The sequence below is a fragment of the Gossypium arboreum genome, chromosome 5 (assembly GCF_025698485.1).
Source record: "Gossypium arboreum isolate Shixiya-1 chromosome 5, ASM2569848v2, whole genome shotgun sequence".
Classification (NCBI taxonomy): Eukaryota; Viridiplantae; Streptophyta; class Magnoliopsida; order Malvales; family Malvaceae; genus Gossypium; species Gossypium arboreum.
In genome coordinates, this window is record NC_069074.1 from 9,173,457 (window position 1) to 9,317,635 (window position 144,179).

The 144,179-nt window shown below is 31.5% G+C and overlaps 12 protein-coding genes across 29 annotated transcripts; 3 read left to right on the top strand and 9 right to left on the bottom strand.

Moving 5' to 3' along the window:
* Nucleotides 1–389: 389 nt before the first annotated feature.
* Nucleotides 390–8,602, bottom strand: LOC108453065 (ABC transporter G family member 39-like). 4 transcript variants are annotated; one of them, XM_017750962.2, is made up of 19 exons: nucleotides 7,950–8,592; nucleotides 7,499–7,619; nucleotides 6,387–6,475; nucleotides 6,152–6,236; nucleotides 5,772–6,062; nucleotides 5,595–5,685; nucleotides 4,599–5,499; nucleotides 4,219–4,379; nucleotides 3,901–4,004; nucleotides 3,573–3,738; nucleotides 3,319–3,402; nucleotides 3,060–3,196; nucleotides 2,600–2,932; nucleotides 2,215–2,505; nucleotides 2,016–2,099; nucleotides 1,787–1,920; nucleotides 1,470–1,697; nucleotides 1,191–1,317; nucleotides 390–1,066 (listed from the first exon to the last, which is right to left on the bottom strand). In XM_017750962.2, the coding sequence occupies exons 1-19, from the start codon at nucleotides 8,309–8,311 to the stop codon at nucleotides 542–544; spliced, it is 4,314 nt and encodes a 1,437-aa protein (XP_017606451.1). In that variant the 5' UTR covers nucleotides 8,312–8,592; the 3' UTR covers nucleotides 390–541. The 4 variants fall into 4 exon arrangements, with proteins under 4 accessions (XP_017606451.1, XP_017606450.1, XP_052884521.1 ...); XM_017750961.2 differs by having other exon boundaries at nucleotides 1,191–1,362; XM_053028561.1 differs by having other exon boundaries at nucleotides 390–1,385; nucleotides 7,950–8,602.
* A 3,845-nt stretch (nucleotides 8,603–12,447) lies between these two features.
* On the bottom strand, nucleotides 12,448–20,007 carry LOC108450227 (beta-amyrin synthase). Of its 4 annotated transcripts, none has more exons than XM_053028272.1 (19): nucleotides 19,905–19,987; nucleotides 19,751–19,801; nucleotides 19,305–19,506; nucleotides 16,000–16,185; nucleotides 15,831–15,920; nucleotides 15,553–15,750; nucleotides 15,385–15,469; nucleotides 15,130–15,296; nucleotides 14,837–15,028; nucleotides 14,630–14,743; nucleotides 14,395–14,514; nucleotides 14,169–14,291; nucleotides 13,966–14,064; nucleotides 13,812–13,868; nucleotides 13,516–13,706; nucleotides 13,267–13,444; nucleotides 13,092–13,172; nucleotides 12,903–12,986; nucleotides 12,448–12,800 (listed from the first exon to the last, which is right to left on the bottom strand). In XM_053028272.1, exons 3-19 carry the CDS (start codon nucleotides 19,503–19,505, stop codon nucleotides 12,690–12,692), a joined length of 2,277 nt encoding a protein of 758 aa, XP_052884232.1. In that variant the 5' UTR covers nucleotide 19,506; nucleotides 19,751–19,801; nucleotides 19,905–19,987; the 3' UTR covers nucleotides 12,448–12,689. The 4 variants fall into 4 exon arrangements, with proteins under 4 accessions (XP_052884232.1, XP_052884234.1, XP_052884233.1 ...); XM_053028274.1 differs by having other exon boundaries at nucleotides 19,783–19,801; nucleotides 19,905–19,967; XM_053028273.1 differs by lacking the exon at nucleotides 19,751–19,801 and having other exon boundaries at nucleotides 19,905–20,007.
* Nucleotides 20,008–37,079: 17,072 nt separating this feature from the next.
* On the bottom strand, nucleotides 37,080–41,438 carry LOC108451496 (protein STRUBBELIG-RECEPTOR FAMILY 5-like). Of its 2 annotated transcripts, none has more exons than XM_017749180.2 (16): nucleotides 41,139–41,438; nucleotides 40,659–40,791; nucleotides 40,498–40,569; nucleotides 40,277–40,342; nucleotides 39,997–40,068; nucleotides 39,827–39,898; nucleotides 39,647–39,718; nucleotides 39,510–39,575; nucleotides 39,354–39,419; nucleotides 38,930–39,258; nucleotides 38,567–38,835; nucleotides 38,208–38,479; nucleotides 37,962–38,082; nucleotides 37,630–37,766; nucleotides 37,363–37,519; nucleotides 37,080–37,251 (listed from the first exon to the last, which is right to left on the bottom strand). In XM_017749180.2, exons 1-16 carry the CDS (start codon nucleotides 41,221–41,223, stop codon nucleotides 37,111–37,113), a joined length of 2,130 nt encoding a protein of 709 aa, XP_017604669.1. In that variant the 5' UTR covers nucleotides 41,224–41,438; the 3' UTR covers nucleotides 37,080–37,110. The 2 variants fall into 2 exon arrangements, with proteins under 2 accessions (XP_017604669.1, XP_052884896.1); XM_053028936.1 differs by having other exon boundaries at nucleotides 38,567–38,814; nucleotides 41,139–41,432.
* Nucleotides 41,439–41,989: 551 nt separating this feature from the next.
* LOC108450033 (uncharacterized) lies at nucleotides 41,990–45,990 on the bottom strand. The gene is made up of 6 exons (XM_017747460.2): nucleotides 45,685–45,990; nucleotides 44,968–45,112; nucleotides 44,462–44,722; nucleotides 43,875–43,956; nucleotides 43,278–43,474; nucleotides 41,990–42,489 (listed from the first exon to the last, which is right to left on the bottom strand). Exons 1-6 carry the CDS (start codon nucleotides 45,876–45,878, stop codon nucleotides 42,217–42,219), a joined length of 1,152 nt encoding a protein of 383 aa, XP_017602949.1. The 5' UTR covers nucleotides 45,879–45,990; the 3' UTR covers nucleotides 41,990–42,216.
* Nucleotides 45,991–49,275: 3,285 nt separating this feature from the next.
* Nucleotides 49,276–55,392, bottom strand: LOC108453202 (YTH domain-containing protein ECT4). 4 transcript variants are annotated; one of them, XM_017751173.2, is made up of 8 exons: nucleotides 55,006–55,392; nucleotides 53,897–53,973; nucleotides 53,601–53,775; nucleotides 52,791–52,867; nucleotides 52,195–52,704; nucleotides 50,957–51,499; nucleotides 50,658–50,870; nucleotides 49,276–50,021 (listed from the first exon to the last, which is right to left on the bottom strand). In XM_017751173.2, exons 2-8 carry the CDS (start codon nucleotides 53,942–53,944, stop codon nucleotides 49,650–49,652), a joined length of 1,938 nt encoding a protein of 645 aa, XP_017606662.1. In that variant the 5' UTR covers nucleotides 53,945–53,973; nucleotides 55,006–55,392; the 3' UTR covers nucleotides 49,276–49,649. The 4 variants fall into 4 exon arrangements, with proteins under 4 accessions (XP_017606662.1, XP_052884143.1, XP_017606658.1 ...); XM_053028183.1 differs by having other exon boundaries at nucleotides 53,891–53,973; XM_017751169.2 differs by having other exon boundaries at nucleotides 53,897–53,934; nucleotides 55,006–55,385.
* A 3,495-nt stretch (nucleotides 55,393–58,887) lies between these two features.
* LOC108451495 (organic cation/carnitine transporter 7-like) lies at nucleotides 58,888–60,611 on the bottom strand. The gene is made up of 4 exons (XM_017749179.1): nucleotides 60,340–60,611; nucleotides 59,509–60,224; nucleotides 59,216–59,418; nucleotides 58,888–59,127 (listed from the first exon to the last, which is right to left on the bottom strand). The coding sequence occupies exons 1-4, from the start codon at nucleotides 60,609–60,611 to the stop codon at nucleotides 58,888–58,890; spliced, it is 1,431 nt and encodes a 476-aa protein (XP_017604668.1).
* An 8,097-nt stretch (nucleotides 60,612–68,708) lies between these two features.
* Nucleotides 68,709–72,427, top strand: LOC108452098 (myb family transcription factor PHL6-like). Its single transcript, XM_053028873.1, is given in 9 exon segments — nucleotides 68,709–68,830; nucleotides 69,512–70,399; nucleotides 70,402–70,503; nucleotides 70,700–70,907; nucleotides 71,094–71,170; nucleotides 71,271–71,310; nucleotides 71,503–71,575; nucleotides 71,667–71,736; nucleotides 71,874–72,427. Coding segments are annotated over 8 exon segments (1,455 nt in total). The 5' UTR covers nucleotides 68,709–68,830; nucleotides 69,512–69,874; the 3' UTR covers nucleotides 72,234–72,427.
* A 1,290-nt stretch (nucleotides 72,428–73,717) lies between these two features.
* On the top strand, nucleotides 73,718–76,750 carry LOC108451812 (uncharacterized). Of its 3 annotated transcripts, none has more exons than XM_053028787.1 (4): nucleotides 73,718–73,859; nucleotides 74,259–75,851; nucleotides 76,020–76,070; nucleotides 76,168–76,750. In XM_053028787.1, the coding sequence occupies exons 2-4, from the start codon at nucleotides 75,434–75,436 to the stop codon at nucleotides 76,416–76,418; spliced, it is 720 nt and encodes a 239-aa protein (XP_052884747.1). In that variant the 5' UTR covers nucleotides 73,718–73,859; nucleotides 74,259–75,433; the 3' UTR covers nucleotides 76,419–76,750. The 3 variants fall into 3 exon arrangements, with proteins under 3 accessions (XP_052884747.1, XP_052884748.1, XP_052884749.1); XM_053028788.1 differs by having other exon boundaries at nucleotides 74,299–75,851; XM_053028789.1 differs by lacking the exon at nucleotides 76,020–76,070.
* Nucleotides 76,751–79,062: 2,312 nt separating this feature from the next.
* LOC108453656 (uncharacterized) lies at nucleotides 79,063–86,542 on the top strand. 6 transcript variants are annotated; one of them, XM_017751895.2, is made up of 13 exons: nucleotides 79,063–79,443; nucleotides 80,619–80,762; nucleotides 80,902–80,959; nucleotides 81,390–81,479; nucleotides 81,810–81,923; nucleotides 82,610–82,759; nucleotides 83,293–83,430; nucleotides 83,722–84,230; nucleotides 84,584–84,683; nucleotides 84,806–84,865; nucleotides 85,542–85,634; nucleotides 85,724–85,843; nucleotides 85,948–86,542. In XM_017751895.2, exons 2-13 carry the CDS (start codon nucleotides 80,725–80,727, stop codon nucleotides 86,269–86,271), a joined length of 1,794 nt encoding a protein of 597 aa, XP_017607384.1. In that variant the 5' UTR covers nucleotides 79,063–79,443; nucleotides 80,619–80,724; the 3' UTR covers nucleotides 86,272–86,542. The 6 variants fall into 6 exon arrangements, with proteins under 6 accessions (XP_017607384.1, XP_017607388.1, XP_017607383.1 ...); XM_017751899.2 differs by having other exon boundaries at nucleotides 79,063–79,374; XM_017751897.2 differs by lacking the exon at nucleotides 79,063–79,443 and adding an exon at nucleotides 79,472–80,400.
* Nucleotides 86,543–88,146: 1,604 nt separating this feature from the next.
* Nucleotides 88,147–90,581, bottom strand: LOC108452426 (coniferyl alcohol acyltransferase-like). The gene is made up of 2 exons (XM_017750214.2): nucleotides 89,948–90,581; nucleotides 88,147–89,307 (listed from the first exon to the last, which is right to left on the bottom strand). The coding sequence occupies exons 1-2, from the start codon at nucleotides 90,362–90,364 to the stop codon at nucleotides 88,351–88,353; spliced, it is 1,374 nt and encodes a 457-aa protein (XP_017605703.1). The 5' UTR covers nucleotides 90,365–90,581; the 3' UTR covers nucleotides 88,147–88,350.
* Nucleotides 90,582–125,185: 34,604 nt separating this feature from the next.
* LOC108452291 (coniferyl alcohol acyltransferase-like) lies at nucleotides 125,186–127,335 on the bottom strand. The gene is made up of 2 exons (XM_017750069.2): nucleotides 126,815–127,335; nucleotides 125,186–126,319 (listed from the first exon to the last, which is right to left on the bottom strand). Exons 1-2 carry the CDS (start codon nucleotides 127,229–127,231, stop codon nucleotides 125,351–125,353), a joined length of 1,386 nt encoding a protein of 461 aa, XP_017605558.1. The 5' UTR covers nucleotides 127,232–127,335; the 3' UTR covers nucleotides 125,186–125,350.
* A 10,052-nt stretch (nucleotides 127,336–137,387) lies between these two features.
* Nucleotides 137,388–143,421, bottom strand: LOC108452102 (coniferyl alcohol acyltransferase). Its single transcript, XM_017749848.2, has 2 exons — nucleotides 142,897–143,421; nucleotides 137,388–138,450 (listed from the first exon to the last, which is right to left on the bottom strand). Exons 1-2 carry the CDS (start codon nucleotides 143,308–143,310, stop codon nucleotides 137,494–137,496), a joined length of 1,371 nt encoding a protein of 456 aa, XP_017605337.2. The 5' UTR covers nucleotides 143,311–143,421; the 3' UTR covers nucleotides 137,388–137,493.
* Nucleotides 143,422–144,179: the final 758 nt, after the last annotated feature.

Sequence of the window (144,179 nt, forward strand, 5' to 3'; positions counted from 1 at the left end):
CCTGAGAGAAAGCCAAGACTTGGGAAAAAAAAAAACACGTAGAATTGTAGAAATTTATATCAGAGAGAGTTTGAGGGACATGAGACATGGAAGATTGATACATAGAAAAGTTGAGACTCGGTAAAAGTAATATTTAAAGGAAGATATTGGGAAGTTTAATCTTTATTCGGTTTAAGTTTTCCAACAATTTGATTTTTAATTTTATTATGGTTTCAATCTTAATTAAAAATATTTTTATTCTCTACTTAGGAAATTAAAAACTGCATGTGAGCCGTTAAAGTTGAGTTTTAAAAAAGATATAATATTTTATTATTATTTTTAATTGAAAATTAGTTAAACTGTTCATTAGATAAAAACTAATAATATGACTAATTTAATCACGGATCTGATTTTGATAAACAATTCTCAGCTTTAAAATCAAAGGTTGAATGTTATTGATGTGGTTTCTACAGGGTATTGTTTGATGTTGTGATATGAGTAGTGTGCCGATTGTGACACCATCTATCCTATAACTAATATACGCGTTGAAGAAACAAGAGAATTATCTTCTTTGAAAGTTAAGGAACTTGATACCGTAGGCAAATACCAAGAAAAACAACAGACACCAACCGATGTGTACGACAGCAACTACAGGAAGGAACTCATACTCGAAACCGAACATTTCCTTAATGAATCTCTTAACCGGAATGTCGGGAAATCCAGGCACCTCAAGATCGGAGTTTCGGTCACCCAATTGAGACGTAATAAGGCCATAGAGTGTCCAAGCCACTGGAGTTACCCAATAATACCACCTCCACCATACCGGGATTCGCGGTCTCGGGATGAGAAAACCCGAGAAGATGTTCCATAAACTTAGGAAGAATGACATGACAATTGCAGCAACTTGTGCCCCTGGAGTGAGAGCAATAACCATCATCCCATACAGTGTGAAGTAGACAAAACTAGCTGTTATGAAGTAGTAGAACCATAGGAAGTTGCTGGCCTTCCATTCATACCCAATCATTGAGTATAGGAGTGCAACGTAGATCGCTGTCTGGATTGCGGTATAGATTATCTCAATTGCCACCTGAACAACAAAGTAAGGTAGGGAGAATGTATCTATGGTCTAACATTAATGATGGTCGAATTAAGTATTTCAACTTAAATTCCGTCATTAGATCAGTCCAATGGACATAGTTGATCATTTTCACCTGCGCAAGCGCGTAAGGAAGTTCAGAATACATCCCGGCAGCTCTTTCGCGATAAAAAACGGTTCTCTCTATTGCAACTACGCCTTGCACCGTTGTAGCATTCACTGCTCCAAGGAAAAATACTGCACTATACATCGCTCCGAAAAAGTTCAGTACATCTTGTTGTTTTGCTCTGTTCATGGTTAATACATAAAACTAGTTTGCTGTTACCGTTACATTGTATAATCAACGGCAATAATCTTTGTTTAATCGAAGAATTGAAGGAAACACATTACTTACATTTGTTGTCCTTTGTTCCAAAAGATAAGGCCGAACAAGATGCCGACGACAATTGTTGTGAAGAACCTAATAGCATTGTACCGAGGGTTCCTCTTGTAAGACCAGTGTTGTTTCAGGAAACAAACCTTGCATTGAGAGAGGAATGGTAGAGAATATTTGGTCGGAAAGTGGAGATCCTCAGAGCCCGGAACCGGATGACTGAGCTCTTCAATAAGTTCTTGATTCCTCCTGCAAGTTTTACAACAATATAGAGGAAGCAAATATCAAACTACCACTTCTTAATTTCGTCTTAATTATGGAATTGAATTGGAACATACTGATAAAGGGAGGATTCAGCGTAAATTTCTGCAAAGTCTGCATTCAGCTGATTCTCAACTGCAGGAGCGGTGATTTCAAGCATCCATGTTGCTGGATTATATCCTTCCTTGATTTTTGGAACTCCTGGTATAGCCTGCAATGCAAGTAGCGCACATGTTGCTGATAAATTTTAACAGTCTAATATGAATTTTCTATCATTAATTGACCTACGGAAAACCAAATGCTCACCTCAAAATATTGTACAAGATTGTGAGAGTTGCGACCAAGAGGTCCGGCATAGATGATTTGCCCTCCTCTTTTCATCAACAGCAACTGAACAAGTAAAATAGCAAGTTGAAAATGACTAACATAAATGTAATAATAATTTAGAGGAAAGCATAGGCAGCAAATTCTGAGACAAGAATCTAGCAAAATAAAGCCTATACACCTCATCAAAAGACTCAAAGATGTCTATGCTAGGTTGGTGAATGGTGCACACTACAGTTCTCCCCGTATCAACGGTGTTTCTCACTGTCCGCATTACAATCGCAGCGGCCCTGGCATCAAGCCCGGATGTTGGCTCATCCATAAAGATGATAGAAGGATTAGCAACCAATTCAACTGCAATTGTCAACCTCTTCCTTTGTTCTGTTGAAAGACCATCTACTCCTGGAAGGCCAACTATAGCATCCCGTAGTGGCTTGAGCTCAATCAACTCCATAACCTCTTCAATGAACATCTGTGCATAGTCCAGAGTATCAAATTTAAACCCTTTTTTTTCTTTGGTAATTACAACAGAAAGGGACGGATACTTTTTTTGGAAATGGCATAACCTTTCTTGTCTTGGTGTCAACTTCTGAAGAAAGACGAAGCCAGGCTGAGTACAGCAGAGATTCATAGACTGTGACATGAGGAGAGTGGATATCATTTTGTTCGCAGTAGCCGCTGACACGAGTAAATGTAGCTTGGTTCTTTGGATATCCAGAGATGCTTATGCTTCCCTCAATGTATCCCCCGGTTTTCCTTCCTGCTAATACATCCATCAGGGTTGTCTTTCCGGCACCAGTGACACCCACCAATGCTGTCAATATCCCTGGTCTAATAGCGCCACTAACATCTCGTAGCAACTTAAGATGATCCTCTTCAACACCTTGGCTCTTCATTTCCTAGAAAAAGAAAACCAACATTTCACTTTAACCGCTTGCCTCTTGAAATCAAAATGTTCTCGAATGAAATGTTGCATTGATCTTACATTACAATAATATGGGAAGTGTTGAGGAATTAGTAACTTACAGAAGGCATATCTACAGAGTAGCTAACATGGTTGAACGCAAGTGAAAGTGGTTTGAAAGGCAACACCATTCCTCTTCCAGTCGGTCGGTCCGTGATGTTGGTGGCATCCGAAGAATTTCTCACTGGCAGATCAGTACCTACAATCCACTCACAAAAGGTCAGGCAAAGCATCATCTAGGAAGAATGGTTTTGTTCCTTACGATTGGAAGTGATATGTTAATACAACATTCTCGATCAAATATTCAGCATGTTTCCTTACCAGGTATGTTTTTTCCCGAGGATGACTCTTTCTTGTTCGTATTTTCATTTTCATCAACAACTATTGCTTTGGAATCACGCAGAGCTGAAAATTGGTTCACATAAAAACCACTTGTCAAAATTGAAATTTCTTTTGGATGGAAGAGATTACAAGTACGAAAGCAAGCAGCCCTAAAGTTGGATTTTGATTCATATAGCAGTTGTTTGAAGTATTGAGATTTCATTAAAATGAAAGAAACTAATAAGGTAACCTACGGTTGAGGTAAGTCAACGCCACAATGAATAAAATGTTGAAGAGAACAGAAAATCCGAACAGCGCTGCAACAGAAATCCAAAACCAACGATCTTCTGTATAGAAACCTCTACTCTTTAGAAGGACTTGTCCGACTGTAGTTGCATTAATTCTGGTGTCATTATTTTGCTGCATATACAGCATTTTGTGATACAGTAAGGTCAAGAAAATGTAAGTGCCTAACCAATGCTTATACACGGAGATGCATCCATACTATATCGACATATACATATACATACACATGCATATATGCTTCAAATTGGAAGACAAATAAAAGGGAAGAGATCTTACTGTATTCCATCTTTTATCAAGAAATTCATTCATGACGATGGCATTTTGTCCATACATCATTGGAGACAAATAGTAGCCCCATATCATCCATGGTTCAATGTCATCTGCAATTAGACAAAGGGTTACCATGCTTGAACCAAAGCGGATTATAACAAAAAATAAAAATTGCAAAATATTAATTATACAGATCAAACGATAAACAGAAACAATCATCTAATAGAATTTTGACAATAGGAATACCATATTGCTTTCCCTTTTGCTTACTGCTTGGTTTAACTGCAACGCTCTTTGATAGTAATTATAGATGAATTTACCTACCTCTTGCAACAATGAAACCTCCAAGCACGAAAACCATTAGCAAGGTGAAGGTACCCAATGTGTTTGCAATGACTTGTGTTCTTCCTACAGCAGCAATGAACCTAAAGAGGGATAAAGCCATTTGATGTATGCCAAAGAATGCCAGGAACTGTCTGAAGAACCTGGATATATAAAAGGGAAAGAATTATTATATAAAAGAAACTATTACAGTTTACAGTTTAAAGTGTTAGTTTTGAGTGTTCACTAAACCAGTGATTATTAGGATATAGAAATAGAACAACTAAACTCTGACTAAGGTTCCTAATTTTCATGGTTGTGAAGAAACTACTAATTTCGTGGTATGTGAGAATGGTGATTGTGAAAATGTGGAGACACCCTACCTGCTAGCAGCTGGAGCAAATCCAATGGTGTAGTATGTGAGGCAGATCCATATTCCAGATTCCATTAATGAAAATGGGATCTTGATGATCCAAATGGGAAGGCTAAAAGCCCATGGAGGATAGAACAAGAAGTCCCTTTGTTTATAGAAAACAGGAAGCCTGAAAATTGTCATTGCAAGTTCTGCCATCCCATTAAACATTACATTGATTAGACTGTAAAACAAAGCTCCGAAAAATTTCGAACCATCTTCCAAATTGCCTGCATGCATTTCTTTTCTGAAAAATACGGTCATGGCAATCAATGACATGATCGTAATTTGGACTGTCTTGAATACATACACGAATGAGTTACGTTTCATTAGCAACCACTCCCTTGCAAAGCATGCTCTGAACAACTCCCAGTTTGAAATGCCATAGTTTTCTGTAACTAATGCAGGATGGCGTGCTACTGATCTGTCATAAGGAACCCTCAGATCGGATTCAAGCTGTTGGCCAATGTGGAATGAGTTGAACCCCTGCACAAACTCGGAAACCGTAACATAACTATAAGGCTGGTCTTTTCTGAACCAATATTGCTCTTGGTCCTTCTTGGAAGTTACTTCTTGCAAAAAGTCTGCAACTCCTTTTCTTTCAGGGCATTTGAAACCCATGTATTCAAAGAACTCAAGGACACCTTGGGTGGGACCTTGGTAGACAATTTGACCTTCCGAAAGTAGGATAAGGTGGTCGAACTGATCGTATGTCTCGGGTGCTGGTTGGAGAAGAGAAATGACCATGGTTACATCCAGGATATGAACCATTTGCCTCATGAACTTGCAAATCTGATAAGTGGTAGAACTGTCCAGCCCCGTCGATATTTCGTCCATGAAGAAGGCCTTTGCTGGACCAACCAACATCTCTCCTGCAATTCAGGCGAACCCAAACTATTAGACTGCCAATATCTAACAACATTCAGCACCATTCTGAGGAGAAATTCAAATTTTGGTAGAAGCATACCAGTGGTCAAACGCTTCTTTTCACCACCAGAAATACCTCTACGCATGTCGTCCCCGACCAGAGTATCCGAACACATTTCTAGTCCAAGTATCTGATTAAAAGATTCTTGAAAAGGGTTAATGTGCTTGGATTGGGGTTTAGTACACAAATAGAAAACTTAGATGAAAACCAAACAACCTTAAGAACATAATCTGTAACCAAGCTGGTTCGTTGGCCTGCCATAGCTGTTGCTTTCATGAATGCATCAATTTCAGGATCTGGCTTGATCCCTGCCTCTTTTTCCCGCTTTGACAGCTCTTTCAATATTTCATATCTGGTGCCAACACCGAGACACCGTCCCGAGAAATCCAATGTTTCCCTTACTGTCATTTCACCATGGTGAACATCATGGTGACCGATATAAGCACATGTTCTTTGAGGAATAAACTCACTCATTTCATAACCACAATATGTGATTCTCCCACTAGACTGCCCACCAATGCCAAGTTATTGAAGCTAAATATTTAAGATAATTCCATTGTTAGTCCTATGGAAAAAGAAATCTTAAAGAGACTCACTCTTAGATCCTGATCAAGCCTTCCTGCAAGTGCTTGCAAGAATGTTGTTTTCCCTGCACCTGGAGGACCCAAAACTAGGGTCATCCTATAAATTTTCAGAACAGATCATCAATCCATAAATAACTGGACATGTCATCCTTCAAATTATATCCTCATTAACAAGTTCAATTTAACATTTCTGATTTCTCTATCCAAATTTACAAATGATAATTAATGTTTTCTTTTCCTAAATTACCTTGACGGTTTCACAATTCCACTGACATCTTTAAGTATCTCAATCTTTCTTTTCCTAGAAGGTACAAGCCGAACCAATCCAAGAATACTCTATGGTTCATGGCAGCATAAAAAATTTAAAAATATATTAGTTATCGAAATTAGAATATATTGTAATAAAAATAAACTATAATTATCAATACAACCAAAGTTTTTGGATCTAACTTAACCCTAAAAAGTTGATTTGTAGCACTCAATTAAGTTATGTCACGTCAATGTGTCATAAGTCATATTATAAAATGGTAAATTTCAAACTTTGATATTTTTAATGCCCTAACTTCTAATCTGAATATTTGTTGTTTTCTTTTTAAGTTAAATTCTTTTGAGGTTTAAAGTAAATTTTATGTTAAACTATAAATAAATAAAAGTAAGCAACACCGTTATAATAATATAGGTTCCTTTTAAATAAATTGATATGAGACACCTATATCATTATCAACTTAAACATAGTATAAATAAATACAAATTAAATATAATTACTTTTTTTACTTTAATTAACTGATCTTAAATTAAACTTTAAATCTTAATCAGTACTCATATACCCTAAATATTAACATTAATCGTAAATCCTAAATCTTACAAACACTAACCATAAATTCAAAATATTATTTCACTGCTATCACTGATTAATTTTTGTTTAATCAATATAAATTTTAAAATGATTAACGTTAAAAGAGAGTTGATATGACCGTATGATATTAATTAAAAACCTTGTAAAAATATATGATGCTTAAAAGTTTTAATATTTTTATTTTTGTTATTTTTATCCGTTTTAATGTATAAGTTTAATTTTGTTTGAGCCAATAGTAGTATTTAAATAAAATCCTCTCAATAATATCGATTTAATAATTTGAACTTATTCCAAATGCTTGAAGAAGCCCACTTCCACTTTTTCAACTATTTGTTAAATTGAAAAAATATTATACAATTCATACATACAATTTATATAATACTACTACAAGTCAATTGGACTACAACTTAATTCACAATTTATTAATCATTAAAATTAATCCTTTAAAATAATTCTAATAAAATTTAAACTTACAAAGAAAAAGAAAAAGAGTGAAGGGATACCTCTATAATAGTCAAGGTAACATTAAACAGTGAAGGAAGAGCTCGGCTTCCTACGTAAACGTCTCCTTCAACCGATAAATGCTCAAATCTAACTTCAATTTTTGGAATTTCAATGCCAACTCTTCATCATTCATAACCCAATTCCATATATTAGATCAGAAATCCATTAAAAAATTAATCAAATCAATTATCCATAAAATTTAAATTCTAAAAACATTTAAGATAAATAGTTTTAGACAAAAAAATTAAAGGTTTTACATGTAATACAGTTTGAGTATAGTTGTTCAGATCGGGGTGGTATTCTCCTCCCACTAAAATTTGATTATATGATTCGAACTTCACTTCCTCTAATTTAGGTTTTCTTTTTTCTAATATAAAGCTTATCGATTTAAATGTAATATAAAAATATACAAGTTAGAAAAAGTTGGTTTTCACTAAAAATGAGATATACCTATCAGTTCGATCCCTTAATTTCCTGAGAAAAGTTTCATTATCTTGTTCGACAACCTTCAAAATGCTGTCTAGGAGTTGCTTCTTATTCTGTTGTCCAAGCTTAGTTACATCAACTTCGTGAAGAACAACTTTCCCATTATCACCAACATTCCTTATCATACTTTTCCGGAGGCGATCATACATGGGAAGTCGTTCGATGGCAGCCCACATGAGATCCTCCTCCGTGTCATGCCGTTGGCTCCTCTCGAACACTTCGGGCGGAGTTTGCCAAATATCCCGGAACCTCGCCGACCCCCAACCCCCACGCCCGCTGCTCATTGATCTTGCCGATAGATCATCTCCTGCTAAAGCTGACGCCATCTTGATGATGAATTAACTCTAGCTTTTCATTCCGATTGAAAGGAAGATATATCAAAGGCACGACGTCGGTTACTTGCCTATATGAAACTGATTACTTCATTGATAAAAAAGAACGCAAGTGTTTGGTGCTTGAAATGTTTGGCAGTGATGAAATGAACTGAAAAGATAACGAGACAATGTACGTCTTGTGATATTAAAGAGAGGTAGTTGGATCCATTAAACATCAGACTCCAGTCGGCTATAATCAACTGTTGTGTGCTGACTATCTAAATTGAGGCCATACTTGTCACTGTCTATTTATTTCTTGTGGTGTTCGTGGCTGTAAATCAATTACGTTTTCTATTTATCTTAAGATATTTTATATTAATATTCAAAATATTCTTGTACTAATATTTTGTTCCTTTTTTAACTTCTCTGTTTTCTCTTAACCCATTATCAAATAAATAATGAAGGATAATTAATAACAATATTAATATTTTAAGTAAATTTATTAATATACTAATCAAAATAAAATATTATTATTAATAGAAAATATTAACATTACAATTAATTATTTTTAATTGTTTATTTTTAAAATTAACAAAATTAAATTACTTTAATTTAAAGAAGTTAATTTTACTCCATATCGAAATTAAAAGGAATTAAAGAAGTGTTAGTTTTACCACTTTCTTTTTGGAATTTTACAGTTTATAGTTATCTTATACATATATATACTATCACGTCTCATTAGGGATCCACCTATTATATCCTGATATCGATGGCCCCTAAATATTGTAGAATGTTATTATTACAAAGGCCTATATAAAAAGACAATCTCTAATTTCCTTTTTTAAACAAAAAGGGGCTTGAGACTAAAGAGGGGACTTTTTCCTGCCTCTCCAAATTCACCAAGCTGGGATCTCCATGGTCACCACACAACTCTCTACCTTGTATTAAACGAGGTGAAATTGCTTAGAATTATCAGCTCTCACTTTGTGTATTGACAAGTTACTAATTTTCTTTTAATCCTTTTTATCAATTGGGATACAAAATTAAAAAACTCAAAAAAAATTTTAACATAAGAGCTTTTATTCGTACTAATTTTTTTATGCCTTTTTATAACTCTCAAAAGAAAACAGAATTATAAGAATGTATATTAGACATCTAAAATCAATCATTCTTGAATGTATAAGTATGGCACATTGCACTTATATGGAGATTTTAAATTTAAACTTTAGAGATGATATTATTAAAATAAATAATCACTAACCCTAAAACATGTTGAACCATGTCTTATGATATTAAAGAAAGGTGATTGTAAGAATATATGTAAATATAGATAGAAGTTATTATTATTAGGGTAAAATACATTAGTAGTCATCCAACTATTAGTAAACTTTTTTTGTCATCCAATTATGAAAAGTTACAAAATATCACCTAATTATTCAAATTTATCTTTTTTTTATCACCGATTGACTAACAAAGGATGACTTTTAAACTTAATATAATAGCAATTGTAACCCTCAACATCTACAAATTATGTCACTTTAATCTTGATTCTAAAAAAATTTAACTCTCAACATTAACACATTGTCTAATTTGATTTTCTTTGTGACATTGAGGCTTAATTTTAAATTTTGAAAAATATGAAAATTATTGTATTAAATTTTTAGTATTTCTATTTTTATATATTTTCGATCAAGTTTAGTTAATAAATTTATCTCATTAACTTTTAAGTAAAAAGTAAAAAAAGAAGAAGCAAAACTAACAAAAGACCAAATTATGATAAAATAATTTTATTTTAATCGAGGTTTATAAAATTATTTTAATAAATGTTTCGAACATAAATGTATATTTCATTTTTTAAAGGTAATAAAGGTATACTTCTAAATAACGATGAAATAAAATTCTAACTGCAAAATATGGTAGGGATTTTTTGATTATTGTTAATAAGAGAATATCCTTTCTCAAAATCGGATGAATAAAAAAATAGTTTTCATAATGAATAAAATATTTTGTCATATCTCAACAATGAATCGAATGGGGCAAGGAAATAATTTCTTGGTGTTTTACAAAAAAAAACACAAAGATCATAATTAAATATCGATATTTTAATTTTTAATTTTAATTTTCAAACTTATTAACAATACATAATTGATAATATACTAATTTTTAGTGTCCTTATGGTATTAATATCTTTCCCACGCATACTAACTCTCCAATTATGGCTGCCATTAATACAACAGATATAAAATTTGTTTTAATATATCAAATTAATAATATTAAAATTTTATTTATTTTTAATATAAAATATTTAGAATTACAAATAAAAGGTTTGATATAAAGCTCAAGTATTTTTATTTTTAAAATTTATTTATTTTTCAAGATACCATAAATTTGAAACCAAAGCAATTCAATGTAAAAAGTATGATTCTTTTATTTAGTTTAAAATAGATTTATTTAACCAAGGAATTTTAATCAAATTAAATTATGATTACAATTTAACGAAGGAAATTAAACGGAATCTTCAATTCGATGGTCCAATTTGATTATGTTTTATAACAATTAATTATTATTCTAATGTAATTTCTGTAATTATATTTGTAACTTTAAGAACAGTGTATTTATTAATTGAAGAATACATCATGTTTAGGGTATGATTATCTTAGAAATTTGTATTTTAATGTAATAATAATTAAAAATGTTTTTATAACTAATTATGTTCTTGTTATTTTTAATTGAAAACCATTAAATAAATAAAGTAATAATTAACTAATAAAGAGTAAAATCGTCTTTTATTTAAACGTCACTTCGTATTTCATAATGGTAAAAGTTTTGATTCCGAGGGCTCGGATCTTTGTCTTTTATGTCATGGGGCCTTTTCTGTATGAGCTGCCTGTTTCTAGGTGTGGATCTTTACTCATCCTGTTCAATGTCTAATTATTTTGAATAAAGGAAAACGAAGGGCCCCCACGGTAATTAATGGCAGCCACCACTCTAACAATAATATTTATTGATTTTATATAATGGGATTGAATTGAATGTGTTATGTTACAAATTTCGGTTGAAATTGAAATAGTTAATTTAATTCAATTAAAAGTCTGTTAATAATATTTTAAAATTTTAATTATTAATTTATTTAGTTTAAAATTAAATAATTAATTAAATTAATTAAATTTAATAATTAATAATATAAATTATATGTAATTTTAATTTAATTAATTTGATTAAATAAATATTATTAATTTATTTGTTTTAATTAAAATAAAATATATAAATTTTAATTAATTGATTGAATTAATTAAAATATTTTAATTTAATTTCTTGAAAAAAGAAGCGCTTAATATCTGACAATGTGTCAACCTATTTAAGAATTAAACTCATAAGGGCCCACTTGAATTTCCCAACTGTATGATAATATCTTAATCTATAGAACCCAATAGTTGTCACACGTCATCAAATTTGACTTCTGCCTATTGGCAATCATGCCAAACCTAGAGAGTCCATGCAAGGAAATTAAATAAAGTGCCTTTATTATTTGATGTGCATCTGTAGGACACAACACTGCTGTCATAAGGAACTTTAAATAAAATTAATGAGATTAAGTTTCTTGAAGAAATTAATTTCATTTCTTTCCACCCATTTTATCAACGGAACTGAAATTGATTGATTTGATAATTTAATTAAATAAATTATTTATTAAAATATTAGAAATTAACTCAATTAATTTTTTAATTTAATTAAATCAATTTATGTCAATTTTGACTTAATTGATTTAAAATTTTCTTTAAATTAATACTTTAATTAATTATCAATTAATCTAATCTAAATCGGTCTGGTTCAGATAATATCGTGTGCAGTTAAATAACTGTCAAATTTTTATTTTTAATAGTATTCCGCATTTACCTTAGAACCAAACTTGACAAATTTGAGCTTTCTAATTCTTTATCATTTTTAAAAATAAACTTGTCTTTATTTGTTATTGTCTTCCAATTCAAAATCTTTTCCTCAAAATTTCTTATTCCACTTACTAATGCTATGTGAAAAAAATAATTTGATGGCCATTTTTAACCATATTTATATACTTAACAGATGAAATAAATCCTTTGGTCAAAAAAAAAAAACAGATGAAATAAATCCATGAAAACTTTGTCACGTTGAGCAAAGCGGATAGAAAAACTTGTCATTTAATTAAAATGTGATTTGTGGGTATACCATTTTACAAGCTTATTTTGCCCACTTATGTGATGGCATCCACTCATTGACTTTTTTAAATTCATGACCACCTTTGTGAAAGATAAAAAGGAAATAGTATACAGAAATCAATAAATTAATCTATATAATCCGCCCCTTCTTTTGGCGTTTGATGAGTCAAGTTCCAACATGTTTGGACAGAGGATTATGGCAATGGAACACGTTTCCGGTACTCTGCAAGTGCCCACAGTGGGTAAATGTTCCTATAGGCTGCATAGTGTAACATGCAGTTTTTCATGAACACTCCAGTAATTTCCTGTCACCAATAGGATTCAATTGTTAGGTTGAAATGAAATCACTGTTTGATCTCTCTTTCTTTTAGGATTTTCAGTAAGCCATATAAATATTATATTAGCACCTGTTGGGGAAAGTCGCCATCTTCCAACTGAGAATTGATTATTAGTTTTGCAGCACGGTGCAGAGGCCTTGGGTCTCTTTCCGCCTGTTTAAAACAAGCGAGTTGTAGTTAAACCGGGTTATCAATATTATATTTAAGTTTCAATTTGTATCCTCAAAGCCTAAGCTTCCACAAAAGCATTAGGTTCACCTGTCCAGCATGAATCAAGCCCATCATAGCCCATGCAGTATGCACCAAGTTTGATCTGCCATCTTCAAGAGGTACATATCTCTGCATCACCAACCACATTGGTGTTATTAATTAAACCATTAAACCCTTGGTATCAAACAGGGCAGATTAGTTGTTTGTGACATTGGAGATTTACTTTTTCAGGACATGATTTGTAGCTCTCTCCCCACCCACCATTCTCTCTTTGTGTTGTAAGTAGGAACTGAACACCTCTCCGCATAGCTTCACAGTTGGTGTATGTCTTGCCTGCAGCTGCAAGGCCTCCGAGTGCAAACCATGTACCATATGTGAAGCAAACTCCCCAGTTTCCATACCTGTTAAGTGTTCGATGTGATTCAATTCTAATAAAAAAACGTCTATTCGATTAATCCCGAATCAAACATACCATGAACCATCAGGCATTTGTATATCTTCGAGGTAGTGTACAGCATTCGTGATGAAATTGTCGATTTCTTTCTTCCTGTGCCCAGGGTACAACTTCTTAAACATAACTAAAGCATGGATTGAAGATGCAGTACACTCAATGTATTCATGCTCGATGACAATGTCGGCAAAAAATTCGGTGGGATTAAGCATCTGAACAAGAGCAACATATAAGGAACCATCATTAACATGTGAAAACTAAGAAAGAGTAAACCATAGTTCAATAGCCTAACAGATGTCAAGGGCTTAAGCACTTACTTCCAGCCACTCTTGAGCTCCTGCAGGCTCCCAGGCAGCTAATCCTCCATTTTGACTCTATATAGAACAAGTGAAGCATTTGAAGCTTATATAAATAGACAACTTGCTATGACTAAGAGGTATCCTTGAAAATCTAGAATGAGCACATTCTTACCTGCAGAGAGAGTATAACATTGACTGCATCATATAATTGCTGAGGTTCCATTTTCTCACCAACAATTTCTGGTGGCAACATGGACATGAGTAGGCAGCACTGTAAAATAGAGGAGCATCGGTGAAGTCAACATGAATTTATAGAATAGATGCATCACTCATATTTATTTAATGCATTTAATTGAGACTAAAGAAATCAGTTACCTTCAAGCCTTCTGCAGTGCAATCAGAAACTTGCCATCCATGATCTTGATCAGAGAAAGTCCAAGATCCCTTTGAAATATGACGGAACATTTGCTTAAAGTCACCGGAAGGGTTGTCCTTGACCTATTCGTTGTAATCGGAAGGCAACAGTTATTGTCACTAGACATACGATGAGCAACAGAAAAAGATTGAAATGACTTGATGATGAATGAATCTGATATTGAACCTGAGATTTCTTGATGAAGTCATGTCCTCTCTTGAGTACAGGTCCGATTTCGTCGGTGAGGTTACTAGCAAGCAAAGCTTGAATTGCGAAACCGGTATCCCACTGTTGGCTTCCAAAACTCTGCAGACCAGTAACCATGGAGTTTTCTAAATGAAAATCTATGCTTGTAGCATCTTTCCTTGTTACTGATTTAATCAATCAATAAGTTTATTTTGGAGAATGAATGTACACAAACCTGCATCTTCATCCCATCTTCAGCAACCCAAAGATAATCCGGGATTCGAGCAAGGTGTTTCTTAAAGTAATCACTATTTGGCTCTTCAGCCCAACAAGCAAGCATGCATAACACCTACTCCATTCAATGGCACCACATGGTTAGCAATCAAATAGACATAACCTTAACATTCTTATTGCCTTTGATAAATTATGATTGTAAAATTACCTTCTCCACACAACCAATGGTGATGTATCTACTATTTTCATCTTCATAATGGATGTGTTTCATTGTTACTTGGAGAGCCCTTTCTCTGATCAACTTGTTAAAAGGCCAACGAGTAAGCAGCGGTTCGGTACATATATATAGACTGTCCCACATCAGATCCTGAATCAAAGGATGTGGATAGTAGATATCCTCCTGTAACACCAAATTGTTTATCAATGTTATATTAACTTAACTGTAATGTGGTTTATTGCCTTTGCAGTTTGTAATTTGTACAAAACAAAGACAAAACTCACAGGTGCACATAGATGGCGTATTTTCTTCCAGTTAATTTCATTGTAAGGTTGAAGGTAGAGTTCTTCTCTGAGTTGTTCGATGAGAGGTGTGATCGGTCCAACGAACCTTTTGCCATATAGATATGACATAGGCATGTACACCATACGACAGTAGCACCACATTTTAGCTGCACATTTGAAAGTTCCAATTGAACATTAATCAGATTCATTGCTGCCATTGTTGATATATGTCAACTGATATTACTGCATGCAAACCTGGATGCATAGGAAGGAACGAAGGAAGCAGCCAGAACTCTGGGGGCATTGGGTTACAACCGGACCAGTCAAAAACACCAAGTATCTACAAGAAAAAGGGAACATTCTTATCTGCAAAATGGGTAAATTTTAAAGGCCAGTTTGTGCAACATGTGCATTGATGCATACCGAAAGCCAAGTCTTTCCCCAAGAGGGCATATGAGTGACACTGCCATGGTCAAGAATCCACTTGCGGGCTCTCGCACAAGCATTGTCCAGTCCGCCATCGGGTCCTTCCCCGAGAATACGCATGCAAATGTAGCTAAGAGCTGTACAAAACATGGTGCTGTGACCCTCTATATGTAATCCCCATCCACCATCTTCGTTCTGCCATCACATCCATTAAACGCTTCAATTTTACTTGGATATATAACAATTTTATACCAAAATATAGAAAATATACGTACCTGATGATAGTATATATAACGAAGGATTTCTCTACGATGCTCTTCAGGGAATACGGTGTTAAGGTGTCCAGTAATATACATACTGAAAACCTACAATTTTGAGTAGACAACATTAGCACTCGCATTTAGTTAAAGAGTTGATGGACAAGTCCTAGAGAATGAAATTTACCAAGGGCGGAAGGAAAAACAATGGACCAGCATTTTCAGCGGGCCAATGACCGTCGCTGGCTTGCAAAGCAGAGAAGAAATGCACAGCCCTCCTCAGTGTTGTTGTGGCCTTCTCGTACGTGATTTGCTCACCATCATCAATTTTCACAGCTGGTATGCTTTGTTTGAAATTCTTTTCCTTCAGAAACTGCAAAAAGAAAAAAATTTTGAGTAAATTTTACATACTCATAATATAATATGAATCACCAAATTATTTTAATTACTTTCATTTTTTCCTATGAGAAATTTAAGCTTCTGCTTTCATATAAAAAAAAAAGAAATTAGAAAGAACCTGGAAATATAAATAAAAAGACTCAAAATTTTACCTTTTCTTTATATATAGATATGGACATTATGGTTATCATTTTGGTCTCTACTTTTTCAAATTTTATTAAAATATTTAACACAAGGTCGTAATTTTTAAGTCGAAATCGTCTTTATTACATTCAACAAAATTGGAATTGACCCACAAACTATAGAAATTTTATGGTTGGTCATAAATCACCAAAACTAGCATTAATTGATGACAGTGTAGGACTTATTAATTAGAAGGATAAGGTTTATCTAAAATTTAAAAGAATTTAGACAAAAATTTAGGCTTGTTTAAAATATGAGTCGAGCTCTAGTTTGAACATTTAAGACCTAAACTCAATCTAATCTTATCTATTTTAAGTTTATAATATTTTATACTATGTTATTTTTATATATTATGTAATTTAGAAAATATTAAAAATAAACATATACTAAATATATAATATTACACTAATATAAACATTAAAATAATGTTAAGATACTATATAAAAATTTTAATAAATAAAAATGTATATAACTATTAAATATTAAAATAAAATATTAAAAATATTTTTAAAAATTTTAAAAATAATATGGGTGGGCCTAAATGGATTTGAATTAGTTTTTACAAATAATGATGGGTATAGACAAAATTTTAAGTTCATATTTCAAGTTGGGCGAATTTGAATAAACATAAAGTATATTAATATTATGCTTAAGCCCAATCATACCTAGCCATGAGCACCTCTAAGTATCAATATATTACATTTATTTATAGAAGGTAGAATATTTTATTATGAGGATATTAGAAAATTCCTTAAAAAAGGGATAATAGTATATTTAAAGCATCAATAATCTATATTTATGTATGGTAGATAGTTAAAATATTTATATATATATATAAATAAAATGTATAAATCGTTGTTACGTTTGACATAAAATCTTATAATTTTTCTACAAAATTTAAATTATTTATTTGTGTGCCTGTATTTAAACCATTTATTTAGTTAAAATTTGATATTTTTAAATATTTTATCATACAATATTTGTAAATTCCAAATTCTAATTAGGGTATCAAAAATTTCCTTTTATTATTTATTTATGTGCAAGGTATAAGTCTATGAAGAAAATGATTAGAAATGGAATGGAAGTGTACGAAAAAGAATGTAAAACAGAAACTCCACGCGAAAAACGCATGGTGAGCGTGGTCACGTGGAAACAACTTTGGACGACGCTTTCAAAGTCGTCGCTATTTCTACCCCTTTTTTTCTCTCCGCTTTTGCCATCTCCTTCTTTTTGTCTCCACTTTCATATCGCACCATTACTTATTTATCTTATAATTCATATTTAAACCCCCCCCCCAAAAAAAAAAAAAAGCAAATATTTGGAGAAGATAAAAGAATAGGAAAAGCTCAACATGCGAAATCCACTCATTTTGTTTTAATTTATACCCAACAAAAGGTGCAAACTTAATTTAGTGACATCAAATCTACTTTATATAAATTATCTACCTTATGTTTGTCGATTAACTTCATCCACCCACCATATACTTTCTATGATTAGGAAACTAGGCTATAGAAAACAATATTCGTTTTCGCCCACGTTTTGCCATGCAAAGTTATGTTTTACGCGTGTATATATATAGTAGTAAATTAGATAATCCCATTCCATTAAAACTTTTATAATAAATGTACGTAATTTTTTTATTGGATCCCGTTATTCGGTTTATATATAAATTATATATGATATATGCATCAAATATAGATCTAAATTTTAAAAAAAAAAAAAACTTGTGAAGCTAATAAAAGTATAGTTTTAATGAAAATTTTGTTTTCGGTTAACTCCAATAAAGATGCTCCAAATTTGTAAAGATCATAAATGTATGAGTCAAAAAATTTTTGAGGAGGGATTAAATTTTATATCTTTATAATAGTAAAAAAAGTAATTTTATTGTTTTAATAATTTATATCTTTTAATTTTTAAAAATTAAATTAATTTTTATTATTTTTAAAAATTAAAGTGTAATTTTATTATTATTAATTTGAAATTTTTTATTATAATATGCACGTCTCTATCAAATAGGATTTTGTAAACACGATGGTTTTATTTTCTGGCTTCCGTGCCATGTATTATGATTCGTCATTGAAATCAGCAGTATGGGACTTTATGCCAGATATTTCGTGCTAATTACTTAAATCTAAACCACTCATCATAAATTCATAAAAATTTCTGTTTCCTTTTACGTTTAAACATTGGACTTTTATAGAAATATAATTAAAAAAGAAAAGAGTGGTCTTGTTTAGTAGGTTTTAAATGCTTTTGACTTTTCAATATTTTATTTAAATTACAATAATAACTTCTTCTTCTTTTTTGGTTTTTTTATATGGTTTTAAAATAAATGAATTCCAGGTTCAGAAAATTCTTAATCTCGTATTTTAACCCAAGAAAAAAAAATAAATGTTAAAGTTCAGCCCATTCTATAATGTATAGAAGAAAATGAAAAAAAAAAAAATTGGGAGTAACCTTATCATCTCGAATTTTGTTTTAAAAGATCTCATCTTTTACGGATAGCTACATTTTGTAAACTCATCTTTGGCTTCCTATCGTTAGTACACTTACTAATTCTTTGACACCAAAAATCAAAATACTGGACCATATGATTTTGGCCTTTAGATTAAGGCAATGTCATACTCATAACAGACGCAGACGTAAGAAATCCAAGAATATTTAAACCAAATTCACCTTAAAAAAAGGACAAAAAATGGGATTATAAATAGAGAGAGAGAAGGTCCCTTAGTTTTGGTCCAAGCCTCCAAGGAATTTACAAAAGAAAAAAACTTTAATTGTTAAAAGGGGTGGGTAAAAATTCCAAATTCAAAAGTGTGAATCGTTTCAAATCTTATGAGATGGTGTGAAAGTAGAAAACGGGTCGGGCATGCAAAAAACTGTGTTTAAAAAAGAGAGAGAATTAGATACCTGCATACGCCAAAGGAGATCAGCACTAGGCTTGACATGGTGGCGGTTTTTGTAGAAATTTTTGCGAGCCTCTTCAACCTGGGCTCGCTCTTCAGGAGTGCCACTGTCAGGGTCGAATTCCCAGGTTTGTCTCCCCACGTAGTTGTTTGTGCTGTACAAGTACGGCCCATCCACACCCTCTGCAACCTTCAGCTTCCACATTCTGAATCACAAAAATGGACCCATTACTGAGTTGATCATATTGTGGGAGACGATGATTTCCAGGATAACATACAATATTTGTCTCTGTTGCATGGACACAAATGGAACACTATAGTTTGAAGTAAATAAGTAAATTGGATAAATACGTTACGTAATTGGGAATTAAACCTCCCATAAACAACAACAAGCTTTGCTAATTTTATTTATGCTTATGGTGTTTAGTAAGAAACAACCAAAAAACTCACAGCTTGGAGAAAGTATATATTTTGGACTCAACCTGATCAAGCACTTGTCAACTACAGAAAGGGAAACTTTATGAGTTTTGCACTTGCAGTAGTACTCAAAAGAAGAAGAAGAAGAAGAAGAAAGATTTGGTAAACTGAAGACAAGATCCTGAACCTGTACTTGAAACTTATGGCCAGGAAAACTATGCTTTATGATGAGTTTTGGGTGCGAAGGGGACAACGGTTTATATAGAGATAAGATGCCAACCACCCCCAATGTTTTGCTTTTATTCCTTTTTTCGCCATGCTTTCGTGGTAGAAATTTTGTTGAAAATTCAGGGTCCATTTTTTTAATGGGTACGTTTAACCTGGAGAGATTAAAACAATAATTACTGAACAATTAGTACTGTTAAATTAAAATCATCGATGATTGGATTTAAACTCGGTTTTGGCATTCACAATAGTAGAAAATAAAATTTGACAATATTTTATTAAAAGTGGTATATGACCAAATTCTTTTTATTAAATAAATAATCATATCTATAATACTGTTGTCTTTAGTTTATTATTGATGTAATTATTTATTATTTATTTAAATAATTATGTTATGCATTCATGTCATTTTTATAATAATTTTAAATTATTTCTTGTATTGAATGATAAATATTTTTAAAATAATTTCTATTAGTATCATCCTAATATCCTCTACCTAATCAATCAGAAATAAACTAATTAATTTCTTTTTGGCAAAAAAAATTAAACTAATCAATCAGAAAGGGAGAAGAAATTATCTATAGGGTGAAGAGTCGATTATTTTGGGAAATTTTGTAATTAGAGCGTTACCTAAGGGGATGAAAACAGAGGAATTGGATTCTTGGAAAAATATTGAAGCAGCCATCCTCTTTTGTAAAATGAAACATTGTTGAGTAGAGATTTTTAGTGACATGTGGGATGCTGAGTGTCACATCTATGCCACTCAAATTGTATTACACATCCATAAAGCAAAATTAAATACAGATTTCACATCAATGAACTTCTTTCTGATTTCCAAAATAAATAAAAATGGAACGTTTGTTAGGTTTGGATGATTGAATCTACTTTAATGTTATCATTGCTGCCTTCAAGCGTAAACCACCTCTTAATTGTCTTTCTTCTTCACTTTTTTTTACTTTTAGGATTAATCACAAATTTAATAATTACCGATGTTTATATGTTTTGTCAAAATGGCTCTAATTATATTTTTGAGTCCTTTTTTTACCATCAACCTTTTTTTTTTCAAACTGCTTTTTCTAGTAGATTTGATAGAAGTATTGTTAAAAATTTAACGGGATGACGTGGAATATTTTTAATGAGATATAATTTATTATTCAAGTAACTTGATAAGATAATTACATGTGAAAAATAATAAAATAAATAAATGAAACATAAACTTAACAAAATAACTCTTAATTTGAAGAAAATAAAAGGTTTCAAAATAAATACATAGATTTGTTAACTGAGAGGTTTAAAAAAAATTAATAAATGCATTCATTTTGAAACATTGGTTTAGATAATTACATTTATTTTCTTTAAATTAAGAGTTATTTTTTGTAACTTCATGATTTATTTATTTATTTTATTATTTTTCATATGTAATTATTTTTTGAGTTATCTAAATAATAAATTACATCTCATTAAAAATATTTCACATATGAAACTTCACATCATCATGTTAAATTTTTTAATGGTACTTTCATCATATCTATTAAAAAAGCAATTTAAAAAAATAAAAGTTGATGGTAAAAAAATACTATTTTAATAAAACATGTAAATATTAGTGGCCAAATTTATCATTAAATTTTACTTTTAACTATATATTTTTAAGGGCAAAGAGAATTAAGCACAATGTCACTCACAAAAGAAAACCACATTAACTTTATATATTTTCCTTGTGGTTTACTTTATTATATTATAAATGGCGTGCCGACTTTTTTTTTTCTTTAGCCAATTCTGTGAAGAAGGTAGGTTTCAGTGCTTTTCACTCTTTTGATTAGTTTAATATAATAATGAGTTTATCAAGTCTTTCTTCGATCATTAGTAATTAAGTAATTAATTAACTAACTTTTCAATGTAACTAGAGCGGTAAGTACCCAAAATATTTTTAAAAAATGATGCTTTTAGAAATTTGATTTAGGAGGGTAAATTTATAATTAGCATTATTAAGGACGAAGCTAGAAAAAAAATTTGGCGGAATTAAATTATATATTTTAAGATAGTAAAAATATAATTTTACTATTTTAATAATTTATATTTTATAATTTTAGAGGATTAAATCAATTTTTTATCATTTAAAAGGGTTAAAATGCAACATTATTACTAATTTAAAATTTTCTAAATTATAAAAGATTTAAATAAAAAATATAGAATTGTGTGAGCAAATAAATTTATGGAAAATTGTTTTCCTTTTACCTTGTGAGAATGACATTGAATAGAAAAGTATAAATGAAATTGTTGAGGTTTCACAATTTCACTTGAACTGTGAGGATAAATTTTAATTATATTTATTACATGTTTTATGCACTATCAATCTATGGTTAACATTTTCCACTCATAAGTTACATTCAATTTTAATTGCATTACAAATTTTATGTTTTATATACAGAGAGAGATGGATTACTATTTTTCAAATCAAATAAAAAATGTTTGTCATGTTAATTATATTGTTATTAGAATTTTGTCCTCTTTTCATAATTTATTTAAAAATTAATTAAAAATTTTAAATCAATAACAAAAATAATAAAACACCATAATCCATACTAATATAAAATAATTGTTTCGTACCAAAAATTAACAAGTAATTTAATTAGTAATGAAAATAATAAAACACCAAAATATATAATTATAAAGATGTTCATGTCTTTCATTATTTTTAAAATTATTCATATTTTTAACCACCATTAATTTTTTTCTTTTCATTTATTCTTAATATATATTTTATATCCACCAAAATAGTAGGTCAGCAATTATAATATTGATCACATCAGCTATATATTGTTTACGGTACTAAACATGATTTATTTATTGTATTGAACAAAAATTGTATTTAATGCAATACTTTTAATGAATTCAAGAAAAAGTAACGCATTGAATTCTTTTTTTTTTGAATTGAATTCACAAATTAATACCATAAAAAATAAAACAATTAAATAAAAATTATTATGCCCTTTTAAGATTTAATAAAATATTTTTATAATAAAGTTATTACAAGTTATTAAGGTATGAAAGCTAATTCAGCTAGAAGCCTTGTACAACTACTTCAGTGCCTACTTGGGTAATTCCGTTAGTTAGCTCAATTGTTTATTTTCAGTTAAGGTTTTAACTAATAGTTAGGTTGGTTGTTAGTGTAATACTCCTAACATTTACCTGTCACTGGAACAAGGTTACGGAGCATTACCAGACTTTTTAGGTCAAATGTGAATTTTTCATAACATTTAATACACATATCAAAACTCAATCATAAATCACTCATATTGTCTATTGTATGAGCCCTAGAGGCCTAATATACGCATTAGAAGTATATCGGGACTAAACTGGAAGCTCAGAAAATTTTTTCCAAAATTTCAAAATCTTCCTTAGGTGCAGGGGACACACGCCCGTGTCTATACCCGTGTAACTCTCTGACTTGGGTCACACGACCAAGTCACACGCCCATTTGCTAGGTTGTGTACAAAAACCTGGGCATTCTGTTTCTAAATTTTAATATACAAGGGACACACGGCTAGACTACACTTCCATGTGCTAGGCCATGTATAGAGGTGCGCATGGGTCGGGTCGGGCCCAGACAACATTTTAGAGCTATTTTCTAGGCCCGAGCCCAGCCTAAAATATGGGCCTAAAAATTTGTCCGAGCCCGACCCGGCTCGGCCCATATTAAAATTTTTTTAGCTTATTTCATTAAATAAAAAAATTTAAAATATAATAAATCAAATACATTTAAAAACATAAAAACAAATATTAAAACAAGCAACAAATAAAAAATGAGACTAAAACAATTCTTAAAACAATACACAAATTGAAAATATAATAAAAAGTAGTTAAATTAAAATTGAAAATAAAATGTAAATGTGATTAAAATAAAAAATATATATATTTAGTATATAATTCGGGCCGGGCCCGGGCCAAAAAAGTTTTACCCGAGGCGCAACCCGTTTTCTAAACGGGCCTTGTTTTTTTGCCCAAACCCATATTTCAGGCCTATATTTTTACTCGAACCCTCCTATTTTTCGAGCGGGCCTTCGGGCTAGGCCGGGTAGCTCGACCCATGCACACCTCTAGCCGTGTATTACACACGGCTGAGACACACGCCCGTGTCTTTGTCCGTGTGGATGAAAATAGGTCATTTTAAGGCCACTTTTCTCACCCATTTTGATATTAACTTATACACAACATTTTAATACATCAACACATCCCAAACAAGCAATCAACATAAGTCAAAATCATGTTTAAGCATAACATAACATCACAAATACTCAATTACTTAAACTTACCTATTTAATCCATCTCACTGATTTATCAAAATCTACTACTAATTACATAACCACATTTCAAATTATTTCATTTTCAAATCCACCCTATACATGCCATATAAACCAAACTATTCATTGCAAAAGGTACCGAGTTAAGTTGGATAATGTGTCTTGATGTGTTAATCTAATCTTCCAACCTCACGTTAATTTACAATGACATTAAACAACACGAGTAAGCTTAAGGAAGCTTAGTAAGTTCGATAGGTTAAACATAAATCTTACCGAACTTAAAATAACCAATTAATACGTAAATTATTCATACACTCTTCTTGTCAATTTCAACATAAATCGATAAATACCCTTCTATCACTTCAATATCAATGGTAAACAATATACTTCAATCTCAATCACATAAGTCACTTACCAAATCTTACCGAGTTAGAGAATGGCTTACGGATATAAGTACATCATTTTCAGAAGCTCGAAGGCCAAACAAAAGCCCATAAGTGCTAAACAGAAACCCGAAAGGGTTAAACGGAAGCTCATAAGAGCTGAACGGAAACCCATAAGGGTTAAACTGAAGCTCAAATGAGTTGAACGGAAACCCATTAGGGTTGAACGTGTAACACCCCCTAACCTTAAAACGTCGCCGAAACAGGGTTTCAAGGTATTACGGACAATCGGACAGTTTACGATTAATTTTCAAATAATTATCGAACATATTATAATATAATCATAAATTCATATAAAACTTTTGCTAATTAACTCTTTTTTTTTTAAACTCAATATCACCCCTTTATAAATATCTAACTTTCCCTGCAATTTCAAACCAAGACCAATCCGAAACTAATATTTCAGCCAATGCAATTTCATGTTTAATCGTATTAAAATCATACCTATAACAATAATTTGATAATTTCCTCTATGAACATTTATGTTACCATTAAAAAATTAAATTAGAATTTCATTCATCCATTCTAAATTTAGCACTAATTATACCATGCATATCATGTAAATTTTTATACCATTTCATTAGTTTAAACACCAAACACCAAAATACCAAATACCATTCTTTACAACAAAATTATATAGCATTTTAAAGTGATAAAAATAACACCTATATACATGTCACTTTTACCAAAAGAAAAATACATTACCGAGTTTTGCGCTAGAGTCGGGATCGCCTGGATGCTGAACCGAGACTCTAAATACCTATTAACCTGCGCACGGAAACAACCATACGCTGAGTATTTCATACTTAGTGGTATTACCATAATTCAAATTATAAACATAATAATCATATAAATTAAATCATATAACTTTAATATTTACTAAACCAATTCAAACATAAATTTGTCATTCTCAATATATTCATACAATTTAATTTAACTATTCGTCAATTAAAATCATATACATTTATTTTAAGCCATTATCTAATTCATGAACCATTGGTTCATGCTTTCCATTGCTTTCCATTCTCATACTCACATTCAAATCACATTTTTAATTCATGTTTCATTTTCACATTTCTTTCAATGGCTCAACCAATTCCTTTTATTCAACTTAATTTTTCTTTTAATTACCCCTATTAATAAACTCGGGCTTTGGCGGATACATGGATCCAACCAAACACACCAGTTTGGCACCCAGTGCCTCATCGGATAGTTCGAAGCAAAGTTGACAGCCAGTGTCTTGTCGGCCTAGCCGAAGTAAAGTGGTACCCAGTACCTCATCGAATCTATTCGAAGTAACAGTATGATACCCAGTATCTCATCGACTTGAGGTCGAAGTATCCCTGAACACTTCCAATCCTATGGCATGCGAACTATATCCGACTCAGCCTAACTAGTTAATAGGATTTTCAGATCACATATAAATCTCAATTCAGTTACAATTTCTCACATTTTCAATTCAATCATTTTCCACTTTTCAATTAAATTTTCAATTCACATATTCATAGTTCAATACACTTTCTCAATTCAATATGCATTCCAATTATTCACATATAGTCACAATTCAATTTAATTTTATACAATTGAATACTAATACTTACCATGCATATCAACTTAAAATTCAATAATTAATAATAATTAAATTGAATTATAGTAATACTAACACGTATTTCTCATTCAATTCAATTTTCTAAATTCAATTCAATAAAATTACTTACCTCAATATTTACTTACTATAAAATAAATAAATTTAAAATTAATACTTTAATAATAAATAACTTGAATTATAGTAATCCAAACCCGGATTTTGCGATTACTCCTCGATAACATTTTTTTCTTTTTGTGCAAATGCCTAGGTTTCTTTGTTAGCTACGAAAATAATAATAATTTACACTATTAATTACAACACTAATTAATAATAATAACTGAATTTCTATCTAATTTATACCCTAATTCCAATTTAATCTGATTAACTCATTTAAGTTTCTAACTCAACTCATATTTTATTTCTATTCAACTTCCTTCCATATTCTACTTAACTATCTAATGTTCATAATAAAACCCTAGTTTAAAACTTCTTCCAATTTAATCCTTTCAACACCAAACTTATAGCCTAATTTACAATTTAATCCTTTAATCAATTTTAATCTTAAAATTCATTCAATTAAATTCTTAATTCATCATTTTATTCAACATGAACCATATTTGATAACCTATGAATTTTCAAAATATCAATTTAATTTCATTAAAACTTTATTCCAAGGCTTCTAAAACATCAAAATTAAGTAAAAGGGTTTGATTGACTTACCTATTAATGTTTAAAGCTTCAAAACCTTAATTTCTCCTTTTATTTTTCTTTATTTCCTTCCTTTCCCTGTTTCGAAATAGCTTCTGTTCTTTTCTTCTTTATTTCTTTTTTTTTTTCACTTTATTTTATTTCCTCTATTGTTTTAATTACTTAATAATTAATAAAATATCTTATGCTTAAATTTTAAGTAAATTAATTATTTAATTACATTTGTACATATTTATATTATAACACTTGTATAAAATTTGTACCATATATTTATCAATTATCTTATTTATTTAATAAAAATCTATTCAACAACAAATAATAATATTACAAATGTACATATATATTTTATTCATAAATGTACAATATCATCTATACCATACACTTGTAAAAAAATCTTATAATTCAATTAATTATCTAATAATTATCTTTTACTTAAAAAATAAATAATAAATATCTTATACTTGAATAATACATGTATTACAATTATATGTATTTTAATTAATACACTTGTATTAAATCATTACCATACATTTGTCTTTATTTAACTTATTTCATAATATAATAATTATTATTATAATTTATAATTTAATATTAAACCTTAATAATTTTAATTAAATATCATGTAATATCTTCAATCCAATCAACTTATGCCGCCTCATATTTAAGAATTAGCTTAATTACCTATTTAGTCCCTCTTATTTTCTTTTACTTTATAATTAAACTTTTACACTTTATTCAATTTAGTCCTTTTTACTATTTACACTAAATTAGGCTAAATTCACTTAATTAAAGCCTAATTAAACACGCTACTAGACTTATAAATATTCCTAATAATTATTTATGAACTCGGTTTACTAAGACGGAGGCATGATATTGTACTTTTTCGATACCCATGAATTTTGGGTCATTACAGAACGAAAACTCATATGAGTTAATAGAAGCTCATGAGAGCTAAACGGAAAGTAAACACGAAAATTCGTAACAAATGCTAAACGTCGGTTTACTTGAGTAATTTCCCGTCAATTCTCCCTTTTCCAGACAACGATCATACTCAATCTTGCGTTCCATTTTAACGTGATATTCATTTCAATTCATAATTTGAAAATATTCTATTTTCAAAAAAATATATAAATAAATACATAATATAATTTCTAAATTTAATATAATTATTAAAATTTAACCATACGAACTTACTTGAATTAAATTGTAAAATTTGTAATAGTTCATGGACTAATTTGCTAATTTTCCCTTTTCACGATTATCTACGGGCTCTTGATCTAAAATATAAAATTATTCATTCATTAGTATATATCTCAGTTTCAATTCACTTCACAATTAATACCTCTCAATTTTTAAAATTACACATTTGCCCTAATTTTTTATAACTTTTTGCAATTTAGTCCTTCACTAAATCAATCTATCAAATGAGCTATTTTTTCTCAATTGACAATTTATCTAAATTTTCTAAGCTATCATACAGCACTTGAAAAATAGAATTTAATATTAAACCTTAATATTTAGCCATTTTTACAATTTACTCCTAAAATCAATATCTATCAAAATCACTTGATAAAATCATCATATAACAAAATTAAAGCTCTAAATCCATGTTAATTTATCAAAAACATCCAGCATTCATCAACGGAAACTTTCAAAATTTCCAGTAAAATCAAAAACTAATGAAATAGGTAGTTGTACCTAATTGTAAAAGTCTAAAAACATAAAAATTTCAAGAAAAAGACAAGAATTGAACTCACTTGTAGCAAAATATGAAAATCATCTTCTTAAGGGTTCTTCAATGGTGTTTTTAGGTTGAAGATTGATGAAGAATTGCCTATAAACTATTAATTCTCATTTTTAGCTATTTTAATTTGATTTCATTTCCAATTTTACCCCTTAATCACCTAATTTCATTTTTTTTTTCTGCTTATGCCACCTTAGTCTTCTCATGTATATCTAATTGCCTTTTTAGTCATCCTTTATTTACTATTTAGGCTATTCAAACATTATTTATTTAACTAGCAAGTTTTGCACATTTTCAAATTAGTTTTTTAATTAATTAACAATCAAAAGTTAAAATTTTCTAATGAAACTTTAATACTACCTTAATAACACTCCGTAAATATTTATAAAAATATTTATAGCCTAGTTTATAGAATCGAGGTCTCAATACCTCATTTTCTAAACATTTAACCTAATAAATCCTTATAACACAATTACTAATTCAAAAATCTTTCTAAAACCACATTTGACTCGTAAATACTAAATAATAAAATTTACGAGCTTACTCATCGGAATTGGTGACCTCAAATCACCGTTTTCATTACCACTGAAAATTTGACTATTACAGTTAGACTGAATTTTTAGCTGATACATTGTTATTTTTGTATAAATACATTAACTATTTATAGGTTAGGGATGGAGTATGAATAGTTTTAACCATTGTGCCAATATATATAATGAAAACTTAAAAAATCTTTTTATCTATATTTTGTTTTAAGTTTGTAACCCTTTATTGTATATTTTTAATGATTCATTGTCTCAATTTTGTGTTTTTCTATGGCTTCTATTTCTTATTTCATGTTTTGATTATCTTATCTTGGTGTTTTTCATTTTTGTTTCTCTTACAATTTTTTGTTGAGTTTTGTTTTAGTGCCAGATTGTGAGATGTGTTAATTAACAGAGTATTTTTTTCAATGAAAATGAGCCCTTAAGCAACTTATTTATCTAAAAATATATTTTGTGTACAAATAACATCTTTATTTTAATGTTATAATTTATTTCATGTATAGGTAATATTTTTCTATAATTTGGATTGTAGCAATGTTACTTTTATATTCTCACATTTTCATAATTTTTCAATTTTATATTTTTCTTAGAAAATACTTATTTTGACTCTATAGATTGTTTTTTTTTCCTTTAAATATAATTTAAGAGCATAAAAACACCATTTAATTCCATCCTACATCTTCAAAAGGCAAACATGATTGATATAAGTTGTTACATTTTAAATATTGGATGATTTTCTAAAAAAAATGGATAATACATAGATTGAAATAATAAATACTTAATTATAAAATAAAATATTTAAAGAGTGGCTAATTAAACTTGAATGAGGAATAAGAGAGATGAACATACACTAATTTATTATCAAGAAAAACATGAAAAGTTATGAATTTAAAAATAAAATTCTAATTTAATTAAAAATAAAATATTTTTAAAAATATATGCATTATATTTTTAATATATAATTTAACAAAATGAAAAATAAAATATTTTTATATCCCATTTAAAAAATTCTCGCAACGCGAGATGATATTGCTAATAAAATACAAAATGCAAAGTGGTCCATGAAAAGAAAATAATAAAAAGGAAGGTTTTGAATTTCAGTACTGAAATTGAAATTAATGTGTATAATAGTGGGTAGTTCATGGAATAGAGCATTCCCATTAATTTCAACTACATATGGCTAACATCACAAAGAAAAATGCTCCGACATTGGTTCAATATGAAAGACCGGTATAATTGGATATTGGAATCTGATAATGAGCGATGACAATGGATATTGGAATCCGTAATTTTTCAGTTATTATTAAGATAATTACTTATGTTCATTTATTTATTTTCTAAATTATTAAGAAATATTTATCATCCTTTAATTATTATTTATGAATTCTTTTTTACCAACAATAAATCAAATAATAATACGTAACTAAAAAATATTTAAGCACAATTGGATAATCTGAAGTCTAATTTACCTTGAAATTTTTGCTAATATTCCATTTTAAATAAACTCATTTCATTATAAGTTTATAACCTTTATAAAATAAATAAGATAATAAACAAATAGGAGATAAACTCCCAGTCCTGTTTCAATCAATGTGATGATGAAAAATAGGTTAGATAATGACATGTTCCAAAAGGAATTTATTATTTAGTCTAAGATTGTTGGCTAATGCAATCAGCAAGAAATCGACCGAAAGAATTCCACCAATATAAATGCAATGCTATTCTCCACTACTCTATGATTTCACTGATGACTGTGAAATGCGATGGTGCAATTTGAGTTTTTTTCTTTTTTGGTATGTGAAACGTTATAGTCCATTTTGATTTTTGAAATTAAGTTGGATTATATTTTAATAAGAAAATAAGCATCTTTTAATATTTATTGTTTTCAATTATAAGATTTAAAATAAAAATTATACTTGAAATTATTATATGAGTTTTCGCTGGGTCGATAAATATCGGTAAATTAATTAATGTTTATAAATAAGGGTAAAATTAAAATAAAATAAAATAAAAAATTGTACTTGAAATTATTATATACGTTTTTGCTTGGTCTGATAAATATCGGTAAATTAATTAATATTTATAATTAAGGGTGAAATTAAAAAAAATTTAAGAGTTGAAATTAAATTGTAATTTTATAATAGTAAAAATATAATCTTATCATTTTAATAATTTATATCTTTATAATTTTTGTTTATTATGTAATTTTATTTTTATTAATTTAAAATTTTAAAAGTTTAAATAAAAAAATTCATATTAAGAGGCGGAACTGCCTACCAGCCCTCCTAATTACGTCACTATCTAAAATTGGTATAAAATTTCTCATGTAAATTGGAAAAATAAAAAAAAAAGCTAAATTGAAAGAAAGAAAACCAATTGTTTGAAACAATCTAGATTTCACTGGGAAAAAGAAATAAACTAGATTTTGGATCGACTTTCAGACTTCTACAACATAAAAAGAAGGATTTGCAACACAAGCCAAAGCTAAGCAAGCTAATTAGAACAAACTTCAATTTTTTGAAAATAAAAATAGTAAATTCATGAATTTGATAATTAAATTTATTCAAATAATTATATTTTTCTTCAAACTGACAGTTGAAATTAACAATTAAATCTATTTTAATATCTGAAATTAATTTTCATTAATATTTAATGATATAACACTTTAATAATGTTCCATATGATTATTTAAAATTAAAAAATTACAATTTTGAATTTCAAAAGTTAAAATAACATAATTTATCAAATTCAGGAAATCGTAAAAGTAAGAAGTGCTAACATAAAAAGAAAGCCCAAAATCCTACAATAAAAAGAATATGATGGCTAGTCAAAGAGTTCTTGGGTGATCATCAAAGCCGAAGATATTGAAGAAAATTCTCACCTTGTCCTTTTGTCTGGAGAGGAAAGGTTTTAGATCGGGGACTTTCATTTCTTTTTTGGTTTTTGTTTTGTTATCGTGTTTTTACTGTTTTGCGGTTTGGCTGTTTCGAGGCCCCCTAGGCGCTGTTTAGTTACCCAATGGTTGGGCTACACGTGTGGTCAGATGGTAACTGATTTCTTCTCCAAGTTTAAATGGCATCAGTTGGTATTTGTTCAAAAAAAAAAAAAAAAAACTCTTTGTTTATCTATAATGAAATATCTGGTTTAATAGTCAAAGCAAAACAGAACAATGATAATTAATGGAATAAATTAGGAATTGTTTTTTTTAATTAATTTCCGATGATTGTTCAACAGATTCCCCCTGCCTTAACATAATAAAGACAACTCCAAGCATCTTATTATTGTTTCCACAAAAATTGCAATCCCCTCAAACATTCTTCCAATTTCCTAAATTCACTTCAATAACGCAATAATCTAGAAATACGATTAGGTGATTATCTTATATTAACATTATCCATTACATATTTTTATTGTAATTCTTTTGGAAGCTTTAAAATTTTAAAACTTGTAAAAGAAATTATTTTATAAAAGATAATTATATATTTTAAATTTTAAGACGGGTTGCTGGTTTTTTTTTTTTTTGGTTGGATTTGAAGAATAAAATTTAAAATTTTAGGAAAGTTAATGTAATAAAATTTATCATGCTATGTAAATTACTAAAAGTTAGAAAGTGAATAGGCCCCACCTGCCCTTGTTTCCGCCACCAATACCCTTCTTCTATTTCAAGTAAAAGAAAAATTAAGGAAAGTGATATAGGAACCCCCTCCCCGGAAATAATTAATCTCATTAAGACATGTATATATTTATTCCTAATTAGTGTTTGCATTATTCTGATCATTGATTTCTTTTTCCTTTTTAAGATACGAATAACTTGGTATGTCCAAACATATAATTAGTAAAAATTATATTTATTAGAATTACAAGAAATGAGTATTTCAGAAGTTCCACTTTACACGACTGATGTACACTCTTTCTTTTTTCCATTTTGTTTTACTATAAATTGTGGGAAACGATTAATTTAACTCTCTCTCTCTCTCTATATATATATTATAAAAGCAAACTTACATGACGTGATGATAGATTTGAAAGGGTATTTCGTTGCAAAGGGTGAATTTTTTGTTAGTCTTGTGGTGCTGGCCCTGTGTACAAGGGTGCTAACTTAATAAAGAATTGATTTAGTAAAATAAGTCTACCTATATTTTGAAAATTTGAAAGTTAATCGCTGCATTTTTATTTTTAAAAATTTAGTCAATTTATTTTTATACTTAAAATGTATGTTAAACTATTAGTATAGTTAAATTTACTGGTGTTAAATTTTAGAAATAAAAAAATTCATTTGACACCTATGTAATTAAAAAATGATATTGTAATAAATTTATATTTAACACAAAATTAACTATAATAACGAATTTTAAAATTTAAAATTTAAAAAATAAATTTTAAAAATAAAAATATAAAAATTAAATTTAGAATTTTCAAAAACTCGAATGTCTTATGGTATGTTTTAACCCAACAATAATAATAAAGGAAAAAGCAAGGAATTGGTGGTGGGGAGAGACCTAAATTATGATAAATTTAGGTCAAAACAAGTAGAAAAGAAAACATATAGAAATCAGTCATAGTCATGAACTATATATTTTTGAAGCGGGTCTATTTCTTGTGAAACTTCTTAGTTTAAGCCAATTTAGCCTTACTTTGCTTCAGAAAGGCGAATATGAAGACCAATTTGGGTCATTTCCATTTTCCATGTTTTGACCAACTCTTTCCTCGTCACGTTAAAGTTATAGTTATACTTTACCTTTTTTCTTTTTAAGAAAAGAAAAAGAATTGAGCTGTTGTTGGACAAATGGCAAATGCAACGACTTTGGGACTTTACCTACAATCTTTGAATAAGTTAATTTCAATACATAACTAAAAAAAGACCCTACTCGGCTATTTGAAGTTAATTTTATGACTAATTAATTTGTTCATCACTTTCCTTTAAAATCTTAAATTGCTTGACATGTTAATCGCAATATTATTCAATTTCAAATTCTCAATTATGATTGTAAGTCACGCGTTTTCACTTTTGACTATAAAAGATTTATAAAAATTTAGTCAAAAATTATCAACAAAAATAATGTTGTGCCAGAATATCGTGATTGTTGTTATTGACACAAATCAAAATACAATCACTGCACAACTTTAAATTTTAATAGTTTGTATTTAACTAATTTTAATGAGAATTATAGAACTGAAATGTTTCAATATTACTTAAATCGATGATTATTTTAATTATATGAAAACTTTTTGAACAATATTAATATTTATATACCCCGATAAAAAAATGTTAGATGGTTCAATTTAGAAAATTATTTTACCTTATGTAAAATTTGTTAATATTGATATCAAAAAATAATGTAGAGGAGGTTGGAGTTAGTTTACCTTGTTTGGGTGAACAACCATACAATTTAATGGTGGAGGTAGGATGTGAGGAAGGCGAAGGAAATGTTTTAATTAAACCAAGAATAGGGGAGAGTATGCATGTCCTAGCTTCAGGGTTGAGAGAGGTATATGTATGAGTTTGATGTCCTTCGTCACATATAATCTCTAGTGGTCTCATGGCTTTTGTTATATTTGTAATGTTCGTGACGAATGGTAATTAAATTGTAAAGAGTGTATATGTTTATTAAGATATAATGAAATAATTTTTATAACAAAAGAGATATATTAGATTGAATTAAGTGATTATAATTTTTCAATGAAAATTACTTGATAATAAACAAATAAGAATGATTTAATGAGAGAATATATATATTATAACTAATGATCTAATCAAGAACACTCTAATAATACAATGGAGTTTTCTCAATAAATTAAAGAATTTTGGTTTCATTCCATTCGGATTCTAATTGGAATGCGTAAGGTTTATGAACATTTACAATATTAATATTAAGGAAGATAAATGAAGTTGAATTAGAGATGAATGAAAGCGTTGACTGTGTTAGGAATATTATTGTGGTGAGGAGTAATGTAATTCCATGGTTGCCTTGACTCTTATTATGTTAGGAATAATTAGGCGGTAGAGAAGGTTTATGTTTATGTTTGGTTTAGCTCTTAGATGGGAGCCGTTGAATGGGTTTTTTTTATAGGTAAGGTTGAGTATTTGATCGAGTCGAGTCGAGTAAAAAATTTTCGAGTTAGTCGTGTTGAAGAATCCTATTTTAGCAATCGAACTCAATTTGAATATTTTTCGAACCGGATCGAATCAAGTTAAAAAATTTCGAGTTGAGTTAATGAATCTTATTATTTATACTCAATATTGCGTTTACATGAACAAATTATTTAACTATATAAACAATATAATGGTTTTGCCTTTTAACTTAATGAGTAAACATTTGTCAAAACAACGTAATTTTACTTTTTAACTTAGTGGTTTTAATTTTTAACTTTAGAAAAGATAAACATTTATTAATATAGTGTAGTTTTGTCTTTTTTTACTTAGAATTTTCGGATAATTCGAATTGTGTAATTCATATTCGAGGTAAACAAAAAAACTTAATTTTTATTCGAGTTAATTCAAATAGCTTGATTAACTCAAATAATTTAAACTATTTAATTCAAAATTTAAAAATTTTATCAAATTTTTAAAATTAAATCAAATTTTACTCACCTAATCATAGCATGCGAAGGTGAGCGTTGCGCTACGCTGTCCAAAGCTAATCATAATAAAAGCTTTCAATGCAGCCATATATTTCACTTGTTTTTTTCTTACCATGCAACTATACTGTCATTATTTCAAGAAATTTTGGTAAAAATAATTATATAAATTTTTATAACAAATTATTAAATAAATTTTTTATAAAATTAAAAAGTGAATGATATGTATTAATAATTTTATTAAATAAAATTAAGATTTTCTAATTTACTATAACTATCGTTAAACTATATATAAAACACTATATCCTATGATGACCCCTTCGCTTTTCTAAAGTTTTAAATCATTTAATTATAATATATTAATATAAATAGAATTATTGTAATATTTTTATTATATATGCATAATGGTCTGATCATTTTATTTTCACATTATTATTACAATTACATTTAAATCTAAACATAAATTTTATTATTATTTTTAATCTTACCGCCCATCCATATAAAACTTAGAATTTTTAACACATAATAACTTTTCCATTTATTATCTCATATATCGTGCTCTCTCAATTTTGTTATGCTATATAATATGAAAAGTGACATAAATGTGATATAAATAACGAAAAATTATGTAAAATGAAATTTTAATATCAAAATTTTACATAAATAAATAATATCCTAAAATATTTAATTTAATAATAAATATTCTTTAAATATCAGGATAGAAGAAACCCTGGAAAAGAAAGTTGAAGAAAAAAGGACAATTTCAGCTCGGTTGCTTGAATGTTTAAAATTTATCACCTGGATCGTTTTAGATTTGATTTTTGACGTTAAATGTCTCCGGTTTGGATGACAGGTAGTTCAAAATCTGTAAATTATTACCGAAATAAAAGTAGTGGCAATAATTTTTTTTAAAAATGGGGCAAATAATTCTAATTTAATAAACAAATTCGCATGCAGACAAATATTGAATCTCGGAAATGGATGTCAGCTAGCAAGACAAGAGACGGCATTTTTAATCGATGCCTTAAACAAGAAGACAATTTGGTTATGAAAACAAATAAAGGGATCATACATCTAAAGGCTTTTGTTTTTATTTGGAGAAACATGTTGGGCTAAATCCCCCATTTTTCAATGTTACAGACTTGGAATAGTCAGCCCATTGGTTATGGTGATTACTCTTTGGATTTGCATATCATTGATTCCCTTGTACTTTTTTTACTTCTTTTTTTTTTTTTTTGTACATATCAAATATGCAAACAATCAAACGTATACTGCGTAGTCTGAGTCCTCTGTCCGGCGAGAAGTTGAAAGATCATCTCCCAGATTCATGTTTGATTGTTGAACTAATTGTATCAGTGACTGCACCACCTCCGACATCGCGGGCCGAAGCTTTGGATCCGACTGACACACACACAAATACCATTGTTATATTTATTATATACCATTACCACCCACTTTTGAACATGATGATTAAATCAATAAAAATAAGGGCGGGCGGGCATGTAACGCCACCTTTACGCAGTGGGCAATAATATCAGCAAATGGAGAGAGTGACTTTGGAGGATACAGTCCCCTCAAGGCAGGATCCACCATTGCTGCCAGTGCACCGTTGTCTTGAAGCCGAGGGCTAGCCCATTTCACTAAGCACTGTTCTGCTTTCGGCCTTTTACTGCAAGCCCAGAAAGCAATAGCATTAACCCACCCTGACGCTACTACACAAAGTTAACTTCATATAGCTATATGATAATGGGATGGATGGAGTGGGGGATTTAGGCTCACTTGTCCAGGGGCATCCGACCCGTTAATAGTTCTAACATCACCACCCCGAAACTGTAAACGTCACTCTTTAGCGTATAGGCTGAAGGCCTTGCACATTCTGGAGCATTATATCCCATTCCCAGGTTTTGGCTCGTACGCTGAAACCATTACAATTTAATCCTTATTGCTAAAAGCATATATGAAATGAAAGCCATAACGATACAATCTTTGGGTTTAAAACATTGTTTATAGGCTGAATTTCTAGCGATGAAGACATGCCCAAATTTAGAGTGAAGGGCATACATATAAAAATTGTAGTCAAATATATAAAAGAGAAAGAAACTGCTACTAACCTGATGGAAGTGTGCCATACCATAGTCAGATAGGTGAGGAGTGAGTTCAAGATCAAGCAAAATATTGGATGACTTGATGTTCTTATGAACTATGGGTGGAGAACAAACGTCGTGGAGATACCTGAACAATGCAAATGCTCACCACTGGATTCAAAGTTAAAAGAAAGAGCAGCTAAAGGAGATTGTGAGGAGAACGCAAAAAGTCATACAAGGTAGGAAAATAGAAAAGAAAGTAAAAAGACTTACTCAACAGCCCTGGCTGCACCTAAAGCAATTGAGACTCTGGTATTCCAAGTGAGGGGTTTGCTGAAATCATCTGATACGTGTAGGAACTCATGAAGTGAGCCATTCCTGTAATGGTCATAAACCAACAGATAATTCCCCTGCTCTGAGCAATACCCAACAAGTTCAGCAATGTTGGGATGGTGAAGCTTTGAGATGTTTGCAACAATTTCTGCAAATCCCTCTGGCTTCTCGCCTTGTATAAGTATGGGATCTATCTTTTTCACTGCTAAAACCTGTTGCAAATATATGCATACGTACAAGAAAGTGCATATGACTACAATGATATGAAGTACAACAAAAAGGTAGGAACAGGCACGTACCTTGCCATCTTCACATTTCGCCCTGTAAACACGTCCAATGTTGCCCTCACCCTGGAGGTTCCTCGATGCAAAATCACTAGTTGCATTCTGTAAATCCTCCAAAGAATAAGCAATAACAGGAGCAGAGGTGCTGCTTCTGCCTTTTAGCCGGCTTGTTTGCTCACTTACACTAGACCCACGACCTGAAACTGAACGATTAAGTCCCATTGGTCCTGATATCTGCAAAGACGCTTGATCTAGTGTAACACCTGATTGGATTGTTTTTAAACCTGTCACCATCACACATCATATAATCATTTCAATTCATCGTAGATCCATCTAAAACGTGTTTTTTAAAGCCATTTTTTTTCAAGAAATGGATACCTTTTGATTCTTTTACGTTGCTAACATATTGTGCACCTGCTAACTCTCGTGACTGAAAGGGAGTATTATCTTTAGTCCCAGTGTTCCTCTCTTCATCGAGAAATTGTGAGGATGGATGAGCAGCCTTTCGCCTTGCGAACACTGCCATAAGAGCAGCGAACACCAACATTGCACCTAAACATGACCCGGCTACAATTGCTACATTCCGAACAAGTTTAGATTTCTCCCCGTCGTCTTTGTTGTCCTGATCTTTGGCGTTGGGATGTCGGTGGCGCACACCAGGCGGTGGAGGCGGAGCCTTCCCTGTCGACCATGAATTTCCTCCCGTTCTTCCAATAACAGATAAGATTGCAAGTCAAGAAACGACCTTTCTCATCCACTGCAACAATTATTAAACAAACAAAATTTTGTAGGATAAACTCACTTCAAGCTGCGAATGCCCTTCAACTCATTAGGAATCCATCCACTAAATTTGTTGTTTTCAACATTCCTGCCATGAAAGAAAGAAAAAGAAAAGGCGGGTTGATAAGAATAATTGAAAACCATCATTTCCAACAAAGTTTAGGTGCCGGTCACGTACAGATCTTCTATAGGAAGGTCGGCAAGGACATTTAGTGTTCCAGTTAATTGGTTGTTCTGCAGACGCCTGAATAAGTGAAAACAAAAGTTAGTAACCATGCCCTCGACAGAGTATAATATGAAAACCTTTGCACTTACAAAGTGTTTAAATTTGTAAGATTTGCAAAAGAATTCGGAAGCTTATCAGTCAGTTCGTTGTTGGATAAATCACTGCATATCAGCTCCGATGTTAGCAATACAGTACTAAGTACTAACCCTACGTCTACGCTCTAAAGCTATGTAAATAGAAAGAGGAGTTTGCAGAAATTATATACTTACAATGATTTAAGTTTTTTAACTTTGGCGAACATATCGCTCAAGGTTCCGTCGAGTTTATTATTGCTTAGATTTCTTCATAAACCAACCAAATAGTTAGATATGGCTAAAAAAACTGATGAATTTGTAATGAAAAATAGATAGATGGAATGCAACCAATTATTTTGACTTACATGCTTTCGATGTTGGACATCTGAGATATCGAATAAGGCACATTGCCAGTAAATTGATTATGAGAAAGGTTTCTGCATGTAAATTGAGCTCATAATACATGATATGCGTGATAAATCCAACCAATGAAATTCTGATATGGATATAATTATTCAGGGATATGGTATGTTATTCCGAATATAGTATGATTTCTTTTAAACTTTTTTTGGTGTATTTGGAGGATTTATTAAATTCATGCCCATGTATTCATGTGTCGAACATGAGAGACAAAAGGTGACTTACATTCGAACAGCATTGGGAGGTAGTTGATATGGAATTTGATCATTAAGGTTGTTCTTGCTCACATCACTGTACTATGACAAACAATGCATTGCCTTCAGAATTCAGATTATGTTCTTACAGGGAAGAAAAGTAAAACAAATACAAAAGGGAATAGATTATCTAACCACAGAAAAAAAAAAAAAAAAAAAAAAGAAAACCTATCTCTAGAAGCAAATTCTCACAGGGAAGTGAGTGAAGTCAAGTTTGATAGCTGGTAGCCCAATTCTCCATTGAGTCCATAGTTAGATAAGCTTCTGCAAAGTTTAAGCCCAATCAAATACGTATATATACAAGAATGCTATTCAAGCCTACTTTAAGAGACAGATAATGGGGAAAAACATACATCTCAGTTACACGAGAGCCTGAGCATTTGACCCCTTGCCAGGAATCGCTACAAGGGTCACCGCCACTTACCCTCCAACCACTTAGTTGTGATGGAGCTTTTAGGCTTTTAAACATCACATTAAGGGCATTAACTACAAAATACAATTAACAAGTTTCAGAATATATATATACATGGATTAGATGCTAATGTGATGCACGGGGTTGTAACCCCCAAATGTATGAGATGCCATCCCTTTTAAGGATGGCTGTGAACCAAGTGTGATAAAACCCGATTTCATTTCCTTTTTCCAGAACATATGGAACCCATTTTTCATATTGCATGATTTAGATAAACGTATCAATGGCTTTACATTAGCATCTAATTGTATTATCCCCATGAGCATAGTTTTGCTAAATATAAATACATCATTAGCAAATAGCATGCAAAAATCTAAATTAGTGTACAACAAATGAAGTTGAATAATGATGATACATATACCATCTCGGCTATCAGTCCATGAATGAACCAATGAAATCAAGGACCCAAAGGAAAGAAGCAAGTATCCTACAACAAAACGATGCATGTTCCTAGGCCAAATTGGCAAAGAAAAGGAAGAGGAAAATAGGTTTATTATTGTTATTATTATTATTATTAATTCCTATGCTAATATCAAATGCAGGAACCAAAAAGAGTTGGAGGAGGAGCTGAAGAAAGAAAGAATAAACATCTAAAAGGGGAAAAATAATATAAACTGTTTTGGAATTGTCTTAGCATTTTCTGTTTCATATTGAAGGGCTCAAGTCTGTTTTAGGTTTTAATTTTTAATTTATTTATTTTTTAAAAATTTCTTCAAAGGGAGTTTGCTAAATTTGGTGAAGAGAAAAGTACTACTAAATGCAAAGAGCGGAAGGCGAGGAGAAATAACTCATCAGAGCCTTTCAATGTTTTACGGGACTTGGTAACACTTTTTTGCAGCTTTCTCTAACCGTCACCTTTGATTAATACACATGATTCATCTTTCCAGCCTTTGTCTGAGGCTGACTTAAGAATTTTTCTTAACTCCATATTTTTATTTTCTTTTTCTTTTTCCTACTCTTTCGGGACTTAAGATCACTTTAAAATTGTATACCAACACTGGTCCAACCAGATTGAATTAAACATATATATATGTAAAAGATTTGCGTTTATCATAAACTCAACTCTGGCATGCTGTTGTTTTAACCGTCCATCCCTTCATATGTTGGGTTTATTAGTTGCTTGATTAGTAATATGCAATCCCGTGAATATGTTGGATTGTAAGATCCTATTGATGCAAGACGGGGCTGTAATCTGCATGCTGCAACTTAAAGTTCATGAACTGCAGTGATTAGCATTAGATAGAATCTGGGTTTAAGTTCATTTACAATAACCAAAACATATATTATACAATATAAAACTGGGGTTTCACATCTTTAACAATGCTATTTCTCCGACTCTGTAGTTAAACTTCAACTAAGTTCAATAAGTCTATGTAACAAAGAGCCTCTTTAAAAAAACCATCAAAATTAGTTGCAGAGATGAAATAAGGTCGGGTGCCTTAAGTTTGCATGCTTTGGCTTGATCTATCACCACGCTTTCTCAATTTTGTTAAGATGTATGCCATTGCAACTTTAGCACCCAGGCCACAGTGACCGCGAGACAGGCAGATCACACCCCCAATAACAAGCAAACTTTTTGCTACAAACTTTTTCGACGGTTTTCTTGATAGCCTTTTCTCCCTGGGTTCATCATTAACTGGTTCAAAAGTGGCCATCGAGGCAGAGGCTGCTGGAAGTGCATCACCGTTTATCATATCTAATTCAGGTGGAACCTAAATGCAGACATGTTAATAATCATCAGTTCAAGACTTGCTCTGAAGATAATATCACCAGAAAAAGCTTTTTCTCTTTTTTAGTAAGCAGCAGCAGAAGTTCAATTATGTGTTTCCATAACCATAGCTTATTTCAATAATTATTTTGACAATGTAAGGACTAAACTGGATACAGCCTCAGTAAAAAGACTAGTTCATAACGGTAGATTATTAAGGCAAAATCACTTGATAGTGCAATAGAAGAGAGCCAAAAATGCAGAGGATCTGGATATATACATTCATCCTATAAACTTCTATAATGTCAAATAATGGTTTATACATAGGGTTATACAAAGGTGTATAAGATCGCTAAAGTCTCAGACATTCTCCCTAGGCCTAGACTGCTCCTGCATATGGTCCTCGCATCCCACTTTTCTATTTGTACTTCTGCTATAAGGATAACCTTTCTTATTAATTTCTCAAATACACTAATGATAAGATATAAAGATAGATAACCTATCTTACTCATTTCTCCAAACGCCAGTCTTCAACTCACTTTAAGGAAACCAAGATAAAGGGGTATGTTCCTCTATGACATAATAAAGTCAATTGCATACTTTTAAGGTTAACTGTTTTATCTTGGACTAAGTGTGAGTGTTGGACATGGATAAGTGTTCAACACAGGTCTTTTAACTGTTTTATCTTGGACTAAAGAAATTAACAGAGTTATTGCAAAACATGATCACAATTAAAAAACAGGATTATATATACAAATATTTTATATATTTGTTCATTATGGTAATGCAGACCTTCTGAATCAGAGTGGATGATGAAACAGATGGACTAGTCAGAGGATGGCTGATCACAGCATACTTGCGTAATGCATTATCCATCTTACATACATAACTCCATATGCCCTTTGCAAATGCTAGTTTTGCCATTTCCACATTCAGACCAGCATCTTCTTGGTGAAACATTCTGATCTCAGAGGCATCTCTACCGGGTACTGTACAAATAACATCACAGTTCAGAATCATAAATAGTCGAGCAATAATGGGAACCAAAGAGAGAGAGAGAAAGAAGTATATAGGTACAGCATCCGTTATTCCCTCCCAAAAAAAATTAATACTTTCAATGCCTTGGGTAGAAATACTGTGGCATTAAGAAATGCACCGTCATTAATGACACAAACCAGAGTCCAACAAGCCTCAATTCTGGTGACAGGATTCATTATTCATTAACTTTTCCAGTGCAGGGGGAGGGCTGTCGCTTGCAGGACCACATTGTGCAAGTACATAATTCGACTTTAAGAAAACAACTTCCTGACAAATTGCATGGCTCCAACAAGAAACCACCAACTCTTTACGTTTCTTAGTTAGGGTTAAACAAATATACGAGGCACTTGCCTTTCCTGATTTGCCAACCGGATCTAAAATATCCTACGCGGACGTACTTCTTCTGTCTTGGTGCAGATGGATGTTCACATTCCTAGTCAATCATAACAAGAATTACAAAAAAAATAAATAAAAATTAACCATGATGTGGTAGTAAGCATAAATAGGACTGCTATGGCAAAACATTGAATATTTGTGTGAAGCAATTTTTTATGGTACAGGTATTAGAGTTATAAACCCTGGGTATTTGCAAGAACCCGGTTTAGAAGTTAGAACCCCAAACCTAAGGGAGCTCCACCCTACTATCTTTCCTGAACAGAATAAAAACTTTCCTCAAATGACAGCATGAGATACAATATTCCATGATCTCTATTGGGTCAATGATTGCATACCAATGAGCCGTTACTTAGCATGTGCTAGATGTGGATAAATTCCAATATTAATAACTTTCAGCATAAAATACGTACACCTCTTTCACATTAAAGATACTGCCAATCATGTTCTTAATCCTTAATATCAGCCATAGAACTTCCAGTTTCCAAAATAATATGAATCTGATATGAACTCAATATGATGAAAGAAGTTTCAGCGATAGTCACCTTGATAAAACAGTAGAATGTTCTATCTTTTCCCTCCCACAATCTCCAAGCAAGAACATATTCTCTGGGTGTCAAAAGGGGAAACTTCTTTATTGTACAGCCAATTTCAATCCCATTTGTTGTGTTCATCTGCAGCTGCACATGATCGATCACCGTTTTATCCCACTGCTTTCTATAATCATTGTCCATATAGAAGTTCCTCAGAAGCTCCGGAGAGCAACCCTCAAATACAGTCGTGCTCAGGTATTTTAGTGGTTTATTCTGCAATTAACAACAAGAAACATAACTTTCAGTTGCTTCACCACTTAAAATTACATACTGCCCTGGTCCTGCTGTACACAGAGATTGTATTTCTAGCTTAAACCCAAGTCCACCAGCAGGTCAAATTAGAGTAACCTTAAGTGCAATGATTTAGCATATACAAGTAAATGGTTGAAAATACTAATTTTATAAAATTTCGCTACATTGTTATTATAGATGAACTAAGCAAATCAAGTACACAAAACCTTAGGTCTGCAGCATTTTGCCTTGTAGGATAAAGAGTTGGTTTTCTTATCAATTACAGTCTCCCATTTCTCGTCCTCATCGAGCTTCTCATCCAGATTATCAATCAAAAACTTCAAGTCTGAATCAGATACAATCTCTGGGATTCTACAGGTACCATAAACACAAACTCCAAATCAGTTAAAAGTCAAGGTAACATTGATATCCCCTCCATATTAAGGTAAAAAAAAAAGAATTTTTTAATTTCCCACTGTTAATAGTTGAATTTATTGGAGATTGCCCTAGAGAAAATTTCCCCACCATAATTAAGGTAAAGGAAAATGTCTCATTAAGAAAACATTATAATATATTCCCGAAAGAGCATGTTGTTCATATTTTGACAATAAAAGTAACAGACAAGAAGATAACAAGAAAATTCAATTAATTTCACTTCAGAAAATCAAAGAAAAAAAAACAAATCATACTAGAAAGGGTAATAGAAGAGCAAGCATAAACTTTAAGGAATAAATTAATTCAAGACTTGACGAAGAGTGATGCAAAACCTAGAAACATAGATGCAAAATCGAAACAGATTCTTCAACAAAAAAAAAAGGAAGAAGAAGATTTAAAAAAAATTGAACCTCAATTAAGCAACCCAAAAAGAAAAATTTTGAGTGAGAGAGGCGACAAACTGAATGAAATAAGAGGAAGTCAGATTAAATGAAGCATAAAAAAGTTACCTTGATTGAGATTCAGGAAGGGAAGTGGATGAAGAAGGAGAAGGAAGATGAAGAACGGAAGAACGAGGAAAGAATTTAGAGTAAAGTTTCTTGGAAAGATGAAAAAAGAGAAGAAGAAGAAGAGTAATAAGAGTGGCTCTGAGGTTAAGGATGCACCAAAATTCCATTGAAGAAACACTTGCCATCATCCCCATTTCTCAAACACTTGCCTTCCCCTTAATAATAGGTTTCCCCATCTTCACTGCAGTGTTGGGAGAAATGTCTACTTTATTCTCAAGAAAAATAAAAAAAAATTAATTATTTATTTATTTATTTCTAAATTTGTCTACTCTTTATATTAAAACTAGATTTTGAGACACACCCTTGTGGTGAGTTTTTTCTTTTAATTTAGTTTTTTAGAGAAAAAAATACTAAAATGGCCATATTTTTAATTAAAAATGAGAAATATTTTTGAGTGGAAAAAAGTAAAATATTAAAGAAAAGAAATTTTTGATAATTATTATTTTAAATGTTATTAGATAATATTTGATAATCAAGATTATAGAATTTAGATTTAAATTTAAAAATAGTATAAATTAAGAAATAATTTATTTAGAAATATAATATTTCTTATTATTTTTAAATTCATCGATTTGTTAAAATTTATTTAATAATGAATTTGAAATCTTTAAAATATTTTTAAATTTAATAAATTCATATTTTTATATTTTTATATCTTATAATGAATATCAATTAGTTTGTCAATTTCAGTTTTACTATGTACTTAATAATTAAAATTCAAATTCAAATTTTCAAATCCAAGCTCCTATAGAGAGCATTATTATTATTTTTGATAATTTTATTTCGGTAACCTCTAAGAGTTTTAGAATTTCAATATAGATTTCAAAAAGTAGAAATTGAGTACTAAACTATTTTAGAATGTAATATTTGTGATAATTTCTCAAATTTATAGATTTGTTAAATATTTATTTAGTAATGAATGTAAAATTCTTAAAAATATTTTTAAATTTTATAAATTTATGTTTTTAACATCTTTAAAATCTATATTATATTGAATATTAACTAATTTGTAAATAAATATATATATATATATATATATATATTTCATTCTTACCATTTACATCATCATAAATGAAATCTAAATACAAATTTTGAGATTCATATTCTCAAACCATGCATAAAATGGTTCTAAAAGTTTCTTTCCATCTGTCTAATACTTTGATTAAATGTGATTTAAATGTTATAATTTTACGCAAATAATTTAAGGTCTTGCAATATATCCTTATGGTGTTTAAAAAAAAAAAGTAAAGAAAAATAAATTATTTATTTTTCTTTAAGCATTTTGACTCTTCTCAATTTTTTTTTCCTCATTCACTCTATGTGTCTTTTTTATTTTCAATTTGCAAATATATTTTGTAGATATCTTTGTTATATTCAGTTGTGATGAAGAAATGACGGTGTTTGTTGCCATTGATACTCCATTAAGCATCAACAGTTTCTCTTGTGAAGTGGATTACTCTTTATCGGCTTCTTAATTTGTTTATATTTTTAGAGTATTTCAAAAGAATAAATGATTTTACAAGTCGATTTAAACTCATATTATCTTATGTTTTATATATATATTTCTCATTGTTTAATAAATATTTCACTTTTAGAAATTATTGTCTGTTCTTGTAGCACGCTTTTTAACTTGTTTATACAAGCAGTCTTATTTTAATAAGTGATTTTAGGGACGATTTTATCGTCGTTCTCTCCAGTTTGGTAAATGTTTAATTTTTTTGTCGATTTTTACCCGTCACTTTGGACCATTCGAAGTTGATTTCCTTATCATATTAAGTACTTACAATTAATCCAGATATATTGTAACAAAGCTAATTGTCAACATGTTATAATATTTTATTGATACTAAGACTAAGGCTGAAACTTTTATAATATTGATGAAATTTATCCTTTAGTTGTAAGGGATTTTTGGTTGGTTTTTCCTAAATTTACTTTAAAAAATATATCTTAATTCTACTTACAAAAATTATCTTTATATTTTTATTTAAAAACTAAAATTATCTATATTTATCTATTTCAAAAGCATAACTGGAAGTAATAAAGAAATTAAAATAAAATGATTTTAAGTAAAAACTCATATCCAAATTCAATGATGTAAATCTGAAATCAAATGATTCAAATAAAACAAACAAAATTCAATTCAGATCAATCACCACCTTATAGTTTTTCTCGCATTTTATTTTTTTATATAGAAAATTAGGTTTTATTTTTCACAAAATATTACAATCTTTTGAGTTTGAATTAATGCAGTTAATATCCTACCTATTAGTTTATTATTTTTGTTTTGATTTCGGTACATATAAGCTTTAGTGTATTATTTTGAATTTACCAATATTTTTAAATATTTTTCATACATATATTTATAATCTAAGTTTTAGCTTGTGGATAAATTATATATACATTTGAATATTCTTCACATATCTATTTATAGTTTAATTTTAATTTCTTTATAAATTATATATTATCTATACATACAAATATATCTTAATTACATCTATATAAATATAAGTTTTGAATTTATAAATTAATTTCAATAATTTAATTTAATAACTATTAATTTTAAATGTAATTATAGATGAGTAAAAATAATTAAAAAGTTTAAAATTAATTTAAAATATCACAATTTTATATAGACTAGTACGCACTAATACAAATCAGTATTTTATTGAAAAGATCGAAACACACCAAAATTTTGACTAAAATAGAACATATAAGACTTAATATCAGTTGGGACTAGAACGATACATACCAACCGGTAAGTACTAATATGTTATCGACTACCATTGTTTGAATTTTATACAGACCATTTCATCAAAGAGATTGTCATTGATAAGGAAAAAAGAAACGGTGAAATAAGAACCAATTCCCAATTTTAATCTTAAATATAATATAAAAAAAGGGTTGCTTGACAGCTCATTGAAGGAAACAAAGCAAAGAATTTGTCAGCATTTGATAATATCGTTAATGGCATATTAAAACAAAAAAGAAGATTCTAAAGTCCAAAGTCTGGGTGGGAGCTAATAATATTTAGAGCCGAGTAAATTTCATTTGGCTGAGAATATTCAACAAAGTTGTTGTCACCATCATGTAGTTGATAAGAGGATATGCATCAACGAACAAATACTTGGCCGAGGGAGGGAGGGTCCCACCTACTTCTTGTGGTTCATCCTCTTCTCTCTAAGGCAGCAACAACACTCGCCCATATCCAACTCCTTTTCACTTTTTCTTTTCAACTAAATCTAATAAGCTGCCTCTTTTCACTTGTTCAAGGCTCCTATCCTTGGAGCCCAAGCATAAAGTAGATTGATTGCCCAACAAAATATGTCCAAAAATTCTACTTCATACAACCCCCCCCCCCCTTTTAAATTCGAGTTCAAATAGGTAGAGCAATCTAAACAAGCTACTATCATCATGTAATCAAATTCAAAGTGATAACATATAGGCTACATAAATATCAGTAACAAAGTACAATTCCTAATAATAACAAATGAAGAATGCTAAGAGCGAAGAGAAAGAACCCAAAAGATTGCATTACAGTAACACCATTTGTTGTATTCTTTATTAAACTGCCTGGAAAGATGAACAACTTTACAAAAAGCATGATATCAGCCAGTATCTTTCACTAATCTCACCCACGAAATCAAAGCAAGAGGTTGAAGGAAAAAGAAAGTAAAAGAAAACTAACAGACTACAGTTACCGTTAAACTCAGAAGCCAAATCTTACATATGAAGCAAATCAGCCCCATACGACTTTGTTCAAATACAGATGCAGTCCAACAGAATTTCACCAAATAAGAGATCCAACTTTGCATAATAATTTTTTTTTTTTTAAAAAAAGAAGCTGAAAAAGATGTTTGTCACATACAGTAAACAAAGGCTGCCCGAAACTCCCTGAATGCTTATTCTTAACTTGCCTGAGCAGAAGAGGCTGCTGCTGTGATAACATCTTCAAGTTTAACCCTTGTAACTTTTGACCCATCAGAGGCAGAACTAGTTCTCTCAATAGCAGTGCCTTCCTTATTACCATCATCCAAGCACACAACTTGAGCAAAGCTCTTAGACATCTGCTTTATGAATTCGTTGGATAAAGTACCAGTGTTTCTATTCCCACTTTCTCCAACAACCCCTACAGACATGAGGCTAGCTTGTTGTCTAGCCTTACGCTCTTGCATGGCCTTCTGTCTGTCCTCATAAAATTCGAAATCATCCAGGATTGACATATCAGTTTCATAACTTTTAAAGATGTTCAACATCTCAAGTCCTTGCTCCAGTTTCACCTGCAAAATTTGACATTCACACAAGTAAAGAATTGTTGCAAGTGAAATATCTTCAAGCAACATCTTTTAAATACTCAAAACTAAGAAGCAGCATGAAGAAATCAAAAGTTGCATAAGACATGTTATCCAATCAATAAAGGAAAAGGAATGGTCTTAGGATTCGTAGTACGACAGGAGGACAACAAAATGGCGGGGTAATATCCTCAATTACATCTGAGGGAGAGAGACTGGAGCAGGTGAGGGCCACAGATCATATATAGATCAATGATCCTATTGATTCAGGAAAGAACACTTGAGGACCACGTTTTTGTCGATAAAAAGAAGCTTTGGTATCAGAATTAGCATCTCATTCAGAAGGCTAAAAGGATAGGAGACCTGAACAAATTTTTAAAATAAATTTTCCAATAATTTAGTAGTCGGAACCAAGATTTTTCCAGACAGAGAAGAAATAGGGAAATTGTTCTAAGTAGTTCGAACTTTGAATTTAGCCAGTGATTGCCAGAGCATTAATAAAAAAAAAAGTTCACTTGAATCTCATGTAGCCATCTAATAAAAAATGCAGTTCAACAATTTGACCAACAAAGCACTATCAAATGAATGAACTCCGTCATTTATAGTAGTCATTTGAAACTGTACCTCCTGAGTATCTCTACTGTTAGTCACAGGCTTATTATCATTATTTTCCAGTATGATGTGACGCAGCTGACTGTTTGGAACATCTTTGATAATATGCCATTTGACAGGGAATTGCCCACTCCATTTATCTTGCTGCCAGTAATCCACACTCTTGTCAAAATCAACAGGTCCAACCATTTCTGCAACCCCACAGAACTGAGCACTGGCATTAACCTGCAACAATTGAGTAACATATATTTAACTGATATGATAGACAAAGTAAATAGTAAATACAATTTTTTTGTCTAAAATGTTAATACCGAAAAGAAGAGAAACAATGGGCAATTGTCTTGGTTCTCCATGGCCTCACGGTAAGCAGCATCTAACCTTTTGTTCCCATTAGGTGTACTAGCCCAAACACCGTATTTGATACTCTTGTGAACATTATCTTCACTGTATGACTTGATTATGAAGAACTTAGCATCCTTGTAATCAGTAGGGAAATCTGGTCTGTTGTAAGAATCATCATGGATCTTCGCTGAAGATTTGTTGTTTTTATTATCATCGATGGAAGAATTATTATCAGCTGTGATTTGATTCTTAGGTTTTGAGGCCCTTGGCCCTCGGTTTTGCTCGCTAAGGATATCAAGAGCACCATTACAACCACATAGAGAGATGTCACTGTCTCTTCCACGTCGTCTTTTACCATCAAAAGATAGCCAGCCCCTGCTATTTGCTCCTAAACTAGGAACTGATGCATTTCCAAAACCAGCACCTTGGTTCAGACCACTTTGCAGGAAGCCTCTGCTATAGGAGTTCATTCCTGATCCTAACGGATAGAATGACCTTTGCTGCTGAGGTACCTGAAAAGGAATAAAACAGATTGAATACTAAAATGGTATACTAATTTAAGACAATCAAAACGCTATCTCGCTGCATATACCATCATTAAATGACTTGTGTACCAAATATTAGCCATTTAAACACTTCCTGAGCTTAAATTTTCACAATTTGAGATAAATGAAAATATTAATCTAAAAGAGAAGAAAAGAACAGGAGTTGAATAAGTCATTATAGGGAGCATTAGGACTTCAATTTAATTTGGTATGCTACAAGTCATCTAAATAGAAATCAACCAAGGAACTTGGTTGAATGTCTGATTGCTTCTGAAAGTATGCCACATGCTGCAAGGACTTTCTAGTGTGACAGAACTTGATGGTAAAGGGAGAGAATCAGAGAAAATTTGAGAATAGAAAGAAAATTTTGCAGGTTTTAGAGAGGTGAAAACACACAAACACACAGACACACAAATTCAAGGCTCATCAGGCAAAATGATACTCGAGTGTTCCATGTCTTCTGAGACATGCATTGTTAATTCTAAAGTAAAACAATATAGAATATGTGGTTAACAAATAGCAGAAGGATATAGTTATTTCTTATTTGATATATGATATACATTTTTTCAGTGATAAGGATACAATGAGTCCATTCGCCACATCTAAACCTATATATCTATCTGCCTGGTAAATAGTGTCAAAGCATTAACAAATATACATACCGTTGGAACATTCTGCCCAACTGGCCCAATAGGCTGGGGAGATACTGCAGGCGATATAGGAGTCAAAGATCTCTGTCTGTCAGAAGGCCTCAACCAATCTGACCAAAGTCCTCCAGACCTGAATCCATCAAAACCTTGTGGTAAATCATTAAATCCTAGTGTACCGGGATTTCCATGTGAATTGCCTCTACCAAAAGATCCCAATGGAGTGGGATAACTAGGCCTTGGTCCAAAAAGCATGTTATCACCTTGTTGGTCAACATTAACTAATGTGGTTAGCTCTGGTTGTGAAACTGAAGATGGTGAAGAAATATAAGGCATACTCGGAGGAACAAGCTGCTGATAATATGGTGGTCCAGAGAATGGAAATTGATGTGGGGAGTACAACTGTGCATCACCACCTACAGAAGGCAAAGGAGTTGAGACCGGGGAATATAGCCCATACGGCATTTGTGGATTGTAGCCATATCCAGGGTGGAAGACAAGTGATGGATTATCATTGAAGACACCCTAGTTAAGATAAAAATGTCACGCAAAAGAACAGAAAATTTAATCATTCAAAAAAAGCCTACACAGATGAAAGGAGAGATTCTCACCAGAGATCCAAGTTCTAGTCCATCAGCATTGACATACGGTGGATATTCATCCCATTCACCAGCAGAGTTGTCATAACCTGCTCTCAAATTTAGAAAAATTCCCCCATGTTAATTTCTATTTCACATATCTACTGATCTCAAACCAGGAAATGCAATGCAGAAATCAAAAGGTTTCTACACAAATGAGTGGTTCTTTTCCCTGCATAGTTGTCCAAATACAGAAATCACTCAAAAGTAACATGCACTACTATCTAGCCCATTTAGTAAGAATTCAATTAAACAAGATTTACAAAATCAAGATAAATAAAAGAATTAAGCATCCTCAAGTTTTCAAGTTTTCAAGTTTCAACCGTTACAAGTTTTGCCATTCCAATTCAAGAACCTATAGCTTAAGAAAATTAAAACCAGAGGAGGAGAAAGATAAACCAAAATCCTGGTTCCTCTTTTACATAGAAAACCAACTTAAAAGCCAATATTTAATTCCCTTTTAGCAATCAACTAAATACAAAATACAGAAGACTTCAGATTTTCGTAATATAGCAACTCACTGCTTTCTTTTTCTATAACATGACTCACACGGTATAAGCTTTTTCATACATTCTCCTAGCTCAAATTAGCATTACATGGATCAGAGAGTGATATCCAAGAACTAGAACGATAAGGGCACCTGAGCATTGAACAAGAAAAAAACTGATGTGTTACCAGCCATAAATGCAACCAGAGACTAGATTTTCAACTGGAATTTTTTAATACAAGGTTCAGCCAGACTGGCCCGGATTTAAAATAGACCCAAAAAGAGAGAAGATTAACCTCTGTAATAGAAAGCCTGAGGCTGAGGTGCATAGATTGTAGGCGAGTAGACGTTACGGTCTCCAGCTGAAGCAAATGATCCAGATTGACCAGCGCCATCCCTGGGATGAGCTACTGGGGCAGCATCTTGAGAGGAATTAGGAGAAACCAACGTCATACTTTTTGTTGGAAGAGGCTGTTAAAGAGAAAATTAAATGAAGGTCAATAGTGAGAATATTTTCTTTAAACTGACCGACAGAAACAAATGAAAGAAAGTAAAATATAAAAGGAAGAGCATGTCATCAACTCACAACTACCTGCTCCTTCACGTTTTCTGGATCAGCTTGTTGCTCTTCTGCATCCATGATCAGTATGCTCAGTGACTAAGTAGAGTCTTAGAAACACAGGCAGTACAAATTATTGACCAACCAAAGCTAAATTCGAGGACAGGTAAACTTGAAGCTATGAATATGTGCGCGCAAATCCACGCGTGCACACCTATTCACATTACAAACAAAGAACATGAATAATTTTTTAAAGAAAAGAGTGGTTCTTCACATATCAAAAGACTTAGGCTCAGCATATATTTGTAGGATGACAACATCAAAATCATAAGGCCAAATCCCAAACCCTCGTATGCAATAATAACGAACTAGCCAGTCACTCATTATTAAACAGAACCACACACAAGATATATTGGATGAAGCTTCTTTTATAAACACTGTCATGCACATTTCACCTCATTTTCACCCAGTCTGACAGAGAAACAATATTTTTAAGAAAATTCCACAAGGTCAAGCATACTATATAATAGGATATAAAGACCAAGGATCATTGTAATAAACTACAATTGTTCATCAGATTTCCAGTAAACCGTATATTCTGCAATTTGTTTGTCATTTTGTTGATAAGTATGATTTGAGGAAGTTCACTGTGAAACCAGACTACATCTTTTTTCTTCTCAACCTCGATTGGCACTCTTTTCTTTAAAAAAATAAATAAATGAATGAACTAGTCATAGGATTCTTAGCCTTCGTAGCAAAGTATTTAAAAATTACCGTTACAGACTTCAGACTTTTCTACAGTACTAACACAAAGGAAAATTAAAGAACAAAAGAAGAGAATTTTGCAATAATTTCTTTCTGTTAAGAAAACCCAGATCCCAGATCTTAACAAGAGGATCAAACCCCATATATTTACCTATAGAGAAATAAAAGTGAACCAACACAGCAGATCAGTCAAAGGCCCCAAGATTCAACCACAGAACACACAAACTGACCCATCCAATTCCAAATGAATTGTAGTAATAATAATAAATAAAAGCTTGAAACCTCATGAAATCGAAAGCCACATAAAGGAGAAAGGAAAACCATATAAAAGCAAAACGTAAAACGGAAAGAAAAAAATTAAGTGGTAGTAGAGGTACCAGGGTTACGATCTGGGGTTGCCGCCATGAATCTTCTCTGAAACAGAAAGGAAACAAAGAAAAAAAAGAAAGATTGGCTTCAACAGCTACAAACTGAGACAGTGTATTTTCTGTTTCGGCTTCCATATATCATTTACTTATTCATCTATTTTATATATTTTGCAAAACCAAAACGAAAACCGTCTTTGCCTTTGCCTTTGCCTTTGCCTTTGCCTTGTCTTCCTTTACTTTTTCTGAATTTTATCGCCCGCCCCTCAGTAAATAAAATAAATATGAAGATAATTGAAATTCGCGTATTACTTGAATTTGTTATTTATCTAATTACTACCTGAACTTAAAAATCCGTAAGTCAATTTCATACTTTTTTTAAGTGCATGATTAACTCCGTAACTTTATCATCTTCAACCAATCATTTTGCACCACATGTCTAATATTTAATATTTAAGTAATTTATTTTTAATTCAAATTTAAAAATAAAGTAATTTGGTCCTTTTTCTTCTCTCCCGAGATCCTTCAAATTCTCTGTAACACTTCAAGAATTCAAGAATGACTGAACCCAAAAAATCTATTAATCAAATATCACATATGAACTCATTACCATCCCTATTTCTTGAACAAAGTTACAATCCACATTAGTGGCAAAAAGGATGATTAATTTTCCCTTTAATATTTTTAAAAACCCATTCAAGTCGTCTTCTTCACTCCGCACCTCCACCATCTTCATTTTTCATGTTCCTTCTTCAAAACCCATTCAACCTTTCTTCTCGTGTTCCTTCTTCTTCACACCCTTAATATTTTGTCCTTGTGATTTGAACAAAAACCCAACATGTGTTCAGTGAGTCCAATGGTGTTGTAGATCGATTGTTAAAGCTTATTAAAGAGCAGAACTAGCACCTATTTACATACAAAGTTCCACCAACTTCCTTAATCAGTACAGAAAGACACCACGAGTTTATCATATATGAGTGAATCTAAAATAGTGTTTTCCCAGTCCTATATTGAGACTTATTTATAAATAACTAAATAACAACAACAACAACTCAACCAGTTGAGATTTGAAGTTTCTAAAAGGTAGCTTTGAAAGGATTTCCAATAACAATTCATCAAAAAAGAAAAAAGTTTTCAATGGTGAATCTGCTTTTGCCACTAAACCTAAACTTTTATTTCTTATTTTGCCTACTTCACTAAACATCTTGGATATTGATTGTGGATTATTAGAATCTAAAAGTTGGTTTTTGGTTGAAAATGGGAGAAGAAACCAGTTTGAAGAGAGAATATGAGTTAATTAATTAAATTTTTATAATAAAATTAATTGTATTGTCACTTAATTATAATAAAATTAATGGTTGAAAACGTTTCCGTTTATTTTACTAAAATAACTTCTCAAAAATAATTTATTTTTTAGAAAATTTAATATTTTCTAATATTTAAATAAATTTGTGTAAAATAATTTTAGTTTATTGACAAATTTATTGCAAATATTTTATAAAATTATTTTCAATAAAATAAACATATATTTGATATTTATGATAAAGAGTTTAAATGAAGTAGTGGATTGATTACAAAATGAAATTAAGGTAAAATTATAGTAAATAATTAATCTTCATGACGTTAAAGATTAAATTGTAAACTATAAAATTTATAATTAAAACAAAAGAAGTGATACATGAAAATTTGTTATGTAAAATAAGATATTATAATAAATTATTTGATTAAAGTACTTATATGCTGGAAAAATAAATTACATGACAATAGGGACTAAATTAAAATTGTACGAAATTTAAGTATGAAACAATTTAATATGTGAAGGAGGAAATTATGATAAAAGTTTAATAAACATGTTATGAGATAATGAAATATGCATAAAATGTGGTAAAAGTGAAATTGTAAAAAATATGAAATTTTTATGATGACAAGGACTAAATTGTTAAACTTGAGAAAATAAGTGGTTGAAATAACAGAAGTGAAATATATATAAATTTGATATGTGAAACAAGATGTTGAAATAAATTATGTGACTAAAGTGTAATAAGAAAGAAAATTGATTTAATATTGATTAATTAGTAAATATTGAATTTTTATGACAAAAAGGGATTAAGTTGAAAAATTTTGAAAGTTTATAAAGAAATATTTGATAAGTGAAGAATGTAATAGAGAATGTTATAGTGAATAAAGCTTTATCAATTTGGAAAATGTCTTACAGAAAAAATTTGGTAAGACATTTACAGGAATAAGGAGTAATTTTACGTTGACCATCCTATTTTACATTAAACAAACATCGGAAAAGTTGAAAATATTTTTTTGTAAAAGCTTTTATGTTGAAACAAACGAAGCCTTAGACACTCAAAATAAAAGTTTGTAACTTATTTTGGTCACTTTTGTTAAAATCACAAACGACAAAATGACATGGTAGTTAAAAAAATTATTATAATAACAAAATTAGCCTTCAATTTTTACATGTTATGTCGATTTAATCATAATTTTAAAAAATTAACCCTCAAAATTTATAAATATTTTCAAGTTGATCCTAATTCTAAAAAGTTTAAAGAAATATATAAATATATAAAATGAATAAATACTTATGTAAAATCAAACATTTGTAAATTTTGAGGTTAATTTTTAAAGTTATGATTAAATCAACATAATATGTAAAACTTGAGGGCTAAATTTGTTATATTGATATTTTAACTGCTGTGCCAGCTTGTTGTTTGTGGCTTTAATTGAAGTGAACGAAATGACCGAACTATGTAACGTGGGTGCTTAAATTGTAAACATTTTATTTTAAGTGTCTAAAATGAAAATTGGTTATAGTTGGGTGATTATCTGTGTAGTTTACCTTAAAATTAAAAAATTAAAAATTTAAATTATATTATTTTTGTTAATACACTTGGCGTGAATCGATTGGTTGAAGATGATAAAGTTAACGGAGTTAGTTAAGTACCTAAACAACATGTACTTGAAAAATATTAAGTTAACTTATAGTTTTCAAGTTTAATTATCAATTAAGTCTAAAAAAACTTTTAAATACCAAATAAATTTAAATTGTCAAGTTTAGATACTTCCGTATATATTTAAGAAAAAACCACTTACGGCAACAATAATATAAAAGAAGTATTTAAATTTGATGCGTTTTTATTTTATGAATTCATATCATTATCACATTATTTTTTTATGTTATGTTATATTTTAACTATATTTCATGTGATATATTGTAAGTGACTTATTATATAATTATTTATCCTTAATATTTTTTTAAAAATATACTAATTGTTTGTTTTAATATTATTAAAATAAAATTTATTGTATCAATAAATTGATTAGAAATCTTTTTTAAAATCTAAAATTGAATTAAAAATATAAAAATAATTGTTAAAAGTTAAGTAATAACAGATCGCTTCACCATAATTTGCCATGTTTGTGTCAATGTTTTAAAAATATATATATTATATTTTTCTTTTTCAAAATTAATTTTATAGGATTTCAAAAATTAGTAAATTATTTATAAAAGAGATCAATTTTTGACCGGTCGGAATTAAGTTATGCATTTTTTTAGAATTAAAATATAATTTTATTGTTGTATTAGTTCATATATTTATAATTTTAAAAAATTAAATTAAAATTCATCATTTTAGGAAACAACAATGCAATTTAACTATTTAAAAATGAATGCGGTAAATTTGATTTTAGGGCATTAAACATAGGGTTTGTTTTTGTTTTTAAAGAAATGAAAAGAATGTAAAGGAGGAGGGAGAGCATGGAATAATAGAGGTCAAATTGTATTTATCTTTTATTTAAATATTTCAATGTAATAATTTGACGTTACTTCTGTTAGAGAGATAGGAAGGGCGGATTGATGCCCTGATAAGTTTGAGTGATATACAACTAAACAGGTTGACACTTCTGCTTAACGTTATCACTCAACTCCCGACCTTTGGTCTCTATTGGGATCAACAAAATGGATACCCCTGATAAAAATATGATCACCTCAAACATCCCTATGGCAGCTGTTTCGTGACATCCCTGCACTAATGCTACTGCTACGTAGGGGCACACCATCCCTCCAATTCTTCCCATCGAGCTTGCCGCTCCAAAGCCCGTTGATCTTACCGCCGTTGGATATATCTACATATTGTTATGAATTCCAACAAATCAACCGCTTGCATTGCAAGTCAACAAAGAAACTCGTTAATTCAAAGTTTTTTAATTTTACCTCCGGAGCATATATAAACAATGTGGTGAAGGTTGCAGTGATGCATATTCGAGAGCCGAAGAGAAGCCCCGTTGTTACCATTTCAGACTGCTGGAATACCAAGGGGAATATCAGGACGCAACAGATGAAGAACAAAACTGCCATCGAAGGCCTACGACCCACTCGATCTACTGTCAATGCTACTATGATGAGCCCCGGAAACTCTATGTAACCAAATCAAACCTCAAATTAATTAAACCCAAGTAGATGAAATTAGTATATATATACACGAGTGAGAGTGAGACTTGAAGCACCTGCAAAAGTGGTGATGAAAACATCTTTGTAGTTAACATCCTCGGTTTCTTCGGCTTTCACTTTGTGGCCGGCGCATGCACTGCGTCCCGCGTTTAGCTCGGTTGTGAGCAACACTAGGCCATAGTAGGAAAATGAATTTCCAAAGAAGACAACCCATAAGAGTAGGGTTGGCCTGATTAATTCTCGTGAAAGAAGCTTCAATATGGTTGTCAGGGCTCCTTGTTTATGTCTCTTTGTAGGAGTTGAATCTTGGTCGGACGCAACTACGTCGTCATCAGAAACAAGGGTTCCAGAAGGCACTTTGGTGCCATTGACTTTAGCTATTCTGTCCAGAATAGTCATGGCCTCCTTTATCTTACCGTTCAAGCAGAGGTATCTCGGTGACTCGGGTGTGCATAAATAGAAGATAAGGAGACCAAATGAAGGGATGGAAGAAAAAGCAAGCAGCCATCTCCAACCCAGTGTTGGCATCACGGCCCATGCGATGGAAGCTTCAAAAACAGCGCCCACAGTCCAAAATGCTTGGAAAACAACCATCCAAGTGCCTCTGTTTGGGGGAGGAATAAACTCTAGCAGCCAAGAGCAAAGCACAGGCCCTCCTCCTAACCCAATACCCACCACACAACGAAGAACCAGCAATGTGGCGTAATTTGGTGAGAAGGAACTCATAAAGCCTGCTGCAGTAGTGACCAGTGCGGTCATAAGGAAACCTTTCCTGAGGTGATACATGTATATCTATATCAAACTCTCGTGCAGCAGTGCGTGGGTATTAAAATGTGGTGTTAAATAGACAATTGAAGCAGAGATTTGAGTGCAGAAAGTGTTCCCACCTTCTTCCATATTTATCTGCGATTACACCCCAAGAATAGGCTCCAACTAGCATACCGATAAATACCACACTGGTTATCAAGCTTTGTTCTTTAGCCGAAAGACGCCACATTCTTTTAACTACTGGTCCTATAAACGACAAAAGCATCATTTCCATGGCTTCTGAGATCCAAGCCAGTGCAGCATAAGCAAGCACAAAATACTGGTATTTGCCAAACCCCAAGGTCAAAAGTGCATCGTCCACAGTGAATGTGTCTCCTCCTCCTCCTCCCATCTTGCCAACTGCTCCAAAATCAGGTTACACAAATTTAATATATCACCACATTTGCTTCAACATATATACCATTTTATTAATGTTGAACCACTTGACGTATCTAAACATAAATTTTAACACTTGAGCTATTCAAGAATATTATCAATCTTCCAACTGCCAAAACCTTCACAAGCATAACCCCAAAAAACATTTACTAGTTTTCTGTTTTTTAAATTACATTACTTTTTATTGAATTCAAAATAAATAATTTAGAATTAACCATGTTTTTCTTTTGTGTGTAAATATCACTTAACTGGTGAAATTAAGTACTAGTCCTTACATTAATTATCAGAACACAAACAAAGTGGTAAGAAATCAAATTACAAGATTTTCAGAATCATAATATGAAAGAACAGGAGGAAGGTTGATAAGACAATATCATGGAGAAACTAGAAATAAAAGGAAAAATAACCTGATTCAGGCTTCAAGGTAAGGAAATGCAAATGTTAAATGAAGTTAAAAATTTTGTTGATGATCAGAATCTTTTCTGTGTTGTTAATAAATCTTCTTCTGTTTTTTTTCGCAGTTGGATGTTCTATTTTCTCTTCTGTAACGTTTTTTAAGAATAAAAAGGGGGGAAACAATAATACTTTATTGGGTTTTAATAAAACATTAAAAATAAGTGGGTTTTGTTTGTTGTGCCTGTCCGGGTTTTCTCAATGTCTTGTGTTCGGGGTTCGGTTTTGACGAATTCAATAGTGTATGTCGGACTTACTTCAAATTAAAATCAGAGGAGGATGAAGATATAGATCCATGGTTTTAGGAACATGTTAAGTTTTTCTTACTTCTTAAACTAGCTTTTCCCTTTCCTTTTTTTTTTTTTAGAATATTATTACACCTGGTTTTTTCAAAGCTTTCTTTTTTGAGTTATTGGATTGTATCCAATCCAATCATAGGCCTATTAGTAATCCATTAACATACGAGCAGGAATGCAGTATGGCTTCGGCTTTGCCCACTATCTTGTTTATATTACTTAAGGAGGCTTCCACAAAAGAAAAATTTACCATTTTATTTAAAAATAAAATAAGTAGAATTATAATCAAACATACTTTAAGGCCCAACTTCAATTATTTTTAAATGAAGAAAAAATGATTATAATTTAATAATATAAATAGTTTGTTTTTTATACCATTCAAATCAATTTAATTCATCTAACTTATTAATTGATTTAGTCGTGCAAATAATTGATTGAGTCTTAACTCAATTTGTATGGATATTATTGTCAATACAGGAGGGCATGGGTTCGAGTCTGTTGAAGCGCATTTTTTTCTTATTTATGAGTTGGTAAGGGGCTATAGGTAATTCTAAGCACATAAAAAAAATAGTGATGTCTAATAAATAATTTAATTGATTCTCGAAATTTTAAAACCAAATTTATAAGTTTTTTCTTCAATTCTTTTTGGTTTATTCTATGCAATCTATTGGAAGTAAAAGGTATTTCAAATGAACTTATTATGCATTACTTAGTTCATAAAAGAATTTTATTATGTATTAGACTTTATTGCACCAAGAAAAATCGTATTTCTAATAAATTATTAATTAGTATTTATTTTTAGGTGAGTTTTTTTTAAAGGGTAATATTTTCTTTTAAATAAAGGGCTGCTTACTTTGAATTATTGTAACTTTAATCTAATTTCTATGTTACTTAAATTCAATGAGAGTATGAGCCTCAGTAGAGGTTGGATGTTGGATATTTGGATATCCAAATTTTACTCTTACCATGCTTAACTAAGCACATACTAAATGTAACGTCCCCCCTACCCGAGACCGTTGCCGGAGTCAAGCAGGAGACATTACAAAACTTATCTTAGCACTTAAACAGTTTTCGTAGTAAACTATCCATCTGCGTCATAGTCGCTAAAAAAATCATATCTCGAGTTACGAAACTCGAAATCCAATTCCGTAAATTTTCCCTGAAACTAGACTCATATATCTACTTACTAATTTTTTTCTAGAATTTTGGTCAGGCCAATTAGTACAGTTTATTATAAGAAGTCTCCCTGTTTCAGGGTTCAGCTACTCTGACCCTTGTGCACTTCGAATCAAATTTCTTCCTGTACAGAAATCCAATGACTATTCCATTTGTTTCAATTAAAATAGACTCAATAAGGAATCCATACAAATAAAGTTTGAGTCCTAATTCTTAATACACAATTTATGGTGAATTTCTAAAGTCAGAATAGGGAATCCATAAATTGTTCTAACCCTGTTTCACCAAAACGTAAATATCTCATAAAATACAACTCTTTTACCAATTTTGTTTCTTCCATATAAAAATAGATTCATTAAGCTTCAATTACATATTTTATTCATCATCTAATTCACTTTATACTATTTTTGGTATATTTTCAAAGTTGGACTACTGTTACTGTCCAAATCTGTTTTAGTATAAAATGTTGATAACTAAGTTTATAACATCTTCATTTCTTCTTTCTACAACATTTACCAACAATTCCTCTTATTACTCTTCACTAACATATCAAAACATACCATTCTTAAGGTTTTGGTAACATTTACAAAACATACCAAAATATCATTTAACAACTTAGATACTTTCAATATAACCAAAAGACATCCTAGGTACAATGCCATTTTCCAAAAGATAGAAACTTCACCAATTTGAGTTTGGGGATCGCTTTATCTTTGAGTCCTTATACTTTCAGACCTAGCTGCGCGGAAACAAACCGTCTGCTGAGAATACTCTCATGGTATTTCCATAAACAATAGCTTAATCAACTTTAAAACATGGTAATTCAAACACATTATTGCTATTATTCAATATCAATCAGACTTTAATAACCTTTACTTTATTTACCCTTATTAACATAACTCGGACACTAACGGATACACGGATCCAACCCACACTCCGGGATAAGCACATAGTGCTTCATCGGAACAAATCCGGAACTTTAACATTATAGTACACAAAGTACTTCATCGGAACAAATCCGGAACTTTAACAGTAGTCGACACATAGTGTCTCATCGACTCAATGTCGGAATATCCCAATACTTCCAATTCCTATGACATGTCAACTATATCCGACTAGCCCGACATTGTTAATAGGGTATTCAAAATCACATTCATTTCAATATGGTAAAAATACTTACCTCATTCACATTTTCATACAATATAAATATCAAATATAGCAATAACGATTAAGCTCGGTTTATAGAAATACAAACCACTATTTATCGAATTTAATCGATATCTTCGTTCACTTTCTCTTTTCCTTCTTTGATGACGATCCGTGCTACGTTTGCTACTAACAATCATACAATTAAAAATCATCAATATACTAATTCATAAAACACATTTTCACTTTCTATCAAACTTTTACAAAATTCCAATTTCGTCCTTTTTCCATTACTAATCTTTTTTCTTTAACTTAAGCTTCATATTCTCTTTTAATCAACTCATTAACAATTTCTAACTCATAAAATTCATTATAAAACATAAATTTTGAGCTCTATTCAACTTAATCCCTATTTAAACCTAACTTAGAATTCTTTTAATAAATCACTCAATTTTCACTTCTAACTTCAATTCCTATCAATTTAACCCATAAAACCTCAATTTATTCAACTAAATCAATATCTAAAAATTTTCTATTTTTCTTCATTTTAACCTCATACATGTAGAACTTTGAATTAGGCATCCATAAACATAAAATCATAAGAAAATGAGCTAAAACAACTTACCAATTAAACTTTAGGGCCTTAATCCTCAAATTTCCTTTTCTTTTCTTTCTTTCTTTCCTTCTTTCTTTCTCACGTTTGCTCTCTGTAACTCTTTCTATGTTTCTTTACTCATTATTATTTATTCATTATACTATATTATATTATTATTAACCTATAAAAATATAAATTAACATGTGTAATAGCTATAACATAAAATATCTTATAGCTATTACACATATATACCAACTATTACACATGTTATATCATACATTCACACACATGGCACTTAGGGTCTAATTGCTAGATTAGTCCCTTTTACTTCTTTAATCTATAATTAAACTTTTATTCCTTATGCAATTTAATCCTTTAAACTAAATTCAAGCTACTTCACTTAATTAAACACTAAATAACCATTCAACTATAATTCATAAATATTTCTAATAAATATTCATGAATAAATTTCACGGAAACAGTACTCAAGACTCAATTTCCGATACCGTAACTTTCGGTTCATTACACTAAAGTTTTTTTTTTAGCACTTTTTTTCCTTATATTTTTAAAAATTGCAATATTGCCTCTTCTTTTTTTCTTTTTTTCCTTTTTTGCAAACTGCAAACCAACCTTTCCATGAAAACAAAGCAAAAACAATCAAAAGATTATTTTGGAAATTAAAGAAATGATTTTGGTTGATGAAAAACTTCATTTTGTTTTTGTTCCAATAAAGCAACCACCTCTTATTTCACATATTTTTCAAAAACTAAACAAGGAAAAAAAAAAAGGTCACCACCAATCATGTCTTAATTTATTGAAGTCAATAACAACGCGACAAACTTGAAAATCTTAGGTAGGACAAATATAAAAAGAAAAGGAAAATTATTTTTATTTGAGAGGACCAATTCTTTTATTGTTCGCATATTTTTGCTGTCTCCGTCCCGACAATTTACAAAGCTTACAAAGCTATACTAACATTTCACGTAAATAATTTATAAAGTTGGTAGATAACAATAATTTATTGTTTAGAAAAGTTTAATGCATGGTAAAAGTTTGTGTGTGATATAAGTTTCAATTGGTACATATGGTCACAGTCTGTTATACAGTTTGAAGACACGATCGTGTGACTCTACTTACACGATTTTTGTTCTTACACGCCTTGAACAATACGTCCTCAACCTGTTACATGGTTTGATCACACGATTGTGTGATCCTTGTTTTGTATTTTTTCTTTCTTTTTCTGAAATGTTTTAAATGAGTCATTGCTTCGTTTTAAACTATTTTAGAGCTTCCCTGAATTTATTTTAACCTCGATAATATACGAATATCATGTTTTTTTGTTATAAGTTTGATGATCATTGATCGTTTTGAGAAACTTTACATTGATATAGCATGATTTTGTTTTATTATGTGTGATAGCATCTCGTAACCTTAATTTGACGACAAAAACATGTGAGGGGTAGTTGTATTATAAAGACTGTTTTTGTACGTTTTATAAAGATATAAAGACATAACTTTTTGTAAAACTATTTTGTAAAATAATATAATCTTATAAAATGATATCCTATTAAAAAATACATCCTTATGGTATATGGATACGCGTATCAAAATCAATAAATTTATTTATTTTATTTCAATTTTCTTATTATAATATTTTCTAACATTTCGTAGAGGATTGCTTAACATTAATTTTTTGTTATGAAAATATATATATTCTTTTAAATATATTATATGGTTGATGCAATATTAGTTGTTTGTTTTACGAAGTTAAAAAAATCGTGGGTGAAGCTATAAATCTGAAATGGGAGGGAGCCATCCAAGTTCCTCAATTACTTGAAAAAGGGATTTCTTTCTCGTTTCCTACAAATAATTATTCTGTCTGAGTACTGACTAGACTTCTAGCAATAATATTAAATAAAAGGTATGTTTATAGTTATGTAATTTCCTTTTGTGATATTATTATGTTTTGGTGGCACAATTAGAGTTACGTTAAAATTTAATTAATAATAAATTTACTAATTTTAAAACTATTTCCATATCATCAACAAACAGTTTGAGTTTAATAATAAGCTTATAAAAGAACTGAGGGATTAAGATTTACATGAAATAAAATGAAATAATGTGGCTGGTTGAATTGAATTTTTTAAGGTAAAGAATAATAGGTATTATTGATGTTGATGATGCGATTCGCATTTTTTAGTGTGAAAGAACAAACTGCCATATTTGCCCCTGGGTTCCCCATGGCTGTCGTCTGTCCCCACTCAACTAATTATGTGGTTGTGGTTCAGACTTGAGATTGTTAAATTAAATCTAATCAATCAAGCACTTCAAACAAAGCAAAATATGAATCAACATCGGGTTAGTTTATAAAAGGTTGGTTTTAGAAGAATTTTGAGTTGGTTAATACTTAATAGTGTGATTAAAACAGACATGCGATTTAGGAATTTATTAAATTATGACCATTTTTCGAGTGAATAATATATGTAATAAATATATATTTTTTAAAATTTATAAAATAAATCATTTTCTATTGAAATGGTAAAGTTAAATATTTAAAATTTATTGTGTCATGACCGATTGAATTTTTGCTCTAGACATTGTATAAAAAAGAATGATATTATAAAACGTATAATGAGATTAATATTTTAAAAAATTCATTGTGTCATGAGTTTGAAATCTCATCATAATTGAGTTTTATTGATTTTATATAAAAATAAGATAAAAGCATCCTTATAATAATACAACTTATTTTGTATTTAGAAGAGTATTTTAGTAAATTTCTAACTAAATTGTTGTTTTGTTGGCTTTTTTTCTTTTGGTGAATTTCAAGAAGGTAAAGTCCTAACAGTAAAGAGACTAGCGCAACTCGTATCCAAGACACACTTGAGGCGATGATGAATATCCTGACCATCAACTTAATGAGATACTTCAATATAAGTATAGATAACTTCCTTTGTATATAGAAGGGGTTTTTGATAATTCTCTACCAACTAAATCAAGAAATTAAATGCAAATAAAATTAAATGTTTGACTTTATTGTGGAAAAAGGACAATATATATAGTAAAAGTTCAAAATATAATTCAATTTATTTCTTAAAGATGTAAAATTAATCGACCAAATTAATTAAAATATTTTAATTTAATTAAAATTAAATAATTAAAAATTTAATTAATTTAATTAATATTAATTCAATTCAATTAATCGTTTAAATACTACTACCAATAATGAATAATCACTACGATTTTAAGAGAGAAAACAATGTGTATATATATATATATATATATGTATATATATATATGATGCATTATGGTTTAAGAGAGGGCAAAAGGAGACAATCCCAATCCCAATAGGCAAAGGAGAATAAAAAGATTGGTTGTTTAGCCAATGAATGGGTAGAACAGGAATCAACCACCACCACCACTAGAATTAGCATGTCACAATCTTTAATCTATTTTTGTGGTGATTAAGAGGATGTGTCACAATCCTTTTTTAGTCTTTCTCACCATATATTTTTAGTAATCATCTCCACTTTGTTTCCCAACCTGTTTTAAGCAACCCTGACATCATTCAAAGGGCCCACACTTGAGGGCCCCATATTTATTCAATCGTTTTGGCAATGAGTAATTTATTTGAGCACTAGTATTCTGTTTGTCTGGTACTTATAAGGACATACAACAAGAATTGCAGATTGAATCATGCGCCTAGATTCTTAGTAGGTATATTTATTTATTGACCAGTGAGGTAACAACGGAATAAGATGTTGGTTTGATGAAAAAAGAGGGAGTTTGAAGGTAGGAAGGACTTTTTGGTATTATGAAGATAGTTCAGAAGTTTAATGTGAGAAGTCTTAGAGAATAAATTTATTTGAGTTGTTTGCATGATTTTTTTAGTAGGGGATGTGATATTTTGAGATATATATATATATATATATATATATATATATATATATATATATATGTTAGAATGACTAGTAATCAATTATTTTAAATTTCCATATGGTTTCAGTAAAAATTTATAATTGTAAAATTTATTAAGTTGTTATTTGTTAACCAATCACCAATTCATTAACTAGTTGTGAGTTCACGACATGTGAAGTTTTTTTTATGAGTGTTGTTTGAGGTTTGCAAAGCTCGCTATCCAAGGTATAGCAATAAATATATCATAGCAGTTCCTTTGCTAATGGACATTGCCTCCATAGGCCAAACCAGATGAAACAAACCACTGTTTGATATTAAAATAACTTGGCAACTTGCTAGATAAAACCAATGACTGATAATGGCAATGCTAAACTTGAGAAATGATTAGTATTGTTTCATTAATTAATATTAATTTAAAGGTAAAGGGATGGCCTACTACTTTATCTTTAATTATACGACGTTCTAAGTCACTATTTCACTCTGGCTGTCCCTTATTATTGTTGCAATGGAACGTTTGCGGAGGGAGAAATGAAGGTTTAGCAAATTCCATCCGAAACTCTACTCAAAGTAAAACAATCTAAATAAGTTTTGGTATGTCTTTCTTGTCCATCTTCTTCTACCCATTTTTTAAATACTTTCTATATGTTGGTTCTGAATCTCAGTGACCTGGTATTTCTGGGTTTTTTTTTTTTGGGGGGGGGGGAGAATTTCCTTGGCTCTGATTCTGGGTGGGTTTTCTTTGGTATCTGGGATTTCAATGGCTTACCAAAAGGTGGTGTGTAGTTTATAAGTCTACCTTTTGTTTTATAAGCATTGTTCAATGTTATCTTTTACTCTTTTCTGTTACCAGCTTTGTGGTTTAGTGTTACATCGCGACTGGTCGCTGATTATGCACAGGGAATTCCTTGTACAATTATAGCCTACCGGCTATTTTTATTTGTCTTGATGGTCTAGTTGTGTTTAAGCATTCAAACAACCGTCTAAGCAAGGTTTTCTTGAAAATTGACCACAAGAACCTTTTACTGAAATCTGGGGTTTGAAACAGAAGGTTCATATTCCTTAAGGGGCTTATATGGTCGTTTAACCTTTTTCATCCACTTCATGAAAGTATGGTAATTTGTAACCAGAGATGTAAGTGAACTCACAGGCCGCCTATTTTTTCTTACTTTAATTAGCATTTATCGAAGGGAGTTCAATTGATATTAGACAGCAAATGTTTTACTTTCCTTGTGGCTGTTATGCTGATTGCTTAACTTTTGTTCTGTTTTACAGGTTCTTTTCTGGGAAGACATTGTTCATTGTCTTAAAATGATGATGTACTTTGATCTCAACGTCGGTGGGTTGATTTGATACATATTTCTTTCCACTTTAAATTGATCAGCGCAACAGATTCAGGTTTGAAGATTTGACTATCTGAAGAATGTAACTTTGGTGATAACAGAGTGCAGTCCTTTCAATTTCATAGACATGCACTGTATCTGACTGTTCTGGTGGACATTTATTCAACTTAGCTATAAGCTTAATCTTGAAATAGCCTTGAGGTTCAATCACTGAACTGTCATCGAAGATCTCTGATTCTCATTGTTGACTTCTACATTTCTACAATATTTTGGTATCTGTCCATTAAGGAACAAGATGAAGATTGGGATATCATCCAAGACCATAAATCACCCTAGCTTTGTATCTGTTACACAGAGCGGTCCTAGCAAGGGAATTGGAGAACCATATCCCAATGCAGTATCCCCAATTCATAATTTTCCAAGTAGGGACTTAGAAGGTCCATCTTGGTTGACCGGTGAATGTTCATCTCTATTTCCACTAAAAAAGAATGAGTTAAACTCTGGACCAAATAGCCCCAGTTCTCCAAGTTCTCATGCTAAGGGTGCTTTTTCACATTCTTCTGTGTTCTGTACCAGTTTATATTTGTCATCTTCGTCTACATCAGAAACTCAGCGACAGCTTGGAAATTTCCCATTTCTTCCACATCCTCCCACATGCCACCAGTTCATTTCTGCTGTTGATTCATCGAAATCTCCCGTGGTTTTTACTGAGGATTTGTGCAATCCATATGATGTGGACCACTCAGAAGTCGTAATGAAGGACTTACTTAATTTTCCAGGAGATGCTTGCGATGATGGTTGCTTTCATGGTATGCATTGTGAAAGAGGGATAATTTCATCCTCACTGAGCAAGTAGAGCTACATTTCTTGTCTGACGAACTTGACATTGCTATCAATGACCATGGAGAAAATCCCAGAGTTGAGGTAAGTTGTGGCTATCATTGAGTTACAGTTTCATAATATCCTATTGTTGATAATAAGTATATTTATGGGTGAGTGAGATACGATATTTGAAGTGAAACCTGAGACTGAAGACATGAGAAGAGCAAAATGATAAGAAAAGGGGTCAGTTTACTCTTATTCTCACCCTTTCTTGCTTTAACTACTGGTTCACATTTAGGAAATATATGAATCACCTCAACCTTCATCAAAGCCAACTGTAGGGTTGACATGCAACCAAAATTCGGCTTCTGCGACACCATCTATGAGTGCTGCTGTAAGTCCTGCTCTGTCCGGACCAGCAGCTGTTCACAAGCCAAGAATGAGATGGACTCCTGAGCTGCATGAGTGCTTTGTAGAGGCTGTCAGCAAGCTTGATGGGCCTGAAAGTAAGTAGGTTATGCTATCTACTCTAGGAATTAACTTGTGCTAGTTCTTTCTTCTGTTCAATTCAGTCGAATTAAAATTATTCAACACACATTTCCATAATAAAACTCAATATTTTTATAGAATAAGCTATTTGTATTACACAAAGAAAGCAATAGGAAAAGCTGATTATATTGTACATGATGCAGAGGCAACTCCAAAGGGTGTGCTAAAGCTTATGAATGTTGAAGGTTTGACTATCTACCACGTGAAGAGCCACTTACAAGTACTTGAGTAATTCTATAATATGAATGAAGCATATATTTTTTGTTATGTACTACAGATATTGATCTTACATCTTTATTATCTACGTCTTACCTTTACAGAAATATCGACTTGCCAAATATATGCCTGAGAAGAAAGAAGGTAATAGATTCTTTATAAAAAATAACTTGTTTGTGTGTGTGTGTGTTTGTAAAACTAATATTTCAAGAAATATTGATGACTACTCTCGTTTTTACTATTCTTGTGCAACTTCTAGACCATATTTGAAATGCTGATATTTAACCTCATGTTTCAAAAATCCATTGACATTTTTTTGTCTGTTTGAACATCCAGAGAAGAAGACTTGGAGCTCTGGAGAAAAGAAAGCAGCTTTAAGCATTGGTGAGAGTGATGGAACGAAAAATGGGCAACTGTTGTTTCATTTCTCTAAATGTATTTCTACTGTCATTTTTTTACAAGAATGTGGGTAAAATGTTCGTTAACCTTTTTGGTTCTAGGGGCACGCATATCACTGAAGCTCTGCAAATGCAGATTGAAGTGCAGAAACAATTACATGAACAGCTTGAGGTATTTATTATGTTCATAGAGCCAGAGCATTGTGAAATTTTTAATGATTGCTTTATATAAGTTGAAATTATAAGCTTTTACATAACCGGTCCCATACATGCATTCTGAGTCGTGCTATTTCTATATCCAATGCGCAGCTACAAAGGATGCTTCAGTTACGCATAGAAGAACAGGCAAGGTATTTGCAGAAGATTTTGGAAGAACAACAGAAAGCTGGCAGTGCCTTAATTCCTACACTAAGCTTGTCAGCACCAACGGATCCTCCGAACCAAAACTCAGAGCTGCAGCAACCTTTTTCTCCATCTGCTGTTGTCTCAGCTTCCCAACACTCTGAATCTAAGACCGAATCATCGTCATCTTCTCTACCGTCAAAGCATAAAGGTAACGGTTTCAGTGTCAATGAATGTAAACCTGAATCAAGTCTGAAAAGGTTCCGCTTCGAGGACAAGCCAGAGTCGGCCATAGACGAGGCTGTGGTGGAAAATCCTGTGCAATAACAGCTTCACCCAACTCAACTCATGATTTCTTTTTATTGCATCAGATTCTAAATCACCCCAACTTTTGTATACGCATTAATTTAGTGTAAAAAGTTATTGAATTTAGATTTGCTTCATTTGTATGCATGACATTTGGGAAATTCGGAGAATTGGATTTTTGCCAATGAATCAACTTAAAGCTTCACTTTCTTTCATATTTACCTCCGGTAAATGAATCTTTTTTTAGTTTCTTTGAATTTTAATCCACCACTTAGGGCTGGCTGAGTTAGTGCATGATATTATTACATTTTATATTTATTAAAGTATAGTTTAATTTAAAATATTATTTAAAATTTTGTTTAAGTAAATTTTAACTCAAATTCAGTTTAGACCACTTTGTATTATTTATAATTTTTAAAATATTTATACTTTTGATTTATTAAAATCGTAATTTAATGTTTTTTAATGTTTATATTCTAATATTTATATTGTTATATATTTAATTTTATAGTACAAATTACATAATATACAATATTATATTATAAATTTTAAAAATGGGCAGCAACAAGCTCAAGACAATCCATATTTTAAATGAGTTTGATTATTTTTGTTAAATTTTATTTTTCAAGTTTAATATTTGTTTCGAACCCTTTTAAATTTTGAATGAGCCTTCGAACTTCAATGAATAGCCAGACTCTTAAATAAGTTTACTCTAAGCCTGATCGTGAATCAGACTAGGCCAGATCTATGCAGAATTTTAAGGTCACTATTTAGACTTTAGTCCGGCTTAATCCAACTATCGACTAAGTCAATTAAATGGATTATAATCGAAAAATGCTCTCCCCTATTCCCAAGGGTAAACAATCCTTATAATGAAATTTAGTGACCATTAATATTTTCTTTAAATATTTGTAATTAATAACATATATAAATATATTTTTTGGTCTTAATTTATATTACTCATAATATAAACTTTTAATAAAACTAAAAAATCACTTAAAATTGAAAATTTAGAGCATTGACTCCTTTTTGAATTATAAACTTTTAATCATAGTTTTTTAATTTAAAATTATATTAATAATCAAACATTGAATAAATTGTACAAAATTTTTAATAAATAAAAATAATATATTTTAATAAATACACTCGAATATAATTAAACTGTGCATTTCATGAATAAAAATTAGTAATGAATTATTTTGAAAATACTTGATTTCATTAATTTATTTATAGTAAATAATTAGTTTCATTCTTGTATTCAAATTTACCATTAATTATTTGTGCTTAAAATCAAACTTAAATTAACCTACAAATGACATTAAATTACTCAGATTCTCAAGAACTTGCTACATTTATCTAATTCTGAAGATAAGGCCAAGAAAAGGTGTGGGTCCCATTCTCAAAAGAAAAAAAACACAGAAAGTATGGGTCCCCTTAAATTGCCATTGGTCTACACATGGATTCCTTGGCAATTGACCCCACTATAAGAAAAATAAATCAATCACACAAATGACAAGACTCGGAAAGTAGTATCAAAGCTCTCACCTTTTTCTTACTTCGCTTCTTTCTTGTGCTTTGTTTTTCCAGCAACTCTTCTTCCCCCTTGAAACACCAAAGTCATTCTTAGGCTTAACTTCTCCCTCAAAGGTATCTCCTTTTCATGTCTAACATTTTCTTTACTTTGTTTGTCTTATGATAAAAAAATCATCTGTGCCATTGTTATATCGACCTGAAATTAAGGATTTATCTTTTTTTTTTCATTTCAGATTTATGGGGTTTTCTTTCATGAATTCTTTCTTTGTCTGTCGGTGCTTTATGTTTGTTTTGATGGCTCCAAATCAAAAGTCTTTTATATTCAATTTGATTTATTTTTATTTTTATTTTTTATCGATCTTTTTTTTTCATTATGTTTTTTATAATGTCTATGTTCCAGTCAAATACACTTTTACATTTCATATATTACCCTTCAATTATGATGGATTGTCTGTGGCTCAAGAATTAAATCCTAATTTTGGTTGGTCGTTTTTGTTACCTTGGCATCCAAAGGTTGGTCAAAGTGCTGAACAGATTACTTGGGTGAATCCAGGTTCAAACTTGCAGTGTGGCTTTGAAATAAATAAGATGGCATCAAGTGAAGTCTTCATCAATGCTCGTGATCATGGTAAAACTGGGGACGTAAAAAAGCAGAGAATCAAATGCAATTACTGTGACAAAGAGATGAGTGGGTTTCCCGTCTCAAGTACCACTTGGGAGGTGTACGTGGGAATGCCCTCCCTTGCGAAAAGGTTCCCCAAGATGTCAAGAAGCTGTTCAGAGAAATGGTACAAGGGAGAGAGCATCTCCACAACGATGCTCCTTATCTGTATCGACAACCTCTTCCACAGAAGCGGAACGGATGTCCCCATAACAATGTTGCCAAGAAAACCAGGCATCAAAGTTCTGAATCTTCTGGTGACGAGAGTAGAGAATATGGTAATACAGATTCTATATCTGAAGATGATCTAGAAGATTCAGTAGCTTCCTGCAAAAGGATGGTTTCACAAAGTGCTGCTGTTATCGGTGATCCGAACCAAGAACCGGGTAAGCAAAACAAGAGATGCATTGGTAGATTTTTCTTTGAAAGAGGTATCGATTTTTAGCTTGTGAACTCGCTAAGCTTCCAAAGGTTGATGAATGATATTCGCGGTCCGGGTCAGGCAGAGTATAAGATCCCCGATTGTCTGAAATTGAAAGGGTGGATTCTCAACGATGAAGTGAAGGAAATCCAAGAATATGTGCAGAAGATAAGGCAGTCATGGGGAAACACTGGATGCAGCATCTTGTTGGATGGATGGATCGACTAACAAGGTCGAAACTTTGTTAGTTTTATCGCGGACTGTCCGGAGGGCCCGATTTATCTTCACTCTTGTGATGTTTCAGCTTCGGTTGATGATGTTAATACGCTGCAGTTATTGTTGGATAGGGTTATGTATGAGGTTGGGGCTGAAAACGTAGTTCAAGTCATTGCCTTTTCTACAACAGGTTGGGTGGGAGATGTTGGCAAGCAGTTCACGGAACGGTGGAAGTCTGTGTTTTGGACTGTGAATGCATCTCATTGTATTGAGCCAATGTTGGATAAGGTCGCGAATATGGGTGACGTTCGACGGACATTAGAAAAGGCGAAGACATCTTAGAAGTTCATCCACGGTCATGTGACGGTATTAAACCTTTTGCGAGATTACATGGATGGTCATGATCTTGTTAAACCTACCAAGATAAAATCGGCCGTGCCTTTTGTGACTCTAGAGAATATTATATCAGAAAAGAGAAACATCACGGCGATGTTCATATCATCCGCGTGGAACAACACAACACGGTCTTCTACAGTGGAGGGAAAGAGGGTAGCGAAGTTGGAAGGCGATGCTTCGTTCTGGAGAGGAGCCGGAATGGTTGTAAAGCTGACTCTACCTTTAATACGTGTTCTATGTTTGATGCATGGGGCGGATAAACCGCAAATGGGATATATATACGAAACCATAGATCAAGTGAAGGAAACAATTAAAGAGGGATGCAATAGCAGAAAATCTGAGTATATGCCGATTTGGAAAGCGATTGATGAGATTTGGGATGGCCATCTCCATAGCCCTCTCCACGCTACAGGTTTTACTTTTTTAATCCAAGCTTTTTCTATTCAACTGATTTCCAAAGTGATTTCGAGGTCGGCTTCGGCCTTTTATGTTGTATGGTCCGTATGATTCAAAATCAGTCCATTCAAGATAAAATCTTACAAAAACTCGATGCGTATCGATGCGTATCGACATTGTAAAGGTGCCCTCAGACAGGGAAGTACTGTTCAGCAAAGAACCAACTTGTCTCCTGGTAAAGAAATAACCATTATTCTATCCTCTCTCACAATTTCTTTTACATTTTTAGATTGTTTTAAACATAGTTTTGTCATCTGCTAATGTGAATCTAGCTATGTGGTGGTCACCTTACGGAGGAGAGTATCCGGAGTTGCAGCGATTTGCGACGAGAATATTGAGCCAGACTTTTGTAGGTGCTTCAAAATACAGGCTCAAGCGAAGTTTAGCGGAGAAGCTGCTGACAAAAGGAAGGGATCGAACCGAGGAACAACTGTTAAGTGATCTCACATTTGTTCATTACAATCTGCAACTGCAGCAGCAGCACTCTCAGTTGGGTGTGAACTATATGTGGCTGATGAGATAGATCCGATGAATGAGTGGATAGTGGACGATACGGTGGAGATCGGGTCCGATAACGGTGATTCGACTTGGAAGGATTTGGAGAGTGCTGTCAATGGAGGAGGACCTTCGTTTGAAGTTAAGGAAGAGCCCAGGTAAAAGGGTAAGGCTTTAAGGGAGCCTATGGCAAATACCATTTTGGCAAAGACAAAGGTTCCATGCATGTCTGTTATTAAACAAACTGACATGAAACCAATCAAAGTAGTTTGTAACGTAAAAGACTGTGATAAATGTCCATGTCAGTAAATGTTCAATATAACAAAATTACAAGTTTGGCATGTTGATTTTGATGAAAAACCAGTGGTGTAAGCTAAGCTGGATTGTTTTGGGTCTCACCATATCTGCATTTGTAAGGTCCATGAATAAATTATGAATCCCTCTGTTTTCTTATTTAATACCAACATAAAAGGGGGTATGGAGATCCAAAAATGCAGAAAATTTGACAGATATCATGATAGGAATTACTTTAAAGAAAAATATCCATGCCTTGTGAGAAATTGGCAGTGATTACTTCATGTTAAACGCACCATGAATGGTTTTAGTTTTTAAATGTTAATTATCTAAAATATTCACATATATATATATATATATATATATTCAAACAAGGGCAATTCCATTTTAAATTTTGTATTGTTCTAATCATATACCGTATATACTTGCTATGGTAAAGCATGCATAACAGTAACTTTAAAAGATATTATTTATTTAAAATGAAATTGTCCAAGAAAGTGTAAATCTATGATAAAATAATTTAAGCTTTACGATACTGCAAATGCTGGCAGAATATATAAACTGGTTTGTTCTGCGTTGGTTGATAAATTAACGGTACATTTGTTTAATTAAAATGGTTTTGTTAAATGATTTAATATTTTGAAAAAGTTAATATTTTTAGTGTTTGAATGAATCATGTAAAATATTATCTGTTGTTTGAAAAATTTTTAAAAATATTTCATAAAAGTTGTTTTTAATGAAATAAATATACACTTGATATTTTCTTATCTTTTCATTGTTTAATTGAATTTATTTTATATCTATAAATTTATATTTTACATTGTTTTTGCATATATTAAATATATTTTGTTAAATTCAAGTTCATTACATCCTTATTTTTTAGTTACATGAATATCAAGTGAGTATTTTTTAATTTAAAATATCATATCAACAAAATTGACAAAAAAAAAATAATATCAACAATTGAACTTGATTTTAAATTCGAAAAATAGAATGACTAAATTTTTGGAAATAAAAGTACAAAGACTAAATTACAAATTTGTAAAGAGTACATACACTTAACATATTTTAACATTTATGCTAAAAAATTATTATTAATATATTTATAATTATAATAAATATTTATCATTAAAATATTAATATTAAATATTTAAAATAATATGTGAAGAATATTATTTAAAATTTATTATTAAAATAAAATTAAAATATGAAATAATTTATTAAAATAATAAATTAATTAATAAAGTATTATATCACTAAATATAAATAATTAATTTTTCATCCACAATATTAAAAAATTCATTTAATAATAAATGAATTAATTCAGTTTCAACACTTTCAAAATAAATAAACTTGGAGCTCAAATTCCATGGATGGTATGCCAAAGTACAACCATAATTCTTCAAATAGTCCTAAACGACCACTAGTAACCTTCAATATTCTATATATCAACATCTCTCCAAAATTCTTCAAACATTCCTAAACCACTCTGGATAATTTTTTAATCGAACTCAACATTCATTTAAAGAAAAGATTTACAAGCATCAAGTCTCGTATGAAAATATAATCCATACAAGGCAATATCCAACAAGCTTGAAAATCTTTGGGAGGAAGAGCAAACTTCACTTGAATTAAGCTACCATTACCTATAAGGAGAACTCTCACTCGTCTATTAGTGTTCTACTATCAAGGTAGATAGGCCACCATGATTCATACAACCCTTTCATGCTCTCGCATTTGGCAATAGAGACATCTTTGCTAACTTGAAACAACAAAGGCAAAAATCAACCCCAAAAGACCTTGCATCGAAAAAGACAAAACCCATCACAACCGCGGGGGTTGACCATAAATGTCCTCAATAGCTAACAAATTGAGGTGGATGCATTATTGAAAAACAGCAAAGGGTGGAGAGGAAAGACTGCCAAAATGGAGGCTCTCACTCTCACCCCGCCGGCGAGCAAAGACTATTACCACTCTCTACATTTTGTGTAGACGTGCTCCAAACTTCAACATCACATCTATATCAACATAAATCAATGTCATGTTCACCCTTGTAAACCTTCAGTGGCGCTTGGGGGAAAAAATCCATGCAATTGATTTAATAAATTCACACAAAATGAGAAAAACAGCATCATCATAATCATAAAGTCATAATCTCCATGATTTCTTGCTAATGGATTGGGGTTTCCTCGAAATTTCAAATTTCAAAACCCAAATTCTGAAAATATGGGTCCTATTTATTTTTAATGAAAAAAACCCTTCCTTTTCCACAACAAAAGGTATCACCCATCGACTTCACTAGCTTCTGCCCACAAGCAGACACGACACAAAACATATAATGTCATATCCATTTTAAATTGACCACATAATCTTGAGTTAGTCATAACTCATAAGACAAAATAATATATACATATTTAACATTGCATGTTTTGGAAGTTGTTCTAAGATTCTTTGTACTTTTGTTTTTACTCTGTTTTGAAATCTCTCTTACCAAGTCTTTAGTTAGCTCAACCGTATCTTTGTCAATCATTTATATCCACCCCCACTTTCGATAGATTTGAATTTCAAGCTAATACCGAGAGAATTTAAGTACCCCCAGTTGACCACCAAGTCCATTTTTTTTCTTCCTCTTAGAAACAAAGCTGAAGAAGAAGAAGAAGCTGAGAAGAAGTTTCAAGTTGGATTTGGGTGTAATTTTTGTTTTTTTTGTTCAAGTGTCTAGCAAGCTTGGATTTTTCAAGTTTTTTTTTTTGTCAAAGGTCTCTTCTTTTTGTTTTTACTGGAAATGGACTTTTCTGATGTTAATCTTTAGGATTAAAGACATCTTCTACTTTTTTTATGACAAAAATTTCATTCTTCCCCTTCCCTTTCTTTATTTGAAATTATGAAATTGGGTTCTTGTTTTTTTCTTTTATCTGCTTTTTTTAGTTTTTTGTGAGGTTTAGAAAGATGCATGTAAGGAAAGGGCACTCATTATGGGTAATGGGTCAGCCTATGAGTTGTATCAGTATGGAAAAAGAAAAACCAAGTCCTTGGAGCACGAAAGGGGACCATTAAGATCTGTCCTTTGGATTGTTCTTGTTTTACCTTTTAATTTTACATTGACTCAATTTGTTTCATCATTTAATTGTGGTTTTGAATCTTTTTTACTTAGTGGAAACTGAAAAAACCCTTGAATTGCTTTTTCCTTTTTCCGATTTACTGTTTGCCCCACTACTTTTGAAATCTCAGTTTTGGTTTCACTTTTTCTTTTCCATCCATCAATCCACATTTTCATTAGACTTTTCATCCCTTTCAATGGGTATGAAAAGGGCAGAAAAGCAACCAACTTCTCTGCTTTTAAATAAACTTTGATTAACTCTTCAAGGGGTTGTCAAGTTTTCCCTTTGCTTGTTTTTTTTTTAGGGTCACAATGGAAGCTGCTTTTGTGTTCCATAATTAGCAGTGGGAGATAACCCCACTTCTTTTTGTTTCTTATAATTGCATATTCTTTACATCTAGTCGTTTTCCTTTTCCTTTTTTTTTTTGTGTGTTAATTATATCCTCATAATATTCTCAGCTTTTGCTTTAGCTCTGATTTTCATGAAGTGGGAAAGCAATTCATTAACTCTGAAATGGTTTCAAAGATATTTTTTTTTTCTACAAAATTTCCTTTTTGAAATAATTTCTACTTCAATATCTGTTGGTTGTATGTGATTTAAATCAAAGGTGCCAGGGTGAGTTTATTTTGATTTGTATGGTTGTGTTGAAAATGACTGGTAGCTGTGCATTCATTGACTTCCTTTGTCCTCACCTGCATATTCACAAGCCATATAGTACTCTGTCCAGAACAACTCATTCTTACAAAAGATCATTGATGACCAAATCTATCTTAAGTTTCCCAAATTTAAAATTCTAGAAAAAATAAAATAGTCTTTTGATGTTTGAATTGCAGAATTTATGATGCTTGTTTGCATATGGGGTTGATATAGAAGCCAAACTATTTTGGAAATTCCAGGGTCCTCTCTATTTGGAAGAAAGCTAAATCCCATGAATACAAGATGTTTGACTCTTCGCTTGTTCAATCTGCTTTAAGCCAGTAAGGATTGCATTTGTTTATTTTCTTTGTTTGATAATTTTCTTATGCTCTTAACAGTTTACGTTTAGTTTTTACTTTATTTTATTTCTCATGGTTTTTTTCTTTATTTTCCTTTCCTTTGAATGTGCTTTTTCTGCAGAAATGAAGGTCAGCTAGATGTTGTTAGTGAACTTCAAGACAATAACTCATCGATAGAGGTAAGTGATGGTGTTCTTGCCCTTATAATGATTGTTGATTAACACTGAATGAAATATCCATGGAGCTATGTCATTGTCGGTCAAAACAATTTGCTATTCTTCTTCCCTCCTTTTTCTATCTGAATGTTGTTGGAGTCCATCTTTATGTCATTTTCTGCGATTTTAGCACACTGGTCACTAGAGTTTCTTTTTTGATGACATATCGAATATCTACAACCTTACCCATAGTTTTGAGTATATTCTACCCATTGCAGCAGAGACAAACAAGCAGTTCTTTCATGTTGTTTGTTGGCTGACTTCAAGTCCTAAGAATTTTCCTTTGTTCTTTTTCTAGGGGCTATAATAAGATTTTTACTGCAGTACTGGTTATTTCTAACAATTTCTCTCAATTTAGATTTGATATTCACAATGACTTTGGTGATTTATTCAGGAAACAAGTTATAATGAAGAGACTGGAAGTGTTGAATCATGTTCTAAAAGCAGCGATTTTTATCCTTACAGGTTTCAACTTGAGCAGGATGTAAGCATTACTTAACTGTGATAACCTTTTATTTATTGCGTTACACTAGTTACTTAAGATGGCATTAAGTAGTTGTCCTGCAGCATTGAAGATTGTATATCTTTGGTGAAATTTGTTACTTCTAATAGGCAATGAATTAATCTAACTTTAGTACCGGGAATGGACTTGCAGAGCCCCTGAGGTTTATTGATGGTTTTCTTTTATGGCCTTTCTAAGAGGAGTCTTATATTTTCAGTTTGGTTATAATATGCTGAATGCTTGAGAAAATCTACTTATTTTAGTCCATATGATTCAATTCTAGCAACTATATCTTTTAGAAAATTTTGACAGGTACATAGATTGCAACAAAAGCTGCAAGAAGAGATAGACTTGCATTCTGTTTTGGAAAGTGCTATAGAGAAAAATGCTTCAGAATTGTCGAGTCCTTCATGCCTTCCACACCATGTATGTCAGTTATATTTAATCTTTGCTTGCTGTTGGTAATTTCACCTTATGGTCTTGTCTAGATGTAGCTGCTGCTGGTTTTCATATTTCATGGTGATTGTTTGTGAGCCAAATTTTTGTGGAAGTTCAAAGCAATATATTATACGAAGGTTGGAAAATGGCACAAGTGTTGTTTTATACGATAAATGACAAGCTTTTATAGTCTACTTTCTAACTGAAAGTGTAGATTTTAAAACCTCTTATTCTTATTAGTTAAGGTTAACTTACTTCTTTATGCCACAACTTTCGGACAACAATTAGGATTTTTTTGTCCCAACAAAGCTGATGTTTGTATCCTTATCTGCACATGTATCATATAGCATTTGTCTGGATGGTTCATCAATGTTGACGTTATTGTTTAAGCCAATATCCCATTCCACGCATCACAAGATGAGTCCTCATATTGTAAAATTTTGGGCTTACTGAAAATGTTACTATGCTTTGAACATATCCATAATAAGCAGCCATCTGGTGTTTATATTAACTGCTTCTCTCCGGTTCTTTGTGATTTCTACTTATTAATTTCACCGAAGTGTTCATGAAATCCTTTTTTCTGTACATTCAAATTAGGCATTACCATTAAATTGTGAACTGGTTTCTTTAATAAAGTTTGTTATAATGTTTCCGTTGTTCCTATTCTCTTATAGGCTCAGGAGCTTCTGTCCCATATTGCTGTATTGGAAGGTACCATCTCAAAACTTGAACAGGAGATGATCTCTTTGCATTTTCAACTTAGTCAAGAGAGAAATGAACGGAGGCTTGCTGAATATCGATTGAGGCATTCAGTTTCTCCATCGGTATGTATCTCTCTTCATTATCAAATTGCTGCTAATTAATGTCATTCTATAAAAACATAAATCCTTCCTAGTTACAATTGCAATTCCTTTCTATTTCTTCAACTTTCTTTTTTTGTGAGTTAAGCTTGCTTTGAAAAATTGTTGAAGCCAATGATTTAAAGGTTATAGTTCTTTGTAGCCTGTAGCTTTGTTGTGGTTAGTTGTGATGAGTTAGATCTTATAGACTTGTCGTAGTTAACTGACAGGAGTAAGTCAATACGAAAACAAATTCATGTGGTTTATAAACCTTGATTTGTGCTCCAAATGATAAACATATATTTTCTGTTAAGAATCGTCTATGGTTGTGAAGATGAGCTGAATGTGCATAACTCATTTAATTGTTCTTTGCCTACAGTTCCTATTCTGTAATGGTCAATACTATGTTTAACTATAAAATATAAAAATAGATGATATGAAGGTGATATTAAGGAAATATTGCATATATTTTTATACATACTTTGGCTGTGAATATGAAATTTTTTTTTGTTATCCAGATGTCACCATCATCAAGGTGTTTGCAGCACTCAGATTCTGTATTACATCATTCCTCAGATGATAACTCATGTCAAGAGCGTACTGACCACCCCTCAGAATCTACTGGTGATTCATCGTCTTTGGATTTGGTAAGAGAGGTAAATGTCTAGCTTCCTTTGTGCCTCTTTAGAATAGGGCTTTCAGCTTCATAGCTATTTTGACAGCTATAGTGCATCTTGATAAAACATTGGTCCCATTTTTAAAGCTGATTAGCTGAAATTCTTTTACTGAAAGCTTAATAAGTATTTTGTCTATCTACTTCTATAACCAATTTCTGAGTTCAGAATTGAAGAGAACATGGAAAACTACCTTTTACATATCATGATGTTCACTGAAAGCATGCAATTTCTTGTTAGTATTTCATGTTTTCATGTTTTCATGATTCTCAGAAGAATGCAATGGACATGATTTTGCATCATGACGGGAAGAAAATATCTGCAAAGACAGATGGAAAATCTCTTCAACCTTTAAGATTTGAGGAGATTTCACGAGGGATAACGCCTAAAGGCCTTTGGGATCACCCTAACCGGCTATCAGAAGAGATGGTGAGATGCATGAGAAATATATTTATATCTCTTGCAGATTCAGCTGTACCTTCCAAATCATCTGTGTCTAATAGCCACAGCTCAACTCTATCACCTCGGGGACATCTATCAAATTCATCGTGGTGGACATCATCAGAACGTTCGATGATTCCTTCTTGGGTGCAGAGCCCTCAAGTTGATATCCAAAGCAACTCTGAAGTTTTGGCTTCAGAGAATTCCTTTGATCCATACAGAGTACGTGGGAAATTAAGCTGGGCTGAAATTGGAAATTATGGATTATCAACTGAAGTATCTTGGATGTCAGTTGGGAAGCAGCAGTTGGAATATGCATCTGGGGCCTTAAGGAAGTTCAGGTATTAAAGCTTGTCAAACCTTTTTGATTAAATGCTTCTAACTCGGCAAATGATTATCAAATCAGGATTTTGGAACTGTAGAGATTTACTTTCATGGGGCCAGATTCACCAGAATAGAGTAATAGCCTAATAGATTTGTAAGTATAGTGATTAGAGCATGAGTAGAATGTCTACATGTTTTGTTTTTATATGGATGATACTCTTTCCTTTTTCCAAAAATTAAAAAATAAAATAAATGAAAATTTGTAAGTTAACAACCTTTAAGATACTAAGTTCTTTTTGGATGGTATAACTATTGTATGGGACTATATATGATTCATTATTGTTTTTGCTTTCAATTGTTTGGAGAACAGAACACTTGTGGAGCAACTGGCTAAAGTGAATCCTATACACTTGAGTTGCAACGAGAAGCTTGCCTTTTGGATCAACTTGTATAACGCCCTAATCATGCATGTCAGTTTCTTTATTTCTTTTGCAAGTTTAAATTTTACAATTACCTCTCAAGAGTAGTGGAGTTTCATGCATACTAGTTCATCTTGACAATATTGTTCTGTGTGGTATCCACATTGTAACAGGCTTACTTAGCATATGGGGTTCCAAGAAGTGACTTGAAGCTCTTCTCCTTGATGCAAAAGGTATAAATTGTTGAATGAGCAACCTGAATCTATATCGGTTTTATTTTCCTTGTTTTACATGTTTATCTTATTATCTTTTAGCATCTCTATATAGTTTGATATGAGACTTGCCATTTCCCCCTTCAGAAAAGGGGAAAGTGTCGTGGTAACTTTTAGTCAATGATTTTGAATTAGTGTTCAACGGACATGTGGGTGCCATTAGTTTTGCTGTAGAGTACAAAGACTTAATCACAGTCCATATTAATTTTTTATAGTTGGCTGTTTAGTGGGGCTCTTTGTGTTAAATTATTTCCAGTACCATGTTTTTTCTCAAGTATTTATGAGTATACAGATTGCAGCTGTCTTAATCACGGTTAAAGAAAGGGTTTATCTCCTAAAAGAAGCAATACTAACGAAAGGGAAGAATTAAGATTAAGCCCTTCATATATGCTGGCCCTCCGATGTTCAAATCTTATACTTTGGAGAACTTCCTGGTTCAACAGGCATTGAATAATTTAGTAGTCTCTTCATTCTAGATCTCATTTCATCTACAATTTATAAGCTTCTACGTTATATATTTATATCTAATTTATATATAAGGGGATGACTTCACATGGAGAACTACAAGATGATTATTGATTTAGTCAAGTTTTAGATTTTTGCAGTTATTTCTGATGAAATGTTTTTACTCTTCCAGGCAGCATATACAGTTGGAGGCTACTCCTTCAGCGCAGCTGCAATCGAATATGTAATTTTGAAGATGAAACCACCATTGCATAGACCACAAATTGTATGGATTTTCTGTGATATGTTTCTTGCTTCTCGTACTTCACAAACTAAAACTGGTGATAACCAACAAATGTTAAAACTTCTTGTTAGGCTTTGCTTCTTGCCCTTCACAAACTGAAGGTGTCAGATGAGCAACGCAAGTCTGCAATCGATACATACGAACCACTTGTAACTTTTGCACTCAGTTCTGGGATGTACTCATCACCTGCGGTAATCTCCATCATTTGTTTCCTCTTTATTCACACGCACACATACACAGTCAATTTGGTTATTTTGAGTTGTAGAATTTATGACAAGTGAGGTGCAAATGCCAGGTGAGAATTTACACTGCTAAGAATGTTAGGGAAGAGCTTGAAGAAGCACAACGCGATTTTATACGAGCTTCGGTTGGGGTTAGCAGCAAAGGGAAGCTATTAGTTCCGAAGTTACTGCACTGCTTCGCTAAGGGCTTTGTGGATGATTCCAATTTGGCAGTATGGATATCTCATTACCTGCCACCAAATCAAGCTGCCTTTGTGGAGCAATGCATATCACAAAGGAGGCAAAGCCTTCTTGGATCTCGAAATTGCGGCATTCTTCCCTTCGATTCACGCTTCCGTTACTTATTCTTGCCAGATAAAAATATTTCAATCCAATGATAATATGTCGATAATAGGCTTTACATCTTCTCCTTGCTTGTTGAGTTGAATCACACAGAGAGTAAGGTACAAAAATTAGTGAATGGTAACATATAATTCCTTGAGAAAGACCAGGGTGATTAGCAGTTTTGGTGTGTCCCCATGCATCAAGAGTGACAATACTTATTTTGTGTGGTGTACATTTTCTACATGCATGGCTGATGCACCTGCTTTAGCTGTTGTATTTTCTTTATCCAACAAGGTTAGAATAAATACTTCGCCTATAATCAAATCTTCTCGTTTATACTCTAATTCTATAACTTCTCTATGTTGAATCATGGGCCTAACTTTTATTTAGCTTATCTGTTCCTAATCCAGTTTCGGATATTTGCTGTAGTCCTAGCTCTTATGCAATTCTTAGTTTATGGCTAAAGTCATTAAACCCCAAAAAGTTTATATCCATGGAAACACAAATGAATTATTTATAAATTGAGTATTATTATTTATTACCAATAACCCCAAAGGGCAGGCGATTAAAGAGTGCTCACAACCCAGTAAAGTCATTAAACTTGCATGGCTTCTATCTATGTTCATCTGCTTTTAAACTCGCCCAACCATTTCTTATCTTCATGTGTAGGTAACAGTAAATTGGTCCTAGCTTGAATGGTAACCCATCGAGTAATTGGACAATAAATTACCGTTATAGCAACCTCTCAAAACATTATCATTATTACAATTTACAAGGACAGAGTGGTGAGTCAGACATGTTTAGGATAGCACGCATCATTTACTTCACTTCATTAAAACCCGACTTTTCTTATTTTGTAAGGATTTGTGCTCAATTTTTTAAAAACTAGATTGGTGTTGAATCTATTAAATTATCAGTTTGTTAGTTCGATGAATTTAATTAATTTGATTAAAATTTTAAAAATAATAAAAAAATTCAGTTCAATCTATTTGTATTGATTTTCAAATCAATCAATTTAAAATCTTTTTCTAGATTAATATTTCAATCAATTTTCGATCCAATTGATCGTTTTGGTCCGATACGGGTTATACATAGTTATATATATATGATATTTATTTTCAACTTCTGTTTATCCTATTTTATTTTATGCTATCTTTAAAGGAAAACAAAGAGCAAAAGTCCTTACCAAATAAACAATTGCCTCAGCAAAATTAATTTTGAGACAAGGATCGAGCAAAAGTTTTACAATGACACGTGAGAGTGCTTTTTTTCCCATTATCTTATGATGATAAATATTCAATTTTAATCATTTATTCTCACTTTTCAACATTTAATCATTATATTTTAATTAGACATAACTATTTATTTTTATAATAACATTAATCAATTTAAATAATTATTATCTTTAATTATTTTGATTAAAATATTGAGGCAGAATTTTTTTTCAAATTTAACTTTGTTATTTTTCTTTTAAAGTTCGAGCAGTGAGCTCGAAGCGACTATTCGACGATCAGTACAATAGATTAGTTAGTACCCATTGACGAGTAGAAGAACATACTTTAGATCCAAGTTGATTAGAATGAGATTGGAAAAGAAAGTTATTAGGATTTTAGTTCGCAAATTATAACATTCAAAGATGTTTCATAAAAAAAAAATTGAACCATAGAAGAGGATAAGGAGGAGAGCTGTCAATTGGTATATGAGATATAAATAAAGAAGGTCATATAATAACAATTTTAACAACTTAAACGACTTAAATGAAAATTTTGAATAATTCAATGACTATTTTATAATTTTTAAAGTCTAATGAACAAAACATAAATATACTAACAAATTAGTAACCTTGAATGTAATTTACTTTTTTTATATATAAAAGTTAATTAAATTTCAAATAATGTAATTTAAAAGTGCAAAGACACATATTTGGGTTTTGATTGAAATTAACCACCGCTAAAAAGGTACGTAATTTTGCATTTTACAAATTTACATCAAAGTTAGAAAACTCTTGAAGTAGTAATATCATACAACACAAACTTCCAAACCAGCTAGCTTTAGTACTCACACCACACTTTCAAACTTGAGATTTCTGATACCAATTGTTATTTTTGGACATTGAAAGCAGGTTAAAAAATTTAATCAAGTTCAAGGTAATCTGAAGTAAGGGGCCTCAACACATCGCTAGCTTCCGCCTCTATCAGCTCCAACTGCCTTTTTAAGAGGTGCATGTACACCACCCAATCACCTTCTCTACCAGGACTCGGCATCGGCATGACATATCCGGAATCCCCTCCCCAAGGAAAATGGTATGACCCTAATACAGGCCTACCCCATCCGAAATCCACTTTCGAAACCGGGAAACGCTGCCCCGATGACACTACAAAAGCCGGTCCCTCCTCGCTGCCATTGCTATATATCTTAGATAGTGCTGGCTCAGGACGATGAGCTTCAACCCAGTCAATCAGTCCCAGGAAGTGTTCCTTTGTCACTGCTTGCTCCAGGAAGTCATGTACCTGATTAGCCACCCACCACAACGGTTTCTCTATCAGTTCACTTACTCTCTGCCCTGCAAACGGAATGGAAAGAACATTTCCGAAATAGCAACTCATTGAACTCGCTTTCTCTTCATCTCCTTCACCTAATCTGACCCTTCCATCCACCACAATCCCCATCTTGCTACACTTGAAACCGTCCTTGGCAGCAAGGACTGCTATCAGTTTCCATAGGAAGGCACTGAAAGACTCAAGCTTGGTCCTTTTGTATCCATTAGTGCAGGCTAGTGATTGAAATTCGTTGATTTGCTCCGAAGTGATGTAATATATGCGACTAATGAGATGATCAGTGGATTGACGTTGCTGTTTAGGGGGTGGTAATGAGGAGATGGGCACATACATGTGATCCAAGGAGGGGGCGATGCACCCTGGACGCCTGGGGTTCATCAGAGACCTTTGAAAAGAGGGTACCAAAGAGATTGACTTGAATCGAGCCATTTCAGCCCATGATACAAGAAACATGTTGGCTGAGTAGGCATCTGCTATTCGATGATCAAATGTGCATGCCACCACTATTCCGCCGCATCTAAGTTCTGTTGCCTGTAAGTATTATATACATACAAATTTAGTTCTCGTTTATTTCCAAAAAGAAAAGTAGTTTAGTTCTCGCTAAAAATCGCTCAATAGGTAAAAACTAAAATTGAAGCTTTAAATTAACTATTAAAGTTCCTAATATTTAGCTACCAACTTCAAATATAGAAGTAATTAAAGTCAACATGAAGAATATAAAAGGAAAATATTATTTTTTTGTTAATTATCATAGATAATTTATTGTTAATGAATAATTCCTTAGCCTTATTCTATGATTATTAACAAATTCTGACTCTCAGGACAGTCATCATGTATGCTACTACATGATGATATATATTGTTATTTGTTTCATATTGATTAAATTGTGGCATAGATGATCTAAAACTTAGACATATTGCAGTATTCTAATAGATTTAAAAAAAAAAAATCATTTTGGGTGGTCTAGAAGCAGGCCGTAAAGGAAGTTGTCTCCCCCATCAAATTTATCGTCATCTAGTGAAAAGGGTGAATAAAAATATTTCCTAAGTCTTTTGGTTATAATTGAGATATTAATTCTGAGTCAGAAGGAATGAATCTGAGTGTGTTTCTTTGTTATTATTCTGACGTTAGGGAAATGGTTGAAGTTAAAGTAGAACATCCTTTATAATACCTGAACTGAGAGCACTCCATGTTTCTTCTCAGGTACGAGTTTGCCTTCAATGCTTTCATCAGGGTTATGCAAGTCGAGGTCTCGAAGCTCAACATCAGCATAAGCTTCTGCGAAATCCACCCCACGGTTGTTACAAAGCAGCTCGGGTTCGCCCACAGTGTTAGCCACAACCTCACCCGCAAAGGCGTAGTAGTAGACCAGAGTCTGAGCCATGGCTTCCTTCAGGACACTGGCCATGGAAGTGAAGCTCACGATGCTGCCTTCTGGTTTCTTGTAACAAAAGAAAACTCCCACGTTGACGGGAGGCAGAATCAAGTCAAGGTTAGAGAGTGGTAGCCAGTGTTGCTGCAATGGTAACACTGCTGCCAGAATTTCCTCCTTGCTCACCGTCACCGTAAAATCTGCTTTTGCGCCCATGCCTGCTTACCTATTAGCTCTGGGGGTTTTTTTTTTGTTCTGTTTCTTGGTGGGATATATCATACCCGAATGATAATAATGAGTTTGCATGAGCATCGTAACTTCAATTTATAGGCAAAGAAAGTATTTAAGAATTTTTCATATAATCCTAATGCTAAGTAATTAATAAACTAAGGTTTAGAATTTAAAGTTTAAATTACACATTTAATTACGTCCTCTAAGTTATTATCCACTCATAAATTTCTTCCCATTTATTATCCACTTATATTGTGTGGTGTACATTTTCTTCATGCATGGCTAATGCTCCTGCCTTAGCTTGTATTTTCTTTATCCAACAAGGTTAGAATAAATACTTCTCGGACTATAATCAAATTGTCTCGTTTATACTCTAATTCTATAACTTCTCTATGTTGAATCATGGGCCTAACTTTCATTTAGCTTATCTGTTCCTAATCCAGTTGTGGATATTTGCTGTAGTATTCCCAGCTCTTATGCAATTCTTATTTTATGGCTAAAGTCATTAAACCAGCAAAAAGTTTATATCCATGGAAACACAAATGAATTATTTATAAATTATTATTATTATTATTATATATTACCAATAACCCCCAAAAGCAGGCGATTAAGGAATGCTCACAACCCAGTAAGGTCATTAAACTTGCATGGCTTCTATCTATGTTCATCTCTTACTCTTTTTTTTTTTTTTTTTTATATTCTATTCAATTACAACTGAAAAAATAAAATGCATCTGGAAAGCGAAATTAAGGAATGCTCACACATGAACAGCTTTGGTGAAGTAATGCGGGTGCAAACTACATGGGCCATCCTTGGAAAAACGTGTGAAGTCGAAATGAATGCGGAATATCATCTTAATTTTATTTTCATATTTAAAAACTCAAGTTGTTGAAAGCTGAAAGCAATTGAATGAAGATAAAGGAAATTCAATCTCAGATAGTTGTGATAATGATACTCTATAGCAATCCATTCAAACTCGGTCCGACTTGTGAACTTTATACCGCTACCATCAAAATTCAATTAATGAAGGTAGGGTAGCAAGCAAGACAATTATCAAAATTTGTCTGCTGTCTTGCAATTTGGTGTCCCAGTCCAAACTTTTTATTTGCACGTGGAATATGTGTTTCATTTCTTTTTTAATATTCTTTTATTTCATATATATATAAAATAGAAAAACTTTTAGCAATACTATTACTTTATATTATTTTTAACAAGAAAATTAAATGAAAGGAAAAAGAAACTATTAAGGTTTAATTATAAGTGTTAAGTCAAATTTTAGGATGATAATATTTAATTTGTTATAAATTACAGCATACTGAATTATTAACTTAATTTGATTTGTGTAACAGGTGAGGAAATTGAGGGGTTTGGAGAAAGAAAGAGATATAATGTTGAGGGCACAAAGCTTGGGGGGACACAAAAAATGATAAAGAATAATTATTTTGTTGTTGAAATATGTGGTGGTGGCATAAATATATATCCCAAGAACTAACTTTAAATTAACCTAATAACCGGCTCTAATTTGTGTGTTTGAAAGCAGCAGATGCCTTGCTTGCTCTTGATTTTATTGGTTACAAACTAACTATCCCAAAAACAATCTGAAAATTCAACTCTAAGCCAAATAAACAAATAAAACAATTCAGAATAATGAGGAATCAGTCAACCAACAGGAAAAGGGAATCCAATTTTCAAACAACTAGTAATATCAAATGAACATTTTTCAAGCTTCTCATTAATAAGAATCTGAATGTCACTTCAAAAATTATTCTATATACTAGATTTCTCCATCACTCACCTAAAAAGTGAGGGGATTTGGACAAAAACATAAATTTAAAAAATGGACTTTGAAAAAAAGAATAAAATTCATTTTTAAACGGCCCGGCCCTAATTTTTAAAAAATTGTTGTTGTTGTTGTTGTTGTTTTTTACTATTTTACCACTATTTTTTCATTATTTTGCTATCATTTTGTTATTATATTGTTATTATTTTGTTATTATGGTTCAGATATTGTATAACTCTTATTTTATTATTAATTTTGTTACTAATTTAGAGATATTTGCTTACTAAGTTGCACTTATATTGTTGTTATTTAAGTATATATATATATTTTAATTTTCTCCATTTATTTAGAAATATTTATTTTAATATTTTTGTATATTTGATTTATTATATTTTTTAATTTATTTTTATATAAAAAATTTTAATATAAGCAAATTGGGCCCTGACCTAAATTTTTTACTTGACCTAACCCGAAATCTATCTAATCCAATCCATAGAACAATTCTACTATGTACTATGAATTGCAACTTGCTTCTATAAAGTCTAGTGTAATAAGAGTAGTTTCCATGGTAGTGTCTATTATTAGGTTTTTTACATTAATAATATGGAAAAAGAAAAAGTATTATAAAATTGGATGACAACATCACCTGTAAAAAAATATTTTAATAAAATAATTCAATTTCAAAAGGAGTAACGCCAAACAAGGAGCGACACCCTTTTCACGTGCACTTTTACTTTTTATATATGTATTTTAAGCAACTCTTATATTTTTATAGTTTTTATAATTTTATTTTATTTTATTTTATTTTATAACAAAAGCTAAGTTGTTTTATTTTCATAATTTTAATATTTTATAATTATAAATATTTAATATTTAAAATAATGACCAATTTGATAAAATTTAAGTAAAATTAACATAAAAATATTAGAGTAAACTATTTAAAGAGTCACTTAATTTTTTAGCAAGTTCTTATTTTAGTTATAAAATTTTAATATTTATAAAAAGTTGGTTGAGTTATTTTATCTTTTAATAATTATAATTATAAATTTTGAATATTTAGAATAATACCGACTTGATAATGTGTAAGCATTAAAAGGCTAAATATACTGAATTTTTAAAATAGAATTAACTTGATAGAATGTGTAAAATATTAAGGGCTAAATTTGTTATTATACCAATAAAAAGAAAGCTACAATGACATTTTGTTGGATGGCCATACATTTTAATGGTGGAGTGACTAAAATTGAAAATTCACCTGAAGAAGTGATGAAATTAACAAAAAAATTCGGTGACCAAAATAAGAACTTGTTAAAAAATTTGAGTGACTATTTAAGTAGCTTATCCTAATATTTTTATGTCAATTTTATAAAAAATTATCATTTTGGTCATTATTTTAAATATTAAAAATTACAATTATAAAATATTATCAAATTATGAAAATAAAACAACTTTACCTTTTTTATTAATATAAAACTATAAAAATATATAAATATAAATTTTGATTAAAAAATATAAAAGAAAAGAAAAGTGCATGTGAAAAGGTGTCAGTCCTTGTCCTTGTTAGGAAACATCCCTTTTGAAATTGAAAATTTATTTTATTTATTTATTTTAAAATATTATTTTTATAAGTAGTGTCGTGTAATATATCACCTTTTAATGTTGGAAACAATCCATGCTCATAAACAATCTACTTTCATCCCATTTTTGTAACTAATTATTTTTCGTATTATTAATTCATCCCCACCTCGACTTTTTGGCAGTTCAATGTTTGGATCACGAATTGCTGCATTATTATTCTCTTTTTTGGTTATTTACTTTTACTATGTATAACTATATTAAATTACATATTAAATAAAAATTATGTATAATTATATATGCAATTGGTGATGTTATTTGTACTTAAGGCTAATTTAATAATACTTTTCAAAAGTAGTTTTGAAAAAAAATTATTGAGCAAAAACTAAAATTTTCTGCTCTTATTTTTTGTAAAAAAAAAAAAGTAAATTTTTAAATGTTACCTAACTTAAACTCTTTGAATAAGATAATAAACATCGAGTTTAAAAATGGATGTGTATTTTTTATTATTAGATGAATTTGAGAAATAAAAAAGAGGAGGTAGCTAAATTGGTTGAAACAATTGGGTTAGTTGTCGAAATTATTTATTGACATAGTAATGCAGAAGGTACATAATGAAAGTTGACCCTCCATTAATTAGATAAACCTAGTTCTGTTTCTAGGTAATGCACATACTCCTTTCGCATAGCAAAAGATATTACTATTCTTTTACAACTTTCCAACGTATGGATGACAAATACAACCATAAAATAAGCTGGTGAATGCAAAGTCTACTCCTTTTTCCAGCACTATCATCTACTTTTCTTTCCTTTAATCACTTGTTTAAAAAATAAGCTTTTTTTTTTTTGGCTTGCTTGTATTTCTCTATTTTCTCATTTTCTGGGTCATTCTTGTGTCTTTATTCATTTAGGTGGGAAAAAAATGTTTGGTATGTATAATGTTTTTAGTTCGGGCGATTGTTTTTTTTTTTTAAAATGTAAGAATATAAAACACTCTTGTATTGTTATAATTTAGTTTGTAATTTCTTCTTTATAATCTCTCTACTAAATTAAAATCTGATTGATGATTAAAATCGAATTAATTAAAAGCTTTATTATTCTAGAGATATAATGAGGAGAATTATTTAATAAGTAGATATTATAGTTACTTAATTTAATAAGCGGGCTAAAATAATTTTAAAAAATTAATGAAACACACCGCAATTTATTAATCATTAAAAATCCTATCACTAATATATTAAATAAAACCCATATAATAATAAAACGTATACACGTTATATGATATGTTATTTTAAATCATTTTAATTCCTTTTTCATTTAAAAACAAAAAACTCATCCTCTTTAGAGAAAAGAAAGAAATTCATTGAAAACAGAAAAGTAATTGGTCAAAGTTTGAATAGTAAATATTTTTTTATATTTTGATTTCAATTTTAACCAAAATTTCATCTGAATTTTGAACAAATTTAATATATGATATTGGTTTTAAAGTTGATGATATTCAATATTTTAAGGTAAATATACAATTTGGATTTAAAGTTGATGAGATTAAATATATTTATCCCATAATTATCCATCTGTTTTTCTCTCGTTTACCAAAATATAGTTGAGGGACTCTTTTGTAGAACATCATACTCACCACCTTAATTTTTTGTAAGGATGGATTAAATACTTTCAATATTATACCAAACTATCAATACCTAAGACCAAAAATGGTAAAATCTCATCTTTAAAATGTCCATTTCATGCAAAAAAAAAAAAAAACACCTAAACCCAAATAGTATCTTATAAACACAATTATAACATAAAAATCATCAACTAAGGACCTTCCTATTCATTTCCAACATGTCAACAACATCACTTTAATAATCAACCTAATTGCCTAACTAATATACCACAATTGACACCTCAAAACATTGAATCTAACATGCAATCATCCACCATTCAAATCATCTTTCAATTGATTCCATATTAGCCTTATAACTTAGGTGCAAGAATTATCAAGTCATTTCAAACATGGCATAGCATAAGCATCATCTTTCCATACTTATATCCTAGTGTATCACCTAAATACCTTATAAAGTAATAACATGCTCATCAACTACATAACAAGTCATCATTATTGTTGAAACCATTATCAGATCGAGTTTTGGAAAATGGGAATCGATTTTAAAAAACGAAAACGGGAGTCGCCACCAATCTTTTTGGGTGTGATTGGATCACCTTTAAAACATTTTGTTTTAAAATCATTAGTTTTGGTCCACAAAATAAAAGAACGGGTTCGGGAGTCGGTTACGTACGAGGAAGGATTAGCACCCTCGTAACGCCCAAAAATTGGTACCTAATTGATTATCAAATGTCTTTAATGTCGAAAGAAAAAAAAAATTAAGATGTAGTCCTCTTTAAAATATTTTAACTTTGAAAATTGGGATTCACTAGCGTCAAAGTATTGACATTAAGTTATCCCTTTTTTGAAATTCCTATCTCGAAACAACAAAACGCTATATCCAATAAGTTAGGACATTTGCTTTGAAATTCCAAGATAGTGGCTTGCATTTAGAAAACCTCTAAAAACTTAGAAGGGTACTTAATTATTCAAATTCAACGAGAAAAGTGACAACCCAATAAGTTAGGGCACTGCTTTCTCAAAATTTCCAAACACCAAGCATTGCCTTATTTGCAAAAAATCTTATTTCGAGGTAACAAATAAATGAATAAAACGAATAAAAGATAATAACAAATAAGCTAGGAAATATTCGAGATTAAAAAACTAGTAATAAATAAACAATCATTATGTAAGACTAAAGAATGATAGTATAGTGAAGATAATAATAATATTAATAGTAATAATACAAATAAAAATTTTGGAATGATGTGTGAAATTATATATATGTATGTGAATATATAGATAAGTAAACAATATATATAGTGAGTGAAGAGTAAAAGGTAAAACAAGTGTATTTAAAGAGTAATGGGTAAAAATATAATAATAGTGTAATAATAGTAATAACGTAATAGTATTAGAAATATACGATATATAATATTGAAGGTAAATACATAATATATACATATTAGAAATAATCATACTATTAGAAACAACTATTAATAATACTACATAAATAGATATATAGTAGTTGCATATACATGATATAGTTAAAAATATATAAAGTAAGATAATATGGGAAATAAAAAATATATAAACGATATAATATTAGGGCATATGCAAAACAATAAAAATACAATATTAAAAGATATATATATATATATAATGTATACATAATATAATATTAAAATATTTACATGGTATATACATAATAATGTAAAAATAAACTATTAGTAATATTATAAATATATACATATAGTAGTAATAATAATATAAAGGTATTTCATATAAATAGGTATGCACGTGAATAAAAAGAAAAGAGAAAATAATAATTACAAAAGTATGAAATCAAAATAATATGTAGAAACCTGTTTATTCTAAAAAGAATAACTGAAACTTAATTGAGAGAAGAAACAAAATCCAAGAGATAACTTGCAAGTAAAACAAATTATTGAAACAGAATTTTAGGCTAAAATTAATTGCGTATAAATGTCCGAGGTCTAAAATTAAAAATGCCCCAAATATTAAAATACCGCGCAAAGGGGGCAAATTGAAATAGCACACAGACTGCAGGGCCAATTTAAAATAATGTAAAACTTAAATATGGCCCGATTAAAGGCTAGCACAAAGGAGGGGACCAATTGCGCAAATTACCCAATTAAAGGTAACATGCATGGTCCCAAGCAAAAAAGTTGATTCCACTCTCCCCATGCTACTTTGTTTTATTATTAATTAAAACTACTCCCCCATACTATTTTGTTTTATTATTAATTAAAACTATTCCCCATATTATTTTATTTTTATTATTAATTAAAACCATTCCCCATACTATTTTGTTTTTATTATTAATTAAAATCATACTTTATTTTCTTTTTTTTTTATCATAAAAAACTTTTTTTAAGAAAAAAACAAAAAAAGAGTTAAAACACACCTTACCACCCTACATTCATTTTTCAAAATAGAGAGAAGGCTCTCAACTCTCTCAACCCTTCCCCTCCTCCGGTCATCAACCGTCATGCCGGTCACCGGCCACCGACGGCGCAAGGCCACCCACACGTGACCTAAAATCTTTCGAGGCCCTTTTTCGCTTCTCTTCTCGAGTAGAGCCCGAATTTGGGGTTAAAATGACCCAAAAACCTTCAAAAATTAATGAGAAGCACCCTAGAACTCAAGAATCCATTCGGTTTCCGGCCACCGATCCTCGGCGGTGGCTTCCTCGATCGTCCACGATGTTGGAAAACTGAACACCGGTAAGATCCTTCCTTCTTTCCCTTTTTTTTATATTTTTTACAAGTTTTTTTCTTTGTTAAAAACATTTGTAAAATAGATAAAACGAACGAATAGAAAGAAGATCAAAAAAATAAAAATAAGGACAAACACCTTTTGAACTTGTTTTCTCCTTTGATTTCTCCCAAAGTCTCGTAATACAACCCCTCTAATACAATCTCTTCTCTTCCCAAAATACAATCGATTCTTCCTCAAAATACCATCGATCCCCCTCTTTACAATCGGTTCTAGTATGGCCTTTATAGCCATTTACAAACTTTATTATATATATTTGTTATCTTTTCTTCTTCTTGTATGGCAGGAAAACGGTGGTGGAGGCATGTGCCACTTGGTAGTGGTTGGAAGTGGGTGGTTGAGGCTTGCGGCTAGAGTTTCTAATTTTCGAAAATAGGTTGTGGGCTAGGGTTTCTAAGCTTTTGGGCTTCTTTTAGGTTTTAATTTTTGGGTTGTAATTGGGTTGGTAGCTTTGTTTGTAAATAGACTTTTAATGGGCATTTTGATTTTTTTTATTTTTTTTTCAAAATTTGGTTTATTTATTTTAAGGCCCGGGCAAAATATGGGTTCTACAGCTGCTCCTCTTTGCTCATTGTTGTGTTAACAGGTATAGAGCAAAGACTAAAAAGACCCAATTTTGCTCGGGCTTGCCGAGTTTTGAGTTCTTCGATCTATTCCCTATAAACACAGGGATGCCAAATCTACTGTCTTCAACTTGTTCCCTATAAACACAGGGATGCCATGCTGAAATCTTCGATCTGCTTCACTGTAAGTACAGGAATGTCAGATCTGCTATCTTCGATCTGTTCCTTATAAGCACAAGGATGCCAAATCTACTGTTTTTCAACTTGTTCCCTATAAGCACAGGGATGCCATGTTGAAATCTTCGATCTGCTTTCTGTAGAAGCACGGGAATGTCGATCTGCTATCTTCGATCCGTTCCTATAAGCACGGGATGCCAAATCATTGCTTTCAACTTGTTCCCTATAAGCACAGGATGCCATGCGAAATCTTCGATCCGCTTCACTCTAAGCACAAGAATGTCGATCTGCTATCTTCGATCCGTTCCCTATAAGCACAGGATGCCATGTTTGAAACCTTCGATCCGCTTCATCAGAACTCGAAAGCGATATCTGCTATCTTTGATCTGCCCCTCGTCTACTACAGAGACGCCAAATCTATTTTTTCGATTTGTTCACTGACAATACAGAGATGCCAAATCATCTTAGATTTGCTTTAACGTAAGCACGTGAAAGCCAAATCAACTATGATTCGATTTGCTCATTGTAAGCATAAGGATGCAAAACCATCTTGGATCCGCTTCAGCATAAACATCCGAAGGTGAGATCTGCTATGTGCCTGCTCTCCATCAAAGTGAAGATGCCAAACTTCGATTCGTTCTCTGACGATACAGAGATGACAAATCATCTTAGATTTACTTTCTCGTAATCACGTGAAATCCAAATTAGCTATATCTTCGATTTGTTCCTTGTAAACACAAGGATGCCAAACCATCTTGGATCTGCTTCAGTGAAATCATCTGAAGGCGAGATCTGCTATATGTCTGCTCTCCATCAAAGTGAAGATGCCAAACTTCGATTCGTTCTCTGACAATACAGAAATGACAAATCATCTTAGATTTGCTTCATCGTAATCACGTGAAAGCCAAATCAGCTATGTCTTCGATTTGCTCATTGTAAACACAAGGATGCCAAACCATCTTAGATCTGCTTCAGTGAAATCATCTGAAGGCGAGATCTGCTATGTGTCTACTCTCCATCAAAGTGAAGATGCCAAACTTCGATTCGTTCTCTGACAATACAGAGACGACAAATTATCTTAGATTTGCTTCATCGTAATCACGTAAAAGCCAAATCAGCTATGTCTTCGATTTGCTCTTTGTAAACACAAGGATGCCAAACCATCTTGGATCTGCTTCAGTATAACATCTGAAGGCCAGATCTGTTATGCTACGGCCTATTACCCTACTGCCTAAGGGATTAAGGAACGTCATCCTGTAGAATGATTATGCCTGATAATTAGGATGCCACGCTCGAAGTGAGTCAAATGTTCCTAATTAAACATGTTATGATACAAAATGTCATGAATATGACCCCTATCCTAGACGTCATCATTCATTCTTTCATTTGCCTTTCTTTTCTCAAAGCTTCATTCACGCCACCAGAGGCTGTACCCTTCCTCCAATGCTACGATCCGCGAGGATGTTTGTAAAACAATCTTTTCTTAAAATTGAATTATTGATTTTGTTCATTTTCCCTTTAGACTGGATGAAAAAAATTCCTCGAGTTCCTTCATTCTTTACTTACGTGAATTTCTCGAACAATTGTCTTGATTTAGTTTCTTGTATTGTCTAGAAATTTCAGAGTAATGCGCAAAACTTCGTTTGTAAACATATTTAGTTCATCTATCATTATTTCAATGCAACATAGAAGATGAATAAATCTTTAAGAATAATTGGATTTGAATGAATTAAGAAGAAAGAATACAAAGGAAATTAATCTGAAGGTCTATCTTTAGGAAGGAATAGAATCTAAAGATAGAAAACAAGATAGAAGTTAGATCCTCCAGATATCACCGCTTGAGTGTTTATACACCAGCTCCATGAAGTCTTTCTTGAGTTCAAAATGTGTTTAAAAGATCCCAAGTACTCTGTTGATGCCCCAGTTTGTGGCATTCTTCGCTCTTTGTAACAAGATCACTGCGTACTCTTCAAAATTTGAGCTGCCTTTACAGGTTTTCAACTCAAAAACCTTTTGGTCACAAGGTGCCTTTTACAGGTTTTCACCTTGGCCTCTCCGTTTTTTTTTTCAAGGCGCACTTTGCGGGTTTTCACCTTAGATTCTCTTCTTCTTTAGACAAAGTATTTTTTAACTGAGTCCGAGTTCACTGGATTAGGTAAACTTTTCCCATCCATTTCTGCTAAGATCAATGCACCACTGGAGAAAGCTTTCTTCACAACATACGGCCCTTCCCAATTCGAAATCCATTTTCCTCTAAAATCCTTTTGAATAGGAAGGATCTTTTTCAGTACAAGGTCTCCCTCATGGAATTCTCTTGGTCGAACTTTCTTGTCATAAGCTTGTATCATTCGCTTCTGATACATCTGACCATGTCGAATGGCTTTTAGCCTCTTTTCTTCAATCAAGTTCAATTGGTTATACCGGGATTGAACCCACTCAGCTTCATCTAACTTTACTTCTGTCAAAATTCGAAGAGAATGTATTTCTACTTCAATAGGTAATATTGCTTCCATCCCGTAAACTAACGAGAATGGAGTTGCCCCAGTAGAGGTTCTGACAGATGTTCGATAGGCAAGGAGTGCAAACGGTAACTTCTCATGCCAATCTCTATAGGTCTCAGTCATCTTCTCTACTATTTTTTTAATGTTCTTGTTGGCAGCTTCTACCGCCCCATTCATTTTTGGATGATAGGGGAAGAATTGTGACGCTTAATCTTGAACTGGTCGCAAACTTCTGCTATCGTTTTGTTGTTTAGGTTCAATGCATTGTCGGATATGATCTTCTCAGGCATTCCATACCGACAAATGATCTCCTTCTTCAAGAATCGACTCACAGCTGACTTAGTAACATTCGCATAAGAAGCAGCCTCTACCCATTTTGTGAAGTAGTCAATTACTACAAAGATAAACCGATGTCCATTCGAAGCTCTCGGTGATATTGGTCCAATAACATCCATGCCTCACATGGAAAAGGGCCATGGAGAAGTCATAACATGCAAAGGTGAAGGTGGTACATGAATTTTATCCCCATAAATCTAGCACTTATGGCATTTCTTGGTGTAACTGATGCAATCCCCTTCCATAGTGGCCCAATAATAGCCAAACCTCATGATTTGCCTTGCCATCGTGAACCCATTTGCATGCGTCCCGCATACACCTTCGTGAACTTCTTCTAAAATTAACTTAGCTTCCACAGCATCGACACATCTCAAAAGTACTTGGTCTTTTCGTCTTTTGTACAGGATATCTCCGTCTAAAACATAGTCGCAAGCTAACCTCCTCAAGGTTCGTTTGTCATTTTCACTGGCCTGTTCAGGGTATTTACGATCTCTCACGTATCGTAATATATCTTGATACGAGGGGTTATTGTCATTTCCCTCCCTCTTAATGTTACAACAATGAGCTGGAGCCTCGTAAACACTTATTTGAATTGGCTTCATTTCTTATTCTTTATTTGCCTTGATCATTGAGGCCAAGGTTGCTAAAGCATCTATCATCTGATTTTTGTCTCGTGGGAGATAATTGAAGGTGATGCTATCAAATTCCTCAAGTAACCCCAAAACTACCTTTCGATAACTAATCAATTTAGGGTCCCTTGTCTCCCATTCACCTCTAAGCTGATAAACAACCAACGCCGAATCCCCATATACTTCTTGTAACATTCCGAAATAGGGCCTAAATAGAACAGTGGTTGCGAAACCACAAATTTAGGGTAAAAAAATAAAATAAAAAATATTTTATTATTATTTTGAGGTTCATGGTATGATTACATGATTGTGTGAAAATTTCGTGATAAAATTCTATGCATAAAGTGCTTAAATTGAGGTTAGGGACTAAATCGAATAATTTGCAAAACTTGCATTCTAGAAGTTCTTAGTATGAAATTATTTTGGAATATTAATTAGGAGATCTTAAATGGTAATTGGACCAATTTTAAGTTCATGGACAAAATTAGGACATGGAAGGAATTTTGAAAGTTTAGTAAGGAGGGCATTTTGGTCATTTGGTTATTAACATTAATAAAAGGTAAAAAAGATGATAAAATTGTATCATCTTCTTCAAGTTACCAGCAGAACCTTACCTCTCTCCATAGTTGGGGTTTCTTCAACTTTCAAGCTTCATAATCAAGAAGAGCGAAATTTGAGAGTAGATCGGGAAAAGAAAAGTAATGGACTAAATTGTAAAGTTTAGTCACATTTTGTATCGAGGTAAGTTTACAGTAAATAAATGCAATATTCTTTTATTTTACATTATTATTGTCAATTTCAGCATTTATATATTTATGTTATGAAAATATTTAAAGTCGAATTTAAGGTGAAGTGACAGAGGAAAAGTGTTAGAAAACCCCGTTGAACCCTAGGAATGTTAGGATATTAGGGTTGACAGATGAATCTAAATGAGCCATGTAAGTCCATATTAGAAATATGGCTTTGGAGACAGGATTGAGCCATGTAATTCCATATTATATATGGCATTGGAGACAAGAATAATTCATGTAAGTCCATGTCAAAGACATGGCATTGGCAGGATATTGATAGACAGGAACGACCCTAGTATCCTTAGTATTCCGAGTGGTTCAACGGGTCAGGATACGAGTTAAATTATAGTGAATTAACAGCAAAGGAAAAGTAGATTATACTTATGAAAAGGAAAGGTCGTAAGAAAGAAGGTAAGGAATAAAGAAGAAGATAGAAATTGAGAAGTAAAGAAATTTATGATGTTAGATGATATTATGCATAATTATCCATTATGTTGAATGTTGTGATTTATTTGCTTGTAAGCTTACTAAGCCTAGTGCTTAATCTCTTTATTTTCTTCTTCTTATAGTACTTATCTAGCCACTCAGGGATCGAAGGAAACGCCGAGGCCGATCACACTATCAAAGAAATAACTCGGTATAATTAGACGTTTTGTTTTGTGTATGGCATGTATAGAAACTTAGCCACTTTTGGTATAATATGAACAATGAATGATGTGTAAATACTTGCTAGTGATTAGCTAATAAAATGGCCGATGATATGCATGTTTATTAATATGTATGATTGAATGGTGATTATCACATGAAAATTATGAAAATGTGAAATTAACCTAAAAACAGATTCAAGTAACAGCAATGACGTAACTTTGAAAAATAACTAAAATTGTATAAACATAGTTTGAAGATGAATAATATATGAAATTAAATCTTATTATGTCTATTTTCTTATGGAATAAGAAAAATAGGTAAAGCTATTATATTTCATGATATATCTGAGTTTTAGTGAAACAAGGTCAGAGCGATTTCTGGAACCCCTGTTTCAAATTTGGAAATTCACCATAAATTGTACAAAACTAATTATAAGGTATACTTTATATGGTTATAATCCTTGTTGAGTCTAGTTTTAATAGAAACAAACGTCTTAGTGATATGAATTTTTTACAGGAAGAAACATGGTTCGTAGTAACAAGAGGTTAGTGCAGTCAAGTTTTGAAACAGGGGAAACTTTAACTAATAAACTGTACCAATTGGCCAAGTCAAAAATCTATGAAAAAAATTAGTAGATAGATATATGAGTCTAGTTTCGGGAAAAATTTACGGATCTTAATTTCGAGTTTCGGAACTCAAGATATGAATTTTTAGGCGACTACGACGCAGAATGGCAGCACATTCCGAAATGCTTAAATAAACAATTTAAACCTATTTAAGGGATAGAATAAGTTTAGTAATGCCTCGTGCTCGATTCTGGCAACAGTCTCGGGTAAGGAGTGTTACATTTATTGGTATCAGAGTAGGTTTAGTCGGTTCTCGGAACAGTTAGTGTGAGAAAAAGTCTAGCTATACATGCCATACTTGTATTTTGATAGTGTGACGACTCTCGACGATTTTTTTAAATATTTTGTTTTATAGTAATGGATCCCAAGCAGCCGGTGATGATGATGTAGAAAGTAATGCTACTGTTTCCACGAAGGGCAGCGCCATCCGAGAATAGGCCAGTAATAGTTGATCAGGGAGGAGTGACTCGAGAAGCTCTCTTCCGAGCTTTGAATGATTTGTTTGCCAAGTTCGTTCGTACGAATCCGGCAGTTAGACCTCCACCCCTCATGATTCTCAAAGCTACCCATGTAGCTCAAGCTTCCCCAACCACAGTACAAGGTAAGAGAAAACCACCATTGATAGAATCAGAAACAAGGGCGTAAGAGTTCCGAGCAACAAAAGATGATGATGCGAAAGAGCGAATTTTGGTTAAAAATACTATCGAGTCTTTGACGAATTATCTTGTACACCGAGGAATGTATGAAATGTGTAGTATCACTTCTTAGAGACTCAACCTACTACTGGTGGAAGACACTTGTATCAGTTGTACCGAAAGAGAGGTCACTTGGGATTTCTTTCAGAAGAATTTCGTAAAAAGTACATCATCGAGGTTTATTGACCGAAGAGAAAGGAATTCTCGAATTGAAACAAGGCAATATGATTTGTGACCGATTATGAGCGTGAATTTGTCGCTCAAGAATATGCTCAAGAATGTGTGTCCACAGAGGCTATCCTGTAAAAGGTTTGAGGATGGGTTAAATGATGATATCCGACTGTCAGTGGGTGTCCTAGAAATAAAAGAGTTCGTTATTTTAGTTGAGAGAGCCTGTAAGGCAGAGGAGCTATTAAAAAGAAAAGGCAAAGTTGAGACAGAGACACAAGATACAAATAAGAGACAGATGAGCAAATCATTTCAGGCTACATCCAAGAGGCCCAGAGAGTTTTCTACCAGATCTAGCTTTTCGGCAGGGCAATCTAGTCAGAATAGAGGTAGCAGATTTAAGGATCCGAAGGCTCAGACCACCAAGACTGCCCCAATTCCATTTCCGTCTGCATTAGAAGCCCTATCAAAATTGAGCCTTCAAGAAGAATTTTCAGTCATTGCTATACACATCAACTCCTCATTTGGAAAATCGAAGTTTAGTGGCTCATAATCCTCTAGAGCCCTACTAGCCAAGAAGTCCGCCATCAAGACTTTCTTTTATAGCCTTCGACTTATGTAGACTATATCAAACTCCGAAAGTAAAATTTGCCATCTCGCCATTCTCCCATTTAGAGCTGTTGACTCCATCATGTATTTCAATGGATCAAGTTTTGAGATGAGCCAAGTGGTATGGTATAGCATGTACTGTCTTAATCTCCGAGTTGTCCAAATCAGCGCACAATACAACTTTTCGATTGGTAAATATCTCATCTCACAATCAATGAACTTCTTACTGAGATAATAAATTACCTTCTCCTTTTTCCCTGACTCATCATGCTGGCCAAGCACACATCCCATAAATTCATGAACACTGATAAGTACAGATTAATGGTTTATCCGGCTGGTGGAGACAATACCAAGCATTCAACAAATATCGCTTGACCTTTTCAAAAGCATTTTGGCATTCCCCATCCCAAATACCTTGATTGTGCTTTCTGAGGAGGCGAAAGATAGGATCACATTTCTCGGTTAGTTGTGAAATGAACCGAGCAATGTAGTTCAACTTTTCTAGGAATCCTCGAACTTCTTTTTGAGTACGTGGTGGAGGTAATTCTCGATGGCTCGACCGTCGAGTCGACTTCAATTCCTTTTTCACCGACTCGGCTTAACAACTTTCCGGATCTGGCTCCAAAGGTATACTTTGCTGGATTGAGCTTCAACTGAAATTTTCTCAACCTTACAAACAATCTTCTCAAGACCTCAATATGCTCTTTTTCCGTACGGGACTTGGCAATCATATCATCGACGTATACCTCAATATCCTTATGCATCATGTCATGGAACAAGTTCACCATGGCCATTTGGTATGTTGCCCCTCCATTTTTTAGTCCAAATGGCATTACTTTATAGCAAAAGGTGCCCCACAAGGTTATAAAAGTGGTTTTATCCATGTCCTCTGGATGCATCTTTATCTGGTTGTATCCTGAGAAACCATCCATAAAGGAGAACAATGAATATCCCACTGTGTTATCTACTAAAGTGTCAATGTGGGGTGAAGGAAAATTATCTTTTGGGCTTGCTTTGTTCAAGTCTCTGTAATCAACACACATTCGTACTTTTCCATCCTTCTTGGGGACTGGCACAATGTTAGCTACCTATTCGGAGTACTTCACTTCTTGTAAGAATCCTGCATCAAACTGTTTCTTGACTTCATCCTTTATCTTCAAAACAATATCTGGCCTCATTCTTCGCAACTTCTGTTGGACTGGCTCACAATCTTGTTTTATCGGAAGACGATGTACCACAATGTCAGTACTCAATCCAGGCATATCCTGATATGACAAGGTGAAGATATCCTTGAACTCTCGAAGCAACTCAATCAGACCATGCCTTGTGTCCACGCCAATTAGGGTTCCGATTTTCAACTCAGTCCCTTCCTCTAGGGCTATATTCTCTATTGCCTCTTTCTCATGTGGCATGATTTGTTTCTCCTCCTGCTTAACCATTCTTAACAGATCGAGAGATACGTCACAATCCTGAACATTTTCAAAATCCTGATGTTCCTCTAAACACATGTCTTGCTCGCCAGAGTAATTAGGAGCTGTAGCATCAGCGCTCATATCATTGATATCTAGGGAGCTGTGAGTGTATGAAAGAATATACAAAGAATGAATGAATCAAAGAATGATTGTTTATGTGCTATGAATAAAAGAATAATAATTGCTAGAATTTGAAGGAATATTGGTCGATAAAAATAGAACCATACTCGTTTAAATTGATAAAAAGTTATGTTTTATTTAAATAATTATAAATGAACATAAGCCTATTTCACGAATATAATCTTACTACTCCTAGGCCCTAGAGTAATGAGACATGTTTTGAGAATTACTCGAAAATTCCTAAAGACTACGAAGGTCTTCGCAATCTAATTATTCGAGAGCTCCTCGGTTCGTAGGCGAATGCCTCGAGGTTTCCTTGCTCGATCCTTCATTGTGCACAGATTAACTTGATGACTTTCCTTTATCGCCAGATCCTCCCGATTTGAAGGATTTGGATATAGGTGGGAATGTCATCGGTTCCCACTCCACTTCTCTTCCATTCAAACACGCATTTCTTCTCGTTTGGCGCTTCTCTATTTTCTGCCTCTTGTGCTTGTGGTCTGGCTTGAAGCCCAAGCCAAAGCAGTCCTTCTTCTCAATCAGTTTTGGGATTTGAACCTCTCCTTGCAACTGTCTTCCTAGCCCTTTTCCCGACAATGCTCCTTTTCCCATCATCATTTGTAGGGCCATCTTCGTGGCTCCAGACATTTTGGGTACCGGTACTTTGCTTCTCTCCAAAATAAAGGTGGCATTGATGACCTCTAAAGAGCGGAAAGAGCATTCAATAGCCTATTCATTTGCCTCAACATAAGGGGCCTTGTTGGTAACTGCCGCTATGATATCATCTTCCGCATTGATGGTTATTAAGCGACCATCCATTACTAACTTTAATTTTTGGTACAATGAAGAGGGCACCGCTCTTACCTAGTGTATCCATGGTCTCCCCAATAAACAATTGTAGGAGGGCTTGATATCCATCACTAGGAAATCAACTTCATACGTATTCAGCCCAATCTCCAAAGGGATGTCGATTCGCCCCATTACTTTTCTTTCAGTTCCATCAAAGGCTCTTACCACATTATGACACGTTTTCATATGCGAACTGTCAATGGGCAATCTGTTCAAGGTGGATAGCGGCAGGACGTTCAAAGCAGACCTATTATCCACGAGTACACTTGGAAGTATGTATCCTTTGCACCGAGTAGTGATGTGTAGGGCTTTGGTTGACCCTATGCCCCCAGGTGGAATTTCATCATTGTTAAAATAAATGAAATTGTCAGCACTGATGTTGTTTACTAACCGGTCTAGCTTGTTAACGGATATGTCATGGGTAACATATGTTTCGTTAAGCACCTTTAACAACGCATCTCGATGCACCTCAGAGCTCAAGAGTAGGGCTAATACTGATATACGCGCCGGCTGCTTGGGCAACTGCTCGACCACGCTATACTCGCTATGTTTCAGGAATTTTAGAAACTCCTTAGCCTCTTCCTCCTTTACTGGCTCATTGATGAGTACTTTAGTCTCTTTTTCCCTTTCAGCCTTGACATTTTTCGTCTTTGCGGGCTCTACTCTGATATTCTCTCCGTCATAATGTTTCCCACTTTGTGTATGAGAACCTTCATTTTGCGTGCCCCTAGACGCGCTAGCTATACTCTCCCCCTCAGGTATTGTTTTATTGCAGTCATAGCTCCATGGCACCCTCCTGTCATCCTTATAAGGGAAAGGATTGGGTTTATGGATGACTATTTTGGGCCTAGTTTGCGACCCCTCCTCATTATTCCTTGGCAAGGAAATAATAATTCTCGGTTGGTTCTTCTTTGTCGCTCATTCTCCAAAGACACATATTTGTCCTTCATAAGAACTACCCTCAGAAACCTGCAACTCTTTGTTAACTATAAGGCCTTGTACCATGACCTTGAACTCTTCACAATTTTGGATCACATGACCTACTTCCCCATGGAACTCACAATAGTTCTCTATTTTTTCTCCTCCTTTTCTAGAGGTCAGTATACCTCTCTTCACCATCTCCTCTCATATTACCTTCATAGGTGTCTTCACCTCAGCAATGTCTTCCTTGATTTTTCTTTTCTTTGTTTCATCAATGGCATTCACTCATTTACTGTCGAATTTCACAACCCCCATCTTGATAAGCCTCTCCACGACCTTCTTGAATCCTGTGCAGTTTTCGATCGAATGCCCCGGTATTCCCGCATGATATTCGCACTTAGCATTTGCATCATACCATCTGGGGTACGGTGGCTGTAGTGGTTTCAAGTGAAATGGAGCAATGGCATGTGCATCATACAAGCTTTGATAAAGCTCACGATACATCACAGGGATAGGCGTAAATTGCATTCTTTTCGAATTCTGTCTTATGCTCGATTCCTGTCATTGGGTATTTTGTTGTTCGACCATAGCTGCTTTGGGTTGACCAACTGTGATTGCCCTCGAGTTGAGACTATTCACCTCATTGTCCTTTCTCCTTGGGGCTGATCTTTTAGCCACTTCCCCCTCGATTTTACCGCCTCTCATGGCATTCTCAATCATCTCACCCGCCATAACTATATCCGCGAAACTTTTTGTGGTACTTCCAATCATATGTGTGATGAATGGCTCCTTCAAAGTATTAATAAATAACATGGTGGTTTCCTTTTCTAACAATGGTGGTTGTACTTGCATTGCCACCTTCCTCCATCGTTGTGCATATTGCCTAAAACTTTCATTAGGTTTTTTCTCCATGTTTTGAAGTGTGATCCTATCTGGCGTCATATCAGTCACATGGTTATACTGTTGCATGAAAACCTGTGCAAGATCTCTCCATGAACTGATTCTTGCACAGCTCAACTGATTGTACCACCTAGCCGCCGCTCCCACTAGGCTGTCTTGAAAATAATAGATCAATAGTTGATCGTTGTTCACATAACCAGTCATTCTTCTACAAAACATTGTTATGTGTGCCTCTGGGCAAGTAGTCCCATTGTACTTTTCAAACTCTGGCATCTTAAATTTACGAGGAAGCACCAAATCTGGAACCAAACTTAAGTCTTTGGCATCAATCTCATGATGATTGCCAGCGCCTTCTAAAACCCTAAACTTCTCCTCTAACCACCTGCAACGATCTTCCAATTGTTTTGAGGATTCAGTGGCCATTCTTTCCTTCTCTATTAAATCCAGATTAGGAGTAATAGGGTTGATCGAACTATCACCCAAATTATTTCCCAACCCAGATGGGAAATTTATGGGGATTCTAGCATCCGCTGGCCCATATTGAGGCCTTACTGTGACAGATTGCCTTCTAGGAGGTGCCTCGGTTTGCAGGGGCATATGAGGCGGAGTAAAACTCGGAGGAAGACCTTCATTATCCTCTTCAGTGATCACCATGGGAGCTTTTCCTTTATCAGTGGCTCTTAGCAGCTGAGCCATTTCAACCATCATGTTTCTCTGAGCCTCTAGCATCTGCTCCCTCATTTCATTCTGTATTTTGGCCAACTGCTCTTGTATTTGATCTTGCATATCTTTTTATAATTGCTCAAACCTTTGATCCATGTTCTTAGTTTTAGTACGAGTGCCGTAAGGATGTGTGATTTCCAGATTTTCTTTTCTACCTCTCTCTTTTCTACCTCTCTGGAAAGTAAACTTTAACTAATCAGGGTCTTTCTATAACTTTGAATGCAAATGATGTGATGAAATGTTATGAGATGCAAATGCATGAATGCAAAAAGAATATCGATTCGGTTCAACTTCATTTAGAAAATTTTATTTAGAAAAGAATATATTTACATATAAGAGGATTACAAATACGATTTCGCCTAAGGCCCAAAGCTTTAACTCTATCTAATAAAAGGGCTAACTTTCGTCCTACATCCGACGATGATGAATACATCGGACTCAATACGTCACCGAATTGCCAAGTCTTGCACATACTCAAGAACCTCTCGAATCGAGCTATGGCTTCACCAATGACATGATCCCTTTTTCTGACTGTTCTTTAGCTTGATGTAGCTCTCCCTCGATAATCCTCTTGCGCCTTGAGCTGCTCAACCCGGAGTTCACCGTCATGCAATGCCACCTCTAAATCTTCAACCTTGCTTCTTAGCTCCTTTAACTCGACCGTAGAATTATGGTTTTTGTGCCAACGCAGGGATTTTCCAAGTTCCATTACCTTGGTCTTCAATCCTTTATTCTCTTCCTCTAATGCCAAATTCTACCCTCGCATTTCTTGGAATTTCCTCTCCCAGTACTCGGCTCTATCATTTTCTTCTTGAACCTCCTTCGCTTCGATTCAAGATCCTCCTACTCTCGCCTCCTCAAGGCTACTTGTGCCCTTTTGTAATGCTCCCTTAGATCATCTCGATCTTCCTCAATCTTCTATTTTTCTTTCCTCTCTTTCTCAACTTCCATCTTTTGAACATCAACGTCCAAACTTAAGTACATCTTTTCTTCTTCGAGCTTTGCTATCCTTCTCTCGAACTCCAAGCTTTGTCTCTCGAACTCCTGTTTCATAATTTCTAACTTTGAGGGCCTTACTTGCAAATATTCCTCCATTGGTCGAGCTCTTTCCATACTTGGCTTAGGGATATTATCATTAACTCTTCTACCTCTCCATTTTATGTATTCCGGTGTCGTAGCAGGGCTAATAGCTTTTCCTCTCAATCTACAAGTCTTCTTCCAAGCACTAGAAAATTTACTAACCCTCCTCTTGTAATCGGCTCCTCTATATAGAAACTCACTTTGAGCCAACCCTTGAGTCACTGGTATGAACTATCTCAATCCATGCTGCCTCAGTACGAGCAAAGGGGCATAGCCAATGGCACCCCAAATCCGCAATAAGGGTACCCAATCAAAACTACCGCATCGGTAAAGAACCTCACCAGGCATCATCCACGGAGCCCTCCACTCGACATTTTTCGACCGAAGGTTCTAAAGTAACGCTATCCAATTCTCTTCTAGAACATCAACTCTCCTGGTTGAAGTTACTATATCTTTCAACGGTGAATAATCCTCAAAGTAAACCCGACAAACCACCCTATCTGTCAACCGGAAATGACTGTAGAACCAAGCCAAAAGCAATTGAGTACACCCTATAAACCTGCCAGCACCAGCCCTCCTACATGCATCTAAAGACCTAAATGTTTCTGCCAAAATTGCAGGGATAGAAGTGACCTTTTTACTGAGTCGATGAAAAAGATCCGTGGTTGCCTCATCCACATATCCCAAAGCCCTAGGGAAAACCATCAATCCATATAAACTTAGGGCAAAAACATCTATCTTCTTTGTCTCATCAGGGTGTGTCAAAATCAAATCTTTCAAAGCATCCCACGAAATGTACTTGCATTCACCCTTTTCTTTAATTCGGGCCGTGGCCCAGTGCTCGCTCATCCCCGTGATAATCATCAATTTCTTCTAAAAGGTAGGGACACAAGGAGCTCGGGAATAGATCCTATCATTCTGAAACCGGGGACAACGAAGTAAAGCAGTGTACTCTTCCACAAGAGGTACCATGTCTACTTCCCCAAAAGTGAAGCAATCAGACGGGTTCCAAAAGCGAGCAAGGGCTCAATAAGTGCTCGTCTATCTGAACATCAAGCAAGTAAGGTAAGTCTCCATAGTTACCGTAGAATAATTGCTTAGTCTCTTTGCCCCACTGATCCCAAATTTCCTTAAGCTCTTGGAGATTATTCTGTGTGACACTTATACGAGTATAATCTGGCAGCTCCGACACATATCCTATAGCTATACTGTCTCCCTTTTCTAGTTGAGTTTGCTCGGACCATTTGTGGACGTTAACGTTGCCTTCCACTTTATCAAGAAGTCCGTTCTCCATAATAAAACTTCCTAACTTAGAAACTGACCATGAATCGATATCTTTGTAAATGCAAAATGACATGCAAGCAAAAGAAAAGAGATAGTCAGTATCACATAATATCAATAAATTTCAACGATAACTTATAAATGTAATGTCTAAGTTGGGCTTATACGGTCCTTCGACATGGGGTTGGTTCTAAAGTTTGAGGTACCCGAACCAGCAGAGTTCTCGATCCTCACCCATTATAGGCTCATTTGAATCGAGTTCAGTTCAGGGAAATACATTTCCCTATGGCTACACGGAGATGAAAATCTCACGAAACCATAGGTACGGATGTATCCCGAAAGTGATCCATTATCCTGCACGGAGGCGAAAACCTCACGAAAGCGTAGCTTCTCACTCCCACTTAAGGGTGTGACCACAACGGTCATGTAAAATGCAATGCGATCAAAATATAGCATGTAATAATACAAACACATGTAATGCAAAGAGGATTAAATTTTAAAATTTTTAATTTCCGACATTAAGACAAGAGATAATCAATTACATGGCCTGACTCTCTTATTACATCCCCAGTGAAGTCGCCAAGCTGTCGAAACCATTATCAGATCGAGTTTTGGAAAATGGGAATCAATTTTAAAAAACGAAAACGGGAGTCGCCACCAATCTTTTTGGGTGTGATTGGATCACCTTTAAAACATTTTGTTTTAAAATCATTAGTTTTGGTCCACGAAATAAAAGAACGGGTTCAGGAGTCGGTTACGTATGAGGAAGGATTAGCACCCTCGTAACGCCCAAAAATTGGTACCTAATTGATTATCAAATGTCTTTAATGTCGAAAGAAAAAAAAAATTTAAGATGTAATCCTCTTTAAAATATTTTAACTTTGAAAATTGGGATTCACTAGCGTCAAAGTATTGACATTAAGTTATCCCTTTTTTGAAATTCCTATCTCGAAACAACAAAACGCTATATCCAATAAGTTAGGACATATTGCTTTGAAATTCCAAGATAGTGGCTTGCATTTAGAAAACCTCTAAAAACTTAGAAGGGTACTTAATTATTCAATTCAACGAGAAAAGTGGCAACCCAATAAGTTAGAAGACGCTTTCTCGAAATTTCCAAACACCAAGCATTGCCTTATTTGCAAAAAATCTTATTTCGAGGTAACAAATAAATGAATAAAACGAATAAAAGATAATAACAAATAAGCTAGGAAATATTCGAGATTAAAAAACTAGTAATAAATAAACAATTATTATGTAAGACTAAAGAATGATAGTATAGTGAAGATAATAATAATATTAATAGTAATAATACAAATAAAATTTTTGGAATGATGTGTGAAATTATATATATGTATGTGAATATATAGATAAGTAAACAATATATATAGTGAGTGAAGAGTAAAAGGTAAAACAAGTGTATTTAAAGAGTAATGGGTAAAAATATAATAATAGTGTAATAGTAGTAATAACGTAATAGTATTAGAAACATACGATATATAATATTGAAGGTAAATACATAATATATACATATTAGAAATAATCATACTATTAGAAACAACTATTAATAATACTACATAAATAGATATATAGTAGTAGCATATACATGATATAGTTAAAAATATATAAAGTAAGATAATATGGGAAATAAAAAATATATAAACGATATAATATTAGGGCATATGCAAAACAATAAAAATACAATATTAAAAGATATATATATATATAATGTATACATAATATAATATTAAAATATTTACATGGTATATACATAATAATGTAAAAATAAACTATTAGTAATATTATAAATATATACATATAGTAGTAATAATAATATAAAGGTATTTCATATAAACAGTATGCACGTGAAAAAAAGAAAAGAGAAAATAATAATTACAAAAGTATGAAATCAAAATAATATGTAGAAACCTGCTTATTCTAAAAAGAATAACTAAAACTTAATTGAGAGAAGAAACAAAATCCAAGAGATAACTTACAAGTAAAACAAATTATTGAAATGAATTTTGGGCTAAAATTAATTGCGATAAATGTACGAGATCTAAAATTAAAATGCCCCAAATCTTAAAATACCGCATAAAGGGGCAAATTGAAATAGCACACAATTGCAGGGCGATTTAAAATAATATAAAACTTAAATATGGCCCGATTGAAGGCTAGCACAAAGGAGGAACCAATTGCTAAATTACCCAATTAAAGGTAACATGCATGGTCCCAAGCAAAAAGTTGATTCCACTTCCATGCTACTTTGTTTTATTATTAATTAAAACTACTCCCCATACTATTTTGTTTTATTATTAATTAAAACTATTCCCCATACTATTTTGTTTTTATTATTAATTAAAACCATTCCCCATACTATTTTGTTTTTATTATTAATTAAAACCATACTTTATTTTCTCTTTTTTTATCATAAAAAACCTTTTTTTAAGAAAAAACAACAAAAAAAGAGTTAAAACATCACCTTACCACCGTGACATTCATTTTTCAAAATAGAGAAGGCTCTCAACTCTCTCAACCCTTCCCTCCTCCGGTCATCGGACCGCCATCAACAAATCACGCCGGTCACGGCCACCGGCAAGCGGCGCCGCCATCCACGGTGACTGAAAATCTTCAAGCCCTTTTTCGCTTCTCTTCTCGAGTAGAGCCCGGATTTGGGGTTAAAATGACCCAAAAACCTTCAAAAATTAATGAGAAGCACCCTAGAACTCAAGAATCCATTCGGTTTCCGGCCACCGATCCTCGGCGGTGGCTTCCTCGGTCGTCCACGATGTTGGAAAATTGAACACCGGTAAGATCCTTCCCTCTTTCCCTTTTTTTTTATATTTTTTACAAGTTTTTTTCTTTGTTAAAAATATTTATAAAATAGATAAAACGAACGAATAGAAAGAAGATCAAAAAAATAAAAAAAAGGACAAACACCTTTTGAACTTGTTTTCTCCTTTTGATTTCTTCCAAAAGTCTCTGTAATACAAACCCCTCTAATACAATCTCTTCTCTCCCCAAAATACAATCGATTCTTCCTCAAAATACCATCGAACCCCCCCTTTACAATAGGTTCTAGTATGGCCTTTATAGCCGTTTACAAACTTTATTATATATATTTGTTATCTTTTCTTCTTCTTGTATGGCAGGCAAACGGTGGTGGAGGCATGTGCCACTTGGTAGTGGTTGGAAGTGGGTGGTTGAGGCTTGCGGCTAGAGTTTCTAATTTCCGAAAATAGGTTGTGGGCTAGGGTTTCTAAGCTTTTGAGCTTCTTTTAGGTTTTAATTTTTGGGTTGTAATTGGGTTGGTAGCTTTGTTTGTAAATGGACTTTTAATGGGCATTTTGATTTTTTTTTAATTTTTTTTCAAAATTTGGTTTATTTATTTTAAAGCCCGGGCAAAATATGGGTTCTACAATTATCATGATCTTTACCATCGCATACACAAATATTTCCATATGATTCATAAAACCCAAAATGGACATCATATGACCATAAGACCTATTAGGTACATGTCAAGATTCAAAATGAAACATATCACCAACACTTGAGTTTGAGATTGTCGCTGAATGCTAGAACAATGATCAAGTTTTTAAGAACCTAACCTGCATACAAAAAACAAAACCGTGCGCTAAGTATAGCTCGATAATATTTTTATAACCCAAACAAATAAATTTAACATAATTCATAAATGTGTATAAATTAGAATGAAAAATTATTTGCAATTAATCAAGTTCAATATGCCATTTCACTTCATGCCACCTCATTTCTCCAATATTAACATAAATCTATCACATTTCACAAGTTAATGATCACACAATTCATATAAGGCACATTTCATCTCAAATTCCAATTTCATATTTTCACTGGATAGAACATATTAATGTTTCCAATTCTGTCCATAAACCTTCATTTCATTTCCCCAATTCCATTTCCATTTCTCATTCCTTCTGCCATATCAAAATTCATATAATTCATTTCATCATTTATTTCCCTGTTAACATAAATCGGACTCTAATGGATACACGGATCCAACCAACATACTAGTTTGACACCCAGTACCTCATTGAATAAATTCAAAATAAATAATTGTGCCCAACACTATAATTAAGTTGACACCCAGTGTCTCATCGATTAAACCGAAGCAATTTAGCACCTAGTGCCTTATCGACTCGTAGTCGAAGTAACTCTTAACTCTTCCTATCCTATGATATGCCAACTATATCCACCTTTATCCAAATAGTTAATAGAGTTTCCATTGTATGTTTCGTTATGTTCAACAATCATCTCAATCCACAAACATTTCATCATAATTACATTTAATCAACATATAACAATAATAAATCATCATATACATTCTCAACTTCACATTTGTATAAATATACACAGTTTTCAAATATATTCAATATAATCCTCAAATATATCAACCAATCCAATTAAACTCAATTCATTACATTATCACAAATAACTCACCTCATATTCTTACCATACAAACTGTTCAAAATGCAACAATTTACGTAGAGTTCAGATTTATAGAAACACAAGTTGTAAATTTTGAGCTATTTATCGTTGACTTTGTCTTTTTTTTTTCTTTTTCGAGGAATTTGGGTTGACGTTAGCTACGGATTAGAAACAACACATAAAATTATCAATATGCAGCCATTTTCACATTCAATTTCTAATTTATGCAAATTTTGTATTTTATTCAATTTAGCCCCTAAAACCGAGACTAATATAACTTTCAAGTTTAACCTCCAATTTTTATACCAATTTCACTCTAGACCTAATTTAACTTCCTATTTCACATTTATACCCAAAAAATTTTGAAATTTATGCAATTAGTTCCCTATTACACAATATCATCAATTGACTTTACAATTTAGTCCTTTTTCAACTCTAAACTTAATATCTATCAAATTATTACCAAAAGCTTCAACTATCTAACAATGGCAATTTCTTAAATCTTTAAAATATTGAAAATTATAATATGGGTCAACTAGCCTGAACTACCGGGATTCTAAAAACATAAAAATTACAAGAAAATAACTAAATTAAACTAATCAATTTAAGCTTTAAACTTAGAAAAACCTTGTCGTGGATTGAGGTTTCTTTTCTTCTTTGGCTTCTGCTTTGTTGAAGATGAAATGGATGAAATAATTTTAATGCTTCCACTTTCTCTATTTTATTATTATTTATGTTTTATTTTTATTTATTAATTATTATAATTATATCATTTTTCTAACACTCAACCTATATATTACCGTTCAGTATCCATATTACATAGGTTAAATTGCCTTATAAGTCCTTTAATTATGTTCTACATTATGATTTTAATATAATTTGAGTTTTCACACTTACGCAAATTAGTCCTCGTACTTAAATTAAACACTAATTCAACAAAATTACCTAATCAAAATTCAATCGCTTCCAATATAATTCTGTAAATATTTAATAATTTATGAAAACAGGGTCCCGAAACTACACTTTCCAACACCATTGACTTTTAGGTCGTTACATGTGCCCAACCCATTTTAAGTTTGTAATACTTGATATTCTTTATTTTTATGTACTATGTAATTTAGGACATATTAAAAATAAATATATAGTAAATATATAATACTATAATGTAAATATTAAAATAATTTTACAGTGATTATATAAAAGAAATCAATTAAATAAAAATTAATGAAATTATTAAATATTAAAATAAAATAAAATAGATATATTTAAAAAAATAAAAACAATATGGATGACTTAAAATGTGTAATGACCCGAATTTTTACAGTTATCGAAAAAGTATATTTTCGGTCTCCGTTTCTGAAAAATAGATTTGTAAATATTTATTAAAAATATTTACGAAGTTAAGAGAGTGATTAATTAAAGTTTAATGAAACAAATTAGCTTAAATAAAGGATAATTAGATAAAAGGATTAAATTGGATGAAGTGTGAAAGTTTAATTATAGGATAAAGAAATTGAAAGGACTAAATAAGTAAATAAGCCAAAGGAGTGCCAAGTGTATGGAAAAATAAAATACATGTGTAATAAGTATTATACATATATTTGTAATACATGTATGTATTTACTTATTATTTAAGTAAATAATTAATGTATTTATTATTATTAAATTGATATTATATGATGAATAGATTAAATAAAGACAAGTGTATGGTAATGATTTGGTACAAATATATTAATAAAAAATACATACATTTGTAATATATGTATTTGATATTAAATGGATATTTATTATTTAGTGAAAGATATTTATTAAATAAATAATTATATTATAATATATTTATATGATAAATAAATGTAAAATGACAAGTGTATGGTGAGGATGAAATACAAATGTAATAATATATATGTGTGCCCAAATGTAAAATAAATATTTGATATTAAGTAGATATTTAATCAAATCATTATTATTATTATTATTATTATATTATATATATATATATATAAAGTAAAACAAAAGAAAAAGAAACAGAGAAGGAGAAGAAACAGGGGAAAGAAAGGAAGGAAAGAAAAATAAAAGAAAAATTGAGGTTTTTGAAGCCTTAAGCTTTACTAGGTTAAGTTAAGGCTAGACCGTTGAATTAGCATCCCAGGCCGATCCCGAATTCAATGAGGTAAAGTATGTTGAGTATTGGTAATGGCATGTACCTAGGATGTTTTATGAGAGTTATTTAGGTTGTAGAAGTATTAATGAAATGAGTTAATTATGGTTGGCAATGGTATATAATATGAATTTTGAAATTTACTAAAAATTCGTAGTGATTCTAAATTAGTCCCGAATTGAATTTACTGTTTATATTAGACCGGAGGACCCATTAAAGTGACGACATCTTAAAATTAGGATGAGTGTGAATATTTATTTTAATTAATAACTAGAATTAGACTGTACTGATTGGTAATGTCTCGTAACCCTGTTCCAGCGACGGTATAGGATTAGGAGACGTTACAAAATAAACTTGAATTATTCTTTTACAAATATGAACAAATTCGAATAAAATTTTAATCTCATATTATTTTGTTGTTAGCATAGAACTTCGTTCTACTTTAACCTTCTCTAACTGTACGTCTGTACCACCAGTAGCTTACTTAAGTGCTCTGTTTCTTGTAAAAGTTGACAGAAGCAACATTTGCTTGTGAGCTAGTATCCCCATGAAATCTAGGTGCTTTATAACCATAAATCAGCTTAAGGCTCTTAAGCACTATTTGTTTGCCACTTTTTGTACTGTGAATGAAAGTTCATTGAAGTCAAATATCAACCGACTATATCACTTCATCCAGTACACTCCTACCACTGCATCACTTCCCTTATTCGTACCCTTGGATCATGCACAAAGGTATAACCCTGCATTCAAGGCTGAAGTCAAATCTTCTTTTTAAGCGAGTCAGAATCAAGTTATATATTTTGGTAAACGTTAAAATACAATTTTATTTATTTTAATAATTTATATTTTTTTTATTTTTTAAAGTATTAAATAAAAAATTATCATTTTAAGATTAAAATATAATTTTACCATAGACTAATTTAAAATTTTATAAATTTTAATGAGTAAAAAATGAAATTACTCATTTTAAGAGGGTGAGGGTGCTGCAAGCCTGCAACCCCTTAATGCTGCCCCTGCTTGCATTGCCCATTCCAACTTAATTGTGATTGAACTCCCATTGTGTATAAGCTTTTTTTTTAAAACTTAATTATGGTTACTTTGTGAGTATATGTCTCTCATTTATACTCTAATTACTATGCATTACTTGTTTAAGTAGTCTATGTTGGATATTGGACGAGTTACTTTTAAGTGGAAACACAAATGAATTATTTAAATTTTAATATGATTATATATTTGTAAGATATAAGAATATGGATTTCACGTTTATAAACATTTATATGCATTTTATTTTCACCACTGAATTAATTATTTAATAAATTCATAAATTTTAAAAATAATCACAAATGTATGTTCACATGCTTTTTTAACACATAATATTATTATTTTATAATATCCCTTTTTGTTGGTACCAAAAGCACATTCATATTTGAAAAAAAAATTAAGATATGAATTAATGAAATGATAAAATCACCTAACATCGATTTTTTGTTACAATTTTCAAATCATTCCACTAAATAAAATGGTTGTGTACAACGCTTTCAACATTTCCTATATATTTAGTGCCCTATGTGTCCTTAACCTACACCCACAAGTTGTATTTATCTTAAGCCTTTTTTTCGAACGAAACCACCTCTTATTCTCACATCTATTCACCTACGTAAACTTTTTCTACATTTCCTATATATTTAGTGCCCTATGTGTCCTTAACCTACACTACATCTACACGTATTTATCGGATCACGTTTAAAATATTCTGCATGGTATTTATAATGCTCCGCAATAAAAAAATCCATTGCACTATAAATTTCAGCCCAACTGTCGTACATGCAAAGACCTTTTTCACCCACTTCTATAAGTCCAATAAATCTTTATGACTTATAAAGAACACACAAATGGTTTAACTAAGTCATTTCCAACCACCACAACAAATGTAAAGTTTTATTTTGACGTACAAATTTCGGTTCAAATAATTTTAAAGAAGCTCTACATGACGCGGGATATAATCTCATGATTTCCACGTATTTTATTTTTATTTTTATATATATCAATATGATTTCAACCAGTTTTGCATTGAGTTAATTATTTATTTTATAATAAATTATAAAGTATAAATTTGAAGTTTGCAGTATGCTCAAATTTTTTTAATTTTTAGTATATTTAGAATTTAATCTTTATACTTTTATATTTTTAAGAATTTAGTCTCTTTAGTTTTTGAAATTAAAAATTAGATTCATTTATTATCACTGTTATAATTCTTTTGTTAAATTTACTAGAGTGACATTTTGAAATTAAAAAATATTCACTTGATATCTATATAATAATAATAAATAGACATCATAATGAATCTGAATTTAATAGAGAATTTTATTAGTGTTAACAATCTTTAAAGTTCACATTAATATTTTAATTAAAATAAAATATTTAAACTGACTAATAATATTATAAGAATCAATGTGCTAAATTAAGTTAAAATTAAAATTTGGAGATTCAATTTTAAATTTAAGAAACATATAAAATCAAAATTAAAATTTAACTATTCTTATATTATATGAAAAAATAAGAGGTCTTTTGATGTAAAAAAGGAAAAAGAAAAAAAGAGACGGCTGTCGTGAAACAGGGCATTTATATACACTGATATAGATATGACAATTTCACGGTTTGTTTAACTAATCCATCCATACTAAATTTTCACACTAGCAAACTGGGACCACGTCACCCTAACTTACAGGGCAACCCCATCTTGTAAATGGATATACTTCATTGTCATTCCAACCGCCACAATACACTATACGTGTTTTCTTATTTGCAATGACAGAGTGGTTGCTGGTTAGGCACATATATCACACATCATTTGCTTGACTTAATTCAAAACCCTCAATTTGTTAATAGTTTTATATGTATTTATCTGTTTTACAATATGAATTAAATTATGTTCTGATATTTAATTAAAATTTTCAATATTTATAATTTTATGCTTCAAACTCTGTTTAAATGCTTGAAAAATAAATTCAATTCCGTTTTTCCAATAATTTATTAATACATTTTCTTTAATTATTCGTGTTATTTTTTTATCACAATCATGTTAATGTATTATTTATATAAAATTTAATATATTATAATTTATTTTATATAAAATTGTTTATGGTTGATTATATATTTGTTTGGTTTAATGCCAAATTTGTTACTGTATAGTGTTTTTTATAAGGTAATATATAATATTAAGAATGATGTCATCATCTCCTCCTAATAACCCTACTCCCACCTACGAAGTCAATCAAATTCTCCAAATTGTTACTCAACATCCCTAATAAAATGGGACAGAAAATTAGGGTTTGGTTTGTTTGACGAAGATGTTTCCTCTAATGCCCTATATTTATTTTAGAATATTATTGCGAAATATAACTCCACTACTGAGTATATTTATTTTCTTTTCTTGGTATTAAAATTCTTTTTTCTCAATTTTGTATTAAACTATCAATTTTCTCTATTTCTTTTATTCATTTCGTAATGGATGTTAAAAAATTATTAAACAACAATGGCCAACAAAAAAAAACCACTTGATATGTTTTGACCAATAAAAAAGTTATTTGGCAATTAAGTTTATTTAAAATAAAAATATTAAATTTAAATTAAAAGTAAAAATAATATTAAATATTTAAATATTAAAAATAATATTTTGACTTTAACCAACTATTGACCAAAGTTGACTGGTCACATGGTACTATTAGAATCGGCATGTGTCCTTTTTAATATTTTAATATTATATATTATATTAATTAAAATGTAAAAATCATATATAATATATAAAATTTAAAAATTCAAAATAATATATAAATATTAAAAATATTATAAAATTTTTAAAAAGTATTTAAATTTAAAAAATAAAAATTTAAATACCTTTTTGAATTTTAGAATTATATATTTTATAATTTTATAAAAATATTTTTAAATATTCATTATATTTTTATAATTTATTTATATGTTTTTCTACCGTATATATATATTTTCTGAATTTTTATATTTTTATTTTTATTTTATATTTTTAACATGTATATACATTTAATAAAAAATATTTTTTTTTACATAAAGATAGTACGTGATGCTTTTTGATTTGGTATAAGTTATTTTTCTTTCAACATCTATCAAAAATGGACTAAAATATATAAGAGAGGCATACTTCAAATACCAAATTTGAAAGTGAGAGTACTTTAAGTATTAATTTAGACAAAAAAATATAAGTATCAAAATGAGAAAATAAATATATTTTAGAGGTGAAATTAATAATTAATCCTAATTATTATTAACGGTAAACTTTTCATAAATTTCCATAATCTAATATGAGTTTACTAGAAATAATTTATTATTAACAATAAAATTTAGATCAAAAAATATTTGTTGTCGCTTGAAATTTTAATTTGATTTTCCAATTATGAAATAACTAAATCACGTGACATATCCGACATCTTTTAATAATCGACTAACCAAAATTATAGTCTACATATTATTTTAAAACCCTAAAATATGAATAAAAATAAATTATTATGTAGTGTTATTAGTCAAGTTGAATAAATTCAACTATGGAATTAAAAAATTAAATAAAAATATTTTAACAAATATAAATTAAGGGTCCTTCTGTTTTGTACATAAACTAATAAATTAATTATCTATTTAAGTGTTGTTGAACAAATAAATTAAAAGAAAAACTTTATAAGGTGATATAAGTAAAATGTTGAGCTTTTGTGAGATGGTTATTCTTCTATCTACTATACGATGTTTTCTACTTTTGATGGCTACTGTAAAAATAAATTCTACTCAATTTACAAGTTGTATGTATTCCAGTTGTAAATTAAGGAGAAGATATAATTATAATATTAGAAGCTGAAAGCGAAAGGTAAAGTAAAAACTCCTGAATCCCACCGAAGAATGAAGTGGAAACTCCAAATTAGGACAAGTTCAACTTTGTTTATTTGATGGACTTACTTCCTGTGCTTTGTCTCATTTCATACATTTTAATGACATAAAATATATTAGAATTGTGTACGGTTGGCAGAGAAGTCAATGTAAGGCAAGTATGTCGTATTCTGTTGTTAGCATTGATAAAATGATTTGGCCGGTTAGCGGAAGTTAAAATCTGGCTGTTTCACCCGAGTCATCCAACGGGGGATGGAAATTTGGAAGGGCAAGGACAACGATGGAGGCTACTCCTCTGCTCTATGCTCCACCCTACGTTTTTTTTTCTTCTTGTTGTGAGGCAAATACAGGAGCAGAAGATTTTTAATTTTTATTAAAATTCAATTCAATGATGTAATTTAAAAAAAGTGCAAGGACGTAAATTTCAGTTTCATTTAAATTCACCACCCCCACTAAATAGGTACGTAATTTTGCATTTACATATTTACATCACAATTAAAAACTTAAGTAGTAAGATCACACAACACAACTTCCAAACTAGATAGCTGCCGTAAACAGGACAATTTCAAACTTCAGATTTCTGATGCCAATTTTTACAACTGGTAATTGGAAAGTTCAAGGTAATCAGAAGTGAGTGGCCTCAACACACCACTAGCTTCAGCCTCTATCAGCTCCACCTGCCTTTTGAAGAGGTGCAAATACACCACCCAATCACCTTCTCTAGCAGGACTCGGCATCGGCATGACATATCCAGAATCCCCTCCCCAAGGAAAATGGTATGACCCGAATACAGGCTTACCCCATCCGAAATCCACTTTCGAAACCGGGAAACGCTGCCCCGATGACACTACAAAAGCCGGTCCCTCCTCGCTGCCATTGCTATATATCTTAGCCAGTGCTGGCTCAGGACGATGAGCTTCAACCCAGTCAATCAGGCCCAGGAAGTGTTCCTTTGTCACCGCTTGCTCCAGGAAGTCATGTACCTGATTAGCCACCCACCACAATGGTTTTTCCATCAGTTCACTTACTCTCTGCCCTCCAAACGGAATGGAAAGGACATTTCCGAAATAACAACTCATTGAACTCGCTTTCTCTTCATCTCCTTCACCTAATCTGGCCCTTCCATCGACCACAATCCCCATCTTGGTGGACTTGAAACCGTCCTGTGCAGCAAGGACTGCTATCATTTTCCATAAGAAGGCACTGAAAGACTCGAGCTTGGTCCTTTTGTATCCGTTAGTGCAGGCCAGTGATTGAAGTTCGTCGAGTTGCTCAGAAGTGATGTAGTATATACGACTAATAAGATGATCAGTGGGTTGATAGTGCTGTTTAGGGGGTGGTAGTGAGGATATGGGCACATACATGTGATCCAGAGACGGATCGATGCACCCTGGACGCCTGGGGTTCACCAGAGACCTTCGAAAAGACGGTAACAAAGAGATTGACTTGGATCGAGCCATTTCCGCCCATGATACAAGAAACATGTTGGCTGAGTAGGCATCTGCTATTCGGTGATCAAATGTGCATGCCACCACTATTCCGCCACATCTGAGTTCTGTTGCCTGTAAAGGTTAAAGTGATCATTCCAAGGAGATTACAAATCGTTATTGTTAACTATTAAAGCTACCCTTTTTTTGTTTGTAATCTTATGAACTTGATTCTTCCTTTAAAGATGAATCAAGATTCATTCTATCACTATCATCCATTTAATTATGAAAAATTAAATATTGAAATACTTCGATAATATCTATGTATGCATTTACTATTATTTGAGCCTTTTAAAAGAAATTACTGAGTTGATGTTGGGAAATTAAAAAATATATAATTTGAAAAGATAAATCATTTTTGGTGGTCTAAGAGCAGGCTAGAGAAGGAAGTAGTCACCCCCACCAAAATTGTCGTCATGTAGTGGAAAAGGTGAATAAAAATATTCCCTAGATCTTTTGGTTATAATTCCCATATTAATTCTGAGCCAGAAGGAATGAATTTGAGTGTGTTTCTTAATTATTATTCAAACGTTAGGGATTGAAGTTATAGTAGAGAATCCTTTATAATACCTGAACTGAGAGCACTCCATGTTTCTTCTCAGGTACGAGTTTGCCTTCAATGCTTTCATCAGGGTTATGCAAGTCGAGGTCTCGAAGCTCAACATCAGCATAAGCTTCTACGAAATCCACCCCACGGTTGTTGCAAAGCAGCTCGGGTTCGCCTACAGTGTTAGCCACAACCTCACCCGCAAAGGCGTAGTAGGAGACCAGAGCCTGAGTCATGGCATTCTTCAGGACACTGGCCATGTAAGTGAAGCTCACGATGCTGCCTTCTGGTTTCTTGTAACAAAAGAAAACTCCCACGTCGACGGGAGGCAGAAGCAAGTCAAGGTTAGAGAGTGGTAGCCAGTGTTGTTGCAATGGTAACACTGCTGCCACAATTTCCTCCCTGCTCACCGTCACCGTGAAATCTACTTTTGCACCCATGCTTGCCTACCTATTAGCTCTTGAGTGTTTTTGTTTTTTGGTTATGTTTCTTGGTAGGAGATATCCTAACAAAATGAGTAATAGTGAGTTTGCATGAGCAATGTAGCTTCAATTTATAAGCAAAGGAAGTATTTAATGTTTTACCTACTCCTAATGCTAAATAATTAATAATAACTATAAACAATAAGAATAAGAATAAAAATATAATATAATATAAAACAAAAACTTATGCAATGATTAGTTTATTGAAAGATTAATATAATTAATTATATATTTATAAGGTAATAAAATGTAAATAATTTTGATAACAAATTACATCAGTAAAATAGAAGGTTGCTGTTTATTTTATCTTTTAAAAATTAAATTATTTTTATATAAGACTTCAATCTTTAAAGTGGATTTCATTAAACATTTAAATATAATATTTATCTTTTATCCGGCTAAAATAGGATCCAATTAATTTATGTTATCAGACTCTGTCATTCTCATTAATAATAAATTAACTTAAAACTTACATGTTTTAACATCAATTTCACTTGTCCATACATCATGCTACACATATGTTTGCAAACATATATTGACCAAATTATTAAGCTTGAATCAAAAGTTAACTAAACTTGGAAGTTGGAACTCCAGCTCCAAACTTGATTTAGTCAATTTCATTCTATTTTATTATATAAATATTAAATATATAATATTATAATATAAATATTTAAAAATCGTTAAAATTTTACATTCATTTAAATATCAACGTATTCAAACAAAATTTGAAAATTATATTTTGAATTCAATTAAATTTAAATAAATATAATATATATATATATATATATATACATATCGATAACATATAATCGATACCCAAATTGGTACGGTTCCATAAGTACACACCTCTAATAAAATATGTATAACACAAGTCACGGATTGTGTTTGGTATTTATCTTTTTGAAATGTTAGGCGTTGGTACGTCTAGCATGTCTTATTGGAAGAAAGGGTAGCAAGCTGTAGAATAACTTTACTAACGATACTAATATTTGTCACTAAATATAACAGCACGAGTCGCGGCCTTCGACCTCTATTATCCCGAGAATAATTTTTTTTTTTTAAAGTTAGATAGTGAAATAGATTATTATATCTTAATAAAATAATAAATTATTAATTAATATAATTTATTATTTAAGTTTTTGGTTGAATTAGTGTCATGAGTCAATCGAGCATCAACTCGATTAGGAAAATTTTGAAAATATATTTTCATAATTGAAATAAGTTATATTATTTGAAAGAATTATAGTTTTTTATTTAAAAAAGACCAATAACAATTTTTCATGTTGTGGACTTCAACAAGTGATATTTACATAAACAAAACATTTATTTTACTATTAAACTAAAACTTTATTTTTAATATAATATTTACATATTAATTGTATTTACATATTTTATTACCTCCTTTAATTGTATATCTATAATACTATTTAACCCTTTGACTGAGTTAGTTTCACGAGTCAACTTATTATCAAATAGAAAAATTTTCAAAATGACATTTTGTAATTAAAATAAGTTATATTATTTAGTGGTGTTTTAATCTTTTACTTAAAAAACTATAATAAAAAATTGCACATGATAGGACTTGATCCTATACTATTTAAATTGATGAAACTTTTAAAGTAATTTAATTTATTTTAAAATACAATAAAAATCATTTTAACCTTACCAAAACAATCAAAATCTAATTAACAAATTACTTACAAACTTTTTATTATTTTTAAAAAATTCACTGCTTAAATATTTTATTTCTTTCCCTAGATAGTAGGTGTACATAGGGTTGGTTTGGTTTGGGTAGCTCTCATGATTTCTAACCCAATGTTAGCCTTTCTCAACTTCTTCATTTGCGTTTAAAATCTTATAATTAATTATCATAAAATATATAATTTTCATAAGCATTAATATTTGATTTTTTATAATTTTATAATTGGTTAATAAATTAAATGATGATATATTATTTTAAAATTTTAAAAGTAAATTTATTTAGTTTTATTTTAGATAATCAATTATCATTCAAGTCAATAATGTTATGAATATTTTATTATTAAGTGGATGAATATAAGTTTGATGTACTTTAGGACTCTAATAGATAGTCATTAAAACTAGATTTTTATTTTATTTATACTTCTTTTATATATATATATATATATATATATAAATATATATATAAATATAAGCTTTAAAGAAGCATTGTAAACATTCTTATTAATCAATAGAATACCTACTTCTCTTTTACTCTCCTCTTTTAGCTCTTTTATTTATTTATTATTATCTATATCATAACAAATAACAATATATAAAATTATATACTATCAATACATAAAATATTATTATACTTAGAAATATATTGATAAGTATTGAATTAATATTTTTTAAGCTCAATGTTACATCTAGTTTTCGAGATTTCTTGAATCAGTTATGCATGTCTTGGTCTGAGTGGGAATTGCATTTCTCTTCTGCATGGCCATGGAGTCTTGAAAAATCCAAACATCTCAAAGATAGATAGAGAGGTAGGAATTTATTGAACGAACCGCACTTCTACGTATACGTCAGAAGTCCATTGGTGAGAAGGAGTTGGGGAAAACTTGAACCCAATTTCTACAGTGATGAATATAAGCGCAATTGAAATTCTTGGGGAGTTATACATTTATGTATTGATAAGACCATTTACTATTTCTTGAAGCTCAATCTTTTCCCCAGATGAACTATATAGCCAAGAGAAACCATGAACTAGAATAGAAGAGCTTGCCCCACCCATGAATAAATATTTCGTAGTAGTCTCATTACACCGTACATCTTTCTTAGTATATCTAAATAATCAATCGAAGCTACAAATTCAAGAAGAGATATATATTTAAGAAAAAGAATTTTATAAAATCCAAATCTAAAATTAGCTAGATGAGTAACCTATTTTATATAAAAATGACAACAAACAAAGAGGATGTGCTTGATTATTAAATCTTCAATTAACCAAATTATTTAGCAATAAGTATAAGATGATTACAAGTTGAAAACCGAGAGATGTGTAGAAGAAATACCAAATGCGAATAACATATTAATGAAACATCCAACGTAATAATTGATTGATAATAAGTGAAGAGACCCAAGATTAATACAAAATCGTGGAAATTTAAGCTGTAAGTAGGAAAGATGAGATAGCTAAAATTGCTTGGACCAATCGGGTCTCTTGCGGAATTTTTTTTTATTGTTTATACTAATATGCCGATGCTACGTCATGCATGAAAGTTGACCCTCCATTATTACCCAAACCTCGTTTTGTTTGTTGTAATGCAGCTACTCCTTGACATTTGGTGAACTAATTTGTAGTATATATATATATTAGGTAAACTACACCATTAGTTACTAAATTATGAGTAAATTTTTATTTTGGTCACTTAACTAAAAAAAGTTACAATTTGGTCACTGAACTATTCGAAAGTTTTCATTTAAGTTACTGAACTATTAATCGACGCTATATGGCTTTCTCTGTTTGCACTGTCTATACTAATCAAAAGTTCTTTTCTCTCGTCTCTTCTATAATTTAGGTTTTTTTCTTCATGAAACATTTTTGCATGTCACGAATTTACGAACCGAAATTCAATCAATTTTTTTCGATATACGACACTGACCGTGAGACCAACTTGGATCTACAATATGCTCTTTTACTCGTCGATGGGTATTGATCTACCGTATCAATTGTCAAATCGTCACTTGGAGCTTGTTGGTAAAACATTTAAAAAAAACTAAACAGTCTAATGACTTAAATAAAAACTTTTGGATAGCTCAGTAACTTAAATGAAAACTTTCGAATAGTTTAATGACCAAATTGTAACTTTTTTAATCAAGTGATTAAAACAAAAATTTATCCATAATTTTATTGTTAATGGTGTCGTTTACATTTTTTTTTTCTAAAGAATACTATTTCTTTCCACTTTCTAGTTTGGTGGATCTAACGTATATTGTATGCATAACATACCAAAAAAACAAAAGATAGTTGGTGAAGACAAAGTGTGCTTTACCCTAGTACGCGTTTTTCAATTTTTAAAAAAAAAAATCTCTTGGCAGGGGTGGAAGGTGAAACCAGGAGTATTGTAAGATATATTTAACTATTTAATTTTAATTATAAAATATATTTAAAATTATAAAAAATAGTTTCTTTTTCATATAAAAAGTTATCTAAGATTTAGCTTTGCACAAGTAAAGTCTTTTTCAATCCCAACTTTGATATGACGATCAAGAATGATTTTACATTAAAATCTATAGTATTAAGTAAAATAAGACATCGTACAAATTAAAAAAAAAAAACATAAGGTTAAAAAATTAAAAAGACAGAACTATTTTATATTACAAAATAAAAACATAAAATGCAAGAATTCAACATTATAAGCATTTGATCAGTTTTATATAATGAAAATATTAATGTCATAATTCATGTTAATATATTCATTTAAGCTAATAAATGAGATTTAGATCATTATTGCTTCGACGTTCGAATGTAGTATCCTCTACCTAATCAAACTTTCAGGTCGAGTAAGGGACATTAGATGCGAAACATAAATTACTATATTTTAAAATATTTGATGTAATGGTAAAATGATATTTGAGGAATTTAAGGGGGCAAAACATAAAATATCATCACCTTTAAATATTTGCGACAAGGTTAAAATGGTATTTGAAAAATTTAAGAGGGTCAAAACAGAAATTTTCATATTTTTGAATATTTGCTATTAGGGTTAAAATGAAATTTAACAGCCCCTCTAACGCGGCCCTTGTGGCTTGGGAAAATGAAAATATCTGTAGATATATCCATTTTCACATTTCTATCCAATTTTTAAACCTCATTAGATTAATGGCGATGGTAACGGTGATGATGATATGCTTTGGGTACACAAGTGAATGAAAAGGATATTGAAAATGATTGTATAACCCAAACACATTTTACCTTGAATGTGTTGTAGGCCAATTTTGGGCCCTTTTACAAAATACCCGGAGCCCAATAATCTAAGCCCAATTACCTATTAACCACATTTACAACCAGAACCCAATATCCCTGAACCCATATATCCGAAGCCCAATACCCTAAACTAACCTACCCTAATCAAAAACCCCTAACCCAATAAGCCCACTAAGCCTAAACAACTAAACCCGAAGCCCAACTACCCCAGCCCAATAATCCCACTCAGCACTCAGAAACCCTAATCCCACTTGCGCCAGCGCCCTCGACATTAGCCCATGCCACAGCGCCAGCCTCCCCATGCCACCATCGCCCATGCCCGCAAAACAACAAACAACAGCAGACAAAAAAGCAGAGAAGAATGGCAAAAATAATAACAAAGTGTAGCAAAATAGGCTATAAGAAAGCCAAATGAAACACTGTAACGGGGGGGGGTTTCTTTTTTTTGAATTTTTTTTCCAAAAGAAAATCAAGAACAGAAAGGTGGTTAATCCTCAAAGCAGCAAGCATACAAAATCAATCTCAAACGCAAAACTAAAACATTGCACCAAATCAGAAGATACGAGGTGCTAAAAATTGAAAGTTAAAACCGAGGTGATTATTGATTTTTTCGTTCTGTTTCTTTTCGATTTTACGCGCAAAAATCCAAATTTTTTACTTAGATATACAAATAAATAGATAATAATAAAAAGTATAAAAAAAATTACCTTTCTGGCCACCGCGTGCGGTGGCCGGCGCCGGCGACGGACGGTGGTCCGGCGACCGTCCGACGACAGGACCCCTGGCCGGAGTCCCACCGGAAATCGCCCTCTCCCTCTCCCTTTCTTTTCTTTTTTTTCCTTTCCCCATCCCCAAATGAATTTTTAAAATTTTTTTAACTTATATAGGGGACCAAAACGCACCGTTTTGGTCCCCCCCTTTTATACAAAGGAAACGGCGCCGTTTTGATGTGTGGGTTCAGAGGGCCAAAACGACGTCGTTTTGGCCTCTGACCCGAGACCCGACCCAAGGAAGCCAAGGATCCGCGTGTTTTTGGACCAAGGGTCTATTTGCGCCCTTGGTCCCTCCGCTTTTCTGAGACTTTACAATTAAATATTTTATGTTTCGCAATTTGACCCCATCATTTGCAGTGACTTCCAATTTAGTCCCTAGCAATGCGCATTATTTTAAAAGACTGGGATTATTACACTTTTGGCCCCCCGAGGCTACATGCGTGTTCAAACTGATCCTTTTGTTTACCTTTATTTTAATTTTGACTCTAAAACCTTGCTATTGATTCTATTTAGTCATTTTATTTATTTTCGCTTCTTCATTAAATATTAGTATTATTTTATCACTATTATTATTATTTTACATATTAATGTATATTGTCTTTGCGTATGTATGCAAGTATATCTATATAATGCTAATTTTAGTCATTTAAAATTTCATGTTATTTTTATTATTATTATAATATCATATTATTAATAGTGATGCATGTTTTAGTGTACAAGTATGCACGTTCTTTTTATATATATATATATATGTAGTATGATCGTACCTATTATTATTCTTTTATTATTTTCATTATTATAATAGTGTATATTTTGGGTATATATATGTATTATAGTATTTTTGTTATGATATAATGCTTTCGTGTTTTAACATCATTACTATTATAATCATTAACCCTAGTATATGTTTTATTACGTGCATTATGTACAATATGTATTTTATATATCATGTATATTATTTTTCTTTCTTACACATTCCGTATGTATTAAAATATCCTATTACCCATGTATATGTTATTATTACGTTTATTTATTCTTATTATATTTATTATTAGTATGTATATTTTATTCTACATATATATCCTTATACATAATATTATTTTCACATATTGTTATGTTTACTATTATATCTATTATTTTTATTATTATTACTCGTCATTTATTTTAATATTATTAGGCGATATATACTTTTTGACATTGTATTTTCATCTATATTTTGTATATACTTTGAACATTATATAGTATATTTTCCAATACTATCGTTATTTATATATATATATATATTTTACATATATACTCTTAATTATCCGTGTACATATATTCGTTATATTCTCATTGTATTCTCGTGTATGATACTATTGTTACATTTAATATCACGCATTGTCATTTTCTTAAATATCATTGTTGTATGTATTATGTGTGTGATGTGTTCCCAACTATTATCTTTCGTTTTTCGTCCGTACTTGTATTTTTTCGTTGTTCATTATTTTAAAATATTTATTCGTGTTTTTTAACTTCAATAATCAAGGCAATATGCCGATTTAACATTAAGTCATCGAGTTCATCGCTATGTTGGGTGAACGTCAATGGGCTCGTGTTAAAGCGATATACCCTTCTCAAAAATCGGAATAAACCCAAATTTCTCGTCTTTTTTAATCGGATTACGATTAAATTTTAATATTGAACTCGTATTTTTGAAAATCAAGACAACACGTGTTTATGAGATACCAATTTTTGGGCGTTATGAGGGTGCTAATACCTTCCTCACAGAACCGACTCGAACCCTAATTTTTCTCTGGATTTTAACGTAGACCCAAACTCACCCTTTGATCTTGTTTAATAAGAAATCTAATAGGTGTCCGATCACACCTAGGAAAAGGATCGGTGGCGACTCCCTATTTATGCCAAAATCAAATTTCAACTTCCCAATTTTTAATCGCCACAATTAGTGACTAAGCCAAAACATATTTTTACGTCGCTACAGAATGGAGCAAGTTTGCAATTAAACCAACCAGTTTTTGAGTAAAGTCAGAAAATTTTACACAAATTAGTCGTGCTTGACTTGCAAGTCCACTAATTAAAACAAAGTTTCCTTTCAATGGCATTCTGCTTCTGGCACCACCTGCTCTGATTCTAAATTAATGCCTCTCTTGCTATACCACCAATCAATCCTTCACTAATATTTTTTTTTTCATCAAAACTAAACCGTAAAAAGAAAATAAAAATCCAGAAAACAATTTTGGAAAATTTGAGTTTGTATTATCAAAGTCATGTAAACTACGGTATGATATTAATTATTGATAAAACTAGTGTATATGATTAAATGTAAGGTTATTACAAAACCATTAAAATAATAATATATATATCTGAACCCCGTTTGTTGGCTTGATGGTCAAGGTGTTTATTGTCTCAAGTGTGGCCTGGATTCGAGTTACACTAGTCGTGTTGCTGTTTGGGCTTTGTCCTCCTCTTATATTTCACCAAAAAAAAATATATCCAATAAATTTAAATAATACGTTTTTATGTGTTTGTAACCATTAAATTTATCTTCTATTTGTCAATATTGCTAAAAAGTATCTCTCTCAACATATGATTCTTCAAACTTTTCTAACTTAACCAGGCGATATATTGATGGATAAACAGTGTTTTTTTTTTTTTTTGGGTATCATCCATGAAAATTTAACTTTACGTATATCGATATTTGGATGGTGTTAGTAATTCATTTAAATAGTGTATATCTCATAAATGATCGAGTATAAAGACCTTTTACACTGCTTCACTCCATATATGTATATAAGCATAAACTTACAATCTTTTCTATAAAACCCTCTAACATTAATGTAAAATTAATTTACATTTAATAAAATTTTCTTAAGTATTGGTGAAAATAAATTCATTACAATACTTATCTTTAAAACATTAAATGTCTATTTGGAAGTTAGATGCTTTTAACTAAAGTCATTATAAAACAAAAGGATTAAATAATGACAAAAAAATTTATTTTAAACCTTTTCAAAAAAAATTGAACTCGATTTTCTATTTTTTCCCTTTTGAATTATTATTTTCATAAACATTGGAATGAAAAGAGAAATGAAACCAATAATAAGAATAAAGTAAAACTAGTCCTAGGTAGGTGAGAAAAATAAAAATAAAAAGTAATAAATTGTATATAATTATTGATAAAACAAAAGTAGATAAGAAAAGTAGAAATTAGTTAATATTAAGAATTGTACATAGTTATTGAATTGTGGGTTAGTGGAGAAAATGTCAACAGAAGTAGTGGTTGAATTTTTGTACTTTGTGAAATTTTAAATATTTAATTCTATAATTATTCTTTTTACATTTAATTTTGTGAATTAATAATTTTGTGTGCCTAATTAAATTGTAAAACCAAACTCAATAAAAAATATATTAGCATATAGAGTAGATATAAAAGAAAAAAAGTAGGATGAATCCTAATTTTGAGTTCACATCATAAATACCCTTTCCCCCACTCCTTATAAAAAGCCCCAAAACACGAAATGCTCACATAAGGTTGTACCCATCAAATTCAAAAGCAAATTCCAAATCATCACATGTTCCGTTTAATTCCAAATCAACTTTTTATTTTTATTTTTTTTTACAAGTTACATCAAACTAATATAAAACAAAAACATTTCTATTTGTATCGAATTCTAAGAGATATAAGAACTTTTCAGGAATCTCCTTAAAAATTTAAATGTCATCCTTCTTGTCAGAATTCATATTTATTAGTAAACCCACAACTATATTCTCCTCTCTAAGAACATGTGATACTCTCCAAAATCTAACAAGCTATAATAGTCAAAGAATACTCCTTACCAAGTAAATGGCTGCATGTTGTATTTACTATAATATATATATATATATATATATATATATATGAATAAAGGAAGCTATAAATAGTGTAGTATTTTTTTCTAAAGTGGTTTTGAAATGTGGGTAAAAATAATTTTAAAAGTTTGATTTAATATTTAAGTGTTTAATTTTGTTATTAAAAAAATTTAGATATAATTTTTAAAGTAAAAAATATAGATATTTCAAATATTACTATTACTTTGAAATATAAATATAAATATAAATATTTAATATTTTTGAACAATTAAAACTATTTTTTAAAATTTAATTAAATTATATAAATTATATTAAAATATTAAAATATAATCTATTTCAAATAAATTTCAAGTAAGTATTACATAAAATATATTATATTACAAATGAGGGTTAAAATCATGATTTGGAAAACAATATATGCTATGTTTTATTTATTTACACATGTATTAGTGTATTACCAATACAGTGACACATCATAGAACTATAAAGTACAAATCGTAGAACTTCCATAAGAAAAATATAGAGAGTAGAACATCTATTTTAAGTAGTAATACCTTAACTTTAAAATTTTAAAGAGGAAATATAGAATGGGAATTTTGTCGTTATTTTATCAGATTAAATTTTACCCAAACAGAGAAACGAACTTAGAGATTAAGGTAATCAGAAGTTAAGGGCCTAAACACCAATGCAGCCTCTTTTTCTATTTGCTCCAACTGCCCTTTCAATAGCAGCATGTACACCACCCAATCACCATCTCTCACCGGACTAGGCATCGGCATAACGTATCCACAAAGTCCACCCCATGGGAAATGGTACGATCCAAAAGCTGGGCAACCCCATCCGAAATCCATCTTCGAAACCGGGAAACGAAGCCCTGACGACACCACCACTGCCGGACCATCATCCTTCACCACGTTGTACACCCTTGTCATTGCAGGCTCAGGTCGGTGAGCTTCGACCCAATCAATCAGTCCCAGGAAATGTTCCTTATTCGTCGCGGGTTTTAGAAATTCGTGAACTTGTTTCGCCACCCGACACAAAGGCTGTTCAATTAGTTCACCAATAGGTTGCGATCCATACGGAACGGATAGCACATTTCCGAAGTGATATGCCATGGCAGTGGCCTTGTCTTCATCTCCTTCCCCCAACCTTGACCTCCCATCCACAACAATCCCCATTTTTGATATCCTGTTTCTATCTTTACTGGCAGCAAAAGCTGCCACCTGCTTCCACAAAAACGCACTGAATGACTCGAGCTTGGACCTTTTGTCCCCATCGGAAGAGGCAAGTGACTGAAGCTCATTGATTTGGTCACTACTAACGTAATAAATGCGACTTATGAGATGATCAGTAGGTTCATGGTTTTCTTCTGGAGGTGGCAATGAGGGTATTGGCACATACATCTCGTCCAGCGACGGGTCAGCACGCCCTGGTCGTCTCGGATTCAACAGCGATCGACGAAAGCTTGGCACCATCGAAACCGGTTTCGACTGAGCTATCTCCGCCCATGACACAAGAAACATGTTGGCTGTGTATGCATCAGCTACTCGATGATCAAATGCGCATGCCACCACTATACCCCCACATTTTAGTTCAGTTGCCTGTATGCATCAAAACTAAAACCAATTTTAGTCTCTTCTATACAGCTTGTGAAGGCTTACGTGAATTGTTATTAAAATTTCTCCAAACCCTAGCCAGAGCTGATTAATTAGTACAAGTTAATAACTTGAATTAATTAATTAAGATTTGGTAAACTTAAATTTAAAATTGTTCCAACTTAAACAATACCAAAACTGTATATTGATCTGTTTTGAAAGTCTACAAGTTACTTATGTCAATATCAACCAATGTATTAGCAGTTGAGTATGAACTTGTCATTGCGTAAGCCAACATATTCCTTCTTACTGACGACGTCCAAAATGCTAGAAAATTCCATAAACATGAACTTACCAGAAAAACTATGTCATACCTCATATTTAACTTAGATTGATTGAGATGTAGGATTAAAAATAACAAGGATGATTGTGTCGTATGCATGCATATATTAAATAAGTCAGATGCTACCTACTTTTCCATCAACATCTCCATAAAATATTCAACTATTTTTAGTGATGTACTCGTTAGGTAATACCAGCTACCAACTGCAGTCAATATCCTGTTGGTATATATGGTACAAGAGAAATTTCTTCATTATTAATGCGTATCAAATTAAGGGTGGGGTTTTGATATGCTCATATGATAAAATTACAGTATAGTACCTTCAAATTTTTATATAATTATAACTAATTTTTTGGATAGAAAAAATTCTGACTTTACTATCGTACTAAATTTAAATTAGTATATATTAATTAAATATAAATGTGCTATTTTATTCTCAATCCATATATTTTTAAACTTTTAAACCAATAGTTTAACCACATACTATAATATAAACAATTCATATATAAAATTTAGAAACAAATATGTACCACTTATAATTCATGCCTATCTTTTAAATTTAATTGATGCTGTTATTATTGTAACAATTAAAATAATATAGATTTAAGCGTATTTAAACGCGATTTCCTCCATCTAAATGTTAAAGAGAGACTATAAATAAAAATAATAAGTATGATATAAAAAAATTAAATTTAAAAAAATTTGATTTTATATTATACTTTTTCATGAGTAAATTACATAAATAATCATCTTATTATTAAAAACTTTTTATTAGATTATTTAATTTTAAAATATTATAAAATATTCACTCGATTTATCTTTATATTTAATATTTAAGTTAAAAACTTAATAGTTAGATTGATATAACTGTTAACTTAATGACTTTGTGTATTTTTCACAAATTATTTTTAATACACATCATTTCCGTATCATGTAATAGCTTAAAAGAATATTAACCAAAATCACCTTTTATCTCTGCACCTTGCCCATTTCCCTTCTATTTAATCTCCTCTATCTTTGCACCTTGCAGCTTTCTTTGCCTTTCGCAGCAGACACTGCTTTTGGGTATATATACATATATATATATATATATATATATATATATATATATGCTCAAGCCTATTTGTTCCTCTAAATTTCATTTAGTTTCTTCATTTTTGACAATAAGAAATGGGAAATTTAATTAGAAAGAATTTAAAGTAGAAAAGTTTTATTTTAACGCATGCTTTAATTTAAATCCACCCAAATTAGTTCGGATTTGCCATGATTCTGATAGTGGGGTTTGTCTTTCAATTCTTTTCGGTTCTAATATCTTTATTGATTTGCATTTTAAAGTTAATATTTGAGTTTGACAGGATAGTAAATGACTTTTCCAAGCATTGATTTGGAAATGTGATAGTCGTTCAGATCTAAATGTTTTGGTTCTTTTTTTTTTTTTTCTTTTTTTTTTATGAATTGAAGATTTGGGTTCTGGGTAATGATGACGACTGAATATTTGATTATGATTTTTAGCATAGAAACTCATGTGCGGGATTCTGGTTTTTGTCTCCCCACAGTAGGGTGGTGAAGTTTTTTTAATTTAATACTATGTCTCATTCAAAATCGATGATTCGTTTTGTTCTGATTTTATTAAATATATTATATTTAAGCTGACGACACTATTTAGTTGAGTGTTTGCATTTCCAGTACTGTTCGTTCTTCTTTACAAATTGCAGCCCGAACCGCTAAATGATTTGGGTGAGACTTGAGAGGGGGGAGGGAGAAGGAGGGTTGAGCGGTGGTGGGAGAGGGAGGAGAGATAGTGTGATTTGAGTTAAATTTTTTTTTTTTTTTTTATGAATTATAAGAGGAGGATAAAATTACCTCAGTTGTTAATATTTTTTAAAATTATCATACGACATGAAAATTAGTCTATTAAAATAATTTGTTAGAAATATAAATTAATTTACATTAGCTAAACCGTTAATTATTTAACAAATTTAAACTTAAAATAATAAATTAAATTGTCTTTTATAATTTTTAAAATTAAATAACCCTAACAACACTCACCATTTATATAATTTACCCGTTTTCTATCTTTTTCCCCGAAATTTATTGTAAATGACTTACTTGTATGGTATTTTGGAAATTGAATTGACATCCAACTATTATACATACATTTATAAGTGCATGTGTTCTAGCTATAGGCAAGCTTAAGTTTCTCCGCTTAAATAGTAAAATTCATTATTTAAACAAAGTAGGTAAAATTATTAACATCAATGATAACTCAATCATTATGACTAGATTTCAAATTCTTGTCTAACTTTCTTGACCTCCAACAAAACCATGTTTAAATTATTGTCTTAAACTGAGTTAGTTGCTGTGTCATGTTTTAAAAATATTTAAAGGTTTGGACACTCAACTCAACCAATGTTAAATTTACTTCAACTTCAGAGTTAAATCTCCCGCGACATGTACGGCCTTTAACTTTTCTTTGCTTCATTTAAATGGTTTCTAATTATGGTTCAATCAATAAAATAATAAAACTATATTTAGGAGTTTCAATTTTTTATAATTTAATTTCGACTTTTTAATATAAATCTAATTATTTTTAAAACATTGATTATTAGTTGAGGTTAGAGCCATTAAAATTTGTTTAAAGCAATAATTAAAACTCATGTCTTGCATCTAGATGTTAGGATTCAAACCCTAATATCCCTTTCTCTTAATATTATAAATAAATATAATTATTTTATGAAAAAGTAACTTGGATACCACTAGAGAAAATATAAAAATTTATATTCGGCTCTAGATTATACTTAATATTGGATTTTTCATAAATAATTCTTTAAAAGAATATTGTATTTATTTTCATAATATTTCTAGAATCCAACTTATTAGTAATTTTTTATAAAACAATAGTTCAAAGAATTGAAATTTTAAATAATTTATACTTATATTTAAACCTTTGTTTGAATTGGTGTTACAATTCAACTAATCACTAATTTAATTGAGAAATTATTAAAATATATTTCTATACAAAGTAAGTTATATTACTAAAAGGTGTTTTGGTTCTTTTCTATTTTTAAATAAAATCAATAAAAACTCAATTATAATAAGATTTGAATTTATGGCACTACAAATTTTAAATATTTAATTTTACTTCAACCAAAAATATTAATTTAATTTTATATAAATTTTTACAAATATAGTTATTACATTTTTTTTTTACTGTATAATGAGTGTACCGTTATTTTGTATGATAACACCTTAGGAGTTAAGAACTAACAAGGAACAAAGGCCCTATATGTACCTCATGAGCGTATTGTAATGCAACTATGTGTAATACAAAATTAAGTTGGTGTGATTAGTTAATTGAATATTAATTTAATTAAAAATATAAAAAATATAAATGAGAAAAAATATAAATTTTATTATAAATATATATTTCAATATTTTTATTTTTATAAATTAAATAATTTAAATTGTAACTTGAAAAATTTAAGATAGTGATAAAGTCGAAATATTTAAGATTTTTGAGTACGGGTTCAAACCTTGACAGTGGTTATATATATTATTTCACCCACAACTTGGGTGTCACATAATCTAGTACTTTTAAACATGAACACGATTAACAACGTGTCCAATGGTTAAATTACATACTCAATTGTGAAGGTTTTGATATTTGACGGGTTTGAATAAAAATATTAGTTCTAAAAATAGACTTGATTAAAAAATATAAACTCTATTTAAAATATGGTTAAATTTAGGTTCTAATATTCAATACTTGAGTTTAGTTTAATTCAACATGTTTTTCAATTTTATAATATGTTAGTTTTATTTTCTTTTATATATTACATATTTTATATAATATAATATAAAAGAATTAAGCTATTTAGATTTAAAAATTTAATAAAATAATTTTTAATAAAAATAAAATAATATGAATGAGTTTAAATAAATTTAAATTAATCAACTTAGGTAAAATATAAGTCTCAAATTTAAAGTGGAGTTAAACTTTAATAATTGCTGACACCAAAGTTGGTTTGGGCCATAGACACTTTTAATCATAACATTGGTGTATTTTACATCTTGATTCTACTGTAGCACTAATATTCATGAAAACGTACCTGTACGGCTAGCACACCACGTTTCTTTGTAGGTACGAATTTGCCTTCAATGCTGTCATCCGGGTTATGAAAGTTGAGATTTCTAAGCTCAATATCTGCATAAGCCTCCACGAAATCCACACCTCGGTTGTTACAGAGAAGCTCCGGCTCCCCCAGGGCGTTGGGGACTACCTCCCCACCCAAACCATAGTAAGAGATAAGTGCTTCAGCCAAGGACTTCTTCAAAACACTTAACATTGGGCTGCTGTGGGAGCTGGTCGGTTTCTTGTAGCAGAAGAAAACGCCGAAGTCCAGCGGCGGCAGCAGCAGGTCTAGGTTGGTCAGTGGCAGCCAATGGTCTTGGAAAGGCGCCACTGCTCCCACAACTTCATTTTTCCTCACTGCCACCGTGAATTCTTCCTTTACTGATCCCATTTCTGACGACTACCGTAATATCAGCGTGATGAGAAAGAGATGATGATGGGGTTTTGCATTAGACAGGGAATATATAGAAAAGAAAAAAGGAATAATGATCCTCCCCAACCCTATTTCATTTTCAAAGATAAGAAAATAGAAAGTAATATAATATAATTGGATAAATGTTCAAAATAAAATATTGTTATGTTAGGATGTTACATCCATCCCCTGCGTATGCGATTCAATCACATTTTACTTAACAAGCTAGTTGACTAGCGGGATCATCACCTCACCAGTCACCACTTCCTTCTTTAAAATTAATTTATCCAACTCCTTTGAAAATGCCAAAGATAAATATTCTTTAAAAACAAAGGAAAAAAGGCTCCCTCCTTCAGTATGTGGAAGCACGATTGTTTTAATTAAGTCTTTTTTTTTATAAAAATAATTACAAAGTAAGGCTTATTTATTGTTTTTAACTTTCTTAATTCCCAGCTAGCTTTTACCTTCGTTAAACTAATTAGATTAAAGCGTTTGACCTTTTACGTGAGTGAAGTCCAAATCAATCCGATAACATATATATAATAATTACTCCTTTACTTAATTTTTATGGATTCCTGTTTTTTTTCTCTCAAAATTATGTTTAAAGGTTAAAATATTATTTTTAGACAAAATTAAAAATAATTAAATTATATAATATTTAAATAGTTTAATATAATGATACATTAAATTTAAATTTAAATACATTTTAAATAATTAATATAAATTGTTTATAAAATTAATGATACATAAAATATTTTAAAACTTGCATATAATAATAATTGATATTTAAAATTTTAATATAATAATACATAAAATCTAATTTTATATACCTTGATATAAATAAAGGT

Excerpts from the sequence above, each read along its gene's own strand:
- LOC108453065 (XM_017750961.2), bottom strand. The coding sequence starts at position 8,311 with ATGGCGTCAGCTTTAGCAGGAGATGATCTATCGGCAAGATCAATGAGC. Across the intron at positions 2,506-2,599 it reads TTGACACCAAGACAAGAAAG|ATGTTCATTGAAGAGGTTAT; the intron begins GTTATGCCATTT and ends GACTATGCACAG. Across the intron at positions 1,698-1,786 it reads GCTGAATCCTCCCTTTATCA|GAGGAATCAAGAACTTATTG; the intron begins GTATGTTCCAAT and ends TAAAACTTGCAG.
- LOC108451812 (XM_053028787.1), top strand. The coding sequence starts at position 75,434 with ATGGATGGTCATGATCTTGTTAAACCTACCAAGATAAAATCGGCCGTG. Across the intron at positions 75,852-76,019 it reads TAGCCCTCTCCACGCTACAG|GTGCCCTCAGACAGGGAAGT; the intron begins GTTTTACTTTTT and ends GACATTGTAAAG. Across the intron at positions 76,071-76,167 it reads AAGAACCAACTTGTCTCCTG|CTATGTGGTGGTCACCTTAC; the intron begins GTAAAGAAATAA and ends ATGTGAATCTAG.
- LOC108452426 (XM_017750214.2), bottom strand. The coding sequence starts at position 90,364 with ATGGGCGCAAAAGCAGATTTTACGGTGACGGTGAGCAAGGAGGAAATT. Across the intron at positions 89,308-89,947 it reads ATGGAGTGCTCTCAGTTCAG|GCAACAGAACTTAGATGCGG; the intron begins GTATTATAAAGG and ends TAATACTTACAG.
- LOC108451496 (XM_017749180.2), bottom strand. The coding sequence starts at position 41,223 with ATGCATCGTTTTGTTGTAGGATACTTGCTTCTTTCCTTTGGGTCCTTG. Across the intron at positions 40,343-40,497 it reads TTGACTTCACTCACTTCCCT|TGATGTGAGCAAGAACAACC; the intron begins GTGAGAATTTGC and ends GTCATAGTACAG. Across the intron at positions 39,899-39,996 it reads ATGTCCAACATCGAAAGCAT|AAATCTAAGCAATAATAAAC; the intron begins GTAAGTCAAAAT and ends TGGTTTATGAAG.
- LOC108453656 (XM_017751894.2), top strand. The coding sequence starts at position 80,725 with ATGTTTGACTCTTCGCTTGTTCAATCTGCTTTAAGCCA. Across the intron at positions 80,763-80,901 it reads GTTCAATCTGCTTTAAGCCA|AAATGAAGGTCAGCTAGATG; the intron begins GTAAGGATTGCA and ends CTTTTTCTGCAG. Across the intron at positions 85,844-85,947 it reads GGATGTACTCATCACCTGCG|GTGAGAATTTACACTGCTAA; the intron begins GTAATCTCCATC and ends TGCAAATGCCAG.
- LOC108451495 (XM_017749179.1), bottom strand. The coding sequence starts at position 60,611 with ATGGGAGGAGGAGGAGGAGACACATTCACTGTGGACGATGCACTTTTG. Across the intron at positions 59,419-59,508 it reads TTTCATCACCACTTTTGCAG|AGTTTCCGGGGCTCATCATA; the intron begins GTGCTTCAAGTC and ends TTGGTTACATAG. Across the intron at positions 59,128-59,215 it reads TGTTTATATATGCTCCGGAG|ATATATCCAACGGCGGTAAG; the intron begins GTAAAATTAAAA and ends AACAATATGTAG.
- LOC108453202 (XM_017751168.2), bottom strand. The coding sequence starts at position 55,033 with ATGGCGGCAACCCCAGATCGTAACCCTG. Across the intron at positions 53,776-53,890 it reads ACGTGAAGGAGCAGGTAGTT|CCTCTTCCAACAAAAAGTAT; the intron begins GTGAGTTGATGA and ends TCTCTTTAACAG. Across the intron at positions 52,868-53,600 it reads TCAGGCTTTCTATTACAGAG|GTTATGACAACTCTGCTGGT; the intron begins GTTAATCTTCTC and ends ATTTGAGAGCAG.
- LOC108452102 (XM_017749848.2), bottom strand. The coding sequence starts at position 143,310 with ATGGGATCAGTAAAGGAAGAATTCACGGTGGCAGTGAGGAAAAATGAA. Across the intron at positions 138,451-142,896 it reads GTGGTGTGCTAGCCGTACAG|GCAACTGAACTAAAATGTGG; the intron begins GTACGTTTTCAT and ends TGATGCATACAG.
- LOC108450227 (XM_053028273.1), bottom strand. The coding sequence starts at position 19,505 with ATGTGGAAGCTGAAGGTTGCAGAGGGTGTGGATGGGCCGTACTTGTAC. Across the intron at positions 15,751-15,830 it reads GTTATATATACTATCATCAG|AACGAAGATGGTGGATGGGG; the intron begins GTACGTATATTT and ends ATGTGATGGCAG. Across the intron at positions 15,029-15,129 it reads TACGCCATCTATGTGCACCT|GAGGATATCTACTATCCACA; the intron begins GTGAGTTTTGTC and ends TTGGTGTTACAG.
- LOC108452291 (XM_017750069.2), bottom strand. The coding sequence starts at position 127,231 with ATGGGTGCAAAAGTAGATTTCACGGTGACGGTGAGCAGGGAGGAAATT. Across the intron at positions 126,320-126,814 it reads ATGGAGTGCTCTCAGTTCAG|GCAACAGAACTCAGATGTGG; the intron begins GTATTATAAAGG and ends TAACCTTTACAG.
- LOC108450033 (XM_017747460.2), bottom strand. The coding sequence starts at position 45,878 with ATGGGGATGATGGCAAGTGTTTCTTCAATGGAATTTTGGTGCATCCTT. Across the intron at positions 44,723-44,967 it reads CAAAATGCTGCAGACCTAAG|AATAAACCACTAAAATACCT; the intron begins GTTTTGTGTACT and ends TGTTAATTGCAG. Across the intron at positions 42,490-43,277 it reads CATCCACTCTGATTCAGAAG|GTTCCACCTGAATTAGATAT; the intron begins GTCTGCATTACC and ends GTCTGCATTTAG.